Below are 144,179 nucleotides of genomic sequence, written 5' to 3' on the forward strand. Positions count from 1 at the left end.
CAAACGGTAGAGGGTGTGGATCTGCTCATCCGTGAGGTTGAACGGATGTGCTCGGAGGCATGGGATTGCGGGCTGCCTGCGTGGTGGTAGTGGCTGTGCTGGCGGGCCTTGCTGGCCCTGCCTTGCCCTCCTCCTCCTCCTGCGTCTCCTCTGTGCGGCCGGTTGTTGTAGTAGTTGGTGTTCGTCTTCTTCTTGAAGTTGGAGTACTTGCAGTGCTATCAGGTCCCCCAGGGCCAACATCGCTAGTCCTGCCGGTAGCATTTTGGAGTGGGTGTGGTTGTGGGAGGGGGTTGGGTGTGCAATTTATGTGTTTTCAAGCTGTATTGCCTCCACCTGTGGTGATTCATTCCACCTGTGCAAGCTGCAATCCCCTTTGGGCGAGCACGTCCCACACACAACGCTGCAATTCGACGCATGGCATCTTGCCATTACAATCATGTATTTCATCGCGATGGCAGTGAGATATTGGTTCATATGTTCATTCTGCTATGGTCCCATTGCTTCACATACTATCTTTGCAGTCACGAACAAACTTGTGAAGGGTCAGTGGAATGTAGTACTCGATTAACGGTGGACCCTCATGCAGCACTGTACCGCGGTTCACCGACGGCCAGGGCGTCCCATTTGTGAGTGAAGCCAGTTGCCATTTTCACACATTGCCGCACTACATGGATGGATTTGTGATTTCAAGCGGTCACAGATGCCTTTTCGACGTGATGTTGCAAATGAGGAATTCGAAGGACAGCGTTTTCAGTTTTCAGCTAGCGGCAAGGAGACGCCCACAGGTCTGACTGCAAATATAACGTTCTATTGTTTAATGTCCTTGGGACAGGGGCCATGGCGAGAATGCTATGATTGATATGAATAGTATGGGATGTGCAATAGCGTAGTGGACGATAAGGCCGGACGTTCCCAAATACAGGTTACTTCACAACACTGGAATTCCGGCCTGAAGCACAGTGGATTTTGCAGACTGCATTACGCACAGACTCAATGGAAATTTCACATGTTATGTGAGTAAATAATCAGGCGTTTTCATACCGGGATGAGGGAATGATGTATGGATGCATGGCTCCAGTTTCCCGTACCTCGCTGCCGTACACTGGAACACCCTCCCTAGCTCCCTGCGCTCTGAACCTTCACTGACCGCCTTTCGGAAAACCCTGAAAACGACCCTGTTCATCTAACAATTGCATGGCCTAGCCCTCATAATTGTATTGTATGATGTATTATGTGATATATCTGATCACAGGTCACTGCCTTACTGTAACCCAAGGCACAACCTGCTCACATTGTAACTAAGTCTTCCTTGCAAGTAACAGTGCCACAATGCCCCTGGGCTGCCTGCGCGCTATATAAATTTAATAAATAAAATAAATAAAAATAAATGGACAGATGATTTGATGGAGAGTTTGCCATGTACAGGGCTTTTTGGATTCTATCCACCTCCCCTGCGCTATGTGATGCAGAGCTGCCATAGTGGGACCATCGTCTTTCTGCCCTTGTTGAACCCTCCCTGTCTCGACGCGCCTTCAAACACTTGTGTCTATGCACGTTACTAATCCCATCTAATGGATTCTGTCTTAACAGACGCATGCACACAAACACTCGTTTGTAATAGTGTTTTCACCTCGATTTTTATAGTTGTGATTCGCAAGGGATTTTTGGGTGGGAATAATCCTTTTGAGTGGGCTAGCATGCATATGGCTGTAGATTTAGTGTGATCATTGAAGTGAGTAATACAAATCAAGTTCTGATGGCCATACTATTCTTTTTCATTTCATTTGGGTGACAGGTATCTCATCCCCTTTTGCCGCTGCCATCTGTATGCCACTCCTGCAGATGGCTTTTACTCCGAACACCTGCTGCTTCGAGTTAATCAGTGGAGCACCATTACGATCTTATGGGACGATCGCCAATGGGCCACATGCCCTTACGCAGTACTAGTGGCTAGGAGCAACATTTCGACCTTTCAGCTGGACTAGTGCCTACCTAATGGGACGGCCCTGCGGTTCTAGGCGCTTCCATGTTGCCTTTTTGAACGTGAATGTAGCCCCTGTGTACCATGAAGGAACAGGGCGTCACACAAGCAGAAGCTGGTCATTTATTGCGGATGCAGCCCACAATACTGAAATGTATTTTGGAGTTCATGACCTAATGGCTGTATGGGCTTGGTGATTTTGTGGTGCATTAAATTTCTATTCTGATATTAACCGTGTAGCGTTATTCTTTGCAAGTAATGTAGCATATTCCTATTTGTGGAGCGGTGTATTGTGAGGAGATCTGCATTGGGTTCCGGCTTCTGAGTATAGTTGCGTGGTACTGTACTGGCCGCGTTTGCCTACGAAGCCCAGTAAGGTCAGGGATGGGGCCTGCCATTATGACTGTTTTAATGATGTCATGCTCAGGGGCGGGGGATTAGCTTTTGTGTAACAGATGCCGGTCAGCCAGGTGGATTGGTGGAATGATGTGATTATCAGACTATGGCTGGTCACAGGTGCCTGTGTTTGCGTGCGTTTCTTGGAGGGAGACTGAGGTCATGTCCATTGGAATAGCTTCTGTATTCGTGTCATCTGTGCCCTGCAGCTCCCATTGGCCCCTCTTGAGATGAGCCTGGCTGCTCTGTCACTCTGCCAACTTGTGTGGTACATGCTTATGCTGATGGTTGGTTTGTTTACTGGCAGGAGTACAGGGCTGGTGCAGTCTCACTCAGGATACTGCTTTGAATGTTGCCTTACACTGGTGTCAGTCGATGGGGGGGCCTGTTTTTGTTTGTCTCATTTTTCTGCTCATGTTGCTGTACTTGAACCTTCACATGCCTGTGCTGCATCAGTGCGGCAATGGTGCCATGGCAAATATGGATGCCCACTCACAAGGCACTTGGAGCCCCTGGATTCATTTGTTCGTTGGCATGCATGGGTGACTTGTACATTTCACTGGTTGCATTGTGTGACTTCATTGCACCTACGAGGAGTTGTGCAATGTGGCCAGGGAGTGGTGTACAGGCACTCAGTAGGGCCGTTTACGGTTGATTCGCGATGCCGTACTTCTCACCATGGCGGAATGGTACTTTCCGCCATGCTTGATGGCGTTAGGTACATGTCCGCTAGGGTCAGAATTCGCGTACCGTTGCGCCATGGTGGTAATTACGGTTTGGCATGGCGCGCGTGCGCGTACTTGGTGCAGTTAGCGTTGGCGTTCACTACGGTGTCGCTAATGGCATCGTACTTTACGGTGACGGGTCATAATCGCACCGAGCGCTATTCGATGGCGGTATTGCATTTCCGCCATCGTTTTTCGATTTCCGCCAGGGTCGTAATGAGGGCCATTAAGTGATACAAAAGTATCAGCTGCCAACAGCCCATCCTCTGCGCAACATACAAGTAACCACAAAGTTACCAAAAACAAAGTTACAGGGACAGCAAGTGTTTCTACAGCACTTCACAGAAGGTGATGTGTTCAAAGAAAAATTAACAGAGAAGTTTACCATAGAGAACAGAGTTCTCCTGCACTGACAGCCATATATACTGATCAGTACCCTCAAAACAGATGAGCTTTGCAACGAAGTGATGCAAAAGTCTTCACTTAACGTCAAATATCAGGAAAGGTTCAAGACAATAACAACAAAATAAGGTGGCTCATTGATGTCTATTGGTGGAAAGTCCAGAAAAGAACACTCTTTCCTAACAGCTGTCATTGCATTAAGGTGCTAATTGGTCAATTGAGAAATGTGTGGTACATCACAAGCTCTGTAAGAGGTGCCATGTTGGATTTGCAAACTGCACCCGAAGTCCGCAAACAGCAATGTGAAAGTATTTTTATTAAAAAACATTACATTTGTCTAACATATGAAACAACCTGTGGGCAGGTGCTGGAGGTGAGGATGGCTTGGAATATGTTTAGAAAAGGGCAATTTAATGGCATTATTTAATTTCCAAAGGTTGTAAACATCTCAGATATGATGGGACATCACTGTGATGTTTACGAACTTACCAGATGCTCAAGGGCATTTATGTGTATATATGTATTTATATTATACAGGTTGGGATAGTGACCATGTAGTTACGCACCCCTTTGGAAGTACACTATTTGGATGGCGAATAACTTTGGCTCCATAACAGAAATCTGCACGAATCTTTGCCAAAAAATATATACTCCACTCTGAATTATTTGGGGAAACTTTTGTGTTGTTTCATCAGGAGTAGGAAAAGTTGTAGCGGGGGTTCACACATTAGGGTACAGATCCGCTTTTCTGTGGCAAGGAAGATGCACTGATTGTTGTTTGTGAACATTTGACAAGTAGGCCTGGGGCTTAGCTCAGATGAGGTCCGGTACCCATTGTTGTTTGAGAACTGTGATTGCTATCCTTGAAACGATGTTCATGGTTTTGTGATCAGGGCCAGGGAAAAGTAGGCCCGGACCTGGCTGCAAAAAATAATGGTCACTTGCTGGCTCTGGTAAAACCTTAAAATCTTTACATCTCCACCAATCCACCATTTTTACAATGATATAATATATTGGATGCATGCGGCAGCCAGAGGCAAAAACAGGGTAGCCCTGAGTGGGCAGGGCCCACCCAAAATCTGCAAATGCCCACACAGTAGCGTCTGATTGGCTCCATTTGAAGCGCCCCTCCATTCCACATCCTAGTTCTTAAACCTGCTGGCCAAGTGTCAATTTGAAACTGCCTTGATGCCATGCCAGTGCATCTCTGGATTAGGCTAATCTCCCCAGCTTCTATGAACAGCTGTGGGACTGGCTCGTCGGCTTTGATTCTATCGCCCCGTGCTGTTCCCAGCGATTGTGGTCTGCCTGAGACAAGCCATCTGAATTCAGCTCCCCCTTCCTCAGCCGAGGTGAGCGGACAGTGTGGTCAGAGCTGGCCTACAGATTGAGGCCCACCTGCGGGGAACCCATGGAGTGCGTTTTAGCTGTGATTTCTCCTCCTTCACAGTTATGTGCCAAGTTCCCGTGTGTCCATATTGAGACATATACACAGTGCGCCTCCCCACCCTTTCTTCCCCTCCGTGCTTGGGCACTGGGACTGGGTAGAGCATCCAGATATCCCCTTGTTTCCACCCTTGGAAGTGCCCAGGCCTACCCCCCATGCTCCCACAATCGTTAGGTGTGCCCCACCGTCTGGCGTTTAATCAGCACCTTTATTACAACCTATAAACAGCTGCAGGAATCCACCTCCTATCCAGGTTCGGGGGCGGAATTACTCCAGCCCACCAATGGCAAGGATCTACACCATTAAAACTGTGAAAGGCTGTCTAATCCTGGAAAGCCTCTGGCCACTGCATCTGACCAGAAACAAACACACACTTGTACAAAAGTGGATTGGGTCCAGACAGACCCAGACCTCACATATGACCACACACAAAACTGCCAATTTGCCTGCAAAAGCTGGAGATGTCCGCGAGAAAGGGCATAGCATATATGGAAAATCCAGCACTTTGGGGCAGGAAAAAGATCAAACTAAAAGATGACCTAAGGATAGGTGAAAATCTTATGACACAGTCATTTTAGAGTGTAGGGTACTATACATGGCATTAAGTGATACAAAAGAATCAGCCGCCAACAGCCCATCCTCTGTGCATCATACAAGTAACCACAAAGTTACCAAAAACAAAGTTACAGGGACAGCAAGTGTTTCTACAGCACTTCAGAGAAGGTGATGTGTTTAAAGAAAAATTAACAGAGAAGTTTACCATGGAGAACAGAGTTCTCCTGCACTGACAGCCATATATACTGATCAGTACCCTCAAAACAGATGAGCTTTGCAACGAAGTGATGCAAAAGTCTTCACTTAACGTCAAATATCAGGAAAGGTTCAAGACAATAACAACAAAATAAGGTGGCTCATTGATGTCTATTGGTGGAAAGTCCAGAAAAGAACACTCTTTCCTAACAGCTGTCATTGCATTAAGGTGCTAATTGGTCAATTGAGAAATGTGTGGTACATCACAAGCTCTGTAAGAGGTGCCATGTTGGATTTGCAAACTGCACCCGAAGTCCGCAAACAGCAATGTGAAAGTATTTTTATTAAAAAACATTACATTTGTCTAACATATGAAACAACCTGTGGGCAGGTGCTGGAGGTGAGGATGGCTTGGAATATGTTTAGAAAAGGGCAATTAATGGCATTATTTAATTTCCAAAGGTTGTAAACATCTCAGATATGATGGGACATCACTGTGAGGTTTGCGAACTTACCAGATGCTCAAGGGCATTTATGTGTATATATGTATTTATATTATACAGATTGGGATAGTGACCATGTAGTTACGCACCCCTTTGGAAGTACACTATTTGGATGGCGAATAACTTTGGCTCCATTACAGAGATCTGCACGAATCTTTGCCAAAAAATATACACTCCACTCTGAATTATTTGGGGAAACATTTGTGTTGTTTCATCAGGAGTAGGAAAAGTTGTAGCAGGGGGTTCACACATTAGGGTACAGATCCGCTTTTCTGTGGCAAGGAAGATTCACTGATTGTTGTTTGTGAACAATTGAAAATAGGCCTGGGCTTAGCTCAGATGAGGTCCGGTACCCATTGTTGTTTGAGAAATGTGTTTGCTATCTTTGAAACGATATTCATCGTTTTGTGATCAGGACCAGGTAAAACTAGGCCTGGGCCTGGCTGCAAATAATGGTCACTATCTGGCCCTGATAAAACCTTAAAATCATTAAATCTCCACCAGCCCACCATTTTTACAGTGATATAATATATTTGACACATGGGGGAGCCAGAGGCATAGACAGGGTAGGGCCTGAGAGGGCAAGGCCATCCCAAAATCTGCAAATGCCCACACAGCACCGCTGTGTGGGCATTTACAGTTGGTAATGTCACTACAGTGGGCCCAACTACATTAGGTTAAGGCCCACTTGTTAGAGAATCCTGGCTATGCCTCTGAGGGGAGCATACATATGTAACTCAGGGGGGTCAATCTCTTTCAATTCTTCCATTGATAACACAGTAATTATTTACTACATATCTCAGTCAATTGCAGACCATGTGGATTCATATAATCTGTCTGTCTCATTCTTAGCATAGACTGAATACCATTTAGCTCCTATTCGTTAGAAGCTAACTTATTTACGTTGTCCTGGTTGCTGGTTCTAGCGTTACAATCTCCCATTAAAATAATACACACATTATACAGTTAATTTACTGCCCATCAAACTTCTTCCAGACAGGAAAGCAGTGAAGCATGTAAGTCAATTTCATACGGACTATAGTAACAATTTAGGAGTTTTCCCTGATCACCCTCCTGAGTGTTTTACTCTACTAGCTGTAGATGTTTAGAAGTTGAAGTGAGGGAATCAAACTCTACTGTTAATTTGGTTGTCATCAACATTTGGATTTAAAACCTAGGTTTCCTGAAGGTATACAGCATCATATTTTAAAACAAACTCGATCCAATTTGTTCGCAATTCCTGCTTTATTGCAAGATAGGATCATCCATGTAAGTAAAAAGTTACCAACATCATAAACAACACATTATTTAATCCACTGAACTATTACAAACAATGGGCCTCATTCCGACTTTGGAGGTAAACACGCCGCTATTTGCGGCATGGCTGCCTCCAAAATCGTTCCGACTCCGGCCTGGTGAATGGAGTAATTACCGGTCCATTCTGAGGTCGGAGGGACTGGTAATTCCCCATTCACCAGGGCCATTCCCCATTCCCAATTGAGCCCCCATAGGGCTCAATGGGAAGGGGGAAGGCGGCAATAACGGTACCGTAAATTACGGTACCGTTATTGACCCCGGTTTCCCTTTGCGGGTCCCGGCCTTAACGCCTGCTAAAAGCAGGCACTAAGGAAGGACCCGCAAAGGGAACTCGTAGTAGGGCGCAAAGGGATTACCGGCACTGGTGTCATTACCAGTGCCCGGTGTCCCTTTGCACCCTACTTGTAATGACCCCCAATGTCTGGAACTACACCCTCACAACTCAAAATATACTAGTACTACCATAATACAATGCAACTAATTAGGCCATGATATACTGAAGTAACCATATACTATAACCAATAAAACATCAAAATACTACTTCAAAAAGCAAAGAGCGCACTGCAATAAAAAACATGTTATGTTATGTTATATTGTGGACATTTATTTAGTGCACCATTCGCCCAATGTCATCTTGGTACTAAGGCTCAACATAAGAAGGCAGCCAAGGAGAAAGATCGGGTTCTAAAAAAGAAAGGTCTTCAAGGCTCATCAAAACAAGTGATGATTCTCAATAGAGCAGTGACAAGGGAAGCAAATTCCAGAGCTTTTCTGCTGCAACTTAAAATGCACGAACCCAACACGAGGCAATCTAAACTGAGGCACTTGAATGATATGAGCCTTCTGCGAGAGAAGTGGGCAGCAAGGAACATAGGGACGAAATGTGAGCTGTAGCTACTCAGCCCCAGTGCCATAAAAGGCGCAGTATAATGGAAATCAGCATTTTACTTGGAATGAGAGCATCAACATCAAGTGAGTGTTCCCTTCTGTTATTTTTATTATTATTATTATTATTAATATTATTATTATTATTATTATTATTATTGTATTTATTGAACGCAGACCAACCTTCGAGATGCAACGGAGCACTTTACAGAGGTATACACCAATACTGATGCATAATGGAGCGTTTTACAGAGGTGTACAACATTACAGATGGTAAAAGGAGCGCTTTTCAGAGGTAATAACAGAACAGATATACAGCGGGAGTAGGGTACAGAGGGGCACAGAGGAGGGGTACAGTTGTACCTGGTGGTGTGGAGGAGAGGGGCGGGTGTAGCAAGTCAGGTGGCAGAGGGGCAACCTGATGGCCTAGGTGTTGAGGAGGAGAGACTATTTGAAGAGGTGGGTCTTGAGTTCTTCTCAGAATTCTAGGATCGTTGGGGATAGGCTGCTGCCAACAAAGACAGGGTTACATTGTCTGGAGGCATAGGCAGAGCAAGCTCTTTTTTCTGTCCCTTTACTTTTTGCAGTAGTGAATTTGAAGTCTGCGCATGTCCTGGCTTCTGGTTGTGCGCTGTTCACCGGAGATGCTGAGTTTCTCGGCAAGATAGGTGGGTGACTTGAGGGTAACTGCCTTATAGATGATGCAGCAAGACTTGGAGGTGATTTGTTCATGCAGTGAGAGCCAGTGAAGGTCGATGATGATGAGGGTAATGTGGTTTTATCTGCGTAGACCCTTGATGAGGCATGCAGCTGCATGTAGGATGCTTCTTGAGGGCACAAGGGAGGATGGCGGGAGGCCTTCGATGAGGGCATTACCCCCATCCAGGTGGCTAGGACCAATGATTGAACGGTGGATCTAAAGCTGTCCAGAGGGAAGAAGGGCTTGACTTTCCGCAGGAGGCAGGGCAGATACAAAGCTGTCTGAGTTTTCTTAGCTTTATGTATCTTGAAGGAGAGGTGTTTGTCGATGTGGAACACGAGGGACATGATGCACGAGGTGAGCTTGGGTGTGAAACCCTCAGAGTACGTGGTCGATAGCCAGGTCTGTAAGTCTGGGTTTTCGGTGTTCTTGGTGAGGTGTAGGAATTTGATCATGAAGGGGTTGAGCTTCAAGTATGCACTGGACATCCAGGACTGGATCACCGAGCGGAAGGTTTTGAACCTGTGAATGTCCTCTTCTGAGAGGACAATGATTTTTGCAAGGACTTGGAGCATAACGATTAGCCTATTTTTGTTTTTCTGGTTGACTTACTCTCATTCGCACACAGCGACTGCTGATAATGCCTGAGCTGGGAGAGTCATTGGGCCATGGCTCACAAAGAGAAGAGGCATTAGGGCTGACAAAGGAGAGTTCACCACTGCCAGATAAGGAAGTGGAAGAGGAGGATGAAGCAGGGCAATCAGAGGGGGGCAGCATGGCAGAAACTGGTAATCCATATACCAGACGTTTAACATGCTGTCACGGTATCTCGGCATGCCACCACTATTATTGCAACTCAGGAGGAGGTCCTGGTAGTTGGTGATACGCCACAGTACACAGGAGCAGGGTGTGTCAGAGGCTGTGGCATCTTGGAAAGGCAAGTATTGCATGCAAGTTGAGGAGCTGCACTAGTCTGAACAGCAACAGTTTCGGGATACATAGCGGGTTTGCCATAAAATGGCTGCTCAGATGGCGGTGCCTTCCTGGTAGAGAGGGCAAAACAGGAAAATGCATCACTCTTCAAGAATCATGAGCGGCAGGGCATATCCCCACCCATGACAGTGCTAACCTCATCCTTTGTGTGGTGGTGGGTATTATGCTTACACATGGCACAGTAGAGGCCACTACAGCACAACGATTTACTGGCCTGAGTCATGAATCAAGGGCGTCTTTGGAATACACTTTCAGATTCTTGCATGCTATTTTTTTTATCGTAAAGAGGCGTACCATACGTGTGTTATGCGGATGTGAACGTACGCCACGCCAGTATTGCTAAATTATACAGTGAAGTCACTGTGTTACATCACATGCATGTGGATTGTTGTATCCCAAGAACACCACAATGGTGATATGGGTGACATTTTCGAGAATGACATCACAGGTGTATAGTTCTTTCAGGGAGTATGCGTACAGAACGTGTGTGCACTGTGTGCACCTAATTTGGGCACTAAGGAGTATTTTCCTGTGTTTGAGGAATGTCTTTCTTGTGAATATGGTACTGGTGCCTCATTGTGTTTTCCTGCTTCCTGTTACCAGTCCACCTCTGGTTAAAGTCAAATCGTCATTTTAAATGAAGCTCAATCGACCAACCCAGTTTCCTTGTTATCAGAAGAGACTGCTTTTGCTTCCAGCTTAGTATGACCCAATCACAGACTTAAAATGTATCATTAAACCCCATAGGAATTTTATTTCTTACTCAGATTGACCTTTGAAATGACCTTAAGCACGGATTCACCAAATTAAAACAAACAAGGAAATACGAAATTGAAAGGCAATCTTTGACTGTCACATAATGTGTGCGCTTGTTTTATCTTTTCGTTCCTTCAGACTGGCAGCCATGTCAACCATCCATGTTCAAGGTAGGGAGTCATGGGGTTCTGCTGTTTCAGCGCAGGATGATCGCCTGCCAGAACTACAGTGGACCACAACATCACAGCAGTTAGCCCAAAAGTGGTACACATTTTGTGCATTTAATTAATAGATATGCATTATCAAACCACTACACTATTGACAAGCCAGAAAGCAGACAGGACAATTAATGACTACCTTGTGAAAGTCACTGGAAATGAGATTCTGTTTGGAGGGGTGTACTCTTAATCAAGGATAGTTCAAAACAAGGAGAATCACTGTAGTATAGAGAGGCTTGTGAATCATCTGTGATGGAATATTGGTGTATAACAGAAGAAACGCTCAAGGCCTTAATTGTGCGTTCTGCTGATAAAAAATCCAACCGTCATGTGGTGCATGACTCAACATACCTCTTAGATCATCGAGCAATATTATATTGGATAATGCCCACCATACACTACACTATATGTCATTGAATTCCGCATTACTTCCGCTTAGTGGGATCTTATGAACGAATTTTACATATGAGAAAGGGAGGATCTGCACGGCTATATTCTTTTAAAGAAACATATGAACTTTTTTGTCTTTAAACGAACATCTTCCACTAACATTATCATAATAACTCTAATCACCAGAATGTCGGCATAGTCAGAGCCATCCAATCAGATATCACTCTTCATACCATTATCACTGGCAGGGGAATTTGACTGACAAATAACACACTTTTTAAATGTCACACTGTAAAAGGACGCAATTATTGTTTCATAGAATAATGTATTTCTTCTTCAAGCAAGATGACACTGAATATTTAGACTGAATCATGAACTCGCATGTTTCCCTGGATCATACGCATGCCCAATCCTCAGCTGAAATATTTATCTGAAACCTTAATCACCTCAATGTTGGGATCCACAGAACATCCCAAACTTTAAAGAGATTCGAGTAAACAAGCCTGGGTAGGCAGATTCGCCTTGCTATATCTAAAGGGAAGCAACTGGAGCTCTTGATCAGTCACTGGCAATGTTTTGAGGAGGCAGGAGGGTGGTGTTGACTGTTATCACTTGCTGTTTATGATGGAGCCTTTAACTTTCTTTTATAGTTGGGGTTGTTGGGCTTGTGCCTTTTAATATAAGTTATAGAGAGTAGACAGAAGGAAGGAACATTGAAAGGAAAGGAATCGTCAGGTGTCTGTTGCTGTTTGAGAGCGGGGGGTTTTTAATTTCATTTTCGGGTAGGGCTTTAAGCATATTGTGCATTTAATATTATACGCTAGCACTAGGGGGGGTCATTTTTGGCAGTGCACAACAGAATATCATTTGATGTTATATTTTTGGAAAAGATAAGCCTTTTGGAATTTCTTTGAGCAATTTCACTTTCTCTGCCAGGCACCTCGACAATTACCTAAGGTTGCTTGATTCAAGACACACTCCCACAAAAGCAGGTGAATTGAAATGATTTACCACAACTTTGGGGGACCCAAAAATAATTGGAGGTTCTGTACAAATTGTTGGAGGGGGTGATGACAAGCAGTGGGAATTATTGGCAGATTGATTGGCTGTAGATTCGTTTTTGAGAGATTTCACTTGCTCTGCCAAGCGCCTCAAAAACATGTTTTTCATCTATGCAGTAGGGCTGATTGATTGCACACAAGCGGTTTAGTTGAATGTATTCACCACATCCTTATCAGAACAGAAAAACATGGGTGTGCTCTACAGATTGTTGTGTGACGCAGAACACCACCTTCTTCAGCACAATGAGCAGTAGGACTGGGGGAAGAATTTGCAAGGTTCCAGCTTGTTTGATCATGCGCACTCACACAAAAGAAGGACTTGGGGGCGATAATATTTTGGGAGTGCCGGAATAATTGTTGAAGGCTGTCTGGAATTACTGGCAGGTTGATTGGGTGTGTGCCGCAGCACACCACTTGCTTGAAAACACAGAAGACAAGGCCGGAGGAGTTGTTTGCACTTTGCCAGTTTGTTTGAATGGGGGAAGAGACCATTTTAGGGTTGCCATAAAAATGGTTGATGGTGGTGGTAAGCATTTAGTGGCAAGTCGATTGACCATGTGATGTAAGACACCATATGTTTGAGTGCATAGAATTGTAGCCCCAGAGGATGATTTTTCACTGGGCCAGATTCTTTCAACAGGCACACTCACAGACCTGACAAGCATTTGAATTGTCTTGGGGGATGAGAAGATTTTGGGGGTGCCAAGAAAATGTTTGAAGTCTGTGCTAGTGGGTGATCACAGTTGGTGGCCATACATCACTGCCTCTTGTCAGGGATTACGCCCACAGGCTCTGATGAATAAGTCATTATGACATAATCCCTGTGGACGGGGTAGGTGAAATGAATGTGACAAGAGGTCTCTGTTGCTTATAGAGACCCCTCCTATGTTTATGATGCTGTTGGGCTTCGGAGGATAGCTCATGGACAACGTGCTCACCTTGGAAGCAAGATGACATGGAGCACCACAGGTTCGATCCCCGGATCCGTGCTTAGAAGCCTCTGGTTATTAAGCGCATTATATAAATAACCTATCATACCATATCAACAGTCATTATGTGAGCCCGAGAATTTGTTCATTTTTCTTTACATCAGAGTGAACTGTAAGTGATTTCAATCCAGCACACACCCAAGTCAAAGCCTAGCATGTAGTGCACAACTGAGATCCTTATTTATTTTTGTCTAAAAGTTCAATATTCTGAACGATATACAACTCATATCACACCCTTCTCCTGGAAACCCCCCCACCCATCACCCTGGTCGCACTGAACCAGGAATCAGGCTGTTTGGCAAAGGTAAATATTTATTTATGTATTTAAGATTTAATCACAATATATTTTAATAGGTAAACAACAATCACCAATGTGGTGACAGAACACTGAATAATACCTTTAATACACGAGGAGTAAGTAATGAGCAAAACAAATGCAGCACAGAAAATAATACTTTTGTGTTGGTTTCAAATCAGGTAGCACTATAATTAGAGGTTCCCCCTGCAACAACCCTCAACCCCCAATAAGCAATGTAAGAGATGGGAGGAGAGAGCAGGTATTCAGGAATGGCACAAATCAAACAGAATATCAGTCCCACTTTTCCCCAGCAAACACAAGAGAAAAACGGAATTGACTTTTCAGCTGTCAGACTGGCTTTCAAATTATCTTTAGAATGGACTAGGCAAAAACACCAAATATGGTCAGAAATACTGAAATTGTTATACATTCCTATCGGAGCTGCTTTGAACAGTTGCACACAAGCACAAGCAATGATTTGGTCAGCAGAAAACAATTGAAACCTTAAGGTCCAAGTCGGAAGCAGTTAGAATCTATTTTACACGTGTAAACCTTTCAGATTTTTAAAATCGCGGCAAACCTTTCATTGCGCGATATTCGCGATAACGGGAGAATCGCACTGATTCGCCGGATTGGCACAGGATCTGCTCTCCTAGTCTGTGGGCATTTGGATCAGCTGGATGGCGAGTTCCTCAGGCAAGCCTAGTGGTGGCAAGCCAGAGAATTTCAGGATATTGGTTCAAAAGGCCTTCTCACACCACACAGCGCTTTACTGAGTGGAGAGAATAAAATTGAGGATTTGGGGCTTTGCTGGAAATCAATAGTCTCTATTGCTGTCAAGAGTTTTGGCATCTGGATCTGGAAGAATATTTAAAGCTGGATGTAGAAAGCTGGATCAGAGTGATTCGCCAGAATCAGGAAAGGGGCTGTATCAGTGAGTCCCTATGTGTTGTCAGCTGTCTCTATTTATGCCTTCAAATGACATCACAAAGGGGGTGTATGGGCCGGTGAGCTGGGATTGGACCACACTTCATCTCCGCCTTGCAATTTGAGTGATTGAATCAGGGCTGGGTGATGTCACGTTTTATGATTTGCTTTACAATCCTCGGAGACCTCCATTTAGCCATTGGTCTCAAAATCGGATTTGATACTAATTGTACATTTCTATATTAGTCACCTTTATACAAATCACACACAACGATGCCATATTTTACATAGCAGCTATTCCTCAAAACCGTGCAGTGGTGCGATCTTTTCTCCACTTTCTGCAGAATTTTGCCCTTTTCGCTATTAACACAATTTCCAATTTTTATGCAAGTTTCCACAAATATGCGTGTTTAACATAGGGTTCTGCTTGTACATTTTTACAATTTTGACAGTAATACATTTTGCATAAAACCACATATCTTGCCATTCCTGTCCAGAACATGTCACACAGTTCTACTACCTCTTCACACGTGCAGCCAGAAATTAAATTAACAACTCTGTCCTTTTTATATTTTTCACCATTTTGAATAGCAAGTTTTGAGTCTTTTAAAATGTGTTCTTTGTTCATGTTTAGCAACAGAGGGTCACTTGGCTCTGCCCCTTTTTGTCTCCTTGCAGTCCAGGGCATCCCCATCCATGTGTGTTCCTTCCAGAGGCCATTTACCACCCCTTTCACACTTCCAGTTTCCTCGGCTGCAGCTTTATCATTGCTCCTTTGCTTTCTGTAGACAATATTCTGTTCTAACCTGCAATTAACACCTACCAGTGAGTTTCTGACGAGAGGAAGGCCCTCCTTCTGGGAGAAAAACCTGCTTTGTCAGTTCTTGCAGCTTCAGCCAAGCTAATTCACTTCTTAAACCTAGCAAAAACCACATTTGTTGCATCACATATAAATACATTTCTTTCTTGGCCTTAAAATATGTGGGGAAAACACAACAAAAAGCTGCATTCCTTTTTGGCAACAATCCTGTTTATGTTTGCTAATTCAGCAGACCTTTTAGTTTTCGGTCATTTTTAAGCTTCCTCCGTACTCCGCTGACAGCTGTCATTCAGGTAGCCCTGGGTACTGCACCCAGATTTTGGCATAGAGTCTGTCAGTTTTCAGACTTTGTATGTTTCACAATGTTTCCTTTGATACATTAATTTTAGCACCAGGCAAGATTGTGAATGTTGAAAAGTGTTGTGTTATATGCATTTTGGAGTTCTTGGCAACAAAGCAAATGTCATTTGTAGGCCCATTTTTGGGTTTCATTTGCAAACTGCTGCTTTTCTCTCTGCACTCTGTTTGCTGGTCATGGGACCCACTGGCACATTTCTGCAGGGTGTGATCTATTCCACTGCACATGCACCATTGGTGGCAGGTGGTGCATCCCTCTTTTTGTGTGCTGAAGCACACGGTTTTTGTAGGTTTTTGGCGCGCACAAGGGTTTTGCCACCATTGTTGCTGTTTCTTTCCCCATAACTGGCAGGGTGATGCCACATAGCATAGCAGAGTGGGTCAATACATCCCACAGAACTATGGTTGATGGTACTACTGGCATTGGCAATACTTGCCGTGACGCTGAAAGTTTTACACACACAGTAAAACACTAGTAAGCTCAGCACCTTTGGGTGCGGTGGGCTTAGTGAGTGAAGGCCATCCAGGTGCCATAATTAGTATAGGCTGGCTATAGCCAACACAAAAAATGTTTATTCCTGGGAGGAAACATGTCAGAGAGCGGTGGAATTATGCACCTCACTGGAGCAGGATAAGACCAAAAGTCAACAGTGGTATCAGGGTAAACCAGAAGGATAGGGGAACCTATTAAACAAGTTCATTGTTCTTTGGGGGTGGGACTAGTTGACTGGAGGTGTTGTCAAGGCAGACAGGGTCGAGCCAATGGAGAGGTATAAAGGAAGGTGAATTGGAGAGTCAGGCGAGTTGTTTGGGTCAGGGGTGCACAACGTATTTTGCCGTAGGGGCGAATGTACCACATATGTCCCATACAGTAGGCTGAGTGATCCATGGCAATTAGCAGGTTGGTAAGGGTATCAGTGCACACATTTGATTTTAAAAACATGAGTTTTAAGGTTTACTTTGTATTACTTTTTTTACTGTAACCAGTGATACACAGCCTTTTCAAGGCATTACCGCTTTGTTTTGTTTTTTTCTATTAGGGGAATAAAATTATGTATTTCAATAAACATAAAACTTCACGTGTCATGAAGCAAAGACAAAAACTAAGGCTTCACACACCTGTTATGAGAGACTTAGGGCCTGATTCATGGAAGTGTTTTATAATGGCGAAATCCCTTAGGAAAATGTTCCATGAATCAGGCCCTTAGTGTCTGACTGACTTTAGGCCAGGCATTACTTAATGATTAAACTCATGTGACTTGGAGTGCCATTAACAATGTCCTGAAGTGCTACATTCAGCACAAGGGCCACTTGTTGTGCATCACTGGCTTGGGTCAAGGAGTGGAATTACATGTTGTTCAATTCTTGCAAGATTTGGAAGTAAAAGGTTCTATAAGTCCCTACCTTGAGACTAATGTGTGATTTATTTTCTGATTGGTCATAGATGGCGCCTGCGATTCAGACTTGTTGCGCAATGTTGCAAACTGCTGGACCCTGAGCTGCCTCCTCCTGAATTTCCCCAAGCACACTACAGAAAAAGTAGGAGTCCAAATAAAAAACTCCAGGGGGGCTGTCATGGGGAGGATAGAAAGTGCTAGTGAGATACCATGTGGGTCTGCACATGGAATTGAGACCTCGTTGAGGGGCAGAAAAATAGACAAACGTGACTGGGATCTGTTTAGGAGTTATGCTGAAATGAGATGGTGATTTTGAGTTGCATATGTTGTCCTCATCATAGGGTTTTCTTGTCTTATAGTGGTGGCTTGGTTGATTGTTTCTTATTTCTACCCTAATATAAATCTGTCAGAATACTGGGATTAAATAGATTGGTAGACTTGGCGATTTGCACTGTCTGTTTCTGAATTACCAAATGCAGTCGAGTCTTTTGAAAAGGAAACTCCTTTAAGGTACCTTCAGGTATTTATGATATTCTGGTAATGTATAGTGTAGGGAAGGACACGAATAAAAGGATGAAATGGAATAACAAGCATTGAGGTACAATTAAATAGGAAAAGATGAATGCTTACAGGAGTGAGAGCCCCTATCCCTGTCAGATGATTCTGGAGTGACTCTGGTACTTAAAGTCCCTCCCCCTCTAAGGACCACAAAGGAGTGGAGTCAAAGTGTGAATGGATCAGGAGCACCTGGCTAACAGAGCAAGTGAACACTGGGTGGCAGCTAATAGTAGAGGAATAAATGGTCAACGAGCAATTGAAATAGGCAGAGGAGCCCCCAACGGGTCGCCCGCCCATTATTCGTGTATCCAATTCAACAGTGCTGTTTTTTAACTAAACACAATAAACAGTACCTGATCAAGGGGACATTTAATGTGTACAAATTAGGGTCTCTGAGGAGAGCACTTGAGGCTCAAATATGAGAAAATCAAACAGAACCAATGGGGAGCATTTGCCACATGATTAAAGGAGGCAATGACTAAGAGAAACAACTAAGAGAAACATCAGTGGAATCTAGGAGGCGGTTATGAGAACAGATAAAATACCTAATATCAAGAGGGGCAAGGGATAAAAATACCCTTCTATGCCCTCAGATAATACAGAAGATAGACAACGAAAAAGTTCAACAGGACGAACACGACAATGAATCAGCATAAGATACTGTTGATTTTTTTACTAGCATGCAAACGACTGTGAGGGCAAGACAGAGACATCTACAGCTCCAGGAGGAACAAACACCTCCGGGATAGGTACCGCTTTTGCCCTCAACCCCAGTAATACCGGGGCCAAGTGGTTGAGATGATGCAGGAGGACATTTTTGTAATAGATGCATCTCTATCATAAGCTCGGTCAATGACAAGGGGAGGTACCGTATATGGGCGAGACCCTCGGTTCCTCCAAAAGCCTCTTAGACAAATACCGGCAGGCAGCGAGTAGGAGGGACAACAAAACCCAAACCATGTTACCGTACATGTCCAATGGACACTGGGATACCTTAGAAGTCTAGCTAAAGAATTCCCAAATATTAAAGAGGAACCACAGCACTTTGTTGAAGAACTACAAACATTCCTACAATGTCACAATCCCACCTGGGCTGACATGACCCAATTTATGAGAAGAGATTTGCCCCAGAAGTGATACAGCAATTGGTAGAATGGGCTACATGGCCAGTGCCCAACCCAGGTACCCTTGGTGCTCTGATCCACGCTAGTGAGAGAATAGTGGCTACTATTCCTGAAAGATGTCAGCAAAAAAACGATTAGACTAAGATATCCAACGGTAAACAAAAGTCCCCATTGGATTATTTAGAAGGATTAAAAGTGGTGTTCACCCAGCACTCAGATTGTTCAAAGCCAAAGACGACCGTTCAAGCAGCACCAGCTACATCTTTCATCATTGGTCTCTTAACTAAGGTCCAAGAGCACCTGAAGAATGTATGTTTTGGGAGGCAGGCCAAACCACTAGCGGAGCTGGTGATGGTTGGAAATCATTGCATTGCATGCCAGGAACATTAGAAGGAGACATTTGAGAGCAAACTAATTATTCTACAGATGCAGAAATTGCACGACAACGTGCAAAACCTGCACACTAAATTCCAAAGGGGGATGACTGAGGAGGGCCCCCGATGGGACCGATAGCACCAACAGGACAAAAAGGTTGTTACCAGACCCAGCTACCCCAGCAAAGACAGCAGGGGTGGATGAAACATCAGGGGTAATGGGCAGCCATGCCAGGCCTCTTATGTAGCAACTATTGTATATAGGAGGGAAATTGGAGAATTTGGGACATGTACACTACAACAACTGTACCATATCGGCAATGAAAGACCTGGTGGTGCACTGGCACCCAAACAAGGAGGTCAATCCGGGCCATGGATGTCCCGATTCGGATGCTGATTATTTTTCCATATCCAAATGTGAATTAATGTATTCCTGTGGACTGTAACACTACCCCATGAACCAGGAAACCTTCTAACAACCACAAGTGGGAGAAACGCTAGAAGCACCAATAATCTGATTAGATCAGGAAGGTCCACATTTCTAATGCCAAGTAGATGGGAAGAATGTGGCCACTCTAGTAGATACTGGAGCCAACAGATCTGCCTTAAAGACTGGCACTTTTTTAGATATCCCTGTCTCTGCAGAAACTATGATATCTATCGGCATCTCTAAACACCTATTGTAGAACCTGTTACTAAACCTGTCACAGTCATTCTAGACCCTGTCACGGATCAGCATGCATTTCTTTTGATACCTACCGCACAAGAAAACGTATTGGGTCGAGATCTGTTATATAAGTTCAGATGTGCCATTTATTTTACCCCAGATGAAGTTTTCCTGAATGTGCCCTCAATAAACGCAGAAGCAGCCATGGCAACATTGCAGGAAGAGAATGAAAATCACCCAGATAGTTATGACCCATGATGATAAAGTAATTTGCAAACGATTATTGACTTCATACCTGACTCTTTGTGGTCCACGAATGACAATGAGGGGTTAACATACTTACAGCGGAGCCATTGAGAATTAAAGTAGATCCCTTTAAGAGATTACCATAGATACCTCAATATCCCGTAAAGGCTGAGGCTGAATTCTGTATTACTCCTGTCATTGAATAACTTTAGTACAGGAAATAATAGTCCCTACCAGTAGCCCATGTAATACCCCAATATTGTTGGTGACAAAGCCTGGAAAAGCGACCTATGGATCTTTTAACATTTTGAGGGCTGGCAATGGAGTGGTGATACCAGCATTCACAGTGTTACCACACCCTGCCACCGTACTTTCTTGCATTCCGCCTGAAGCTCCCTACTTTATGATAGAGGATCTCTTCTCTGCTTTCTTCTTTGTGCCCATGCACCTATACATTCAGTAAATAATTGCATTTTCATACTAATTAGTCAAATATGCATGGGCCTGTTTCTACAGGTGTATACAGAGTCTCCTACCCTCTTTTAACACCAACTGAAAAAACATTTAGATTATATAATGCTGCCTGGGCAATCAGTGCTTATTTAGTATGTTGATGACCTGTTAATAACAACCCCCTTATATGACACCTGCAAACAAGATACACTGGTGCTGTTGTCTGCTTTAGTAAGCAAGGGGCATAAATCTAAGCAGAAATGATAGCTATGCACTGAAAGAGAAAATTACTTAAGACATGATGTTATGAAAGGATATCAGCTGATATCTGCATCCTGGATAGAGGATGTTTATGAAATACCAAAGCCCTAGCCAATCACCTAGATGATGGCATGTTTTGGAACAATTGGTTACTGTCCACCGTGGAAACTGGGAAATGTAGAGGTAGTTAAACCCCTTCAGATATACACCCAGCTGAACAAGATAGAACCTTTACAGCCGACATCTAAATCGAAAGCAGGCATTACAAAAATAAAGTCTGGTTTGGCCGCACCCGCTTTAGGACTGAACGATTATAAGAAAGGCTATGTTCTGCATTGCCCTGAAAGTAATGGGATCCATTGGCAGTGCTCACACCGCGGCATGGAATTTATTTTTGACATGTTGCCTATTACATTAAAGAACTTGATCAAGTTGGAGTGCGGATGCACCCTTGCCTAAGATCAGTGGCAGTGGCTACCCTAATGCCACATGCTGTTGTCTCACTCCTGTTAAAAACAAAGACACAGCACTTGCATATTTCAAGAGCTAGCAAATATAAGTTACTCCTTCTGAATTCCTCAAATATTACCTTGACCCAGTGTTCTGTTTTAAACCCGGAAATCCTTCCCCATATCCCACTGTAGGGGGAACCACATGATAGTACCCCACCTGACTCCATGGCGGTCACTGACTGCCTATGGATTCTCTGAAAATACATTAATGACGTGCCTCTCTCTGATCCTTATTTGGAGCATTTAGTGGATGGCTTTTGTAATAGAGATCAACATAGGAACGTGGACACTGGGTACATGGTATGTGCTCCGGGACAAGTAACAGACTGCAGGAAACTACCCCAGGCAACACAGGCACATGACAGCCTGTTGGCTAGCAGCACAGCAGGACGTGAATATCTACAAAGATTCATGGTATGCTCTTGGAGTAGATCAGAACTTTGGCCACATCCACACACCTTGAAGGGTGAGAGGGCTGGAACCCCTCCCTGCCCCTCTCAGGACCCGAAGCGGCCGCCGGAACAATATGCTGCCTGACCTTCACGATGCAGCAATCACGGAGACAGCAATACAAATAAGGCAAGTGAGTGGCTAACTAGCCTCCTTCACCCACTCTGCATCTGCCTTCTGAGCCCTGCTGCCCAACAGAGCCCCTCCTGTGCATTTGCACATCGCCGCTACGACGATCCTCCATTTTGTCCAATTTGTAGCCTGACCCCAAAATGGCGGTCGCAACGCGGCCTGAAAACGAGGCTGCCTGCATTCCTAAGCAACCAGCTGTTATTTTAGCCAATCCCCTACACCGGTAGGCGGAAGCCGGCTCCGGAAGAAGGCCAGAGGAAAAAGGCCCTGTTCTACCTCAGTGAGCCCCATTCAGCCACATCCACACACCTCGAAGGGTGAGAGGGCTGGAACCCCTCCCTGCCCCTCTCAGGATCCGAAGCGGCCGCCGGAACAATATGCTGCCTGACCTTCACGATGCAGCAATCACGGAGACAGCAATACAAATAAGGCAAGTGAGTGGCTAACTAGCCTCCTTCACCCACTCTGCATCTGCCTTCTGAGCCCTGCTGCCCAACAGAGCCCCTCCTGTGCATTTGCACATCGCCGCTACGACGATCCTCCATTTTGTCCAATTTGTAGCCTGACCCCAAAATGGCGGTCACAACGCGGCCTGAAAACGAGGCTGCCTGCATTCCTAAGCAACCAGCTGTTATTTTAGCCAATCCCCTACACCGGTAGGCGGAAGCCGGCTCCGGAAGAAGGCCAGAGGAAAAAGGCCCTGTTCTACCCCTGTTCGCCCCGGGACGCCAGGACTAGGGGACCTGATTACGCCAGGTAGCAGACTTGCTTAATCTACTTCCTACACTGCCTGGATGCCATATACTACTATCACACCTCCCACACGCACCAATGATCGACACAACACTATTCTGCGCGTCGCTCCCTACCGCCGGTAGGCTGCCTGCCAGGTACTGCACGGCCTACAAAATCTAGCATTGCTATACCCTTCCACGTTACTACCGGTCGCTTTAAGTGCAAGTCTATTTGTGTAAAGCGCATGCTTGAAAAAGAAATATTATGCCGTATACTTCATGAACAATCCATTTGCTCATAGCACTAAACTTTACCTGATAGACACATGACTTGTATGCATGTGCACAACTCCAGTGTTATGACATTGGCCCTCATTACGACCCTGGCGGATTTTTTCCGCCATCGACGGACTTTCCGGCCATGGCGCAAAGTCCCTTTACGCCATGGCGGATGGCGGACTTACCGCCCCATTCCGAGGTCGGCGGGGCGGTAAGTCCCCATTGACCCATTTACCCTTCCCCATTCCCATTTGGGCCCCATAGGGCTCAATGGGAGTGGGGAAGGAGTTAATTACGCCACCGTAAAATACGGTGGCGTAATTAACACCAAGGTCCCAGAGCGCCATGGATTTTACCGCCCGCAAAAAGCGGGCGGAAAAATGACCATGGCGCTCCAGGAACTCGTAGTTGGCGGTAAGGGGTCCGCGCAGCTAACGCTGGCGCAGACCCCTTAGCGCCAGGGTCGTAATGAGGCCCATTGTGTGAATGTACTCCAGACAAAACCTACCTGCCGATGTGTATTTGCTAAAGGAGCGCGACCTATTCACACTTGATCAATGTGATGTCTACATAGTATGCCGTATTATATTGCTGCTAAGAATTAACAAGCAACTATTGTCACACCACAGGGATCAGCCAGTTGTGCCATTAGACCCTATATCTATAGTCACTAGACTCCAGGTTTACTACCTTCAGAATACACTTTAGCTTTGCAGCCTTAGGCACGACTCGGAACTCAGTTGCTACCCTCCTGCACTATTAGCTTAAGTGTCCTACCCGAACCCAGGCATTGTCTAACTCCTCTTCAGCTTACGTACTATTCTGTACTTAGATGCTGCCACACTGCATCAGGTGTTGTGCCTTATGGTCGCCTACAAGACCACATTTGATTGATTTGTGTTGTGCCTTATGGTCGCCATTAGACCACATTTGATTGATTTGTGTTGTGCCTTATGGTCGCCTACAAGACCACATTTGATTGATTTGTGTTGTGCCTTATGGTCGCCATTAGACCACATTTGATTGATTTGTGTTGTGCCTTATGGTCGCCTACAAGACCACATTTGATTGATTTGTGTTGTGCCTTATGGTCGCTTACAAGACCACATTTGATTGATTTTGTGCTGTGCCTTATGGTCGCTTACAAGACCACATTTGATTGATTTGTGTTGTGCCTTATGGTCGCCATTAGACCACATTTGATTGATTAGTGTTGTGCCTTATGGTCGCCTACAAGACCACATTTGATTGATTAGTGTTGTGCCTTATGGTCGCTTACAAGACCACATTTGATTGATTTGTGTTGTGCCTTATGGTCGCCATTAGACCACATTTGATTGATTTTGTGTTGTGCCTTATGGTCGCTTACAAGACCACATTTGATTGATTAGTGTTGTGCCTTATGGTTGCCTACAAGACCACATTTGATTGATTAGTGTTGTGCCTTATGGTCGCCTACAAGACCACATTTGCAACCCCCGCTTACTAGCAACACTGCCCACATCATGTATTGGTGCCTATCTACTCTCATCCACCTACTATATATCTACACTAGACGTTGGACTAGTCAACCTAATCCATTTCCTAGTCAAGACACTTACATCTGCACATTCATGTTAACCACCACCCTCACCTCGTGGCCTATCACCATGACACCTGCTAACCCGTATTTGGATGATCCAGCTCTCTGGATACACCACTTTGCCACCAGACCAACACCTAACCAACCTTGTACTACGGCCATTAGAAACACTAGATTGAATTCCAGAACTAGCCCACCTACCTTTCCATGCTCCCACCACCCCAGCCTTTTATCCAGAAACTTTAGATTAAGAGCCCGCAGCATGAAACATTTGCATACTGACCACAACCCTGCCAATTCGACCACTGACTCAGTCAAGTTAGCCCATACCCATTTGCACGACCTACCTGTACCACCTGAAAAATCTTCCCAAAAAGACAAACTCATCAAAGAAGCTCTGGTGAATGCTAAGTCTCTTCCTGCCCATGCTCTAGACATCGCTGACCTTATTTCCCACGAAAAGCTCGATCTCCTCGCAGTCACGGAAACTTGGCTTAATGCTGCCTCCGGTCCATCTCTGGCCCTTGCTATACCTATTGATTATGCTATTATTAGATGCGACAGAAACACCACTCAAACGAAGGGAGGTGGACTTGCCATCATATTCAGAAATACACTCGACATCAAAGTCATCCAGGACTCTCAAATCCCCTCTGCTGAATCCTTGTCTATTAAGCTACCTCTATCACCTAACCACACGGCATCTCTGCACCTCATTTATCGACCACCAGGTCCCATCTCCTCCTTTATAGAGGACATTGCATCACTCATAACCACAGATACCAAACCCAGCTCTCAAACGATCCTACTTAGGGACTTTAATCTTGGTTTTAATGACCCTAAGAACACTAACGCCCATGACCTAGCTAACACCTTATCGGATTTAGGTCACACGCACATTATTCACGAGCCTACTCATATAAAAGGCAGAACACTGGACTGGATCACTCACCTCAATTGCTCTATTGACCTTCTATCCAATGACCCATGCATTTGGTCGGATCATCACATAATAACCTTCTCTATCAAAGCCAATACACCTCACCTGGCGCCTATCATCGCCCCAGCTACCAGCACGAGAAATAAGAAAGATATTACACCTGACAAACTCTTACCCATACTACTCCCCATCCTGAACAATATCGACTCAGAGACTGACCCCACAGTCGCAGTGGATATCTACAACCAGGCTATACTTAAAGCTTTGAACTCCATTGCCCCCCTAAAATTGCGGAAACCCAAGCCACAGCGTCACCTTAACACCTGGTTCACGCCGCAGCTAAGAGAATTACGCAAAGCTAAGAGAACCGCAGAGTCACATTGGAAAAAACATCCCACAGCATCCAATAAGACTGAGCTAACCCTAGCCTCCTCTAGTTACAAAGAAGCTATCTTTTTTGCTAAAAAGGACACATATAACAAAAGGATAACACAAGCAGAATCCAACACAAAGGAACTCTTTAAGATTTTGAAAGAACTAGAATCCCCCATTGCCCCCATAGACAAATATGTTACAGATGCACTATGGTGTAGTAATATTCAGAAGGCCTTATTAGATAAAATAGCTCGCCTACAATCTAAAATCAACGCAAAAAAATCCCTGCTACTTGCTGACTCGGACTACAAACAATTACCCAACAAATCACCTACCTTTAAGTCAACTTGTAAACCTTTCAGCTTCTCACCCCTCTCAATCTGGGAAGTAGAAAACATCATCAGGAAACTTAAACCTTCAAATTGCCAAGGTGATGCCTGCCCTGCCCCGATCATCAAAGCTGCTGCGCACGACCTGGCACCATTCATAACTAACCTCATCATCAATGCCCCCTTCAAAACTGGAGTAGTGCCTGATAACCTAAAAGATGCGTGGGTCATCCCACTCCTTAAAAAACCTACTCTTGATCCAGCCAACCCGTCTAACTATAGACCGATAACAACTGTACCTTTCTTACTAAAAATACTGGACAGAGCAGCCTATCTACAAATACAGGCCTACTTAGAATCAAACAATCTCCTAGGACTTAGGCAGTCAGGTTTCCGACCTAGACACGGTACGGAAACTGCATTAATAGATCTCACTACCCAGATCCAAATCCTGAAAGACAATGGTAAACTTGCACTCCTCTTATTGCTTGATCTGTCAGCAGCTTTTGACCTGGTCAACCATCAAACACTCTGTCACCACTTGAAAACTGCAGCACACTTCTCAGAAGCAGCCACAGCCTGGATCAGTTCCTTCTTGGCGAACAGAACCATGAGAGTCTTCTCTCCCACTGATTCTGCTGAACCTTCACCAGTACCCTGTGGAGTCCCGCAAGGCTCCTGCGTGTCCCCGACACTCTATAATATATTCACAAAGCCCCTCTTTGATATCCTTGACTATCTGGGTGTCACGTATACCAATTACGCGGACGACACCCAGATACTCATTCCTATCTCGGGGAACTATGAAACAGACAGCAAAACCCTTAATGAAATCTACTCAGTAATTCAAGCATGGATGGCACATCATGGACTCTGTCTCAATGACGAAAAAACCGAGTTGATCATCCTTGGCACTCACGCCAAACTCAAAAATCTCAACCAGGCATTTAAATCCTTCACCATAGATGGCAATCTCATTCCCGTGTCAAATAACACCAAAACCCTTGGGGTTTACATCGATGCCACCTTATCCTTCTCCAAACAAACTAATGCAGTAGCATCATCAGCCGCTTACACCTGTAAGCTGATCACTGCATGTAAGCCGTTCATCTCCTCACCCAATTGCATCACTCTTGCTAGAGCATTAGTCCTATCCAAGATAGACTATTGTAATGCCCTTTACTTAGGCCTGAGTACGAGGTCCCTTAGCGCCATGGCGCTTTTAACACCTGCTTTTAGCAGGTGTTAAAATCCATGGCGCTAAGGGACCATGGAGTTAATTACGCCACCGTAATTTACGGTGGCATAATTAACGCCTTCCCCACTCCCATTATGCCCTATGGGGCAAAAATGGGAATGGGGAAGGGTAAATGGGGATTGGGGACTTACCGCCCCGCCAATGTCGGAATGGGGCGGTAAGTCCGCCAACCACCATGGCGTAGTTTACGCCATGGTGGTAAAGTCACGGCCCAGGCGGTAACTTACGGCCTGGGTCGTAATGAGGCCCTATGTATATATGCATTTGCATGACTAAGTTTGTACCCACCTGTAACTGCAATGTAACGTAACCCTTATTGACTGCTTTCTATTGCAACTGTAACCAGACCTAGCTTATGCGCCCGTATGCCCCTGGGCCTGGCTGCGCTTTATAAATAAAATAAATACAAATACAAATACAAATACAAAATACAAATCTGGAAACAGTGAGGCTTTCTGACATTGACTGGAAACCCCATTAAGGATGGGAATTATGTGGAAGTCCTGTTCGGTGCAATTATGCTACCGACAATATAGCTATCATTAAATGTGCTGCCCAGCAAGTTGATGACCCAGTCAATAGCAGTAACGATTTCAAGTACCGCAATCTAAACTGACCACCATATTGGAAACATCAGATTGATTATTCTGCCTGCAAGTACTTCCCCTTACGCTTTCCCTTAGAGACCACTGGAAGAACTGGCATTGATACAAGAAAGTGCACCTTCTGGTGAGAAGTAAAACTGGATAAGGCTGGGGTGTCAATTGTATGAAGACTCACTGTGGAGAGATGGCCATGGTGGGCACCAAAATATAGGTATCCCACCTTGTTACGCTATACAATGGACAGACACATGCTGGGCGGGATGGACTGGTCATGTTACTGAATCATTTGTTGATTGATCCTGACTCCACTAAATTGGCCCAAGGGTTCTGTCAGAGAGGTGTGCTTTGTTTGCAGTATAATGTTGGGAAGACTCTCATCCGCCTCCCTATGGCCCATTTATAGGTCTCCAAATAGATGTCTTGTAATGACCATGATTCTACGACTAAAATTATCTTCTTGTGATTGTGGATGTGATTTCCCGGTGGGGTAGGGCCATTTCATGCAGGAAGGTGAGTTAAAGTCTTAATGCAAGATATGATTCCTAGATTTGAAATGCCCATATATAGCAATGGTGACCATGGTACTCATTTTATAAATAACATTGTTAAGGTAATTTGTTCTACCTTAAAGGTACAGCCCAACTAACACTGTACTCACCACCCCAGTCAGAGGGGGTGGTAGAGAGGAGACATTAAGTTCTGAAAAATAAGCTGACCTAAATGTGCCAGGAGTCTAGATTAAAGTGATCAGAGGCCCTGCCCTTGGTGTTGTTCAGCATGACAAGTACTCCAAGTAAGAAAACTGGGTTTAGCCCCTATAAAGACCTTTATGGACATCCTAAGCAATTGCCTGTGTCTCTACCTGTGAAAGAAATGTGCAATGACCTGCATTTGTCTGACAATAAGTTAACAGTATATGTGAAGATATTTTGTCAGTCTCATCCTCAACCAGGCCAAGTCTGCACTGCCATGAGAACCTTCCATCCCGGGACACTCCTTACAGTCTGCAGGCTGAATAGTGATTAATATCCACCAGTGAAAGCCAGCAATTCCACCAATGGGGAAAGGGCAATTTCTGGTCCTTCTGACATCTTAAAGGGGCATGTGACATGGGTGCCACTGTCCAGTTACACACAAGCGTTAGCCCTTGTGGCTGAATACTCTCATTGCTATATTTTGTCTCCTTAATTTGATGTGCTGCTTTTTGACCTCTGCTGCATCAAAATTGTTTAATCGAGAATCAGCGCTAGCTTATAACCTTAATAATATACTTACCATCTGTGATATGCAGGGATGGCAGGGGTATAAAAGTAGAATCATTGTCTATTGGCAGGGAGAAACATGTGCTTCAGGAGGAACCTGGGAATGAGGGGTTCCCCTCATTATTTGTTGGGTTTTATCCCACAGCCAGGCGAATGTCCAGTTGGAGTAGTCACTGTTCCATGTAGCCAAACTGGATGAGTGACAAGGACTACCTCCAAGCATTGAATGCAGAGTCTCAGGCCCCACCAATAACACCACTACTTGAAAGTAGTGATGGAACTAAACATGTAGTTAATAAGAGTGAACCAACCCCATAAATATCTGTTCAGTACCAAGAGCCTTCCCATATCTCTTAATGTACTATTGCTATTTTGTTCTTTTTACAAGGAAAAGGAGCAGGGTGGTCACCCAGCTCATTTACGTGTATTCCCAGGTTCCAGGGACTTTGGTGGAGACAGCACACAGATAACGACGTGTTTGTCTTGTAAGTAAGCCAATGCAGAGCAACACAGTTTTGAATCCTGGTTCTGCGCTTAGAGAATGGTCTCCGTTCTTAAGCGCACTATAAAAAAAGTGCAATTAATTAATTAATTAATTAATTAAAGTGAGCGCTATACCAGGCATGCTAAATTTTCTTCTTGCCATGCACCGAGTAGTGGTGTCACGTTATTGTGAGATTGATTATTTAAGTGCTAGTTTAAGTAGAAGCCCACGACAGCCAATACAGTTGAAATGCTACTTACTGACCATTTCAGATTCTAGAAATTATACCAAAATTCTAAAGTTTGTTCCAATCTGACTAATGCTTTTTGCAATTTCTCACACTATCTGGATAATCGAACATGTACAAGTATTTGGCATCTGAATTGTCCTGGGCGTAGATTTAGTGTATATAGACGCAGGTATATAATCAGTGTCTTTCGTATGACACTGTCTGAAAGTTGGATAGGTAAGGATAGCGGTATTTGGTGTTAAATGCAACTTTAGCTACCATTCTATTTACTGTGCCATTGTCTGCCTTCCAAGGTACCACCCACTATCAAAACTTCTTTGAAGGGCTGGAAGTCTCCTGCAACAATAGAGAGAAGAGCTGTTTGGAGGACGACAGAAAAGGATGTACTAGACAAAATATGGACTTTGACTAACAGTACACTTTCAGTTTGAGGTATCTATTATGGCACAAGGTTAGACGGCAGAGGGAACTGTCTTGAGGAAGCCACTGGTTTATATCTGAGACAGAGCTCTCAAAGAGTAAAGCACATGTCTGAAGGTACATGTTATTGGCACCCTTAGCCAACTATCCCACAACACTTTGCAACAGCTAATGAACAGTGTGTTGACAGCTGGAATGGGTCTGCATTGGGACACGGCATGCTGGGAAGTACAAGATTATCTGAACCCTCAACTGGTTTCAATCATACAAATCAGTGTGTTAACACTGACCTGAAAAATCATTCAGGGAATGGTTTCCAAATACCTGGCCACATGTATAAAGCCTTATGCCCCCACCCCAATGATTAGATCAAGGGGGAAAGACCTACTGCAGGTCACTAAATTCACGAAAAAAGGCTCGAGAGGTAAAATTATGGTACTTTGCACTGCAACTTTGAAAGGGTCTCCCACTCTCAATTCGAAACGTTCTACTGTGCAGTGTTTTTCAGACTATGTTAAAAAAGCATTTGTCTTCTTCCTTTTTTGGATGGAAAACTGTTGGATACAGCTGGGTGTGGGAGTCTGCTTTTATGCGATTTAATTCCTATTTTAATTGTTATGTATGTCATTGATTTTGTATTTGTGTAGCACCTTGAAACTGTATTTTCTGGTGATGAGTTGGGTCTCAATAATTATTTTTTTTATCTTACTATCTATCAGAGATGGCGTCCAACATAACAGCTGGCCCAGATTGCTGGGACACGATGCGGGTATAGCAGAGTACCTGTGGCCTTGGAGAAACATCTGGAGATACATCGGATGGGTCTGCAAACCAAGAGAATGCTCCTTCACTGCACATGGCTCAATGAAAGGGCTATGGGCCCCAGCCAGCCGGATGCTGCCTGGTCCATTGGCAGGATGTAACAGGGAGTGGATGACTCACCGAGAACTGTGAGATGTGAAGCCTTATGACAGTGCCGCCTGATATTCAATCTCTGCCCTAGGAATAACTCTTGATTTGTGGTTTGGAATTGGCTCAAATTGGAAATTAAGGATGCTACAGCTACCGTAGTGGCAATGTCTTAATAAGATGAATAGGGGTCAGATCATGATAGCAGAGTATGAAATTTGTTGGGACGGCAAGGCGAGGCATCTGGGTTTACTCTAGCAGGGAGGAGGCTGTGTCGATGAATTGATAGTGTGTAGAACATGTTTTGTCATACTGAGACTAGGTCGTTTGGTGTCTTTTGGACAGCTAGGGAGGGGAAGGTTGTAAACTTGCATGTGGATTTTTTTAATGATTGGCCAAAGTTAGTGCCCAAAGGTTTGAAGAGTTAGAGAGAGTTCATTAAGAGAGTAGAAAGGTTACAGATATATAAAAAAAACATGCATGTATTAGAAACTGTGTATAATGAGGATAAATGTGCTTTTCAAGTTGTGCATCATACTGCTACTTTATGTGCGCCTGGAGATGTTCTGAGTGCAATTCATCAAGAAGTGTTTAATCAACCTTATGTTACCATCACTGTATGCCTAACTGTTTTTTGCTTCATTTTGGCAGTTATAGTGTGCGGCTGTCACGGGTAACAGGATTTCCATGTGCAAATGAAAACATGTGCATTTGCATAAAGGAGAAGAGGGCAGGGCGAAAAAAAGGATAGATTTAGTTGTGGAAGAAGAGTATACGGCGGTCTGTCACCAGTGACCCCTCTGATTATGTTTAGTTTATTACAAGCTTTTCCTAATATACATTTTACTTCCAATTCATCTCCTATCGCAAAAATAAAATGGTCCAACAAAGGTATCAGTTTCCCAACATGAGTCCATATCAGTTCAAACCTCATTACAATATAAAACTTGATTTAAAAAAGTAATTCTCACAAAAATCATATGAAAGTTTCCCCCACTTAAAACAAATCCCCTCCTGTTACAATTTTCATGTTATTAATAATGTCTGCCAGAAATATGGTTTGCATCGAAATAAGAGCTGTACATTTCAAAAGTAGATGTTTTCCTGAATCTATCAGATCTTGCCTTGTGCAAAATTTGCAGTATGCCTTGCATCTGGGAATTTGCCCCAGAGAACTTAAATACCTCTCGGGTTGGTAATATATTTAAGCTTGGGTACAGATATACATCTCACAAAACCACACAAGAGAATTTGTACAAATACAGGGGAATTTTGCCAATCTATCTCCTTTCATAGGTCAAGTTCAGGGTTTGTTTATAAGTACTCTGTTTATTTTGTTTCTTAATCCAGTCTTGTTTTAGTAGCTTATTTTTTGGACCTTTTACGTGTAAGTCACTAATATCTCCTCGGATAGCTCCAAGGATGTTAATCAGCTTTGGCATCTCTCCTTCCGTTTGTCCAGAGGTCATTCTGTTCACTGCTTTTGTCTAATTCTTAGAATCTCAAAAGGAGGAAGGTCATTTAGTATTACACATTTGACATAAAATGCTAGGGATTGCCAAAGAACAATAGACCGGAGAGATTGCAAGCCTAATTCTTATCAGTGTGACGTTATAGGAAGACTTTTGGGGAGATGGAGTACCTTTTTCCAAAAGTCACCCACCAGAAGATCCCAGAACTGCCACAAATGATTCAATGCCACTTCCGCCGCATGTGCTAGAATAGGAGTCAGCTTCTGCTTACAGAAGGTCACAATTGGGCTCATTGTGAATTTACCATACGTCCCCTTCAACACTAGAGCTAGGGAAGCAAGTCTTTTAGCTTTAGATCTTAAGACTGACCTCCAACCAATATCATTAATGTTGTCATTAATAGAGACCCCCAGTTAGGTGAAAGAAACACACTCTGTCAATTTCTGCTTGCCCATATGCCATGTCATTTTGGGTTTTTCCCTGCCATGGGCACTCGCCAACACCATCATTTTTGTTTTCTTTACGTTGACTCTAAGGCTGTTCCCCTCCATGTAGGTCTCGAAAAGATTTAATCTCTGCTGTAATCCTATTGCCATCTGATCCATCATAACCAGGCCATCGGCATATAGGATCCACAGGATTGAGATTCCCTATATTTTTGGAGGAATGGCTTTTGCAATTTGTTGGCTCTCACCGAAGTCAGACAAATACATGTTAAACAATACAGGGCCCAGGGGGCATACCTGCTTTAATCCCCTACAAGTTTAAATTTTCTCTGAAAACACCCCATCTTTAAACAATCTCACCTGGATTGATGTTGAGGTGAATGAAGCTTCTATTGCATCAAACAGGTCTCCAGGGCAACCCCAAGATCGCATCTTTCACCACAATCTCTCCCTGCTAACACTGTCGAATGCTGGTTCTAAGTCGATAAAAGGCATATATATTTTATTCTTTTGATCTAATGGCTTTCAGTTTCAGCAGGTTCAGCAGGAAGAGGTTGAGGTGTGTGCCCACTCCCTTTACAAAGCCAGCCTGTCTGGGATCCAGACGGCCCGATTAATTTGCCGAGACGTTGCAATAAAAGTGTGGCAAATATTTTCCCAAAGATGTCCAGCAGCACAATCGGGCGATAGTTTCAGGGATCATCCCCTTTCTTAAACACAGAGATCATTAATGCAGTTTTCCACGAGGCTGGAACTTCTCGTGCTTCTGAGATCTCATTAAACAGGAGCAGATAAAAGTCTGCCCATGCTTCCAGGTTTTGTTTCAGAATTGTATTTGCGAAGCCATTAGGTCCCGGAGTATGTAACAAGCTCTGTTTTTTTTATTAAGGCTACAATGTGGTCTCTTTCAAACCCAAATGCCCAAGGTCTGGAACACCCCCTATCCTGAAAAGCACCCAGATTTAGGATGCTCAAAAGAGTTGAAAAATAAGTGATCCAGATCTTCTCTGGGACAGTATTAGGGAGGGCTGCAAATTGAAAGGATGTATTGTTAATCAATAGGGCCCATGGATGTTGTGTGTTCTTACTACAAATCATTTTCAACAAATGCTCTGCATCATGTTGTGCTTTCTGGGTTTTAGAAGATATCAGCCAGTTGTTGTACTGTTGTCTTCTTTGTTTCCGTAGTATAACACTATCCTCATCATAGAGCCTGTTTAATTTTCTCATATCGGCTCAATATTTTTTTCTAGCCTCAATCAACACATTGGGCCTCATTACGAGGTTGGAGGTAGCCATGGAGCTATTAGCTCCATGGCTGCCTCCAAAACCCTTCCGACTCCGCCTTGGTGAATGGAGCAATTACCGGTCCATTCCGAGGTCGGAGGGACCAGTAATTCCCCATTCACCAGGGCCATTCCCCATTCCCATTTGAGCCCCCATCTCTCTGCTATTAAAACTTGGATGTCTGATCACTTTCTTGTTCTTAATGCTTCAAAAATTGAAGTTCTTTTGTGCCCAGCTAGCAGTATTTCTCCTCCTCTCCCTCCCTCCTTTGTCTTCTTTCCTCCCTCTCACCTTCCTATCTCCCTTTCTGCCTGAAATCTTAGTCTCGATCTCGACTATGACCTCTCTTTCATTCATCATATTTCAATTACCTCCCGCTACTGTTGATTTTATCTTTTAATATTCATAAAGTCAGAGCTTTTCTTACTTTTAGTGCTACTAAACTTCTAATATCCTCTCTTATTTTTGCACTGCCATTTTAATGTTCTGTTTTACTCTTTGGTCTGCCTGTTTCTCGCGTAGCTCCCTTAAATTCTATTTTTAGCTCTTCTATTCAACCTTGGTATTCCTTTTATATCCATGATTGAATTTGCTCTTCTTTAGCCTCTCTTGGATGGCAACGTTTACATTCTCGATTGAAATTCAACTTTCTATGTATTGTATTTAAGTCCCTTTATGGTCTTGCACCTATCTATCTTACATCCCTTGGGTCGTTCTATGTCACTTCCCGTGTACTTTGTACTTAGTCTTACTTCTTATTTATCGCACTTTGTCTACCCTGTGCACAATCACGCTTTCGCTCTTTCACTCTGCTTGCTCTTCTCCACTGGAACGCTCTCCCTGTCTCTGCTTGATCTATTGATTCTTATTCTGCTTTTTATGCTGCCTTGAAAAGTGATCTACTACAGCCTTAACTGTCTACCTTAACTAATTTTGTTACTGAATGTGCTTATTTACTGTGTATTGTACACCTTCCATAATCATAGTACTCTATATTGGCTTATGTACAGTAACTTGGCGTAAAACGCTATATAAATAAATAAATACAAATACAAATACGTTGATTGGCTGTTCCAAAACACAGATTAGTGGTGGGAAGCAATCTCTATGCACCACGTCAGCCTCAGCTAGTCCTTCTAGTGCAGTAAGAAACTTCATTGCAAATAACCACAAGTGCAGCTTCTCAATGCTACATTTGTGAAAATGCTTGCAATAGAACTTCTTCCATACACATTTGATGACAAAAAAAGTTTGCATAGAACAGATGGAAAGTGCAGTAGTTCTTGTGGTCAGAAAGTCCTTGGACGGGTCATCAAGTGGTGCAGTCTACTTTCCTATGGATCTGTGGGAAAGAGAGCAATACACTGATTACATGTCAGTAACAGCACATCCTTCACCTTCCTCTTTAGTGCCGGGCAAGAACCGTCATCCCAGCAGCTGCATGCTGTTCACCAAAAAGCCATTTTGTGTATGCCAAGTTTTGATGGTATGAGTCACACAGAAGCAGAAATATGGGTGAAAGTGAAGCAGCGGTGGCTGAATGGTAAACTCCCCGGCACAGCAACTGTGGTTGGGATTTGTAGCAGTAGACAGTGGCTCTGATATCGTTCCTGCACTATGAACACAATGCTTTGCACATGTCTGCCAGCCAATGGTGACACTTTTTGTCAGTGATTACTACCCTGTCGTTGATATGCTTGCAGTGGCACACATGATCTGTTGTCAGTTCAGATACCAGAAATTCTTTGAGTTTTTTCAGGTGCAGCACAAACTCTTTGGCCCTCATTAGGACCCTGGCGGATTTTTACCGCCATCGGCGGACTTTTCCGCCATGGCGCAAAGTCCCTTTACGCCATGGCGGATGGCGGACTTACCGCCCCATTCCGAGGTCGGCGGGGCGGTAAGTCCCCATTGACCCATTTACCCTTCCCCATTCCCATTTCGGCCCCATAGGGCTCAATGGGAGTGGGGAAGGTGTTAATTACGCCACCGTACACTACGGTGGCGTAATTAACACCGAGGTCCCATAGCGCCATGGATTTTTACGCCCGCAAAAAGCGGGCGGAAAAATGACCATGGCGCTATGGGAACTCGTAGTTGGCGGTAAGGGGTCGGCGCAGCTAACGCTGGCGCAAACCCCTTAGCGCCAGGGTCCTAATGAGGGCCTTTGTCTCAACCCACTGGAATTCAGCAATGGATATGCTAGAACAAGTTGTGAGCTTTAAGAATAGGCCTCCTTAGCACTGTCCTATTGGAATGACAGATGAAGAGCCACAATTGAGAACCCTTGCATGAATCCTTGAAATATTCCTATACCATGCCGAGCATATGAAAGATGATATGCACTCAGGCAACCATTTATAGTGTACCCACAAGCTGACATATTGGAGGGAAGTTACCAAGAAGGATGTCAAAATGCAGCCATGAACAAAATGGATGTAACGTTAAACCAAAGTCTGTCGACAGTGAAAGAAGGTCATAAAGAAGATGTTGGGACCTATGCTGGAACAATATGAAAATACTTAAGAATGATGATATAACTGAAACACTAAAAGAAACATGTACCCTACGATACAGTAAACATGAACACAAACCCGAATACAGTGACTCACTGGTCAATAACTGTAAATACGCTGAAACTCAAGGTTGAAAAAACTTATAGACGCTTACTTGTGAGAGGTATGTATTTAACATTTAGGATGACTATGAGAAGAAGATGGACGACGGCTTATGTCAATCAACCCAGCTACCTCAAAATACGAGCTCAGGATCTTAAAATGAAAAGATGATGAAGAAGTTGTCCTAGGATCAAGCAATCTATTTCGAGAGATGAAGGCAAAGTACGAAGGGAGTCCAGCGAGCAGACCATGTGCGAAGGACATATTTCTCAAGATTAGGAGGAACAAGAACATTTATGGATGCCAAGTATTGGACAATTTAAAGTGCACAATGTTTATATGGAATGAGTGAGTGAGTCTCTAAAGGACAAGAGGATCAACTGCAACCATTATAATTGAATCAAATAGTGTTCAATACACTGTAGAAATTGACACATTTGTGGTATTGTAACACGTGACAAAGAGCTTGCAAACAAGGGCTATTCATTAGGCTTGAAGCTAAGATAATGGTGTGCCACACACCCTTGAATGTTCTGAGACAGTACAGACTGGCAAGGTCACCCTTCAAACAGAGGACACTGATATGAGGCCTACCGATGAGAGAGGGTAGACTATTTGGGAAAACAAGGGGAGAGCTGACGTATCTCCAAGCACGTCAGTTTTGTTTCTATGTACGTACTGCAGCAAGCTGAATGTCCAATGTTGGATTTGGGTAGCCAACCAATCAGAAAAGCCTGCCATGCACTTTTACATACAATGGTGCAAGTATTAGTCTGCTGCCATATTCTCTGCTGTAATCAGTGTTACACGTATTTAGAAGTAGCCCAGGGAGTGTCCTACAGACAAGGGACTGCCAATGGGAGATTAATATTCACGCATTCTATATATAGACATTTCCCCCTAATCCAATCTCACCCCTTGATAGTTTTTTGTAATATGCCACGTAGGATGGCGTCATAGATGATGCATCTAGCATTCTATCTGCAACTTTATCTGCAACTCTTTCTGACAAAATATTCCCCCTCTCGACACCTGCGTTCCTCTGGCACCAACTCCTTGTGTGTAAAGTGGTTTGCTAAACAGAGGGCAGGTGGTTTATTGCTTTCCTCAGCGGGATTCCTTTTTTGGATCAGCCTCCCCTCCCCCTTTACCTTAAGTAGGACCTCCTTAAATTCTGGAAAAACCTCAAGCCCTTCCTTGTTACCTCTTCCTTCCCTCCCTCTCTCCCCCTGCTAATTGCACAATAGCCTGATTGGTGTGCACGGCCCTTATGCATCCTCGGACCCTGACCTCCCACATCTTATCATGCCAGCTGCTGTCTATCCTCTGCACTTGCCTCAGCTCACCCTCCACCACTGGAGGTTGCACTTAACTTTCTTCACAGCACTTCACCGGCTGCTCTCCATGAGCCTCAGCACATACCCCTCTCCTCTCTGCACTTGCACGATCTGAACACTAACAAGGCATAGTAGGTTTGTCTTCCCCTCCCCATTGTCTCTTCTTATATTGATGTATTTAATTATTTAACAATGTTGTAATTACATTGTCTATCATCATCTGTCCCCTCCCTGTTGCCTTCTGTGTGCTTTGAAACAGTATTTGCTTCCTGTATAAGTGCCTAACAAGTGAACAATAAATAAATAAACATAAACTAAGTATAATCGAAAAGACATTGTTATCCTGCATGAATCAACATGATGAATGATGATGCTTTCTTTCATTGAGATAAAACAGTATTTTACCATCTTCTTTGAGTCTGTCCGGTTATTTGGTCTGAGACATTTTATTGTTAACTCCATCTGGCAAAAAGACACTTGAAGGTGCTACAGCACATTTGGTAACAGTGCAGATGGTTCAGGTCTAATTGACCTAGAGCCCAGACCTAGACGTCCGGACGATCGACGGCTCCCACCACAAGCCAGACGATCACAGAATTTCCTGCGGAGTGTGGTGCACAAAGAATCATGTGATTAACACATGGTCGACAGGTTCCCTTTGATGAAATTCCCGCAGGTGCCCCGTCGATGAAAGGTGAACTGGTCAATTGAGAGAGAGTCAATGCTGAGGGACTCGAGCTGAGCCACGGATGTAAGTAGACCATTGCAGCTAGTAAAAACATAGAGGGGAGGGACTGTAATTGTGTTATGTTTCATATATAAAGAGACATAAATAGTAACTAGATTTTTGGAGATTATAAAAGAGAGATAAGAATACCTCAAACCCACTGGCTCAAGAGAGATGGAAAGGGCACACTCTGTAGTTCCATATCAGATAATTAATGATTCTTAAAGGCAGAGCCAGTTAGAAGAGCGTGTGTCAAACTCCCACAGGGAGTGATAAAAAGACAGGAGTCACATTTACAGAGACAGTAAAGGAAGACATACGTAAGACAAATAAATATGTACATCGAAAGTGCACATATGTAAGGGGTATAATGCGGTGTGTATAAAGGATAACATGTTTAAAACGAACAATAAGAAATGGTCACATAAATATGTTTAAAAAACAGTTTTTTTTCTAACTTTTTTTAGATAAAGGATTGTCATCAATCTAATAGCTGGTAACAGACAAAACCAAAATATAAATAAAGAAGACAGTTTAAAGATACTAAAAAAACAAAGAACAATATCTAAATAATTAATGAAAATGTTAAATGAAGGAATAAGAAGAACAGTGTCAATAGGTTTTTTCAAAAAATAATAAAGATAGGGAAAATATTTTGATTTTCTGGAACCTGAGCGGCGATTGATGGTGCCTGCTCAAATATATTAAAACAATATATTTAATACATTTAGAAGGACAAGGGAAACATTGGGTAAGTATTGTCAGTCTGAATTGACTTACCATCATGGAAGAAATACCTCTCACGCATTCATGCAGAACATTACCAAGATATACAGCCAAAATTAGGCAGCATCATTCCGAATAGATTAAGGGCACGACCAACAAGACATTTATACCCTGGTCTCCAGGAAGTTCATTGTCAAATACAGTAGTTCGTAATCTGCCTACATATTTACATGTCACACATGAGAGAAAGAAGCTAGAGAAAATATTGGCAGTATTGGAGCTCTGGAAAATTTACCAGAATCAGAAAGAAGACCCATTCTATAGGGGGTGGATGCTTAGTCAGCATAAAGCTTCAGATCCTCTTTTCCCTCCAGAGAATCAAGACGTAGAGGATAAAGAGTAGGGATTTCATCCTGTAAAGGAACTAAAAGCAGCAGCAGGGTATGTTAATCCACAATACGAACCCCCTGCCTGCACTAGTGAAGCAACCAAGGAAGAGAGTAAAAGCAGAGAACGCACATATATACGGAAACGCGATTAAAGTAAACAGTGTGATGAGAAAAGGGATAAACAGAAAAAACAGCTAGAAATAGAGGAAGAGACAGATACACAAAAAGGAATAAAGGATATAGCTAAAGGTACAACAATAGTACAGAACACATGTATGGGAGGACACATATTGCTCAAACCGGATGATAAAGGTATTGATGGAGTTCAAAAAAGAGAGGAAAGGAAGGAACACGATAAGAAAGCGAAAGAGAAGGTAAAGGAGAGGATATACAAACAAGAAAGGGACAAGGAATGTAAGTGAAGGGAACAATGAAGAAAGCACTAGGCAAAAAGGGGGAAGGAGAGGCTAGAAGAAGAGAAACAAGAAGAAATAGAAGCCTAAAGATTGAAAGCACGTAGGTTACAAAGATGGCAAGAGGAAGAGGATTTAAAGGAAATAAGGAGAAGAGAGGAAGAACTTAACCAAAGTAGGGGATTTAAAGATGATGAGATTTAATATTTATGCCGTAGAAGCATGATACCCATAGAAATGCAAGAGTGAACTGAAGAAGAGAGAGGGTCACAACCGTTCCGTGGAGGGTTGTAAGAATTATTAGACAGACTAACATCGAGATATGAAGACACAGAGACTATAGGGACACGAATGGGGAAACTATATAGACAAATGAGGGATAAAGAAGGATATAGAAGCCAAGAGTATGAACAAGGAGTCTCCTTTAGAGAAATTGGAGGAAGCTTAGATGACATTAGACCGAACGATCATAGAACATTATTTTTAAATAGATTAGATCTTAATGACATGGAAAAGGACAATAGTCCTACCAGTTGGGGCGTAATAATGTCAGCGGAGAAAAGGAAACAAAATAAGAAGAAGCGAGGAGAAGGCACATATGGATTTTCAAGATAATCAAGCATAGATAAAGGAGTAAAATGGTTAGATTGAGAAGTCCCTATAAGAAGAAATCCAGAACCAATACCAAACACTGAACAACCACAAGCATGATTGCACAGTACAGGGAATGCGTCCCCACCCTGTGTGAGCAGATTGTAGGCATTGCCAGAGAGGAAACAAGCAAGAGATGATAATGCTGCCTAGAGAACAAGGAGTGTGGCTAGATATGACCAAGGACAAGGGTTTTCACAGCTCAAACTATTAGAGAAAGGAGGGGGTGGACCACAATAAATACCTTGGCCACAGATGGATACAGAACATTTAAAATGCACACTGCAGAGTTTAACTTTTGGTGCAGGAAAATGGATTAAAGAATTAGTGAAAAGGGCATGAGGAATGACGTTAGCCATAGGCGACATAAAAGGATTATTATCAGCCATCCTATGGGAGAGGGCTGATGACATTTGGAGAAGAGCAGTGTACCCAAAAGTAACTGCGCAAAACACAGTGCATGATGGAGTGCCATTCAATAATTGTAGAGCAGATACATAGCAAGCACTATACAGATACATCAAATATTGGGGAGATAATGACTAGGAAAATGAGGGAAGATGAAGACCCCATTGCTTTTATTCAGTATATGCAGGATAGATGGAGTTCAGAGACACACGAACCGTGGGATAAAATGATAGCATTATTTTACCACATATAATGCCAGGTACTGCCAGAACCAATACAGAGTCAGCTAAAGAAAAAGGTGGGAATGGAAGTAAAACCATGGCCAGAGATACAATTGGCAATCGTGCATTATTGCAGAATGCTAAAAGAAAAAGATAAGAAGAAAGTCGAGGGTAGAAAGCAAGAAGAGGCGAAGTTGGTGCAGAAGAAATTATCAAAATTCGCCAAAGAGGGAGCAGTGTTGACAAGTAATGAGGGAAGCATGGCGCAAGTGAATAAGTTCCCACAGCAAAATAATATAGACAATGCCCAAAATCAGAATGGATTTAATTATATGCCAAGAGGTAGCGAGAATGTGCCTCGAGGAGGAGGATGAGGAGGATGAGGAGGATTTCAAAACACTCAAGGAAGGGGAGGATCTAAGGTGGACAGCCCTTGACAAGTTGGAATTGTGGAACAATAGGACATATGGCTAGAGCATGTAGAGGTAGAGTAGGCATGCTACAACAGAATTGGAAATCTCCAAGAGGGGGGACAGGATGAGTTCCACAATATAATACATAGGGCCTCATTACATGGTAGGCAGTAGGGATTTAACGTTACAAGTAATGGAATACCTGTAACGTTAAATCCACATGCCAATTACGACCTGGAACACCACTATTAGCAGCACCGCTAAGTACGGTGCCACTAATAGCGGCCAGTCCGTGTGCGCGCGACCCTCCATCCCGTAAATAACGCCATGCCGCTAATAGCACAGCATCACAAGGCAAGCGGACATGCCAATAGCGACATGGTAAAGCCCCCAAAACCCCTTACCGCCATGGCGATAATACCGGCAACGCGAACCACCCGTTAAGAGAACTGAGCAGTGTTCCCACCTGCCACAGGTGGACACAATCAGCACAGGTGGAGGCAATGGAGACTGTGGCAGCACAAAAGGAGCACACCACACCCCTTCACATACCAAGATGGTCCCAATCCTAGCAGCATTACATGGGCTGGAGGACATGATTGTAGCACAGCAGCAACAACAACAGGCAGCACAGAGGAGACGCAGGAGGAGGAGGAGGAGGGCAAGACAGGCACAGCAAGCACCACCACGGCACCTAATCATACCACAGAGGCACCCACCAATCCCCAGGATCAGAGCCAGTCCATTTAACCTAACCCCTGAGCAGATACACACCCTGTACCGTCTGGACCGGGATACCATCACCAGCATCGTGGACATGATACACAATGACATTGTGAGCCTCATAGACATCCCAACTGCCATCCCCCACTACTCAAGGTGGTTACTGTGCTCCACTTCCTGGCCACAGGCACCTACCAGTATACAGTGGGGCAGATGCATGGCATCTCACAACCAGTATTCTCACGCACGCTGAACCAGGCACTCGATGGCCTCCTGAAGCATGCACCTGAACACATATTCATGCCACGGACTGCCCAGGAGATTGCAAACACCAAAGTTGGGTTCTATTCACTGGCAGGCATCCCAAGTTGCATCGGGGCCATCGACTGTACCCATGTGGAATTGGTGGCCCCACATCACAATGAAGTAGTCTACCGAAACAGGAAGCAATTCCACTCCATCAATGTCCAAATGGTATGTGACGCCAACAAGATAATCACACATTGCTGTGCCCGATTTCCCGGATCACCCCATGATTCCATGGTCCTGCGGAACTCAACTATCCCACGCTACATGGAGCGACAAGCCGGACAACGTTCGTGGCTACTTGGTGAGTAGCAGGGCAAGCATATGGCAGTGTGATTGGAGGGGGAGAGATACGTACTCCAACTGGGTGTGATTGGGGGGGAGAGATACATAATCCAACTTGGTGTGATTGGGGGGGAGAGATACTTACTCCAACTGGGTGTGATTGGGGGGGGAGATATACATACTCGAAATGGGTGTGATGGGGGGAGATACTTACTCCAACTGGGTGTGATTGGGGGGAGATACTTACTCCAACTGGGTGTGACTGGGGGGGGGAGAGATATATACTCCAACTGGGTGTGATTGGGAGGGAGAGATACTTACTCCAACTGGGTGTGATTGGGGGGGGATATACCTACTCGAAATGGGTGTAGATTGTCATCCGTCGGACAAATGCACATACAGATGTACGCCAATGTCCATCTGGGAAGGCCGCAACGTACTTGAGATGAACGGACATGCAAGTATAAGCTACACAACATAGATGACAATCCAGGTCTAGAAACATTAAACATCCATCCACATCCACATTGCACAACATTCCACGCCACAAAATACACAAATCTCATACATGCCGTCAAGATAGTCATACAGAATTAGCGCAGCACAACATCAATAATGCAATGTGCCCTTGAATGCAAGCAAAGGGATCACCCCTAGCCATAGCATTGCACCACGCACCTATAGCACCACTGAAGTGATGCCTCTCAGCATGGCAACATCAATGTTGGAATGGCAGTACACCAGCAGTGTGGTACCAAATCTGCCTGGGCCCAGGGACACCTAAGACCTGACCTCACCCAGGACATGTCAATTACTGTTGGAGGCATTAATATGGCATGTCTACTTGCAGGGTCGACAAGCTCACCTTTGCGCATTGCAGTCACACAGACCGTCTGCATGTATGCTGTTAATTGTGTACCTCAAATCACAATGTAAAGTCAATTTGTGTGATATGAACAGGCAGCTCTTGAGGTGAACAGTAACAGGACCCCATTCGTCCTCCCATACAGGTGATGCAGGTTATCCCCTGAAGAGGTGGCTCCTCACCCCTGTACGGAACCCACAGAACAGGCACGAAGAGGAATACAATTGTGCACATACCCGTACCCGCATTGTGATCGAGCAGACTTTTGGCCTTTTGAAGACACGGTTTAGGTGCATTAGCAGGTCTGGTGGCGCTCTCCTGTATGGCCATGAGAAGGTGGCCAAGATCACCATGGCATGTGTCATGCTGCACAATATGTGTATCAGACGGAATGTGCCACTGCCCCCTGATGTTGAAATAGAAGCACCTGATGAGGATGATGATGGTGATGAGGACCGAGGTGAAGGGGATGCAGGTCATGCAAGAGGGGATGGCCAGGAGGGATATGCTGTGAGACAGCATCTAATCAACCAAATATTCTGAGTAACAAGTTCTCATACTGTCACCTGGATATGGCTAGTGGTGCACTGGTGTCTGTTTGTTAGCTCACAATGGACCCTGGTGTCAATACATTACACATACACAATGAAGAAGTCCAGGCCTGTGTTTTGCTCTAACACCAGTGTATTTATGAACTCAAACAGGAAAATGTGCATGTACCCAAACATCCCACCACTCTACCCCACACCCCCCACAACAGTCCCATAACACCCTTCCCCCCACCCCCACAACAGTCCCATAACACCCTTCCCCCCACCCCCCACAACAGTCCCATAACACCCTTCCACCCACCCCCCACAACAGTTCCTCATGTGTCTGCCACAATGTTTCCGTCCAGCCATGCACGCGGAAGCTTGACCATGCACTCCCTATTGGCCATTGCCAACACCAGCATTGGGAGGCTGCCTAGACGTGCGCCTGTTGGTGCGTGAGGAGCGGCGGAGGGGGCTTGTCTGCCTCGAACTGGCGGATGAGGAAGTGGCTGACTGTCCTGGTGGTGGGAAGTGGTGGTCCATTGCGTCCGCTATCCGTGTGAGGACCTCCCTAAATCGGACAATCTCCCCACACAGCCTGTCTGTACAGTCCTCCATCCCCTCCCTGGAGTGCCTTGCTGTCTCCGTAATCTCCACCCTGAGACGGGCAGCCTCCTCCACATGCTGCCCAACCAGCACAGTTATTTCCTGTTGCTGCTGGCTGATGCTGGCCAGGTCGAGGGCAGTGTTGGGGTCTGGTGATGTGGCTGCTGTGCCCTCTGATGCAACCAGGTCAACAGGTGAAGCCACCGGGGGGCTACTAAAACCTCCCATGTTGTCCTCGCCAGTGACATTAGACCCAGGTGTCTGCTGTGATGATGGCTCGGGGGCTCCAGGGGGGGTTGGGGTGTGCATCTCCATGTGGAAATCGGTTGTATCCTCCACATCTGATAGTGGTGCAGTGGCTGCCGCCTCTCCTGCGGAACTAGCTGCAGCTGAGGGCGGGCCCTCCGTGGCTGGGATCGGTGGTGGTGGGTTCACCTCCAGAGGTGGGGCAGTTGTTGGTGGTGTGGCAACTTGTGTCTTGACAGTGGCGCTCCACCGATGTTTGACACTCTGCATCTGGACCCTTCTACCTTTGCCCCTTGATGTTGTGGGGGTGTCCTCTGTGTCCTGTGCCCTTGTTTTCTTACTCGCAGGGGGTGCCTGAGATGCATTGCCAGCATCCTCACTGTCTGTATGTGAGCCTGTCAGGGACAAGAAGGGGGATGGAATTGGTTACGGTTCTATGTACTTAATGCAGTATACATCAATAATGCAGTTGTGGGCATTTGAACTTCATTGTTAAGGAGGCAGGTGATGTGTCAGTTCAGTGGCTCATCCATGCATGGTTGTGTGTGGCACTTGTCTCTGGTGATGTGTGCATGTGTGTGTGTTTGGGTCTGACACTGACATGGCCAGGGTTGGATGCATGTGTGGATGTTTGGCCATCCATGAGGTGATTCTGGGCTCACATTTGGGGGGACCAGTAGATTCACATTGCATGCTTTTATGTGTACACTCACATCGATCTAAAGTGGTTCCCACACCATGCTCCATTGTCCCGACTACCTCTATTGATTCCACTCCAATGAGGTTGGCGCAGGTATCCTCCCATTCCTTCAGTTTTATGGGCGAACCAGATCCACCTGCTGTGGCAATGTTGTGGTTTCCTGCAAGGATGCTTCTCACCCGGAGTCTGAGATCATCCCACCTCTTTCTGCACTCACGCACATTGCAGGTGGTGGTGCCCACAGCACTAACTTTCAAGGCGACCTCAACCCAGATTGCCTTCTTTTTGATGAGTGTATCCCACCGCATGTCGCTGGCAAAGACCACGGCGGCATTGTCAGCTAGGGTCTGGGTGAGCATTAATAGCTCCTCTGTGGTAAATGTTTCCTTCCTCTGCCGGTCGGTAGTTTTTTTTACAGCCTTAGGCATGTCAAGGGTGTCCCTGTGGATTTCCTATTGCAAACTACTCAGAACAGGTCCAGGGGGCAGAGAATGGCAATGGATTGTGTTTTTAAAGATGGCCGCCGTGCTCTTTCCCGTTCCTGTGCGATGACGCTGTTTCCGGTTCCGCAATTTAACGGTCACCGCTAATAGCTATGACCGCTATATTCATGCAGCGTGAGGGCAGAGGTGCTATCTGCAATTTCGTCTAAGCCGGTAAGAGATTTTTTGGGGACTTTAGCGGCATGGCGGTAGGGTCATTACCGGCATGGTGCTATGCTCGTGTCTGCGTACTCGTAATGGTACGCTATGAGCGCCCTCTTGCGAGGACAGACACGTTAAGAGCGCCATGCCGGTAATTGGAGATTTTTAGCGCACAGCGTGTAATGAGGCCCATAATCACAAGGATATTATGCCCAAGATTACATGCAAAATCAGGCATATGCACCACAACCAGAGCAGTTTCAGCAAATGCCAATACAGACACAATTGTCACAACACCAGAAATTCCAACAAACACCAATGCAGATACAGTTTTTACAGGGGCAGAAATGCAACAGTCACTTACTTAACACATATAAAACATCCCAATGCAAAAGACAGGTGCATCACAATGGCAAATGGACACGGGAGCTACACAAACAGCAAAACCCAAATTAGGGAGTGTGACTGTGGTGGGAGAGAATCCTTTCACAGGCACAGGGATGCATTTATATCCACAATAGGATAACCCACAGGATGGCCTGATGTGTTCAGTACTATCTGTTACACCAGACCCCCAAGAGGAACCATGGTTCAAGGGGATTATAGAAGGCAAGACATTCTCATTTCTTGTAGACAGTGAAGAGACTTGTTCCTGTGTCCGTGTGGGAAAATATCCAATGTCAGGAATTGCCATTAATGCTCAGGGATTTTCTGGGGCAACACATTTAGTTCCATTTACAGACAAATTACCCTTTTATATTGGGGAACACTATATGTCTATGCCATTGCTATACTATAAACAGACATAGAGAATATTCTAGGGTGTGATTTAATGCCAAAATTTACATGACAAAATCTTTTACTGACAAAGGCATAGGTAGTTCAACCTCAGGGATATATTATATGAATATAAAGGAATTTATATTAGCCTTTGCGGGAAAGAAAGCCTTAAGAGGAGTCCCACTAGAAGAGGATGTGTTTTTGTATGGAAGGATCATTTTATTCTCATGGCTACCTAAATTGGCAGGTAAAATAATAAGGATGGCAGATACATTTTTGTTCAGGCCAGAAATTTGTATGGATGATGAGGTAGGGCAAGTTATTCCTCTGGAAGTAGAACCAGCAGTGTTAAGAGAAAAAAGGGTGATGTATATAGGTTGCTAAAGTACTCCCACCATGTTTCCTCAGGCACAGAATTCAATGGGGCAACTCTATTCTCACTGGCTTTTCCATTAGCTTTAACCCAAAACATCCTCAAATATTTACCAATTAGTATGCCCAGCATCAATTCAGCATCTCTCTGTAACAAGTTCACCCGATTACTCTTACAGAAACTTTGATATGCTTGTTCCACCGCTTTCCCCGATCAGCCTTCCAGGCCCCTTTGTTGTCTGATAGTTCTGTCTAATTTCCCTATTTTTTGTGCTACCTTCTCGTTATATTGATGTTCATGGGTCTTTTTCATTCTTCCCCCCCACCTTTTTCTTGACATTAAATACCTTCAGTTTCCATTTCTAATCGTAAAATGTATCCCTAATCAGTGTTCTTATGTTCTAATTTAATTTATAAAATAAGGAAGGATCCACTGTAATCCATGTCCTGCCACATTTGTGGCAACATTCACACACACACTTTCCACCTTCAACATAGAATGATCACTACAAGTGTTGTTGCATACTTCCATCCCTTCACATAGGCAGAATAGTTCAGTGTTCACAAAGACATAGTCAAGTGTTGACTCACTTGCACCTCTATGCCAGGTATGCCTTGCCCCCCGATCTACTTCTACATTCCCATTTAGTTTACTCAAAACCACTGCATCCAGAGCAACCAATCATTCCCTTCCTGCCTGACCTTTATGGTCACCAGGGATCATTTCCGGAGTTGTTTCCCATTCTGAACCATCTGGCTCTGTCATATGGCAGTTGGCATGTAAATCCCCTGCCAAAACTATATTCCCTCTATTGTTCATTTGTTGCCAGTCTCCAATGACCGCAGTAAATGACTTCAAGAAAGTATATAATAATAGAATTCCCCTGTGCCAACAAACATTAAGTATGAGCATAGGGCTTTCACTGTCACTTGCCCATACTTGCAGTCCCATCCCTCCCAATGGAAGGTTGGGCATTTCTTTGGCTGTCAAGCCCTGACCTGATGTAATTGCCAGTAACATATTCCCCGTATTGCGACACCCCGTCACTCGATTTTGCTTTTGCTGGAATACCTGGTAACCAACCAATGTCAGTGAGGTTGTGAGCCAGGTTTCCTGTAGCAAAATAAAGCTACTCTGTCTCAGTTGTTCTATTGCCCTCTGATTTTTAAATAGATGGGTGCTCCCTCTGGAATTCCAGGAGGTCAAGGACAGGTTACTATGTTTGCTATGGATGCCAATCTTCACCTCTTCCTCCAAAGTTCCCTTTGCCATGTAGGACAGATGTCACTACTGACCAGTGCTTTGCCAACTCCCTTTCCTCTCTACCCCCTCAATTACTTCTCTGACATCCCTCTCCCCAGTCTTAACCACTAATCGAAGGTATGCTAGCTCCCCCGGCACCTTCTTTACCACCCCATTCTCCACTCTCTGAACTTGAAACCCCATACTGGCCAGATCTACCCTTTCAGACAATACAAGGTCTCTTACCAGACTAGATTCAAAGTTTAACATACAGGGACAACATCCAGGCACTACTGTTTGACCTGTCGGAGAATGACACCCTATCAATATCCCTCAAGGATATGCCGACCAACCTTGTAACCTCGTTGAAAATTGCTAACACATTTAAGCAGTTCAGACATACTAGCCTTCCCACCCTAATAAAATGGTTAATGAACGTTTATGTTCCTCTTTTCCTTGCGCTGATGTAATGTGCTGTTTAATGAGCAGTGTCTCCCCCCCTCGCACCCTTGAAATTGGCCCTTTTACCACCTTGTTGCAGTTCCAGGCATTCTTTAGTATACTGAATGGGCAGTCCCCCTAGTAATAATGCTTAAAACTACTTTCAGAGTGGTCCAATCTGCCCCCTGTGTCTACAAGTGTGTTCTTTTCCTGGAAGTTGCAACACTTTATGGCCAACATCATAGAGTTTTTAGTGGGGGTTGATGGAGTTTTTCAAAAAGGCCATTAGTTCTTACATCAACAGACTTGTCCCATGCTTCACCTCATTCGTACACTGCACACTCTTTGCTTAACGTTCATCCCAACCCCTTTACCTCTGGTATCCCGCACAGTTTGCTCTTTGGCAGGAACCCACTTGACCATAGTTTGTGCGGCCACATCCGGTGTACCTTTAATAGGTTCAATGTCGGTGCCCCCCACCTTTTGTAGGTATTACTGCCTGTGCGCTCTCCTTAGTTAATTCTCCTTCTTGAACAATGTCCTGGACTCTCGCGTCTTTGTGGGCGAGCCTTTGCTCCTTCTCATACGGGCTCATCCTTAATGCTTTAATTACTTTCTTCTCTTTTCTCTGTTGGGGGCGGTTTAGAGCTTCTATTATCATGATGTTCCTCAGGAATGCATGAGAGGAAACCAATTAGACTTTCTTGCGCTTGCCCTTTGCTCCCTCAGCCATCTTTCCTTGTTCCTTTCCCTTAGGAGAAGGGGGTTATTTTTTGTGATTCGTAGGTGTATCATCTACCCCTGCATCGTTTCTCCTGCTGCTCGGATCTAGTTCTGTGAACATTTTCTCCTCCCTGTTCTCTGGTTGCTCATCGCTATCGTGCCCTAACACTGTTTCCTGAGAGCCAGTGTCTGCTGGGATAGCTTCTCTGGGCGCTGACTTGGTTCCATGAGCTACATGTGGGTCCTGGCCCTTCGGTTCAATGCTGCGCCCCACCTCTGCTGCTACCGACCATTGGGCACCCAAATTACAGCCTTTGGCGTGACTCTCCTGTTGGCCTCTCACCTGTACTATGTCTGTTGGTATGCTCAAGTTAGGCTTAATTTCACTCAGTGTTAAGGTGTGCAATCTGACTTCAGTCCAAACGTTGTCATAAAGCTCAACAAATAAACTTAGGACTGAGTTCAGTGCCGAAATGGATGGAGGTGTTAACCTCATGTTTTCATCGGCTTCAGGCAGGGTGTGATGCAATGAACTTTAAATACCTGCTTTCTCCTCCCTTTCTTCCTCTCTTTGAATGCAGTTGGTTAATTCGGTAGGGGAGCCCCTCGCTTATACATCACACGTTCTGTGCAACAGGCTGTCACCACTTCCATTAATGTTTATTATGTCTTTGTTTACACTGGATCCGTTGTTATCCAGGAAAGCTATCATGCTGATATCCTGTATTTGAGAATGGTCAGTGTGAGCCATTTCTCTCGCACTAGTCAGTGATATTTTGGGCTATGACTGGGGAAGCCAGCGGGTCCTGTGCTACACATGTGTCTTTCTTCCTCTGGATTCGCCCTATATTCCTTTTGTTTATTGTCACGTTTTTGTTGTCTTGATTGTTTGTTTTTCATAGGCTCCACTCAATTACTGCTGCCACATCCTCTTAAGAGAGACAACTGTCAGTACTTATATCATGCAGGCCCCCCTCGGAAATGGAGTAGAATGCGGACCTCTGTTATAAGAGCCTTCCCTCAGCATGTTTGACTGGCTTCTAATGCCCAGTCGAGTTGTCATTTCCAGTACTTGCTGCTCTCACCAGCAAATGAACTGATTGAAACTTATGTATATGCTGCTAGGTTGTTCCCAATAGATCTCCTTACTCAGCCCCTGCTGGAGCTCTCAAGGCTCCCATTCCACTTAACAAGGCTATAGGTTGTAAATTGGTTTGTGATCATTATCATACGTTCCACAAGGGAAGTTTTTCAGAGTAGAGAATACTCCCCGGGAGGGTGGGGGTTTGTGTCAAGTGACTAGTGATTCTTAAGTTTATACAAGCTTTTCCCCACGCATGTACATGCACACACTTTGCACACTAAAGTCCTTGTTATAATTTGAAATCATGTCTTAATAGACACTCACCGCCTGAGCCTTGTCCTCGCAGCTTCCGACTCACCGCTGCTTACTGGGCCCCCCGTGGACCAGCGTAGACCACTTTCAAGACCAGTTCCACACCGCGCTCTGCACCCGGAATGATGATTTATGGTGTTGACTCAGAGCTCCTGCCCAAACGCTCCGCCTCCGAAATCAAAGAGATGAAAGAAATACTCTGGTCCTCTGCTACTGTAGACGACTTTCAACACCACTTCCGAAGGTAATAGTCTTCCCGAAGATGAATGAACTTCTGAGGAAGAGAAGATTGCTTCACAGAAAACGACAAAAAATAGAGAATTACTTCTCTGCAAAATCAATAGAGGAGTATCATGAGATCACAGATTAACACAAATTGTTCAGTCAGACGGTGGTGATATTTAGATCCATATTCTTGCCAGGATTCCAGGCTGGAGTAAACGCCAAGTGGCTTCAGATCACTAGATGGGAGATGCTGCAGTCAATCAATACAACAATAAAGGGATTCAACGCAATCAGAGAAGAATTAAATGCAACAAGGTTTATGGCCCTTCAGAACAGGTATGTCCTGGACTTGATCACAGCAATGGAAGGAGGTGTGTGTGCCAAGGTCAGACCTTCTTGCTGTATGTACCTCCCTGACCATGATGAAGAAATGGTACCTTGACTGAAGTGATAACTACAGTGACTAACCTACACACGAAAATGGTGCAGGAAGTAGATGAAATTGAAAATGATGATTGGTTTACATCTCTGTTCTCATGGATTCCAACTTGTCTAGTAAATGTTTTAACAATGCTTAGGGCAATGCTAGTGTTCGTATGACTAGGATTCTATCTTGTAATGATCATCGTGGAGCAATGCAAAAACACAGCCAAGAGAGCTATTGAAATGAAGATAATGATTGACATTGATGCTGGAACAATTGAGCAAACCGAAGAAAGTACATGAGAGTACATAAAGAAAAGTATTCTTGCACCTCCAGGAACTAAGTATCTTTCTCCTAAGGATCAAAAGAAGTATGTGGGATGATGGATATTCTGTTCACCAACAGGGGATTGCCGTTACATGATCTTGGGTTTAGACAAACACATAAAGAATGCCAGTCACCTGAGGAAGGTGACAAAAATAAGGGCCCAGAAGAAAAGTAAATATTACAAAATGATAGAAGAAGACAAAGAAGAAAATGCAGAAAAGTAGTCAAAGCGTTTTGTCGGGAACTCGACCAGAGGGGAGAATGTAGAGGGGCAGGTGGACACCTTCTGCAGGGTCTCCGCCCCCTTAGCACGTTCTATTGGAATGACCGACGAAAAGCTACAATTGGGTACCCATGCATGAATTCTTGAAATATTCCACGCTGAGTATATGAGAGACAATATGCACTCAGGCAACCATTTAGAGTTTACCCACAAGCTGGTATAATGGAGGAAAGTTACCAAGAAGTATGCTCTTTGCTGAGCTTTTGAAATGCAGCCATGAACAGAATGGATGTACGTTAAAACAAAGTCAGTGAAAGAATGTCATAAAGAACATGTAAGAACCTATGCTGAAACGATTTGAAATGACAATGTAACTGAAACACTAGGAGAAAAATGTACCCTACGATACAGTAATCATGAACATAAAGAAGAATAAAATGACTCACTGGTCAATAACTGTAAATACGCTGAAACGCAAGGTAGAAAGAAGATATGAGAGCTTGCTCATGAGAGGTATATAGTTAATATTTAGGACCATTAGAAGAAGGTGGGCGACGGCTTATGCCAATCAACCCAGCTACCTCAAAACATGAGCCCATGATCTTAAAGTGAAAAGATGATGAAGAAGTTGTTTTTCCCTTGCAAAACAGAGTAGTATATTGGCCTAGGACCAAGGATGCTATTTCAAGAGATGAAGGCAAAGTTCAAAGGGAGTCCAACGAGCAGGCCATGTGCAAAGCACATATTCTCAAGATTACGAGAAACAAGAACATTTAGGGATGCCAAGTATTGGACAATTAAAAGTGAACACAGTTTTTATTGGATAGAGTGAGCAAGTCTCTAAAAGCCAACTGGAGCAACTGCACCCAGTATAATTGAATCAAATAGTGTTGAATACACTGTCGAAATGGACACATTTGTGGTCTTTTAACACATGCAAAAGAGCTTGTAAGCAAGGGCTATTTATTAGGCTTGAAGATATGATAATGGTTTGCCTACACTCCCTTGAATGTTCCGAGACAGTGTAGACTGGCCCGGTCAGCCTTCAAACAGAGTACACTGACATGAGGCCTACCAATGAGAGAGGGTAGATTAATTTGGAAAACAAAGGGAGAGCTGACGTATCTCCAAGCACCTGGGTTTCGTTTCTATGTACATGATGCTAGCGAGCCGAATGTCCAAGGTTGGATTTGGGTTTCCAGCCAATCAGAAAAGCCTACCATGCACTTTTTCATACAACGTTGTAAGTATTATTCCGCAGCCACATTCTCTGTGGTAATCAGTTTTATATGTGTTTAGAAGTAGCTCAGGGTGTGTTCTTACCATCTTCTTTGAGTCTGTCCGGTTATTTGGTCTGAGGCATTTTATTGCTAATTCCATCTAGCACAAATACACTTCAAGGTGCTGGAGCACTCTCTCTCCAGTCTCGCAGGAGTAAGGGCACAAACTCAAATTTGATATCTCTCCTGTCTTGGAGGAGCGAAGGAACACGCTAAATGTGTATGTTTCTCCTGCCTCATCAGTGCAGGGGCATAGGAATGAGAGCAATGTTTAACTTTCTCCAGTATCATTGTGCTGAGGGCCCATATTCACGTTTACATCGCTGCTATCTCACAGGGGTAAGGGCACACACAACTTTTACACCTCTGCTGTCTCACACGAGTGGGGGCACACTCAAAATTTTGATTTCTCTCCTCTCTCACAGAGCGGGGACACAACATGCATTTTTATATCTCTCCTATCTTGCAGGGGTGAGGGCACACACTCAAATTATATGTCTCTCATGTCCTACAGGAGTAAGGGCAAATACTCAATGTTTACTTCTCTTCTTTCTCAAAGAAGTGGGAACATAGTCTAAATTTGTATTCTGAACATTGATGGCCCCCGGAAGTAGGGGGAACAGGATTTATATCATGATGATGCCATAAAGACATGTGATAATGAATGGTCGAAAATGGGGGTAAAAGATGAGGTGGGGGAGGAGTTTGAGAGGATATTTAAATACCTGGAGTGTCATTCCTTTTATATATGCCTGAGTGTTTATTACTTTCCTTTTAAAGACAAGTGAACATTGGGTAGGGAAATCATCATTTATTGGCTTGAGATAGTGTTTGCCCCGAGGGCTGTCTAAAGGGACATGATCTGTTGGACTGCTGAGGCAGTGTTTTCAGGCACTCTAGTTGGGACTGGGTGAAGGCCACCTAGCTGCCATTTTTGGATCCTACCGGCTTGTACTGGTCCAAACATCAGAGCCCTACTATCTGCCGGATTGTTTGATTGATTATTTATTATGCACTTATACACAAGTGTTTCAAAGCGCAACCATGCATGAGAGCTGAAGACATAGGCAACACGAGACAAATGATCTTACTAGTCATGGTACATTCAGATTATGCAGGTGAACAGAGACAGGAGGTGCGTGGGGAGGGGGGCAAAGGGGACAAGGTTTAAGTGAAGAGAGAAACCACTCTCATTGGTCGTAATCGAAATGCAGTAGAGCTGCGGCAAGTGCAAGGCCTCAAGGCAAGTGCAGGAGACTGGCGAGGAAGCGTGGGACCTGTGAGGTTGTGAAGGTGCACCAGGCAGCCAGTCAGCAAAGCTGAGCAGATGTAGAGGAGAGAGAGCGAGAGAGCAGAAATAGGTGGTAAGCAGGGGAGGGGCAGAGAGAAGGAGGAGGCAAAGAAAAACGTCTTGAGGAGTTTCCGGAACTTAAGGAGATCCGGCTCAAGATAGAGAGAGGCAAGGAGGCTGTTCCAGAGGAAAGCACCTGCAGTGGATAAAAATCTCCCTCCCCCAAGTATCTGCTCGGAGAAGCAGCTAAGCTGCAGAGAGTTGGAGGAAGACAAGCAGAGGGCTCAGGAAGGTGAGTATTTAGGAAGAGAGCATTGCATATTGGGTGGGCCCAGGCCCCAGAAAGCGTTGTGGGCATTGCAAAGGGTCTTTGACTTAATTCTTGCAGCCATGGGGAGCTAGTGAAGGGTCAGCGCTGGATGGATGCAGTCCCTGGGCTTGAGGCCAAGAATGCGTCTCACCGTTCTGTTCTGGATTAGTTGAAGAGGACAGAGGGTAGAAGAGGGCAGGTTGAGAAAGAGGCTGTTGCAGTAGTACACCCTAGAGAGGACCAGGGCTCTGGAGATGGTGAGACTATGGGGGAAGGTGAGAAAAGGTAGAATACTTCTGAGAAGGTGCAGTTGGTAGTGGAACTTTTCAGAGATGTCTGAGATGTGAGACGAGAAAGATAGAGGGGAGTCGAAGATGTCCCCCAGATGTTTTGCCTCGTTCGTAGGTGGGGGCGCAGGGCCAAGGGAGGCCGGTCAGAGAGAATGAAGGAAGGCAGGAGCAGGGGTCCCGATGGAGAAAATCTCTGTCTTACTGGTATTCACAGTCAGGTATGAGTGAGGAAGAAGAGGCCGAGGGTATCCTGAAGGAGAGCTGTGCATCATCGGCGTAACACTGAAAGTTGTAGGTTAAGGTGGCTATCATACAGGCCAAAGGGGGCATATAGCCATTGAAAAACCAGGGGGATGGGTTAGATCCCTGGGGGACACCACATGTAGAGAGAGTGATAGGGGAGAGGAAGGACCCCAATTCCACCTGGGATATGTGGTCCGAGTGAAAGGAGGTTAGCCACTCCTTGGCCTGATCAGTGATATCCAAGGTATCATGGAGACGTGTGATCAGGGTGTTGTGGTTCACTATATCAAAGGCAGATGAGAGGTTGAGTAGAATGAGGACAGAGGGAGAGTTACGATCAAGGTTTGAGAGCAGATCTTCACGGGTGTTCAGAAGAGCAGTTTCCGTGCCTCTGAATGCTCTAAAGCCAGACTGGTGGAAGCAACCAACAGATTCAATGTGGAGGGTAAGCTGAGAAATAGCCAATTTCTCCAGGAGTTTGCCCAGGAAAGGAGTAATAGAGATCGGGTGATAGTTTGCCATAATGGAAGGGTCCTCGGAAGGTTTTTTGAGGAGAGGGTGCACAAGGGAGTGTTTAAGAGCAGTGGGCAAAACTCCAGTAGTGAAGGAGAGGTTGCAGAGGTCAGTCAAGGCTGGGGCAAGAGATTCAATGTTGTCCTTGATGGTTTTGGAGGGACATGGGTCCACCTGTTTGAGCAGATTTTCACGGGTGTTCAGAAGAGCAATTTATGTGCCTCTGGATGCTCTAAAGCCAGACTGATGATTATTTATTACAAATTGTCTGCCTGCACGTGTTTCAAAATGGGGTCTTTGAAAAGGCATACATTATACTTGATCTTATATGATGTACATATAAAGGCAGGAAAAATGGAAAAAAACAGGAACTTGGAGGGAGAGGAAGAACATAAATCAATAAATATTACATGTTGATATGGGTACACCATTATTCCCTTGTATAATGACTACTATAAAAATTGAAATAATGTAAGCTGTATAAACTGGAATAATCAGGGATGTATCTAATTTGTACCCTGTATCTTTGAGTGATGGGTTAATATTCTTGAAAATGCATCATTTCAAAAGTATGTTCTATATCTCTTGAAACTTGATAATTTTGTAAACAGGTAATGTGCATAATCAGTAAGCAACCAATGCTACTATGGTGTAGATAAAGAACAGCTTCTTTTCCAGATTTGCAGATTTTTAGCTTCAATCAAATGTTTATTCTGAGGCATCCAAAACATGTGACCGACTATATTGAACAAAGTTTATTTTTTGTTTTTTAGTATTTATTTTGCAAATGTGTATCATTTATTAATGTTTTTTTGTTTTGTTTTAAGGAAGCATCGACACAAAAAAAATAACCTAAATAGCCATCTTCCAAAAACAAGACACACATTATTTACCAAGTTTCCCTGTTCCACACCATCACAGCAAAATACTCCGAATGTTTAAATACCCTTGAGGTGGTGCTTCTTAACATTATTCTGTGCATTGGTCATTAATGCCTCATACACCAAATCGCTCCTGCTAAAGATGTCCCCCGCATATGGTCACAATATGTAGATCTGATTGGCAATGTTGTCCATGGCGCTACCTTTTGGGACATTCACCCTGTCACCTGAAATCCCTGCAATGGCACCTTGAATTAGCTTGGACCTTCTGTGGGTAGGGCCCTCATAGTGTGAGCTGGACTTGTTTACTGCTGGAACAAGACTGCCCTTCCATTGATGACATCACTGTTCCTCTGTGCCCTCCTTTGAGTTCTGCTGTAGTCTCATCATCATCGCTAGCATGGGGTTGCGGGCGAGTGTTCAGGAGGGCCATGGCAAAATGGCTATCAGAGATCTTTCAACTACTAAACATCTTTGACCAGGGGGCACAAGGTGCACTACAAAGATTCAGCCTCTGAAGCTGAAACCCCATTTGGCACCTTAAAATAACCCCATGCACAAGAAGATGGTGGCAAAATGAAATCTATCTTCCTGCCCTCCCTGGACTTTCAAAGCAACTACTGAGACTTGTACACTACAGTACTAGCTATCCATCGCCTGACCCTGCAGGACTACCTCTCTCTTCCAGACCCCTTCAATAATGGCTGTGACAATGGCTATGGCTCTTCCCCTCTTTATCAGTGTCACCACCATTTCCACCATCACCGTCAGCAGCATCCTCATCAGCAGATTGTCTGTGCACCTCAAATCAAGAATGCTCATGAATTGCCTCGTCCTCTTATGATTCCAAGTAGGAGAATAAGAGATCCACGTCCACTGGATCCAGATTGCTGTACTCCTTCAGCATCATTGACTGCTAGTATGATGCTGTATTGATTAATCTTCAAACAACCTACAGGAGATCGCGATATGCATATCAACATTGTAATCAGACACACAGCGGAAATGACAACAGCAACGCGGCATCCTTTAATTCATTGAGAATTGCAGAGAGCAACTTCTGCACAGCCCGACGGGAGATTCCGACAAGCAATGCAATATTGCAAACAGATGAGCGGTGGCAATAACAACAGCAAAGCTCCCAAAAAATACAGACACTGTGCATTTGGAGCTACGCCCTACCATTGGACCCATAATGGCTGACACAGTTTGCCTAACAAACAGCCTACAAAGCTATCCAAGAAGGATTGCCAGAACCGATATTGCTTCTTACAGCAGCTGTTTCAGCATAAATTATCCCTTTCCACCACCTTACATCCACTTCGTCCTGATGAGGCTGGTCTGCAAAAACATCTTCATGACCCTTGGTTAAAGCCGAATCTTGAGTTGATGAAGACACTGGATACAATAAGTACACAGTAATACCAAAATAGGGTAAAATGTTTACACTTTTAGACAACCTCTTGGTTTAATGCATCTAGTTTGTTTTGTTATGCATGATTCTAAATGATTTTAAATTGTCTTTTTGATTTCGATTGGTAATGTTATGCATGTTTGTGGCATGCATGAGTGGTGTGAGAGTAAAAGGTCTGTTTGTAAAATGGCAGGCCAGTAATGTTACATGTGCATTGTCAATTAGCACTGCAAACATTGTTTTAGGTGAATCATGTTATGTTTTTTTGAAATTTTTGAATAATAATAATACAAATGAGAATAAAGAAATATTGTTTCATATTCATTGAAAGATTGCTTTTTGAAAATGTGGTTATACATGGCTACTGGGCACTGTACTTCTTTTGTGTGTACTCTCTCTCCTTCTGCATAGACAGCACCACATCAGATTCCTACTTCTGCATCCCTGACATTTTCTCGAACAATAAACAAGATGCTCTCCAAAAGAAAATAAATATACTTTTTTTTCTGTAAAGAAAGACAAAAATTAAGGTTTCTCAGCTAAAATGTCAAGCATTTAAAAACGGGCTTGCCTGATTAACTGGCTTCCAAACTAAATTAAAGATGTCCGCTATTTAATTAACAACATATTCAAATTTAAATCACAACGCCAAAGAAAGGCATTTCCTGAACAACAAAAGAACTGGCTTCCTACAGAAACTGGCTAAGTGGCTGCCACGCAAAATAAGAAAACTAAAATACAGGTTTCCCAGCTAAAGGCAATGAAGTTTTCAAATCATAAATAAGGCACACTAAAAAAAGAAATCCTTTCTAATTCCTCAAAAATCTCTTTCTTTCTCCATCTCCGGTGGGGGCGAGGGGGCGGTGAACCACCCTGCATCGCCTTCACAATCCCAAACAAAACCTGTAAAGGAAACAGGGAGCTGCTGGTTCTTCTTCTGGATTTCTGCCTAGGAACTCATCAAAATCCATGCAAGAAAACCACAATCTGACGACACTATGGTACTCAGGAGCAAATCCTCAAGCGATTCCCAAATTCTCATATGGGATTTCCGATCTCATCTGAACTCTTGGGGGTGATTCAGATGTCACAATTCTTCGGGGGGCTCAGGAAGATTCACCCAAAACTCCTGGGATAGATGGAATTGGTTGTTGGGGAGGTTGTGTCCACACACTTAAATATTTAAGGTCAGTAAGAGTGTGCCTTATACCTCTGGCCATTCATTAATTGATAGATTTATTCTTGCATGGATCCATGCAGCAATGTATGCAAATATGAAAATTGTGTCACTTTTTCCTTTATCTACAAGAAACTCCCTTAGAATTTAAGATTGTTCCATAATATGCACAATATATTTTTTATTTTATTTTACCTTTTTTTGCACAATCTTAACAGGCTCTTTTTTTAACATCTTAATATATGTTTTAACACTTTGACTTCCATGACTACTTTTAGCCAATCTACGTTATAGTATTTTCCACTCGAAAAACAAGAGTTATCAGTGATGTACACATTCATCTCGGAATGTTGTATTCTTTTTAATGAGGCATGTGCGATTTCGGGAAATGTCCCACTTCTTTTCAATACAATTATCGTAAAAAAGACAAAGATCACGACTGATTGCGGGATCTTTCCTTCGGTATTTACTTTACCCATAAATCAACATGACATTTAAAAAATGCATCCGGTGAACCCTGTCAGTATATTTTGCAACAAAGCCCATTTGTTCAAGGCGAATGCACCAGTAACGAGAGATTCTTGTCTATTTCCACATCGATTGAGCTTTTTCAGTTTTTGAACCTTACACAAGATGTCAGAACGACATATGGAGACTCTGTCAACACCATGGTGTCCTGAGAATGTTCTAGCACATCTTGAGGACCATATTGTTATAATGCTGTTCACCGGAGCTGCATGCTAGCTATTTTAATTAACTGTAAAATAAATGGAAAGGTGAGCTATGGCAGGCCTGCGTTTAGGACGTTTTTCATTTTTTCTACCTACGCCACAGACACATTTCGCTGTCAGGGCCTCATTACAGTAACTTTGCACTGGTGCAGGTGTAATATTGCATCTTATAAGTAGAAAATTGCCTTGGTACAAATATATGTTCTATACTTTATTTTTAAACAATGGCAATGTTTGCTTGCAGGAAATCAGTTCTGGAGCGTCTGTATGCTTGCTGGCTGCTTGATGGCGGTTTTAAGTAGGGAGCTCTAACAAATTCAGCCATGTGAGATGGGAGTGACCTGTGTTGGACCACAGCCCTACAGAATACCGGGGCTAGTAACCCAATGTAATCGGTATCAGAGCACTGTTTAAACCTGAGGAATAATGATTTTCGATGTTCTGTGGACTGTAGAATAAGTAGCGTGCATGTTTGCCAGTCTTGGGCAACAGACATGCAGTTTGCAAAAGCACTAGACTGTTGATGTTGGGTACGGAAACAACCAGAACCTGTGGGCAAAACAATTAATGCCGGTCACAAGCACACAAGTATTGTGCTAGCACTTCATGCCTTGCTCACCATCTGATTCTGAAGGCAGTGTTCTGGGCAGCGACCTATCTCTGTCAGCTTGCAGGCCCAGCCAGAAGCCACATGCCAGATGGAACTTTTCATGCCAAGGGTATGTCTAACAGAAGCAATGCAATCCAGGGGTACTGTCTTTTCATGTCAATACAGCCACATTTAGACAGTTACTGTCACCTTGCACTGGCTATAACCAAATAGATACAGTTGTGATATGCTAAATTTTGGTCCACATTTTCAGGCGCTACCATAATATGCAAAGTAAAGCCTCCTATACGGGAGTCTGCCATGTTATTATAGTTATATCCTGTGACAGATTGCACTCTGCAGACGTACCGTCCTGAGATGTATGGATTTTCACAATGGAAAGTGAAGGTGGTTCCTCTACCAGAAAGTGGTGCTGCTACACAGACATACTTTACCATATGCTTGGTTGCTAAAAATATCCTTTTTATTTGTTATATTTTTATTGTTCTAACCTTTAACAAATTGTAATACAGAATATCAGTAATTACACCTTAAATATCTAAAACCAAACACAAAAAGAAAAGGAACATCCTTTAAAGTACTGTAAAAGGGGGGGTAGAGCACTATAATATACAGATCACTGCACAGAACATGTTGTTTGAGAGTGGGTCCTGCTGCCGATGGAGGGTTCTTGTGATACGGTGCTCTTCAGTCCCAGTGAGCTAACGGCGGTTTGTTGCTAAGAATCCCGTTCACCTGCGCGCTGGAGTACTAATGAGATGGGTTGTGACTTAAATTGGGAAGACAAGTAATACATGAGAAGTCTTGTCACTTGTTTTTTGAGTATACCAGTGATTTATTACACACTTAAAGCCGTTACGTGTGTCTTTTTCAAGGTGCGTCTGTTGAGCGTGAGGATGTTGAATATGGAATGGACCTCTTGCATGGATGTGTGTCTTCTCCTTCATGGTTCTCTATTGGACTACTTATGATATTGCAAATGACATTTTTAAAGGTCTCTGGGAGAATAGATTGAACAAAATAACAAGTCTGCATGTTAGTCTTTGGACCGTGCTTGATCTGCATCAACTCTTACCTCCTCTTCTTGGGCTCAGTACTTGAGGTTTTATGGGAGATTAAGTCCACAGATGTAATTGGATTTCTACAATGATGTTGTTCAAAACTTTCACATAAAGAAATGCCAAAACCAGACGATTTTTTATGTGTGTTATAAATGTTTAGAGTATACATGGAATTTTGTCTAGTTTGACCTGAAGGAAGGGGTTTCTGATTTTCACAAAGAGGAAGACTTGTGGGGTGATTACCAACCATCCAGAATTTGGGTATCACAGGTTATTTGTCAGAGAAAGGGAAGAAACCTGCGTCTTATCCAAGGGAAGTGTCCCTTCTCCCCAGCAGTTGTAGCCTCCCATGTGATCCTCCCTCATATAACCATCCCCAGGGTCAGGATCAGAGGATCTGTTAGCGGCTGCTGTCCTCTGGCCACATGGGAGGAGGTTATTGGTGGAGAATCAGTGATGAGTCTATTGGATTCATCACAGAACAAAGAGATTTAGCACCTTACTAAAGACATTGATGTACAGGTCTACTCCTGCTATTGTCCTGACCATTTATTGCTGACCGGCTACTAACGCCCAACCCACCACATCCAATCTTTGGGTAACCCTGGAACTAGCCCAGTACGCATCTCTTGCATTTTCTCACTCTACAATTTCCGTTATGCCATATCAGGTAAAAGCAGGTGGCAAGAAATCTAAACCTATGCAGGTGAAGAAACATAAAAATATGAACGCAAGAAAAGTTAACACAGTTTACTGAAGATCACTAAGTTTGTGACTAGGCCTGCCATTGTGGAAATGTCTAGTGTACTGCAAGTATCCTTAGTGGTGGATGAAGTGGAGTCTAGCCCTCAAATACCAGCCCAGCTCCTCATGAGGACTCTGCAAGTAAATGCAGCCTTGCAAACAGACCCAGTTGAGGACAGGTCCAATCATAAATCTAACTCAGAGCAGATTAATTGTGGTTATCATAATTCCAATACTGGACTTTTTTCAAATTGTGTGGACTCTGCCCCACAGAGAGACACCTCTGAAACTACTTTTTGTCCCTGCTATAACAGTCACTAACATAGTCACAGGATCCAGAGAAATGTCCAGTTTAGAATGGTAAGTGCTTTTACCATGGCGATGGCCGGTTGATTAGTCACACAGCATGTCTTCTTCCTGGAAAGTTCTCCCACGCCCACCGCAGACTGCAGTAGACTGTACTTGTCCCTGTACTGTGCGCCCCATAGATCCTTTAAACACTCCTCCTAAAATGTAGTTAAAGGCACAGGTTTGCCTTCAAAAACAACAGAGCACAGAGCAGCCTGTTGTAGACTGTACTTGGCTGGGTACTTTGCACACAGCAGAGCCTTTAAGCACTCCTCCTCCAATTTAGTTAAATGTACAGCTTCACCATCTCAAAAACCCAGTAGTTCACGCCAGCATTTCACACTGAGCATAACCTTTAAACGCTCCTCCTCCAATTTAGTCAAAGGCAAATGTTCACTGTCTCAAAAACAAAAGCAGACAGACCAGTCTGCAGTAGACTGTACTTGTCCCGGGACTTAGCACCAGCGCTTCACGTCTAGTAGAGCCTTTAAACAGTCCCCCAATTTAGTTAAAGGTACAGGTTCAACATCCCAAAAGCAACAGCAAGATCCTTTCAGTATTTTTACCTGGGCAGACTGGTTTCAGGCCTTTGGAGCATGATTGCTGCCAGTGATATAACATACACATGCACACTTATGCTGATTAGAGTTTCCATACACCAGGAAAGATGAATTCGGAATTGGTCACCTTTCAGGGAAAATCATCATCTACTTTAAAGGTGCATACGCAAGGGCTGAGTAGCAGTCTCTCATGTGAGTCTAATTCAATGCCCTCTTAGGATATGACTACATATGGGGGTGAAATCCCCCATTTGTAGAGCTATCTTTTAAAATCATCTTTATATACGCAGGATCAAGGCACATTCTTGTTGGCGATACAGCTGCTCAAAGTATCTTGAAGATAAGATTCCGAGGTGTGCTGGCCACTCCTATCTAACCACTCTGGTGAAACAAAAGAATTGATTGCTGGGAGAAAATCTTGCCTTTCACCGACTACTACTGGTACACACGGAGCCTGCCCATGTCTGTGGCATGCCCTGCTTGAAGCTATAAATATATCTCTAGACTGTGAAAAGTATAGCAAGCATCATTTTTCTTTAAGTGGTTTGGCAAAAGAACCACAGCACTGCAAGCCCAAATATGCTGACTTTGACAAAGCAGGCTACTGAAACAAACCCACATCCCTATCGCTTGAACGCTGAGCTGCATCGTGCCGCTCAGAGAATCCACTCGATCCATGAATTGGACATCACTCACTGCTGATCACACAACTTCAAGACCGATTTGGCACATTGAACCATCATGACTCAATTGTTTGCTTTTTTATCACCTAACCATGGTTCACACCATTACAAAAAGCATTAAGACTGGCTCAACACTGTCGAGCCACTACACAAAACTAAGAAAGTGTTGGGAATGAACTAGAGGACTCTAAAAAGGTTTTCTAGGTTCTGCCTCCTGGTCTTTATTCCTTGGGCCCAAGTGATAGTTAGGATACTATTCACTACTTTAAAAGACATTTTGAAAGTAACTTTTCTTAATTTCTGCATTTTTTTGTATTCCTACCTCCTGACATATTTATCCAGAGACATTAGTTCACATATGTAAATTTGCCACATGTAAAGTGGAATTAAAGAACGCTCTGCTTGATGAGACCATGGAGAGGAATCTGCAGGAAGATGATGGCTCCATCATGAAGAAGTAGGGATCCATTGGCATCATATGGGAGAATGCAGGGTTTTGAAGATGAACAATTGGAACCATGTAGGCGAAGAGAGTAAAGACACATAGGTCAGAGGAAAAGTTCAGGGTAAAGATTGGAGGAACATTTCGGGGTACACGTGAGTGGACAAAACCTCCACTATGTTTAGAAATAACTTATTCTGAACACCACTTATGTAAAAACTATATTGTTGTGCCTCCCCTTGAGTAAAAATTTAGTTGCTGGACCCTCCTCAGATTGCACATCTGCTTATATTTTCTATCAAAAGCAGTCACCATACTCTCATTTGAAAGAGTCTCGTACCCCCTCATGGACATCCTTTGGGCCCCCATAGTGGGGCCATCCCCACAGTTTGTATACCACTGGTTTAGGCCAGCAAAGCAAGGCATGCAAGTTTTCCTTTCATGTGCGAGTTTGTGTAGCGTGAGCTTCTCAGCAGGATCCGATATAGGCTTCAATATCTAACATTCTGACACTTTTTGTACCACATTTATCTACAGACCTCTATCTCACAGCCAAAACCCCATGCAGGTCTCATTTATTTGCTCAATTTTTACAAGCAATCACGGTAAGAAAAACTGAACATAAACAATACATTTTTTAATCTTTCTACATTTCTGTGGTGATTCTTTGTTTGAAAGATATACACATTCATTTGTTCTGTGGACATCCCACCTCAGAGCTCATCCAGTTATGCAGAGGTTCACTTATCTACAGCCTTTAAAGTCCCAAAGCTCTCACTCCATTTCATGTGGGTTTCAACTTATATACTCTCTAATTTTCCCACACTATGTCATATTTGCACTCATTCCCAAAGAATACATCTCTTAATTTTATAGGTGGATCATAGTTTTGCACATGTGACAGGGTGGACCTCAGCATTTTCGACTCTTAATCCTGTGTTCTTCCATGTCATCTGGTAGAAAAAATCTTCAGCAATGAAGAATGGATATTTAGATTTGCATAATATAGCCAAGTTGAGTGAATTCAGGCATGAGTTTGTACAATGAGTTTTGACTGAATTATTCATATTTACACAATTTATCAATTTATTAATTTTAATATATCATATTTGGTATCATTTAGTAAGGGAGACTCTCAAGGTTTCAGAACAGAATTGGTTGACATTTGTATTTAATTGTATTGTAAATATATAGCCAAAAACGTTAAATGCACAATATTAAGTCGGTGCAAATGGTCCACTTTATTTCTATTCAACTGTGTTCATGAAAAACCTGTGTCAGCTTAATGAATCATGTGAGCAGCTCTCATAGGCACATTGTCCAGCCAATGATTAATATAGGAAGCTAACAGGTTTATTTGTTTGATTTTCAACTAACTTAAAGTTTCCTTTGCATCCCTAGTTCTGGAAAAACAGGCATGGCCATCATGTTAATAAATCAGATTGTATCTATAGGTCCATTTATTTTAAGTTACTGTAATGCATTTCAATATATACATTTAAGATAAATATACATTCTATCAAACTGACTCCATGTGAGAGGGTACCCCACATTAGTCAGACGTCTTGAGCATGGGATGCTTTTGTTGTACCAACCTCAATGTATTGCTTTGATGAAAGATACATATATTTGTTTCTACTCCAGTTGGCTGAGTTAATCCCTTTGGCATTGTGCCTCCCTCATAAGTAATGTGTTTTCATGTAGGCTGAACAGAATTTCAGCTCTAATCAGGCTCACTGGAGAAGCAGCAAAACCAATCATTGGCAGATATGAAATTAGAACTGCTATCAGGCCATGAAGTTTAAACAGTAATGTATTCCCCCTATAATTACTAACAGTCCAACATGTGACTATGAACATTTGATTCATTTAAAATGTGTCCTCCTCCATGTGTTGTTGCATTCAACAAAAATGTATTCGACATATTATTAAAATGATAATATTCAGTTTAATATGACTGCTGTTGGCAGAAAGAATACACTTTGTATATTCAACATTATCTCACATGCTTCGGATGAAATATATTTCAGAGTTAGAAAAAACATTGTCAATTCTGAAATAAAAATCCTTTTCCTCATGTGTAATAGGAAGCTGTGCTCCATTTGAAAACACATGGCATGATGAACATTTAATTAAAGGGTTATTCAATTGCATTGTGAGTTTTTAAAATAGATATATCTGTGGTACAAGCTAGGTTGTCGACTTTGCCCGGTAGCATTTCTGTCATAATATGTAAAACAGGCATTAGTCCTTGGGCTTTCTCGTATTTTGTCCTGCACTTTTTGTAAGGAAGGGCATTATATTTAATGTCCAAAGAAAATGTTGGTCATCATTTCACAGGCTTTATATTTCTGGTTTGAAGAGTTGGAAAAGTACATTCTCTGATAGTGAATTTAAGTGGCACATCTCCAGTTCATAGTTGGAGAAAAAGTACACAATATATAAACAAAGCAGGCACCTTTTCAGAATGTTACATTATGCTTCTACCATTCTTTATCTTATCTCACTTTCCCCGGCGTTACTGCCACAGTTTCACGTTTTAATGACAGGGTCTCAGTCCTTGTGCTAATCTTCTCACCACATTCCTTTTACAGATAGCAGATTCTTTTTCCATGATTGATTCCCCCACACCCATTGCTCCTACAGTTGATGCTCTTTTTCCATGGATGAATCCCAGAATGCCTGCTTCCAACAAGCAAAATCTTTATTTTTCCTTGAGCAAATTCCTAGAATCAACCCTTCCTACAGTGAACATATTATATATCCTTTGATGAATTAGTAGAATCATCCATCATTCAGGTAATAATAGGTCATGTTTTGTTCCTAGGACCTGGTAATATCAATTAACACACTATTCAATGGGCAAGTCTGTGTTATACATCCTTCCTTTGACTGAAAAAGGCACAGATGCTAACAGGTGGAATGCATTTACTACTGCTAAACCGCTCCAATACTCAATCCTAAATGTACATGTGCAACATTGATCCCCAACATTTCAAAGGTGGTTTGCTACTCTGTTCCCCCTTGTATCTCTCTCTGCTGCTTTCATCCTACATCCGCTTTCCTCTCCCTGCCTTCCTCTATTCTCTCACACTTTCTCAGAGAAAAAGTTGAGAGTTTCGTCTTTCTACTTGATTAATGCCATGTGGCACAATACACAGATTTCTCGATCATTTAAGATTCCAAAGGCGACAAAATGTCCCTTTTTGTGTCACAATCCAGTTATTTTGTTTATGAAAATTGGTCTGCTTCATGCAATAAAATGAACCACAATAAATGCTGCGAAGAAATATTTTGTTCTAATTCTCAGGAACATAGCTACCGCGGCAATGCATTCACCAAACCAATAATGCATTTTATACATCATTTTCATCACCATCAACCGTTGTGATTGCAATTGTTTTTGCACAGAACACTTATTTCAAATTGTAGTTAGGACTTTTTCTGAATTCCCAATCATTCTGAAAGTTCAACTCTGATTCCCGGTCGTGTTTATGCAAATATAGCCAGATGGATAGCCTGCCACAGAGGGAACATTGCCAACTGCCATAAGCCAACTGCTCCACTCAGTGCAACATTAACAAAGCAGTACATTCCAGTTCATTCGAGAGTTGTTTTTTTTTTTAATACATGTCTTAACAATTCATTGCCAGCCGTAGTTTCACACATTAAACCTTCCAAGTAGACAATGACTCTTGCTCTCAGCCATAGGCAATTTGAATTCACAAGATCCACAAATACAATTTTATGGACCAATTGTGAAATCTGTTTTGCTGCAAGTGAGGGGATGCGCTCCTTCAGACGCCCCTCTCATGAAGCTATTGCACAAATCCATGGCATTTTTGCGTGTTTCAAAGCACACCTCCATTTTTGTTAAATGGTGTGCACTTAAAAAAACCACAGCAAACAAAAGCATTCCCATGCACCTGTTTGGTGCAGCTGCACAGAGATGCACAATGGACGAGAGAAATATTTCTGAAACGTTCATGATTTTTTAAGTGGCACAAGAGTGGTCCGAACCGCTTGTGTCTCACTTGGGTTTCTATCCCGCAAAAAAGAATCAAAAAGCTGTTTCTGTTTTTATACCTTTGACAACGACATCCTTTAGAGCCCAATACCATGTAGTGTGCAACTAGCACCTAAATGGACGCTGGGAGTCTATCACATATTGGTTTCAGAGGCAAGGGCAACAAGATGGCTTGTCAGCCCATTGCTTGAAATGGCACACAGCACCCTCGAAATGAACAGGCCACCTTTGAAAAAAACAAAAATGACCACTGCATTTGTTTGTCATGCCAGTAAAAAAAGTACATGCTCTGTGCTTTCATGTTACCATCATTTTATCAGAAGCATGTCTAAACATTTGTATATGGTAATGCCCCCGGGGACCATAGTTACAGGCCCAAGTATAGTGAGACTTACCTGATTCCCCAGCAAGGGGAGATGGCAGCTGTCAGCCATGAGGATGCTCAGGGCAGCGGGATTACCAAGTGGTAATGCCTGCATTCTGAGCCTCCCCATTGACTTGGAGGCCACCATGCCCCCCTCGCTGGGTACTAATGTCCAAGAAATTGTTTGGTTCATTTGAGCTGTTCCAAACAGGCTTGCACAGGACAGAAACGCAATTAATTAGTTTACATTAGTTAAGGTATTTATTTGTTTATTGTGATTTGTCCCTGTGCCACATACAATTGATATTCACTTCAGGGTGCGTACAATAAAAAAGAGAAACACATGAAAATGACAAAACAACAGGGTGGTTAGTGTAACTGTTAGAAATACATTTTAAGATCCCTCGGCATAATACAAGACAGAACATGATAGTAGAAGACCATGAGGATTTCAATAATGTCTTGTGTGCCATCAGTGAAGTAAAAACCTAATACTGGAGATTGTTGATTAACTGATAGTACTTCCAAATTTACATTTTAAATATGTATTGCTTCTCTCCTTTATTGAGGAACATTTCAGCTACTGTAAGGCTGGTGTGGCATGGTTAGATTTGATTTGGTCAATACATATGTCTGGTAGCTCTATTATTAACGTGTTGTATTAAATTAAGGAGCTGTTTGGGAAAACCCATTACATAATGTTACAATGTTCTAACTTGCTTAAGAAGGGGCGTTGAAGTAACTGCACTTTGTGGCCTGTAGCTAGGAGAACTAGCATTTTGTTTATTGGATAGTCCTGTGAATGTGTCTCTTGTTAGCACATTTTTACTGTCCAAAGGATAATGTGGAGGGACTCGAATTGCCAATTTCTTAAGCGATTTCACTGAGATCGGCTTTAGACCAAGTGCATCTAACCAGTTGAAGAGGAATTCAAGCTGGGATTGATCCATATGTTGATGTAGGTGATTTTCTCTACATTAACACGCAGTTTACTCGAGGACTTTGACAGTCTGCAATTATGGCATTCCTCTGAGTGTTGTTGGAAAGACTCTGATACTGACAGTCACCATTTGCATGTAGGCATTGTACAGCCAGGGTGAGATTAGAGATCTCTGTGGGTCCCAGTATTCTTCTTTTGTTATGTTTGCAGAGTAGTCCTTCATCTGTGCCTGGATTGATCTTTTTGGGAGGTAGGATTTGAACCAAAGAAGGACCTTACCACCTATGTTTGAACATTGTGTATTATGTTCATCAACATTTCTTGGTTGCACAAATATGCAACAGACGAGCATAAAGAATGCATTCTCTTTGTGTCCAATGTCGGTCAGGCAATATAGCTTTAGTTCGGTCAAAGCCCATACAAGTATACATAAAACATTTAAAATATACATTTCATCACATCATTATAAACTCAAAGCTAGAGCTGTGGGCATATACAAAAGTGTTATATATTAATCATTCAAATACACTTAACAACAAATAAAATCATAACAAGATCTTATTGCAATAAAAACCTTTTACGTATTCTGAGAACAACTGTTAACAAACGATCAAGACACCAAAAAACAGCAATGGATTTTTCTTCCAGGAGAGAATGCAATGCAGCATTACATTGAGTTAACACAGACTGGCTCAACAGCGGCTTCAAAAACCATGACCTTGGTTCACAATACCTAGGAGAGAAGAATATAAAGTGAAACATATGTTCCTCCAGGAAATGGTCACAAGGACAACTTTTCCTCCCATCCAATCACCAGTTTGCTGTGTTAAATGCCAATGGCAATTGATTCAGTGTAAAGAATGTATTATAGCACCTAGAAACTGGGTTTGATACACATATTTTATAATTTGATAAATCCTACATGATATGTGAATGCAGCAGGAAGACTCTTGCATAATACATATGTTGACCTGAATCCCACGGAAGAGCATGATTCAGATAAGTGCAAGCTCTTTCTAACTGACCTTTAACCTGCCTAGTGATGGAAGATGGTTCCAAAACATAACCCACCACACCGACACTTCAGAAAGCTTCTTAACAGTAATAAGCCATTTAATTGATTTACAATTATCAAGACTCAAAATGTCAAATAAAATTTCTTTGTTTTGGGTTGTTTTATCATTTAACCAAATCGAGCACCACAGAAATGATGGCATAAACATAAGATGATGTGACTGACATTGGTGTTATTTGGGCTTCTACATATACAAGTTTGTTGAATGTTGATGACAAAAACCCTAATAGTATTCACAAGGAGTTGTCCTTCAGCAATGCTAAGTTGCTGTACAGAAAACAGGGCCCACACACCATTTGCATATCGTGCAGGATCACAGCATTTTGCATGGTATACCTTTTGAACTGGGCTTTTTGCGCCCCATCATGATTCCTGGTAAAGTGGAACACTCCAGCTGCTGCCTGTTTCATTTTCATGGCTGTTTTTCCAATTTTGTTGTTTCAATTGTTTTCACACGAACATCATATCCACAGATATTCAAAGTTTTCAAATTAAATCCAATTTATGATCTTCAATATAAAAATGAGCTGCTTTTCTGTGATTTTTGTGTAGAGCATAGCTTTAGATTTAGAGGGTAATTCATAGAAAATCGCACAAAAGTCGCGTACGCGGCTGGCGCACAGTGTCCCCGTGCGATACACTGCGCCAGCCGCGTGCAAAAAAATCCTTTTCATTGCACAGCGTATTCATGGATTTTAGCCTCCGAAACCAGCCGTGGCGCAGAGTGGGACAGAGACCCTGCAGCAGCGCCAGTTACGCCCCCAAGAACGCCCTCGCGCAAGGAAAAGCCTTCAAAATTCACAAATCATCTCAAAGGGCTGCGCTAACCTTGGACCAGTTCACAGGGCTGCCAAACAGCAAACGCCAAGCGTGGAACGTGTATTTCAGTGGTTCGCGGGAAGTTTCACACGCGATTGTCCTGGGTACGTGTACATCAGGGGTGCGTGGGAAGTAACACATGCGATTCCATCAGGGCATGTGTATTCCAGGGGTGCGCGGGAAGTATCACACGCAAAAACAGCAGGGTATGTGCATTTCAGGGGTGCGCGGGAAGTATCACACGCGATTCCATCAGGGTACATGGCAGCAGGGTACGTGTATTCCAGGGGTGCGCGGGAAGTATCACACGCAAAAGCAGCAGGGTACGTGTATTTCAGGGGTGCGCAGGAAGTATCACACGCGATTCCATCAGGGTATGTGTATTCCAGGGGTGCGCGGGGAGCACCACACGTGAATTGCACGTGTGGGTCCTCCCAGGTGTTCCCTCTACACCCTCCAGGGCCCCTGCAGGCGGCCCACACCACAGGGGCCTACCCTGCACATGTCCCGCAGGCAGCCCATCCACCATGCCCATGCCCCCCAGCCAACCCACATGTCACCTTGCACTACTGCCCACCAACACATGTCCCCCTGCACACCAAGCCCCCAGGGGCACCCTCCACCAGGCCCCCACTCATGTCCAACTCATGTCTCCCTGCACCCCACCCCCCAGCATCCAGGGGCACCCTCCACCAGGCCCCCACTCATGTCTCCCATCACCCCCACCCCCCAGCAGTGCAGGGCACCCTCCACCAGGCCCCCACTCATGTCCAACTCATGTCTCCCTGCATCCCCACCCCCCAGCATCCAGGGGCACCCTCCACCAGGCCCCCACTCATGTCTCCCATCACCCCCACCCCCCAGCAGTGCAGGGCACCCTCCACCAGGCCCCCACTCATGTCTCCCATCACCCCCACCCCCCAGCATCCAGGGGCACCCTCCACCAGGCCCCCACTCATGTCTCCCATCACCCCCACCCCCCCAGCAGTGCAGGGCACCCTCCACCAGGCCCCCACTCATGTCCAACTCATGTCTCCCTGCACCCCCACCCCCCAGCATCCAGGGGCACCCTCCACCAGACCCCACTCATGTCTCCAATCACCCCCACCCCTCAGCAGTGCAGGGCACCCTCCACCAGGCCCCCACTCATGTCCAACTCATGTCTCCCTGCACCCCCACCCCCCAGCATCCAGGGGCACCCTCCACCAGGCCCCCACGCATGTCTCCCACCACCCCCACCCCCAGCATCCAGGGGCACCCTCCACCAGGCCCCCACTCATGTTTCCCACCACCCCCACCCCCCAGCAGTGCAGGGCACCCTCCACCAGGCCCCCACTCATGTCCCCCACCACCCCCAACCCCCAGCAGTGCAGGGGCAGCCTCCACCAGGCCCCCACTCATGTCTCCCATCACCCCCATCCCCCAGCAGTGCAGGGCACCCTCCACCAGGCCCCCACTCATGTCCCCCAGCACCCCCAACCACCAGCATCCAGGGGCAGCCTCCACCAGGCCCCCACTCATGTATCCCACCACCCTCACCCCCCAGCAGTGCAGGGGCACCATCCACCAGGCCCCCACTCATGTCTCCCACCACCCCCCCCCAGCAGTGCAGGGGCAGCCTCCACCAGGCCCCACTCATGTCTCCCACCACCCCCACCCCCCAGCATCCAGGGGCACCCTCCACCAGGCCCCCACTCATGTCTCCCACCACCCCCACACCCCAGCAGTGCAGGGCACCCTCCACGAGGCCCCCACACATGTCCCCCTGCACCCCCACCCCCCAGCACTGCAGGGGCTGCCTCCACCTGGCCCCCACTCATGTCTCCCATCACCCCCACCCCCCAGCAGTGCAGGGCACCCTCAACCAGGCCCCCACTCATGTCTCCCACCACCCCCACCCCCAGCAGTGCAGGACACCCTCCACCAGGCCCCCACACATGTCTCCCATCACCCCCACACCCCAGCAGTGCAGGGGCACCTTCCACCAGGCCCCCACTCATGTCTCCCACCACCCCCATCCCCCAGCAGTGCAGGGCACCCTCCACCAGGCCCCCACTCATGTCCAACTCATGTCTCCCTGCACCCCCACCCCCCAGCATCCAGGGGCACCCTCCACCAGGCCCCCACTGATGTCTCCCATCACCCCCACCCCCCAGCAGTGCAGGGCACCCTCCACCAGGCCCCCACTCATGTCCAACTCATGTCTCCCTGCACCCCCACACCCCAGCATCCAGGGGCACCCTCCACCAGGCCCCCACTCATGTCTCCAATCACCCCCGCCCCCCAGCAGTGCAGGGCACCCTCCACCAGGCCCCGACTCATGTCCAACTCATGTCTCCCTGCACCCCCACCCCCCAGCATCCAGGGGCACCCTCCACCAGGCCCACACTCATGTCTCCCACCACCCCCACCCCCCAGCATCCAGGGGCACCCTCCACCAGGCCCCCACTCATGTCTCCCATCACCCCTCCCCACAGCAGTGCAGGGCACCCTCCACCAGGCCCCCACTCATGTCTCCCACCACCCCCACCCCCCAGCAGTGCAGGGGCAGCCTCCACCAGGCCCCCACTCATGACTCCCATCACCCCCACCCCCCAGCAGTGCAGGGCACCCTCCACCAGGCCCCCACCCATGTCTCCCATCACCCCCACCCCCCAGCAGTGCAGGGCACCCTCCACCAGGCCCCCACTCATGTCTCCCACCACCCCCACCCCCCAGCATCCAGGGGCACCCTCCACCAGGCCCCCACTCATGTCTCCCATCACCCCCACCCCCCAGCAGTGCAGGGGCACCACCCACCAGGCCCCCACACATGTCCCCCTGCACCCCCACCCCCCCAGTATCCAGGGGCACCCTCCACCAGGCCCCCACTCATGTCCCCCTGCACCCCCACCCCTCAGCATCCAGGGGCACCCTCCACCAGGCCCCCGCACATGTCTCCCACCACCCCCACCCCCCAGCAGTGCAGTGGCACCCTCCAACAGGCCCCCACTCATGTCTCCCATCACCCCCACCCCCCAGCAGTGCAGGGCACCCTCCACCAGGCCCCCACACATGTCTCCCATCACCCCCACCCTCCAGCAGTGAAGGGGCACCCTACACCAGGCCCCCACAAATGTCCCCCCGCAACCCCACCCCCCAGCATCCAGGGGCTCCCTCCACCAGGCCCTCACTCATGTCCCCCTGCACCCCCACACCCCAGCATCCAGGGGCACCCTCCACCAGGCCCCCACACATGTCTCCCATCACCCCCACCCCCCACCAGTGCAGGGGCACCCTCCACCAGGCCCCCACAAATGTCCCCCTGCAACCCCACCCCCCAGCATCCAGGGGCTCCCTCCACCAGGCCCTCACTCATGTCCCCCTGCACCCCCACCCCTCAGCATCCAGGGGCACCCTCCACCAGGCCCCCACTCATATCTCCCTTCACCCCCACCCCCCAGCAGTGCAGGGCACCCTCCACAAGGCCCCCACTCATGTCCCCCACCACCCCCACCCCCCAGCAGTGCAGGGGCACCCTCCACCAGGCCCCCACACATGTCTCCCATCACTCCCACAACCCAGCAGTGCAGGGCACCCTCCACCAGGCCCCCACTCATGTCCCCCAGCACCCTCACCCACCAGCATCCAGGGGCAGCCTCCACCAGGCCCCACTCATGTCTCCCACCACCCCCACCCCCCAGCAGTGCAGTGCACCCTCCACCAGGCCCCCACTCATGTCCAACTCATGTCTCCCTGCACCCCCACCCCCCAGCATCCAGGGGCACCCTCCACCAGGCCCCCACTCATGTCTCCCACCACCCCCACCCCCAGCATCCAGGGGCACCCTCCACCAGGCCCCCACTCATGTCTCCCACCACCCCCACCCCCCAGCAGTGCAGGGCACCCTCCACCAGGCCCCCACTCAGGTCCCCCACCACCCCCAACCCCCAGCAGTGCAGGGGCAGCCTCCACCAGGCCCCCACTCATGTCTCCCATCACCCCCATCCCCCAGCAGTGCAGGGCACCCTCCACCAGGCCCCCACTCATGTCCCCCAGCACCCCCACCCACCAGCATCCATGGGCAGCCTCCACCAGGCCCCCACTCATGTCTCCCACCACCCTCACCCCCCAGCAGTGCAGGGGCACCCTCCACCAGGCCCCCACTCATGTCTCCCACCACCCCCCCCCAGCAGTGCAGGGGCAGCCTCCACCAGGCCCCCACTCATGTCTCCCACCACCCCCACCCCCCAGCATCCAGGGGCACCCTCCACCAGGCCCCACTGATGTCTCCCACCACCCCCACACCCCAGCAGTGCAGGGCACCCTCCACGAGGCCCCCACACATGTCCCCCTGCACCCCCACCCCCCAGCAGTGCAGGGGCTGCCTCCACCAGGCCCCCACTCATGTCTCCCATCACCCCCACCCCCCAGCAGTGCAGGGCACCCTCCACCAGGCCCCCACTCATGTCTCCCACCACCCCACCCCCCAGCAGTGCAGGGCACCCTCCACCAGGCCCTCACACATGTCTCCCATCACCCCCACACCCCAGCAGTGCAGGGGCACCTTCCACCAGGCCCCCACTCATGTCTCCCACCACCCCCACCCACCAGCAGTGCAGGGGCAGCCTCCACCAGGCCCCCACTCATGTCTCCCACCACCCCCATCCCCCAGCAGTGCAGGGCACCCTCCACCAGGCCCCGACTCATGTCCAACTCATGTCTCCCTGCACCCCCACCCCCCAGCATCCAGGGGCACCCTCCACCAGGCCCCCACTGATGTCTCCCATCACCCCCACCCCCCAGCAGCGCAGGGCACCCTCCACCAAGCCCCCACTCATGTCCAACTCATGTCTCCCTGCACCCCCACACCCCAGCATCCAGGGGCACCCTCCACGAGGCCCCCACTCATGTCTCCAATCACCCCCGCCCCCCAGCAGTGCAGGGCACCCTCCACCAGGCCCACACTCATGTCTCCCACCACCCCCACCCCCCAGCATCCAGGGGCACCCTCCACCAGGCCCCCACTCATGTCTCCCATCACCCCCACCCCCCAGCAGTGCAGGGCACCCTCCACCAGGCCCCCACTCATGTCTCCCACCACCCCCACCCCCCAGCAGTGCAGGGGCAGCCTCCACCAGGCCCCCACTCATGACTCCCATCACCCCCACCCCCCAGCAGTGCAGGGCACCCTCCACCAGGCCCCCACCCATGTCTCCCATCACCCCCACCCCCCAGCAGTGCAGGGCACCCTCCACCAGGCCCCCACTCATGTCTCCCACCACCCCCACCCCCCAGCAGTGCAGGGCACCCTCCACCAGGCCCCCACTCATGTCTCCCACCACCCCCACCCCCCAGCATCCAGGGGCACCCTCCACCAGGCCCCCACTCATGTCTCCCATCACCCCCACCCCCCAGCAGTGCAGGGGCACCCTCCACTAGGCCCCCACACATGTCCCCCTGCACCCCCAACCCCCGGCATCCAGGGGCACCCTCCACCAGGCCCCCACTCATGTCTCCCTTCACCCCCACCCCCCAGCAGTGCAGGGCACCCTCCACCAGGCCCCCACTCATGTCCCCCACCACCCCCACCCCCCAGCAGTGCAGGGGCAGCCTCCACCAGGCCCCCACTCATGTCTCCCATCACCCCCACCCCCCAGCAGTGCAGGGCACCCTCCACCAGGCCCCCACACATGTCTCCCATCACTCCCACCCCCCAGCAGTGCAGGGCACCCTCCACCAGGCCCCCACTCATGTCCCCCAGCACCCTCACCCACCAGCATCCAGGGGCAGCCTCAACCAGGCCCCACTCATGTCTAACACCACCCCCACCCCCCAGCAGTGCAGGAGCACCCTCCACCAGGCCCCCACTCATGTCTACCACCAACCCCACCCCCCAGCATCCAGGGGCACCCTCCACCAGGCCCCCACTCATTTCTCCCACCACCCCCACCCCCCAGCAGTGCAGGGAACCCTCCACCAGGCCCCCACTCATGTCTCCCACCACCCCCACCCCCCAGCAGTGCAGGGCCTGCCTCCACCAGGCCCCCACACATGTCTCCCATCACCCCACCCCCCATCAGTGCAGGGCACCCTCCACCAGGCCCCCACTCATGTCTCCCACCACCCCACCCCCCAGCAGTGCAGGGCACCCTCCACCAGGCCCCCACACATGTCTCCCATCACCCCCACCCCCCAGCAGTGCAGGGGCAGCCTCCACCAGGCCCCCACTCATGTCTCCCACCACCCCCACCCCCCAGCAGTGCAGGGGCATCCTCCACCAGGCCCGCACTCATGTCTCACACCACCCCCACCCCCCAGCAGTGCAGGGCAGCCTCCACCAGGCCCCCACTCATGTCTCCCACCACCCCCACCCCCCAGCATCCAGGGGCACCCTCCACCAGGTCCCCACTCATGTCTCCCACCACCCCCACCCCCCAGCAGTGCAGGGCACCCTCCACCAGGCCCCCACTCATTTCCAACTCATGTCTCCCTGCACCCCCACCCCCCAGCATCCAGGAGCACCCTCCACCAGGCCCCCACTCATGTCTCCCATCACCCCCACCCCACAGCAGTGCAGGGCACCCTTCACCAGGCCCCCACTCATGTCTCCCACCACCCCCACCCCCCAGCAGTGCAGGGCTCCCTCCACCAGGCCCCCACTCATGTACAACTCATGTCTCCCTGCACCCCCACCCCCCAGCAGTGCAGGGACAGCCTCCACCAGGCCCCCACTCATGTCCCCCAGCCAACATGTCATCACAATCTAGATCCCTGGCCCTTATGGTCAGCCTCCAAATGCCAAACACCCACCCGAGTATTGCATCCACCCACTTAGTAATGGCAAAAACATGATAGAACCCCAATTGCAAGTTTGGAAAAGAACACATGTCCCTCACATACACGCAATGGATGTCAGTGAATGTCAAAACCCATAGCATGATATGCATAAAACCAATGAGATGATACTACACATTGAAGTTTGAAGAAAAAATATGTATTAAAAGCAACATAAATTGAATCAAAAATAAACAAATAATAATGGAAATTTAAAAAAAATAAACCAGCAGGTCCGTGAAATAATGCAAAACCACAAATCATAATCCAAAGCAAAGGTGTCCAAAGTCACAGTCCACAAAAGTAAATCCAATGGAAAATTAAAATCGAAAACCATTGCTCCATGGCTAAATCATTAAAAAAAAATGAAAATCCAAAAGTCAACTATATACAGATAAACAATCCAGGGTCCATGATCCCAACCGAAGAAATGAAACCTATCTAATAACACTACCTAAAAAAAAAAAAAATGTGGCCCATTGTCCAAAAGGTCCAAAAAAAATGCAAAACCAAAGGAAACCTAACACTAACTACAGAACTATTTACAAGGGCAGCGGGCTAGTCCGACTGCTCACTTCGGGATGCTCCGGGCCAGGGCATCATCGAACTACTGCTCAATGTCCCGGAGGCGGTCCTCCTCCATCGCCCTGAGGGACCGCAGGGCCGTCCAAATGTTCACCCCAAACTCCCTGCGGATTGCCTCGAGGCACTCGGCCCGCCTCAGGGCCCTCCGCATGGAGTTCTCCGCCCTGACCATTGTGAGCCGTGCCTCTTCCGCCCGCTGCCGTTCCGCATCAATGCCATGGCCCAACCGCTGCCACACGGAAGAAACTTCCCGTCCTGGGTCCTCCTGCACTCCGGCCGATGCCTGCCCCTCCGATGTCGAAGGCCCCGAGCCATCATGGCTCCCACCACGTTGCTGCTGCTGCTGTGCCTCTGCCCGTGCACTGCCTCCTGCTGCCTGCACATCCTCCGCTGGCTGGGGTGCAGTCGTTAATGTAGCCACCCCTGCTGGACGTCCGACTCCCGACTGTGGCAGGGATGCCTTCTCCACCAGCCTGGCCGCACCGTCAAAGGCAGCTCCACAGGGCAGCCAGGTGACTAATGGGTAGGAAGATGGCACGGAGGACGACTGGCGCATAGGGGGTTCAGTTGAGGAGGGGGTCCTAGCAAGCCCCATCAAACGGAGGAATCCGGCCTGGGTGACCTGTCCCAGTAGGCCGGCGCGGTCAACGAGCCATTCGAGATGACGTGCAGTCTCCTCATGAAAAGACTGCAGGTCACCTCACATGGCCCGTTGACGCAACGCCACACCAGTCAGGACAGGCTCAACCCGGACCCGGATAGCCACGTCCGCAGGCAGAGGAAGGCCAGTTGTCGTGAGCTCATCCCCTGCCTGAAAACGGGTCTGGACGTAGGCATCCCTGCTGGTGCAAGATGATGCAGTGACAGGATCAGGGACAGGATTGCACACAGGCATCTCCGCGGCGACCTGTGCTGCCTCCTGTCCCTGGTCCTGCACTGCACCACTAGCACCAGTGGAATCCCGACCTCCATACCCCGTCTCTGTTGCTTGCACGTCCTCCTCCTCCACCAAACCCCCCACCAACCTGGATGACTCCGTGCCATCTTCCCCCGTTGGGCCCTGTGGGGTCCCAGCTGCCCCTTCTGCTGCCGAGGAGTCCAACTCTGACCTCCGCCTCTTGGACCTCCCCCCGGCAGCTGCGGCCTGGGACGCGGCACCGGACTCCTCACTCCCCGACGAGATCACAACCTGGGAGGGGAGCCGGGCCTTGCGTCTCCGGCTGGCGGTGCGATCCCCGCCGCTGTGTCCCACAGCACCTTCTCCGCCCTCTTCATCAGTTGACGCTGCAGACAGGGAGAAATAAAACACAGGCATCAGGGCACTGCACAATGGACACATACACACATGACAGTTGCACATGAGTGGCATTGGCAAACCTCAGACATGGCATCACAATTGGCAACACACATGTCATTTCAACTTGCACACATGAGCCATACCACATCCACATCGCAACTGCCAGCACCATCCATACACATACAACAGCATGAGCAGGCAAGGGTGAACCATCCATACACATACAACAGCATGAGCAGGCAAGGGTGAGTCAGACATCACATGCAACACAGGGAGTGCACTACACATGCACGCACAGCACCACACTTGCATGCATGTGTACACCTCAGCCAACTGTCGCAGTGTTCAGATGGGCATCCATGTCACATCTGCCAATCAGGCGTCCACATCCCGCTGTCACATGCATCCATGTTGCATCACTGTTGCACCCTTGTCAAATACACACACATGCACATGTACACAGTGCTGATACATGTAGCTGAAAACAACATAGATGCGTGACATCACGAACATGCCTACTTACATACACATTCATCCAAACATGTGTGCCCACACAACTGCATTTGGTATGCAAGCCTACACACACAAGCACCATCCATGTCTCACACTTGACAGCCCTCGCATGTGTTAGCCTCACGGCCCTGTACACCCCCACCCATACTCGGCCCCATACAAACAGATGTGCAACCGGCACACTACTGGCACATCACCACACGCACAGCTTACAAACATGATGCATGTACACTTACCGCTCGACTCCAGACGGGTCTGCCTCTCAAGGACCTGGACATGGAGCGCTGGTGATATGCGTTCCAGGACCCTCATCTGATCTTCCGACAAGTGGCCCCGGCGCCCCTTAGCATCCGCTGCCTTCAAGAGGGGCCGGGCTTTGTTCAGGGTCCTGCACCTGAAGTCCTCCCAGTGCTTCTTGACATGTTGGAAGTCGCGGACTGCCACCCCCTCCGCGTTGATGGCAGTCACGATGTCCGTCCAGATCCGAGTCCGTCCTTCCTTGTCGGCGCGCACACTTCCGAAGAGGGCATCATACTGCCCCAGGACTTGCTCCACCAGGACACCAACTTCCCTGGCACTGAAGCTGGTGCCCCTCTGCCTTTCTGGCCGGGGGTTGTCAGTGGTGCCAGATGTTGCAGTGCCTGACATGACAACCCCAGAGGCAGGAGTGGGTGGGCAACTGGGTCCTGGGGCTGGGCTGTGGAGCGATGGAATCTCAGTCGGGAGTCTTCGGTTCCAGCAGGGGTGGTCACAGCAACAGCACCCCTGGCTGATGTGCAGGCAGCAAATGGCAGGGCACGTGGGCAGCAGGCAGTCAGGCAGCAGCAGATGGCAGGTGGGAGTGTGCTCGGGGCTCTGGGGGGCAGTAAATCGGTTTTCTGGGCAGGAGCGTGGTCTTCCGTGTGCTTACGCGTGGCCATCTTGATACGGAGTGATTTGGCACGTGAAAATCCTGCACGTCTGCGTGTAATTTGAGGAAAGGCCCTTAGCGCGTAAGCGCGTCTGCACACATACGCGATTTCATTGGCCCAAAGGCCCCCATGCGCAGCTATGATGTCACGCGCATGGCCATAGAGAATGGCGCATTTAAAAAAAAGATACACGTCTGAGTGTCAAAGCGTGTAATTGGTGGAAATGGCCTCATCGCGTATGCGCGTATGTGACATGTGTATAAAAGGTACGTGTAGAATGCCATTTCCTTGTACGTGCTTTTCGTGGAGAGCGAGTGGGTGAAATCTGTACTTCTTGTCGGTTCACACGCGATTTACTTCACAGCGTTTCAAGTTCGTACTCCCTGTTACCTCTGACAGCTTTTTCTCTTTTCCTCTTTTTCCTGGGCCTGTTTCCTCAAACAGCGTTCCCTTCTACTGTTGTCCTGTCTACTCAGACAGCGTAGAATTCTTCTTTTGGCGGGGGTGTTGCCAACGCGCACACGTGCATATTTTTCACGCTTTTGTTCCTGGCAGACGGTGAGTCGCGCACGTATTTAACATCTGTGCTTGCCCCGTGTGTCGCATACCCCTTCAGAGGTCATTGTAGGCTGCGTGTGACACGCATACGTTCATTCTTGTGTTTCTTGGTGCCACAGCGTAGTGCACGTTTATTTTTCCACACACGTGGTCTAGGAGGGGTTGCGTGCACCTTACTTCCCTTTTTTGGGGTGCCTGTGCGTTGCGTGACCCGTCATCTTTCCCCAGGGGTGACATACAGCCTTGCTAGAGCACTAGGGTACGATTACCATCTGGTACCCAACCCCTTTGACCCCCAATTGTCCAGGACAATAGTTCACATCGACTCCCATACGCACAATAACATCAGTGCCATGGCTGGGAGGCGAACAAGCCGTAAGGGTGGCAAAGGTGGCCGAGCCCCAAGTGGTGGCCATGGTGGATCCGGTAGGGGACGTGGCCGTGACTTGCAGGGTGCCCCTAGCCCCCCATGTGTGGAGGAGCAGTCAGGGACACCCATGCCCCCCCCTGGTTGAGGGTAACGTGGCTGACACCATCCATGCTCAGCCCTTGTTGGACCAGCCCACTGTGGAACCAGACCTGGCACAGGGTGACTCCATGGCTGACTTCCAGGTCAGCAGGTCTAGGCCACGTGCGCTGGTGCACGTTGGTGTCATCAGGCCACGTGGATCAGGGGCAGCTAGGTCATCTGCTGCCCCGCGTAGGCAGGCTGGGGAGGCTGCAGGGGCAGCTGCGGCTCCATCCACCCCACCTCTCAAACACCCAGACAGGACAGTGTCGGTCCAAGTCCATCATGCTGACATTCCCCCTGACACCATCACACTTGAGCTAATGCCTGCACCAACTCCCATGCTGAGTGTGCAATCCCACACTCGTAGTACAGAGTCCACCGGGGCTCCTGCCCCTAGTGTCCAGAGCGGCGTAGGACACTCAGGATCCCCACCACCTTCCAAGCGGAAGAGGAAGAGTGCTCGTCCAGTAGAGGCTGATGCCCCAGACACGGCTACACAGTCCGGCCCATCAAGGAAGCCCAGCTTCAATGAGGCCGAACTGAATGCACTTTTAGAGTATGTGTCCGCACATGACCGCGAAATGGTGATTGTTGCAGGATCCAAGACCACACATGCACAACGTCAGGCACACTGGCAGACCATCGCGGACATCATAAGTGCCCTTGGAATCATGAGGCGCACAGCTACTGAATGCTACAAGCGCTGGAATGACCTGAAGCGCAGGGCAAAGAATAAGCTGGCCTCAAGTCATGCCGCAACTCTAGTGACTGGAGGTGGGTCTCCAGCAGAGGACGTAGAACTCACTCCACATGGGCAGGTTGCTGGGACCTACGTCATGGAGGAACAGATCCAAGGCGTGGGAGAACTGGCAGATTACGAGGCATTGTCCGGTGAGTGCACATGCATGTGTGTGTCATCCATGTGCATGGTGTGTGTGGGAGGGCTTCTGTTTGGGTGCAAGGTGAAGGTGTGTGTGCCTGAGTGGTTTGGGTCACCCATGTGCCTCATCCAATACATTCTGCGCACCAGCATTTGGGTATAGCAGTATCCCTTCTGCCAACATTAGACATCCAGCCCAACACCACGCCAGTTGCCCTTGAAGTGTCATCTTGCCACAACATTGTTGCTTATTTTCCTCTGTTCATTCAGGCAGATTGTTTGCATATCACCACTTTTACTCGGCATTTCTCAGTCCTATTGTCACATGTCTGATATGGCTATGGTACAGTGGACTGGCTTTGTTTCCTGGACATGATTTGTTTAGACATGTCCCTGTGCTATAGGACCATTTTGGACTGGCAGCTCCAGGTTAAACATTTGAACCATTTCAATGAAAAAATCAATTTCATGAGCAAACTGGACTGAATGAACAATTGGTGCCCTCCTCTCCCTCTTCACTTTATGGCTAGGGTACATGCCATCTGTTTGATGGCATGTGTATTTGACCTGCCAATCACTGGCCAATGTGTGATGCCACTTCTAGGCAGCATGCAGCAAATGTGTTCATCTTCCATCTTGGTGTCATCAATGTGTGCCATCTGCCTACCCTTCACACGCAGTGACGGTGCATGCATGGGAGGGTTTTGGTCATGTGGGACATGTGTCAATCAAGTACTGTTTCTGTATCTTCTCAGCCCTAATTGTGTGCCATAGTGCTAATGCCTGTTTCCATTTGTTTTCTTTTATGTCTTTGCAGGGGATGACGCACTTGATACTGCTGGGGTTGTGGAGATGGTGCAGACCCTGGAGGGGTCTCAGGCCCGACCGACCACCAGTGAGGGACGTGGTGTGGTGGTGGGTGAGAACCCACAACTGCTGCAGGTCGTGCTCTCAAGGGGTGTCTCTGGCTGCACCTCCCCCGAGCTGTATTGAGGTGTCGATTCGGAAGATGAGACCTATGTGCCGTCGCAGGTGAGTGTTCCTGGGAGGGATTCTATTCTGTCTGACCCACCTGCACCAGGGTTAGAACCCTCAATGGGGATGTCAGTGTTGGCAGGTACGCCTTTGGTGGTTACGGATGCAGGGTCACACTCCGCAACATCCGATCCTGTTCCTGGGCCAGCAGATCAGAGGGGGAATGCAGTCCTGCAGCCTCAGGCAGTGCCAGCGCAGCAAGGCGCAGTTCGCCTTGCCCCAGACAGGTGTGGTGCCCGCCGACGTGGTGGCCGTACGCCACCTGGCAATACCGCATGGGAGCAATCCATATACGGTATGGCAACCCAACAGGCAGCATCATCAGAGATGATGGCTCAGGCCATGGATAGGGTGGCCACTTCCATTGTCCCCCCCGAAAGGCTGATGGAGCGACTACAGCAGGCAACAAACTCCAACTGCCAGTCACACAGGGAGGACATGTTGGCATCCGACAGGGACAGGCGGGCGGCACTGGCGACTCTGCGGGAAGCCATTTCCATAGAGTCCCAGGGCCACAGGGAAGCCCTGAGGGTGGAACTCCTTCACCTCAGGACGACTCTTGTTGAGCTTGAGGCTTCAACAAACAGAAGGACAGAACAGCAGCTGGAGCGTCTCACACGTACGCTCTCAGATGAGATGCAGGCAACTAGGGCGGAGGTCCGGGCATCCCGTGAGTTGTTGCATGGGGACCGACGCACAATTATCCTCCAGAACCAGACCTACCACACCCGCATGCTTGCTGCCATGGAGGAACAGACTAGGGCTTTGCGTGGGCTGCCTCCCATAGTGCCACCACCTCCTGATGCAGCTGCAGAGGGCGAGGAGAGCGACAGCAGTGATTCTCTCACAATAGGGTAGCCGTGTAGGCCATGAGCCCATGGAGGTGTTTTTTTTCGCAAGATCCACACAGGTGGGTTTTGGTGTGCACCCTGTCCTCGGACCTCCTGGGTGGCCTCCCCCACCCCCCCGGGCCCATCAATGGCCATTTTTTTAAATTTATTTTATTTATTTATTTATTTATTTATTTTTTGGGACAGTGTGTTGCCTTGTGTGGCTCCCATGGGCATACGCTGTATTGTGGCTGGGCACATGCAGGCTTGTCATGAATTTGGTTCAGATGCTTCTGTTTGTGTGACACACACCCCTCCTGCTTCCCGTTTCCATGGGCTTGCAAAGGGTGTGCCCAAGTGACATTGACGTACATGGTGACGTTGGACTCCCATTCGATGTGTGGGCAGTCTGTAGTCAATACTGTGTATACATTCATAGTGCATATTGTTGTATTGTACACTGCATGGTGTATTGATATGTGCCTCTGCATCCATCTCATCCTCCTAATTTGCAGGTCCATTTCTCATGTCTTCACAAGGCGGTCCACCTTGGAACTGGAGTCCATGTTGTAAGCAGTGCACCTACACTCTTGTGTGGCGCTAACACTGTATACTTGGAAGTGTTCGAAGTGCTGGCATCATCAGGTAGTGAGGCTACCAATTTTTTAATTCTGTAATGTCATGTTTAAGGTAGGTTGGAGGTTGTGTAGGTGATTGGTATTCTTGGTAAGTATTTGGTAATGTGTGTTGTAGGTCCTGCATTACTGTGAGCATTTCATGTGTGGCCATGTTTCCATTAGGGACACTGTAGTTGGTGACACTTGGGGCATGTTGTGGGGATTAATTTGTTTGCTCTCACATTGCATGACATGCCATGGTGTGTTGTGTGGCCATGCCGGGGAGGGGTTGGGTGACATGGCACTGTTCTCATGTAGTATTTTGCAAGTGGGTATTCATTTCTGCAGCATGGAAGTGTGTCTTTTGATGACACTGCATTGGTGGTGTTTGTGTAGGTAGGGATTCACACATTGTGACACTTCCACATGAACAATCTCAGGCTGCTATGGTTCTGACAGTTGACTGTCCCTTTGTTCGTCATAATTTTCAGGTCGAGTCATCATTGCTTATCAGATGGTATGTGCCAGGGCTGTGTGCACTCCACAGGGGTGTGATTTCTATGTGAAGTAATTAGCCACCAGCTGCGTACGGGCTGCCTCACCCCATGCCCTTGTCCCTCCCATGCGCAGCGGGCGTGCATGTGGTTGGGGATGTGGGGGCACCACCATGTCCACAGCCAGGCCCCGGCGTGTTGCAACATTGTGCAGGACACATGCTGCCACTATGATCCTGCACACTACTGGGGGCGCATATAACAGCTGCCCGCCAGAACGGTCAAGGGAGTGAAAGCGTGACTTGAGCACTCCGAATGTGCGCTCCACTATGCCCCGGGTTGCAATATGGGCTGTGTTGTATCTTACCTCGGGAGGCTTGATGGGGTTCTGAATTGGCGTCATCATGTGGGTGCTCAGAGGGTATGCACTGTCCCCTGGTGAGGAGGTGATGGGTATCATTAGTGGGGTATTGACATAACTCTGCATCTGACATGCATGCATGTGCAGTGGCATTCATACTCACCAAGCAGCCATGTATCGCCATGCCACCCAGCTTCTAGGTCCCGGCTTAGGGTAGACATTCGGTAAATGAAGCTGTCGTGGGTGGACCCTGGATAGTTGGCATATACTGAGGTGATGATTCCCTTGGCATTACATACTACCTGCACGTTGATGGAATGCCAGTGCTTGCGGTTCCTATAGATGTGCTCAGATACCCTGGGGGGACGTAGTGCCACATGGGTGCAGTCAATGGCACCTAGCACTTTGGGGAATTGTGCCACACCGTAGAAATCAAGGGCGGCAGCCTGCCTTTCTGCGGGTGTCCTGGGCAGGTATATGTGCCTGCGGACTGATGGGCGTGCAGTGATGATGTTCAAGACCTGGTGTAGGCAGCGTGACTGCGTGGCCTGTGACACCCCACCCACTATGGCACTTGTCCGCTGAAATGATCCTGTGGCCAAGAAGTTCAGTACATTGAGGACCTTCTCCAGGGGGCTGAGTGCTTGGGAGCACAGGGTGGGCGATGTGAGGTCATCTTCCCACTCACTGACCAGGTCCAGTATTATGTGTGGTGGAAACCTGTACCTCCCATACACCTGGTCATCAGGCATCCCAAAAAGGCTGGTTCTGGTAGTGAAAATTCGGGCCCTCACTATCCTCCTTTGGTAACCCACGGCCACTGCTGCTAGGAACGGTATATTCATCCTGGCGTCTGAGCTTGTTTGTTGCTTGCGCGCACTTTTATGCTGCGCGGGTCGACGTACGCCTGCTTCATGCTGGCGTACGTGTTTCAGGATTGGACCATTTATTTTTCGGCTCGTTGTAGGCGAACGTATGAATCTTCCCGCCCACCCGAGGAATACACGTAACACACTCTCCCAGGCCCATTCGCGAGTAAATATTCCCGCCCACCCCTGGAATACACGTAACCCACTCTCACAGCCCCAGTCGAGTGTGGAAGTTCACGCGCACACCGAAATAAACGTACCCTGCAAAATCGCGTGTGAAACTTCACACGCACCCTGAAATACACGTACCCAGGGCAATCGAGTGTGGAACTTCCCGCGAACCCCGTAATACACGTAGCCTGCTGGTATCGACTGTGGAAGTTCACGCGGACCCATAATACATGTACCCTGATGGTATCGCATGGGAGACTACCCGCGCACCCCAGGAATACACGTACCAAGGCAAATCGCACGGCTGGGGGGTGGGGGTGGTGGGAGACATGAGTGGGGGCCTGGTGGAGGGTGCCCTGCACTGCTGGGGGGTGGGGGTGGTGGAGACATGTGTGGGGGCCTGGTGGAGGGTGCCCCTGCACTGCTAGGGGGTGGGGGTAGTGGGAGACATGAGTGGGGGCCTGGTGGAGGGTGCCCTGCACTGCTTGTGGGTGGGGGTGATGGGAGACATGAGTGGGGGCCTGGTGGAGGGTGCCCTGCACTGCTGGGGGGTGGGGGTGCAGGGGGACATGAGGGGGGGCCTGGTGGAGGGTGCCCCTGCACTGCTGTGGGGTGGGGGTGGTGGGAGACATGTGTGGGGGCCTGGTGGAGGGTGCCCCTGGATGCTGGGGGGTGGGGGTGCAGGGGGACATGAGTGGGGGCCTGGTGGAGGGTGCCCCTGGATGCTGGGGGGTGGGGGTGCAGGGGGACATGTGTGGGGGCCTGGTGGAGGGTGCCCCTGCACTGCTGGGGGGTGGGGGTGATGGGAAACATGTGTGGGGGCCTGGTGGAGGGTGCCCTGCACTGCTAGGGGGTGGGGGTGATGGGAGACATGAGTGGGGGCCTGGTAGAGGGTGCCCCTGCACTGCTGGGGGGTGGGGGTGGTGGGAGACATGAGTGGGGGCCTGGTGGAGGGTGCCCTGCACTGCTGGGGAGTGGAGGTGCAGGGGGACATGTGTGGGGGCCTGGTGGAGGGTGCCCCTGCACTGCTGGTGGGTGGGGGTGGTGGGAGACATGTGTGGGGGCCTGGTGGAGGGTGCCCCTGGATGCTGGGGGTTGGGGCTGCAGGGGGACATGAGTGGGGGCCTGGTGGACGGTGCCCCTGGATGCTGGGGGGTGGGGGTGCAGGGGGACATGTGTGGGGGCCTGGTGGAGGGTGCCCTTGCACTGCTGGGGGGTGGGGGTGATGGGCGACATGAGTGGGGGCCTAGTGGAGGGTGCCCCTGCACTGCTGGGGGGTGGGGGTGGTGGGAGACATGAGTGGGGGCCTGGTGGAGGGTGCCCCTGGATGCTGGGGGGTGGGGGTGCAGGGGGACATGTGTGGGGGCCTGGTGGAAGGTGCCCTGCACTGCTGGGGGGTGGGAGTGATGGGAGACATGAGTGGGGGCCTGTTGGAGGGTGCCCCTGCTGCTGGGGGGTGGGGGTGCAGGGGGACATGTGCGAGGGCCTGGTGGAGGGTGCCCTGCACTGCTGGGGGGTGGGGGTGGTGGGAGACATGAGTGGGGGCCTGGTGGAGGGTGCCCCTGGATGTTGGGGGGTGGGGGTGGTGGGAGACATGATTGGGGCCTGGTGGAGGGTGCCCTGCACTGCTGGGGGTGGGGGTGATGGGTGACATGAGTTGGTGCCTGGTGGAGAGTGCCCCTGGATGCTGGGGGGTGGGGGTGGTGGGAGACATGAGTGGGGGCCTGGTGGAGGGTGCCCCTGGATGCTGGTGGGTGGGGGTGCTGGGGGACATGAGTTGGACATGAGTGGGGGCCTGGTGGAGGCTGCCCCTGCACTGCTGGGGGGTGGGGGTAGTGGGAGACATGAGTGGGGGCCTGGTGGAGGGTGCCCCTGGATGCTGGGGGGTGGGGTTCAGGGGGACATGTTTGGGGGCCTGGTGGAGGGTGCCCTGCACTGCTGGGGGGTGGGGGTGGTGGGAGACATGTGTGGGAGCCTGGTGGAGGGTGCCCTGCACTGCTGGTGGGTGGGGGTGCTGGGGGACATGAGTGGGGGCCTGGTGGAGGCTGCCCCTGCACTGCTGGGGGGTGGGGGTGGTGGGAGACATGTGTGGGGGCCTGGTGGAGGGTGCCCTGCACTGCTGGGGGGTGGGGGTGCAGGGGGACATGAGTGGGGGCCTGGTGGAGGGTGCCCCTGCACTGCTGGGGAGTGGGGTGGTGGGAGGCATGTGTGGGGGCCTGGTGGAGGGTGCCCCTGGATGCTGGGGGGTGGGGGTGCAGGGGGACATGAGTGGGGGCCTGGTGGAGGGTGCCCCTGGATGCTGGGGGTAGGGGTGCAGGGGGACATGTGTGGGGGCCAGGTGGAGGGTGCCCCTGCACTGCTGGGGGGTGGGGGTAATGGGAGACATGTGTGGGGGCCTGGTGGAGGGTGCCCTGCACTGCTGGGGGGTGGGGGTGATGGGACACACGAGTGGGGGCCTGGTGGAGGGTGCGCTGCACTGCTGGGGGGTGTGGGTGCAGGGGGACATGAGTGGGGGCATGGTGGAGGGTGCCCCTGCACTGCTGGGGGTGGGGGTGATGGGACACATGTGTGGGGGCCTGGTGGGGGGTGCCCCTGGATGCTGGGGGGTGGGGGTGCAGGGGACATGAGTGGGGGCCTGGTGGAGGGTGCCCCTGGATGCTGTTGGGTGGGGGTGCAGGGGGACATGTGTGGGGGCCTGGTGGAGGGTGCCCCTGCACTGCTACGGGGTGGGGGTGATGGGAGATATTGTGTGGGGGCCTGGTGGAGGGTGCCCTGCACTGCTGGGGAGTGGGGGTGATGGGAGACATGAGTGGGGCCTGGTGGAGGGTGCCCCTGCACTGCTGGGGGGTGGGGGTGGTAGGAGACATGTGTGGGGGCCTGGTGGAGGGTGCCCTGCACTGCTGGTGGGTGGGGGTGCTGGGGGATATGAGTGGGGGCCTGGTGGAGGCTGCCCCTGCACTGCTGGGGGTGGGGGTGGTGGGAGACATGTGTGGGGGCCTGGTGGAGGGTGCCCTGCACTGCTTGGGGGTGGGGGTGCAGGGGGACATGAGTGGGGGCCTGGTGGAGGGTGCCCCTGCACTGCTGGGGGGTGGGGGTGGTGGGAGACATGTGTGGGGGCCTGGTGGAGGGTGCCCCTGGATTCTGGGGGGTGGGGGTGCAGGGGGACATGAGTGGGGGCCTGGTGGAGGGTGCCCCTGGATGCTGGGGGGTGGGGGTGCAGGGGGACATGTGTGGGGGCCTGGTGGAGGGTGCCCCTGCACAGCTGGGGGGTGGGGGTGATGGGAGACATGTGTGGGGGCCTGGTGGAGGGGGCCCTGCACTGCTAGGGGGTGGGGGAGATGGGAGACATGAGTGGGGGCCTGGTGGAGGATGCCCCTGCACTGCTGGGGGGTGGGGGTGGTGGGAGACATGAGTGGGGGCCTGGTGGAGGGTGCCTCTGGATGCTGGGGGGTGAGGGTGCAGGGGGACATGTGTGGGGGCCTGGTGGAGGGTGCCCTGCACTGCTGGGGGTTGGGGGTGGTGGGAGACATGTGTGGGGGCCTGGTGGAGGGTGCCCTGCACTGCTGGGGGGTGGGGGTGATGGGAGACATGAGTGGGGGCCTGTTGGAGGGTGCCCCTGGATGCTGGGGGGTGGGGGTGCTGGGAGACATGTGTTGGTGATCAGTAGTGCAAGGTGACATGTGGGTTGGCTGGGGGGCATGGCCATGGTGGATGGGTTGCCTGTGGGACATGAGCAGGGGTGCAGGGTAGTCCCATGTGGTGTGGGCTGCCTGCAGGGGCCGTGGAGGGTGTAGAGGGAACACCTGGGAGGACCCACACGGCCAAAAAATCACGTGTAGCATTCCCCGGCACCACCGAAATACACGTACCCTGCTGAAATCGCGTGTGAATCTTCCCGCGCACCTCAGAATACACGTACCCAGGCCAATCGCGTGTGGAACTTCCCGCGCACCCGAAGTACACGTACCCAGGCCAATCGCGTGTGGAACTTCCCGCGCACCCCGAAGTACACATACCCAGGCCAATCGCGTGTGGAACTTCCCGCGCACCCAGAAACACACCACACGCTATTTTTCACACAGCGGGTGTCCGTGTTTGTCGGTACCCCTTTGCACCTCATTTGTCCTAGAGGGCCACTGTATGGACCATTCATCATGGCTGTAGATGGGTGCTTTTTGTTAGCGCACATTTTGGCGCACGTTTATTTCAGGCGCAGGGACGCTACCGCCTGCTTTCTTGTGGCGTACTTGTTTGGCCCTGTGCATGTCTTTAACCGTGCGCTGGTTTGCCCTATTTGATTCCATCAATGCGGGTTGTAGGCGAGCGTATGGGCGTTCCGCGCACTTGCCTCCTGTACTTCCCCCGTGACGCCCATGTTTTCACGCGTTGTTCCCCATTCCGAGTGTTACACCCCGTGTTTCGCCTACTTTTGTGATGTGCGCCGCGCTATGTGCGATTTCGCAGTGGCCGTGGCGCATGCTGTTGGATGACCTGTGCGCCAGCGTGCGCGGCGCACTTTTTCAGCGCACATCCAATGTTTTTGTCGCGCACGGACTTCCATGAATCGATGTGCGCTGGTTTCCCTGCGATTTTCGCACTTGCACTGCGATTTTCGCACTTTTACTGCGAATCGCACGTTTTGGCACCTCTGCATGGGAATTTTCGGCGCACATTACTTCCATGAATCGACCCCTTAGTAACGTTATTTGTAAGTTTTCTTGTGGATATAAAGTTGTTATAACCAATCAACAGCCAGAGTACGACCTATCAGTGCAGTGTCATCTGTGTATGATAGACATGAAATATATCTTCCTGCTGCATGATGTACATCTTCAGTGGAGTAAAGTAGATTATCTTCAGGGCCACTCAAATGAATGTTAAACAATAGCGAGGCAAGGAAACAACCTTGGTGTCAACTTGATTGATATGGAAACTGTTTGTTTTGGCAACATCTTTGCAAAAAGTAACACACACTTTAGTATTACTATAAAGTTGGATCAAAAGACTTAAAAGTACCTTATCAACACCTAGTTTGAGAAGGATATCTCATAGCATTGATCTATCAGTGCCATCAAGTGCAGCGGACAAGTCCATGAGGGCCGAATAAAGGTGTTTGTGTATGGCAATTCGGTACTTGTCCACGATTAGCACCAGAATTGGACATTTTATTTATTTATTTGTAATTTTATTTACTTATATGACGCAAAGCAAACAAACCTGCAGACATCAGAGCACTCACAAGACAAACAAGAAGTAACAACAACTACAAGATACTCATAAATTAGATAACCAAGAATCAGCAGAGAAATACAACAGAGAGTCATTACGAGAATAGGTGTCTTCGGGAACTGTTTGAACCTCTTTAGGAAGCTGCAGCTCCTCAAAGCAGGCAATAGAGAGTTCTGCAGCTTTGGTATGGTGCTATAAAAAGTGCAATTTTGGTGAATGAAATCAATAACAAGTGCGTATTATTGGAGCAGAGCGTCCTGCGTGAAGGTAACCAAGAAACGCTTTGGAAAGATAGCTAGGACCACTACTGAAAAGGCACTTGTGTGCTGTTAGCAGAGCTCGAACGGAAATGCAAGCTTCGATAGCTAACCAATGTAGCCCCCTTTTTCCAACATACATGTGATCATTTCTTCCAAGCGCTTCAATTATTCACACTGCATTGTTTTAGAACAATTGGGAGTTTCCCAATGTCTACCTTTCTGTTTCCCAGAAGAAGACTACACCATTAGTCTAATTTGGCTCCAATTATGGCTCTGACCACCACCATACAGCTCTTTCTGGTAAAAAAAGGAAGCAGTTGTTTTACCAGTTTCAGGTGATAAGGGTCGATAGAAACTGTGGTTTATATGCACCTTCCTAGTTCTCTCCGAATCCAGGACCATACAAACAAGGTTTTTACTTTCTTTTGAGTCACTATGGTGCAGCCACAACAATAAAGCTACTGTATTTGTGGCCAGGCTTTGCCAGTCTATTTGATGTTCCTGCGAGCATCAGCTCGTTTTAGCATCATTCAGTGCCGTCCCATTCATCACCATCCAGTGCCGGATGAGCGAGTATACCTCGTTAACAGCCACAGTGTCCCTCTCAAAATCCACTGTAATTGGGAAGAGGCGCTGTGTGCCGTCGCATAGTTGGTATAAAGTACACCTCTATCATCCAACAGCTCGAATAAAGACATGGTGAAAATGTTATCCAGAGAGAAGTAAGGCATGACCCTTGGGGCACACCATACAGCAGTTGAAACACATGTGCAGCTGTAGTACCACTGAATACTCTTGCAGATCTGTGTGAAATACTGAACCTATAAGGTCGGCCTGAAGTGGAGGATTTACCTCCAGGAATATCCTCGAAGTTAATTCTGCCACTCACTGCCAAAAAATCAGCAGAATCGGTGGAATTACTGCAGTAGAAATTCTGCCACAGTAATTCCACCAAAAAAGTCCCTTTGAGTCCACTGGATGCAAAAATAATGGGGAATTACACTGCCACATGTAATCTTGGCAGTGATTCCATCGGACCAAGTGGCAGGAACAGTAATTCAGTTTGGCAGTATGCCAGCAGATTTACCACCCCCCACCAGATATTGTGCAACACATAATGAGGACCCTATCTCATGATCAACTAACTGCTGACGGATAGATGCAGGAACATAAATAGCACAATGCTGTCTTGGTCCATGGTTTGTAGAACGTTAATTTTGATACCTGTCAGTGCTGTTTCAGTGCAATGTATTTGTCTGAAACCCGATTGACTCAGTCCCAGAATGTTATTATTAGTTTAATTTTCCTGTATCTGCAGATACGCTGCACGGTCAAGTATCTTTAATAGAAAAGGTACATTTGTAATTGGCATATAGTTGATTACAACATTCGGAAACCAGAGAAGCCTTTTTTAAGATTGGGGAAATGCAAGCCGGTTTAAATATATTGTGCCCATGACCCTGCAGGAAGGAGCTGGTAATAAAATTAGTGATCAAAGGTATTAATGCCGGTATGCATGCCTTAATCACTACCGCAGGACAACTGTTGCCCTTACAGGCTGTGAATTTCAGCTGTGCTAAGAAGCCTGTTACCTCTTATTCAGTCACTGACCTTAAAGAGAAACTATTGGGGCAACACTGTACCTTAGGTCTCTCTGCGGGTGTTAGTCAGTCTCCCTGATTCTCTGTACCTTGCCTACCAACACATCTTGAATGGCTACACATCAAGATCTGTCTTTTCAAATATTCTCACCCATGGACATGGGATTTTCCAACTCCCTCCAAATTTTGAAGATGTCTCCTGAATCTGATTTAGCATTTTGAAAATGTACACCATAGGCTGTTTTCTTTACCTTAATGATGGTGTGCTATTTATTGCTGCTGTGGCATATGATGGCCTATTCTGAGGTGTCTGCAGTTTGGCCCAACTATTATAGGCTTCTCGCCTGGCTTTCTCACTGTTGTGTATCTATGCAGTATACCAGAAATTCCTTTTTTTCAAGTCTAATATCAGTTCTTTTTGTGGCACAATTTGGTCCATTGCATTGGATAAAGATGTTTGATATAATGAGGCCAACTCCTCTAATGTATCATAGTTATCCAGATCTTGGCCCACTTGAGTAATAAAAGTCAGCATTGATTCTTCTGTAAGCAAGAGCGTATTACGCAAAACAATGACCATTTTCTAATTTTACAATTGCAGGCATTCTGAGAACTTTAAAATTGATACAAAAATGGCCTGACCAAGAGCAAGGATGCATGCTAAGATTTAGAATAATCACATTACAAGTGGTTAGCCAGTCTCTGATATTTAAACATGTGTAGGTTCATGTACATACTGCTTAAAGCAAATACCGGCCAACGTAGATTCGACCACCATTGCAGAAATATCAGAATCATAGAGTACAGACCCCACACGCTGTGTATTTACCTTTCTGCAGTGATAGCAACATAGCCAGGAACTGGTTTTGGAATTCAGTCATAAGTAGATAAGAATCAGATTGATAGTTAAATGTGGGTCTGTTTGGTTTGAATATAAATAAGATTGCAACCCTAAGCCCCTTCATCTCTACCTCATGAATCTCCCGGGATTTCTTATCAATCGGGCCAACTCCCCCACCTCTGTTATCAGGCCTATCAGCTCAAAAGAAGACATATCCTGCTGGTATTGCTAGGGACAGTGCCGCTCCCGCAGCACTGTGCAGCCATGTTTCCGTAATAGAACACATATATCTAAACTGCTTGATTGTGCCCAGTGGGCTATGAAACCCTAATTGAAAGTCAGAAATTAGGTTTTTGTCATTGTTAGGGAGAATTCTCCAGAATGGCTAATTTCCCTTACCTACTGAGTCCCTCAGTAGCTTTGCTGGATTTCTAGGATTTTTTTTCACCTGGTAAGAGTGTGAGCCTTTTTTCCCACTCTTACATGTGTTTTGCTGTGTGTGTTTTCACTTTTTGTGTGTTCTTTGGCTCTGGAGCCTCACCTACTCCATGAGCACCACTTGTTTGTGTGTTAGCACCTTCAGTGCAGTGGCCCAGGGTTGTCTTTTAGACTTCCCACTGACTCAATTTGTCTGGGGCTGACTACTGTCCCCCATAAAAGGGTAAAGTTGCCAATAACTTTACTTTAGTCACTTTAAACCACAGACCTAGTACACCCCATCTTACATGGAGTATTGGAAAGGGTTAACTCTTATCCCTTTTTGTCTATGTCTCTTGGAGCATAGTTTTGCTCCCTTTACATTAAGACTTGGCTGGTGGCAGTGGTATCTACCTTAACTTTTCTACCATGATTATTTTATATAAACGTGGTTGTTAGGGAGAATTCTCTGTTTAGGCTGAATTTCCTAACCTAGTGAGTCCCCCAGCAGCTTTGCTGGATTTCTGGAGTTTGTTTTTTTCCATCCTGCCAAGAGTGAGACTCTTTTCTCCCACTCTTGGACATGTATGTGTGTAATTCCTTTTGAAATGTCAATGTGTTCGATGGGCTATGGGGTCTTTTGCTCCATAGGGTCTCATATGTTTTTCTATGTGTGTTACACCACACCCTATGTGCCGTAACACTGGGGTGTCCTAGCAGACCCCCACCATAGACTCCATACCCGGGGACTGACTACTGTCTCCCCGGGCATGTAAAGTCACCATTGGCTTTACTAGACCTAAATTTACTAACAGAACTAGTACAAACCATCTTATTGTGGACGTACTAGTAGGGGTAATTCGATTACTCCTAGATCTGTTACTCGAGGGGGCACTGTCCCGTCCCCCCTCGTCGAGTTTTGGCTGGTGGCAGTGGAAACTACTTGTTATGTGCGACCCCGAACATAACCCTTTGGGATTCGTCCCATTGTTGGAGATTGATACTTTTTCTCGTTAATCTCTAACGTACCACCGATCTACTTATCTTAAATAGGTTTATCGGATGGTATTTTCTGCCAGAACTCGGTTTGTAAAATGGCGTCTGTGTTCCTCTCTGTGACTCCTAAACCAAAGGTTGAGCCCTTTGTTCCACTTTTGGCGGGCCTCTGGACAGAGACCCTCCAAAGTGGTGCCATTCTGTCTGGGTTACCACAGGGGTGTGGGAGGGGGTTTAGGAACCCTGGACTGAGTTGCCTTGCCAACTCCGGTCGCACTCTGGAGTGATTGGCCCAAGTGGTGAGCCTTCCCGCTCACCACTTAGCATGTGTTGATTGACAGCTAGGCTGAATGAATGGGGGTTTTCTGCATAAAAGCAGGGCTTTTGGGACTGGATCTTCAGAAGTCGCCACAGGACCTAAGAATCCGACGAGGGTAACGCTGAGCCGACCTGCAACGACGACACCTCCGATGGAGCCCTGCTGAGCTGACTCACCACTTCCCGACGACAGAGGAGATCTCCCTGCCGGAGAGTCTCATCCCCTGACTGGTGGGAACAACCAGTCCCCTTTGCTTTTTATTCACCTCAGGACGCAGTGGTCGAAATGCCCGTGCAGAGCACCTCGGCAACCGGATAGCCACTACCCCTGTACAGCGACCAAAAAGTGGTGCCTTGTGACGGAGCACTCCGCGGCCGGTCTCTTCCCTGGTGGTGCACCAGACTTCACTTTTCTTCGACGACGAGATCATCTCTACTCTTGGCAAAGACCCGACGTGCATCCACCACCAGGAACTACTGCCCCCGCCGGAGCTGCCCTCCACAACAAGGTACCGTGTCTGCCTGGCTTCCCTTTCGATCGGTTCGAGTGAGGTGTCTTAATCCTCTCCGTTCCGTTGGGTCGCCTTCAAGCTTTTCTCATTCATTGTTCTGAACTGGTTCAATCTGCCGATAACAATTTGCTACAAAGACTTGAATGCATCTCCTCTAGAGACTTTTGGGACATCGCGCCTTGCCTCTCTCCGAGTGGGCCTGGCCTCTGAACTTTATTACCTATTGTGATTCTTGCCTTCTTGCCTTGCATTTTATCCGCGTAGGATTGAACTGTGTTGATTTCATAACCTGCCTATCTTTTTCTCTCCCGTCCTAACTAATAATCGAGTGTCATCTAGGTTGAGGTATACACCGCTGTCTGAAAATAAGTGGTACCAGTAGAACCGAGAGTTGTCGAAGTATTGCTAGGGGGATTGATGGTTTTCTGCTTCGTAGAGTAATTGTGCTTGATTTGTTTGCCGTGAATTTGCTATAGTGTTTTTCGTAGATGTTTTGTTATAAATAAATACCTTAATATCTTTACACTAAGCCTCGTTGCGTGTTTGCTTGTCTTGCTGTGAAGGATTGCCCTATTTTGTATACTCCACATACTGCTCAACTTTTCTTGAGAGAAGTCTGACTGCTCAGCCACAGCTACCGAGTGAATCTGTGTGGTGCAGCTGCTACCAAGTGGGTTCACCGCCAAACGCCTGTAGTCCTAAATCTTTTGCAGTGGTCCCAGAGGGAACTGCACAGGTTTCCGCCTAACAGTGGTATTGTTTTAGGCTGTTGTATTAGCCTCGAACATAAACCCGCTTGACCAAATACATTTTATTTTGGCTCCGGCTGGGTTTATTTGCTATTTGTTTCTGTTAAAGTCTTTCTCGTGTTTTTCTCTGCGCGCCAAACCGGGGATGATTCCTTTGTTCGCTGTGTTTTCCTGTGCTTCTGCACAGAAGCCCTCCTTAAGGCGCCTGAAAGTCTAGGTAGGCAGGATGTAAGGGAGGGATCTTCGGACCCCTTCCAAGGGTTCCCTTGTTAACACAAGTCACAATCTTGTCTGATTGGCTAAGGGGACTAGCATTGCCAGGTCAGCCACCCTGCTGTGTGATTGACAGCCAGGCTGTATGAATGGGGGAAAACTTCATAAAAAGCAGGTCTCTGGGACTGGAAAGGCAGACTCACCACTGGAACGAAAGAACCAATGAGGAGCTGGAAGAAGAGGACCCCTACAACAACTGAACTGCCCGGTGAAGCCCTGCTGCAGGTCCGAAACTCCAGAATCCGATGAGAGAGAAGATCCTCCAGGAAACTTCTTCCCTTGAGCTGGTGGGACCAACCAGTTCGCCCCAACTGCAAGTCAGGTCCCCTCTCCTGGTCGAATTTGCTGTACAGAGCTACAGTGGGCCGGATAGCCAGGAAGGTAACACCTTGCTTTGGCTTTAAGGAGCGCACCTTTCATTTGTTGTTTTGCTCTGCTGCTGGCTTCTTCCCTGGGTGGCGCAGGACCTTCCAGTCTTCCTACTTCATGTCAGTCCGACAGTCACTTCAGGAACCGTGAGCCTGCCGGTGCCACCAGGAACGTCCGCCGCAGCTGCAGCCGTCTCTCCGTTTTAAGGTACTGTGCAAATCTGGTTGTCCGTTTCGTTCAACCGCAGTGAAAGTGTTTGAAATCTTTTTCCAATCCGAGGGCTTGTCCTTCTCTTCTCTTTGAACTAACTTTTCTATCAACCAACCTCGTCCGGAATCTGTGCCACGAAGTTTACCACAAACTACCCTGAACTGTGTGATCTTGAGCAAAAGACTTTTGACCCATTGACTTTGGCCTTAAGCCTTTTCTAGCTAATCTCCTCACTGTAATCTCTCTTGTTCAATTGCCAAGAGTACTTACCTGATGGCTTGATTTAATTTCTGATAACTTTGTCTTTCCCTCCCTTTTAACTTGCTGGAGTGCCCTTTTGCTTCCACTTCATTTTGTGAGCTCAACTTGTCTGGAATTTAAGGGAGTGGTGTGGTGTATTTATGATTGTGATTTTTGACTTGCTTATAATAGTGAAATGTTATACAACTGTTGAATAAATACATATATATTCTTTTACTTAGAAACCTTGAGTCCGTGTTTGCCTGAACCATAGTAATTGCTGTCCTTTGTGTAACTATTTGATACTGCTCACTTACTCTTGAGATAAGTCTGGCTGCTCTGCTACTGCTACCACTTTAACTGTGTAGTACAGGCTTGTACCAAAGGTGAAATTGTACTGTCACTTGTAGTCTTAATTGTGTGTGGTGTTCCCAAAGGGTACTGCATATAATTCTGCCTAACAGTCATTAGACCATGTCAACAATTTATTAAATGTTCAATGGGTAACAACTCTCCCATAACAGCCCCAATCTTGGCTAATTGATCTGCTTTATCATTTCCCTCCTTATCTTCTCCTGGAGTTTTCAAATGCCCAGTTTTCCTCCAGTATACTGTTAAATCATTGTCTGACACTAATTTGTCTATAGCCTGTATCATTTTTCAGTTTTTTTTAATTATATGTGATCATGCTTTCCAGCCAGGCAGATATTCTACAAAGCTATTTCGTGCATAATCAGAAACAGTCACCAGGACAATTTCACTAAATTTATTATCAACTGCAATAGAGATTGCTTTATAAATGGCTGCTAACCCTCCTATCTGGCTACTCCTAGCCCCAATCCTCATTCCAATACTAGGAATGTCCTCAAATTTCACCCAACATTTCCTATCCTGATACTAACTGTTTATTGCTGTCATTTTCAATGTGAAAAGCACATCCATCAACATGTATGTTGATAAATTTGTGCATGTCTTTTCATCAAAAACGTTATGTGGTGATTGTTCAAACTCCTGCAAACTAGATTCCATGTGTATTTCAGCGAGGGTGGTGATGTGTTTTTCTGTGTCTGCTCTCGGAGTAGTGTTCTGTTTGCATTTGTTCTCTTTCGAATAGAAGCGCAATGTGTGTTCATCTATTTCAGTTTGACATTTCTTCCTAGGATCCAAATAAATCTGCACATATTGTTTTTCTTTTTCACTTTGCATTTTATCCTGACACATCAAAATAACGGTGACACTAGGCACACAGCTATTCTGGAGGTATACCTCCACTGCATCATTCGATTTGGCAATGGTATGGCATTCATTTACACTGCTGTTTTGGCACGTTATGTTCTTAGGTCTTAATGGTTTTTTGGTTAAGGACCACAGTACTCCATTTACCCCATCTATGATAGGAGACAATCTTTTCAGGCAATCTGTCCCCATCAAAAATGGAATTTCACAAATAGATATGATCAATACTTCCTGTTTCATTCCTTGTTTTCCTATCTTTATGTCAACCTCGGTAACACTGTTAAAGTTATGTACTGGGCCTTCCCTCTGCCTCACTGTGATCTGATTCTGTGGAGATCTCCCTTCATTGATACTTTTTACCAGTTCTTTGGACATAATTGTGGCCTGTGCGCCTGTATTGCATTTCCCTTCCACAGTAATGGGAGCATAATATCTGTTTTCAACTTCCTATGATACACACAAAAAGTGTGAATTCTTACTAATTTCAGGATTCACTTTTCTCAAACCTTTTTCACTTTTGGCTAAGCACATTGGTAAATGAAAGGAGATGTTTTCCTCCTGTCTGTCTATCTCATTTTGAGAAACCTTACTCATTTCCCCATAATTAGAGGTCTTTTGGAGTGTGGCCACCGTTCGCCCTTCCATCCAATGATAATCAGAGTTCACACTACAATCCTCCAACTGAATATATGTAGAAACATCACTTGAAAATTTGTCATTTTCTAATTCTGGGCATTTGTGGGTATTTGGCATACTACCAATCTTTTTAACTTCCTGAAAGATCTGTGGCTCAAAGAACTCCTCAGGTGACTGATCTGTACCCTCCTTTTGAGTACTTATTCTTCCTGCATGTATTATATTAGCGTCTTGATTGTCTAGGGAGAGTGTTCTAACATCCCCACTTACTCCCTGATCAATTGTATTACCCATGCATGAGTTGTCTTTCTTAAATCTGTCTCTTTGTTCTTTTGGAATTTCATGTTTTCCTTTTTTATTTGTGTAAATTTCTAACGTTTGATTTAACTCCAGGTTAAACCAAACTTCATTTTTAGATGTATTTGAAATTTTTGTCACATGTTCATTTGCCGGTATTTTCATTTTTAAATCATTAAGCATCTCAGAGTCATTATGCAAAACCAGATCAGGGCAATCTGTCTTTTTAACATTGCAGATATTATGAAGATTTAATCACTTAATATCTCAAGCCACCCGGTCACTACTATGGCCTTCTGCCCCTCTTTTGATGACTGTTTTTGAGCCGTACAGAGCTTTCCTATTTGTCCAGCAAACATTTTCACTTGGGCCTCAAGACACTGGAATCTTTCCATTTCTCTAGAATCTTCTCTCTGTGGCCTATGCCGATATTGCTTGTTTTCCCGCCTGGTTCAATCTATTCTGATATCTCTCAGGAGAGTGATTTCTACTGGTATTGTTTCTGAACTCTTGATTAATGTGGGGGGGGAACGGGGTGTACCTATCCTTTATTTGCAGTCCCCTGGTGGTGGTGATTGATTGTATTGATGTGGGGCATAATTCATACTCTACCTCATGTCCTGTCTCTCATTTTGTGAGTATTGTCCCCTATGTTGATTCCCATTTTCAGTAAATCGATCCACATACCATGATCTGTCCTGGTTACCATATATCATGGTGTTGGGATCAAATCTGCTCTGTGTCCCCAATGGCTGATAGGGACCATTATTTCTTTGGTCCTGGCTTTGTCTCTAATTATTGTTCATACCTGACATGTCAGGCTGATATCCTGCCCGGGGCCTGTCTCCTAAGCACCTAGGGCTAATGTAGCTCTCCCTATTACTAGGATCATGTGATTGAAACATTGGTACAGAGGGTGGCAACCTTTGTTGATTACCCCTCTGTTCGGGTATCACATTATTTTTACCTGGACTTTGAGTGGACTTAAGTGACATTTTAGCTGACCTGCTCTCCATCACTGTTGCTGAGGATTCTTTAGATTTTGGTCTAGTATCTTTCATTTTATCACTCTCTCTCTACCCTGACACTATAGCACTTCATAAAGTTTTGTACTTTGGTGTACAATCCACTCAAAGGACTTGTCACAATCGAATTTGCGGACTAACTGTGATATGATGTCTTTCTGCAACCCATAGAAGTAGGCAGTTTTAAACTCATTGGAATTGGGGTCAAAAGATATATCAAAGCGAGAAAAAGCTCTTTTTAAATCTTGTCAAAAACTGACGAGGGGACGTATTTGGCCCAGCTGTAATCATGTAAGCAACTTTCTTCACCTCCTGTAATGATTGGAATGGAGAAAAATGACATCTAATCTCCTTTTCAAACTCTGCCCATGTCATGTTCTGCTGTTCATTTAATCCTCTAATGATACTGGCTGTGGTAGCGTCCAGAGTTGAGTGAAAGTATTGTCTATTTTGTTCTTTAGGTATCTGGAGGGCTTTAAATATATCGTGCACTGCTTCTAAGTGGTCCTCTATACAGCACTCCCCTCCTTTTTTAAATGGTTTGATCAGAGCCTTGATTGATTTCATTATTTTAATAGGGCTACTTGTTGCTATGCATGGGATTGCACTACTTTGTAATTCAACCCTTGTTTCAGGCGTATGGAATTGGTGGCGGCCCCCAAAAGGTATGTCCAATTCCCCAAGGGTGCTGCAACCAAGTTCAGTCACCGGCCCAGCCACTGGGGCACTAGCTCTGTGTGTAGAAATTGCATATTTGTTGTTCCAAATCCTTGCACGTTTTAAGGAGCCTATCTGCCTCCTTACGCAAGTAATTGTTTTCATCACCCATCTTATTGATCACATTTTGCATATCACTCATTTGCATTTGGCATTCATTGAATTCTTTGGGCCTCATTACACGGTAGGCGGTATCCATGGTGCTATTAGCACCATGGATACCCCTTACCGCCTTCTGGGTCCGGGTTGGCGGTATGGGGACTTACCGGGTCATTCCGACCCTTGGGGACCCGGTAAATCCCCATGCCAAATACCATTCCCCATTCCCATTTGAGCCCTCATAGGGCTCAATGGGAATGGGGAAAGAAATAATAACGTTACCGCAATTTGCGGTACCGTTATTTGCTCTGAAGTCCCTCAGCGGGTCCCTTCCTTAACATGTGGTCTGACCACACGTTAAGGATGGGTCCCGCTGAGGGACCTCGTAGTAGGGCGGTAGGGGATTACCGGCACCAGTGCCCTTACGGTGCCTGTAATCCCTTACCGCCATCCGTGTAATGAGGCCCTTTGTCTCTCTTGTCACTTTCTTGAAAGATTTTAACTATCTCTTGTTCAGCATTTTGAAGATCACTTTCTTTCTCAAAATCTTTTTGGCAAAATCTGCATTTCCAAAATAACCTCGTCTTTATCTTGTCTAATATGATCTACCAACTCTTTCAAGTGTTTTGATTCGTGCTCACTATCCTCAAACTGTTTCTTTCTTTGGGAAAATTGAGTGTCGAGATCTTTACATTTTGACTGCATGTCTTTTTGACAAACCTCCAGATCTGCTCTTAACTTTTCCTCTTGTTCAATAGCTTCATCCAGTTCAACTTTTAATCTGCTAATCAACTTGGCATCATTTTCTTGCATTCTCAGAGACCCATTTAGAATAAACCATGTCTTGGTACATAGCCATATCAGACAATCTTTCTCTGCATGTTTATCAGCAGCATTTAATAATCTCAAAAGGCAGACCTGAATTATGCTACCTTCTGCAAAACTATTATCCAATGGTTCTTTCTGAACTTCCCCATATATGTGGTCATGCCACTCTGTGGCGTTATTTGAGGACCATGTTCCAGGTGCATATAGCATTGCCTCCAGATATTGCACTAACTCTGGGAAAGTGGCCTCCATTTGAGACATTCTGAGATTCACTTCCAGTGTCACGCTGCTTACATAGAATGAGTTCCCTTCAATGCACGTATGGCAGTGTTAGACACACTTGCCACACCCAGTAGGTGCTCTACAGCCACTTTCCCGAGCAACGCACCATTATTTGTAAGAGATTTTGTTCTATTGGGTAAATTTGGGGTTTGGCAGTATTTTCTTACCGTAAAAATATTGGCGGTAATTTGGCGATAAATTAGTCTGCCATTTATATTGGGTTTGGTATCACACTATTTCAGTGACCATACTTTCTTAGCTTATATTGGTGGTCATTTTAGTGGTATCTTGTCTTGCGGTATTTATACCTGTGGTATAGCGGTGAGCATGGTTTTCTTTTTATACTATAACCCCATCATAGTACCCCATAGTTGTCTGTAGAGAGCCCCAGACCTATGCACTTCAGAGGAACCCAATGATTTTATTCAGAGCGCCACCTACAGTTCGTGACTGGTGTTGCTGGCTTATGTACATCCAGTAACCCATGCGCCGTTAGGCAACACTGGCTTATTTACATCCAGTAATCTATGTATCAGATCCTTTCCCATCAGCATGCAAGGAAAGCACACCGCACACAAACCTTTGCCATATAATTGTTTTACTTGCATTGGTAAATTGGCAAATGCACTACTGCACTGATATGAGCCTCCCCTTTATACATCACCTATGTAAAATAATTAACAGATGCAAAACTGACACAAAATCCCATTTGTTGTCATAGATACTTATTATATTGCATCTCATTTACATGCCATCAAATCTTACCATGGTTATTTACAGCATCCAAAGGAATACAAAAGAAATCAAAACAGAACAAGCAGGTCTATTTGAAACATAGATTAATGTTCCCACATTCTGAAAATGACAAAAATAAATATGCAATGACTTCCTGACTTCCCTGCCCTGTGATAAACCTCAGCCACTCATACGGCATTTCCCATGGTCCTCACTTGGCACGTACATATTTTACCAAGATTGTTATTTCTTTGTAGTTACCAGCACGACCTAGCTAAACTCGCAAATGCAGGCCCAGTGTCAGCGCGAAATGCCTCTGTAATCTTGTGTGGGGGGCACTTGTGAGATATCTCTCACGTCCAGAGCTCTGACCCCTTGGAACTCCGTCAGTCTTCTCAGCCCAGCCCGAACTAACTTTCTCTTCTTTATTTTTACTAAGAGACCTCGGGTCAATCCCCTTATTGACGTGGCCGACACTTTCCTCCCAATCAGGTTAAAAAGAATGTTTTCTGTGCCCCCCTTCATTTTCAGTACAATGAAATCCTTGCTCTCAGAGTTACTGTTTCATTCTATCTCCTGCTGCGCATTATTTCTGCTCTCAACAAACTAAAAAACAACCCCAGTGTGCATTTAAAAAATGAATCTCAGTAGTGCCATTAAAGCATGGATTTTCACCTCATTTTGCATATGAGACTACATTAAATCTTAAACTTGACCACTTATAACCAGGTTGGTCAGATATTTGTGACCAGTTTAACATACCCATAAAACCCTGCAAGATTAGACTTCCCTTTCAATCAAAGACATTCCCACTTGGGTTTGCATTTCTCTGAATCAAACATCGGCTGGCCTCCTTAGTGAGTGCCTTCCAGACCTGACTGATGAACAATCCCTGAAAATTGAATATTGGAAATTGAGATATAACTCTAAGCACAGAAATGTATGGGCAGCCTTCCTGGTCTCCTTTGCACTTTCCAACAAGGAACATTGATTACCAGTGGCATTAACTAATTATGAAAAAGCATACGCGGCTTCTGCCCTTAAATCAAGATTTAAGGAAGTTAGAATTAGTATTTTAGCAATGTTAATTATGTTAGTCATATAATTTATTGTAGTCTCCATGTATGAGGCATCCAAAAAAAAAATGGTGCACTTCAATATTTGGCCTGGCAGCATACTAAGCTTCTATGTGTGTTCCCAAATATCTGTAGTTTTAAATTGGGCTTGGCTGTATTGTAAATTCTGTACTTTGCATACTATAAATAAGGCTATATTATACTGGCTAAAAAATGCTATATATCCTGGCAAAATACCACTACATGCTGGCAATAAAAATGCCATTACATTTTGCAGAGTGACATACACGTCTCTACATGCTACATTATTTCTCACAAGGTTTGGGGTTTTTGTTGTCATCTTAAGACAATGGTTTTATAACGATCTATTTGAGCAGATTGTCTGTTGAAATCTGTCCAGCCTTGTGATGCAAACAGGAATCTGCAATTGAAATTTAATGGAGACCACTGACTGAGCTTAGGCCTATTGTAGTCTTGATTTAAGGGCAGAAGCGGCGTATGCTTTTTCATAATTAGTTAATGCCACTGGTAATCAATGTTCCTTGTTGGAAAGTGCAAAGGAGACCAGGAAGGCTGCCCATACATTTCTGTGCTTAGAGTTATATCTCAATTTCCAATATTCAATTTTCAGGGATTGTTCATCAGTCAGGTCTGGAAGGCACTCACTAAGGAGGCCAGCCGATGTTTGATTCAGAGAAATGCAAACCCAAGTGGGAATGTCTTTGATTGAAAGGGAAGTCTAATCTTGCAGGGTTTTATGGGTATGTTAAACTGGTCACAAATATCTGACCAACCTGGTTATAAGTGGTCAAGTTTAAGATTTAATCTGTGGAAGATATAGAGGGGTTTAGCAATGATATGAGATTGTCATTTACACATTGTTGTCCTAGATATGAGGGTCCAGGAGCCATGTGTCAGTCCCCAGTCAAAACAGGTTTTAAGAGCACATATGCAAATGTAACTACATCAGTATTGTGTGGCTTCAGGAGTCTGGATGTTCTAGATATACTACTTTTAAATACCCTGACATTTAGGGTGCTCATGGCGTTTTATAGCCTGCACGTTGCATTACAGGGATGCTGGGCCAAATGCAAAATTATTTGATCTACAGAAGATTCAAGACTGCATTCCTGGAGACCAGTTGCAAGTGCAGCATTAGGTTTTAGTCATTGGCTGCAGAGCCTTTAGTATAAAAGAATCATGTATAGTTGGAGATCAGATGTACAATATTAATTGCATACGCCACACTATGGGCCTCATTCCGAGTATCGACTCAGACTTCGGTCAATGGTAAATCCCCATTGAAAAAGCCATTCCCCATTCCCATTTGAGCCCCCAGAGGGCTCAATGGGAATGGGGTATTAGCTAATAACGGTACCACAATGTGCGGTACCGTTATTAGCTCTGAAGTCCCTTAGCGGGTCGAATCCATAACGCCTGATAAAACCAGACGTTGAAGGACGGACCCGCTAAGGGAACTCGTAGTAGGGCGGTAAGGGATTACCGGCATCGGTCTCCTTAACGGTGCCCGGTATCCCTTACCGCCCTACTCGTAATGAGGCCCCATGTCTCGGGACTAGATGTCAGTATGTGAAACATTTGTACCCGATGATCATACCTGCAATATGATCAGTTTTAAGTGTCCCATATTAAAAGGCCCTTAGAGGCCAGAAGTGAACATTTTAAACCACACAAGCAAAAAAAAAGCAGAAGATCTACAATTGTATTTTTGGCTTATCCTTTTCCTGATGACTTCTATGGGGACAGATGCATCTTTGGGACTGGAGCGAGGACCTGTTTCACCTGCTATGTATAAAGGTCTGGAGTTTTCTCTGTCCTTTGGGGGTGTCAAAGTATGATGAACTGTTTTGATGGATATGTCATAATTGAGCCCGGTATACATAAATATGGAAATAAGTCAAATGAATGAAATTGGGTAAGTCACTGAATGTTTTACAGCACTGATCTTTGTTTTATTATACCAGGGGGATGTCTGTTCTCATGTTGAAACCTGCTATTAGTATTCTCATTTAAAGTGCTGTTAGCATTCCGAATCAAGGCATTTCTCGAAACCTAGCTCATAGTGCCTTTGAGTTTGGTTTAGGGACATGCTCAGTATAGTGCGGGGCAGAATGTGAAGATCATCACTTTTGAAGCGATTAGTGGTATTGGGCGAAGGATACTCAGCAACCATTTTGGGATTTTATCAGTTACAACCAGACCAAACAATGAAGCTTTGACTACCAGCAAAAATACAAAGGGGTCTGCAGACCAACGCCCCTCACTTGTGTAGAATGGGACATATGTTGTCAGTTGTGAGAAGTTGAACAGGAAATTAATGGACATGTCATAGTAAGAACGTATGAAGGACAACAATTGAATAGAAAAGAGTTTATTGTTCGGGGCGGTGGGGAGAATCAAAGTGGACGCTAAGCAAAGAAGTGGGAGATTGAGTTGTTGGGGGGTTTAAAGGTGATGTGAGTTGGAGGATGTGGCTGGGTATTATTGCCTGGGTAGTAGAAATGGATGTTATGCAGTCCGAAAATGTGCAAGTCTTTTAATAAAGTTTTGCTTGTTCATCCCACTGAACACTAATCGGGGGATGATTTCTCTGTTCATTGATAGGTAGTGTTCCTGACTCTGATCTGTCAAACAATGCTGACCATGGGCTGCCTCCACCAGAATAACCTGACTGCTCTGAAAAGAAAGGTAGGAGACCTTGTTGAAAACTCCATATTGGTTATCGGGAGGAGGACGCCGGGACTGGTGAGCATGATTGCAGGGCTGATCTGGTGACTGAGTGTCCTTTAAAGGACCAAGGTATGGACAAGCAAACAGGGGTATGCTGTTACGGGATGGAGATTCTGGGTGAGGTTTGTTGTATTGATCTTGGGATTGGTGCTACTCATAATTGTTTCTCATTTTCACCCTGAGATACAACTGGTAAAGTAGCATTATTGAGTTGTTAGGCAGGCTGGCTGTGTTCTTGGTGGAATGGATGCATCCATGACATTAGGCAGATGGGTCTTTTGGTAAGTCGCTGGCTTTACACATTTTTTGTTTAATTAGAATAGGGAAACTGGCAATAAAAAGAAACAGGATAAAGGAGAAAGAGACAATCAGTGCCCAATAAATAAGAAAAGACAAATGACTGCAGGCTGAGGGCTCCTATACCTAACAGGACCACTATGCAGTCTGCGGTGTCTCTTGTTATTTGAGTACCCATCCCTTCTTAGGACCACAAATGTCTGCAGTCATAGTGTGAATGGAAAAGGGGCAACTGGGCAATGGGGAAGATGAGGAATTGAACGATTGGCAAGGATGGGGCAGCAATAGGCAATGCACAGTCAAAACAGGCAGAGGAACCCCTCAAAAGGGTTGCTGACACATCACATGCTCACTTTGTTTAATAGTGCTGCATTTGATTTTTTTAGACACCTGGAAATTTTATCGGACCACAATAAGCATATACAATTCCGTTTGAGGGGACTTTGAATCTTTATAAGTTGAGGGCCCTTAGATGGGTGCTAAAGAAACAGAAAGAGAAAAAAATGCGTAAGCTTTCATGACCTGGTTAGAGGAAGCAACAGCTTCAAAGAAGTTAGCTTTGGGGACTCCGGAAAGTGATTGACAGGTTACGAAGACATAGAAGACAATTGAGATAAAGAGGGTCTTGGCACAAGAGTATGCATTTGTGCCCCCAGATAACTCATGAAACAGAGAAGGCGAAAGCATAGGATAATAGAGGTGAAAAGCTGTGTCAGCACGATAGTGAAGCAGCTGACGATATTCTTGGATACTTCATTAGCATTCAAACAGCTGTAAGAGCAGGGCAGAGGCAGCCACAACTGGGACACTTGCCTCAAGATGATGCATTACCACATGGTCTAATTCCTGGTACATCCACAGCCCATGATGTCCCAGGACCAAGTGGTCAGGGTGCCAATGGAAGGGCGGATTTTGATAGATGCACCTCCCTCAGTGATGAGGGGATGAACTATCTATGGAAGAGACTCTTGAGTTATTCAGGTGCCCCTTACACAAGTCCTAGCCAGCCATAGAGTGGAAGAACAGAAAAAACTAAACCTTGTTCCCGTACACATCTCATGGACTCTATGGAATTTAAGATATTTAGCTAAGAAATTTCCAAACATTAGTGAGGAGCCACAGTGGTGTGTCGAGGTAGTGCAAACAGTCCTACAATGTTACAACCCTTCCTGGGCTGACATGAATTAGTTGATGAGAATTATAATGCTCCGTGATGTATGACAGTGGCTAGAAGAAAGAACCATGTGGCCACTAGTCGATCCAAGAATAAGGATGTGTTAGTCCAAGCTAGGGAGCAGATAGTAACTGCCATCCCTGAAATATGCCGGAGAAAGGCTTACTCGGCTAAGATATCCCATTGTAAACAATCAAAGGTAAATCACCCCCAGATTATTTAAACTGATTGAAGGTTGTGTTTACCCAACACGCTGGCATTACCAGGTCAGGTGGGATATACCAGGATGTGATAGGAATCAATCTGATTGCTGATCTTCTAGCGAAGATGCAGGCACAGCTTAAGAATATGTGCATCAAATGGCAGACAAAACCATAAGAGCAGCTGGCGGAGGTTGAAATTCACTGCGTAGCATGTCAAGAGCAGAAAAAGGAAACATTTAAGAATAAATGGATGATATTACGGATGGTAGCCTGGGAGGGACAGGTAAACAGTTATCCGGGGCAACAGCCCCAGCAACAATTCTGGAGGTTACCAGACCAGCAGAGAGCCTGGGGTCTGACCAACTGGCAAAGACAGCAGAAGTGGCCAAATCAAGAGGGTGCAAGTGTGGAAACAGAAAAAATAATATGAGGCCGGGAAGCCCAACAAGAAACACACCAACACAGGTTACAAAGAACATACAAGTGCTTTATTTAAAGGCTACAACAGTTACCAAGTCAATTGACAAACGGATAGCTATTCGGCTCTCAGAGTAACATAACGAACTTCAACGAGGGTTCGATGCGTTAGTGAGAGAGAGAGCACATTGAAATACTCGGCTCTTTATACGATTTGTCTGGCCCTTGGCCAACCCTCTCACGGGTTAACCATTCTATGAGCCGGGCCTATGGGTTCTTTGCCAGGCCAATCCTATAATATATGCATTTTGATTAGTTTCGCTGATATAGTTGTACATTTACACATAGGTCAACGGTAGGACAAGGTCTCAGTTCGCGACCCCGACAAGTGGCCTGCAGGCATATTAATTATTCATGTGTACGGAGGTCACAACGGCCAGAATCTTACTCAGAATGTCATTTGGCCTCCATTTTGATGTTCAGGGTGACTTCCATATAACAAGAGAACCTAAAATGGTGGCTTAATCCAAGATGGCGACTTACATTACTTTCTCTAAGGTCAAGAACTTGCCGTGGAGTGTGTTCGCATATGATGTTTAGACAACTTGGCGTAGGCCAATACACATACAATTGTTACGATAGGAGGCATAATATTGTTTCAATTCCGACAAACCCTCCTTTTGGCCTATGCCAAGTGCTAATATCATTTCTAATACCTCTGTAAATAGCTCAATGCATTGTCGTCCATACATCCTGAATCATTGTCTGTAATGTCTATAGCCATTAGGTCGTTCATCAGAACCTCTTGTAACACAAACTCTTTAGATGCTGTATCTGGGGCATACATTTTGTGCCCTATTGCGCTCACTGCCTGAGCACAACATCCCCCTAGCATTGCACATATACTAGGTAGACATTGGAAACAGCAACAAAGGAATAGCAGGATTCCCAAAATAACCAGTATATCGGAAAGCACCTTCCAACCCCAGGATCGTAGAGAATCCCAGAACCAAGCGCTAATATTCCAATCTTCCACAGGAACATGCACTTCAGAACTAAGGATGTGCAAGTTCTGTATTGCTTTGAAAATTGTCGGTGAGGAATCTGGTACGAAAACACAGCAAGCGGACCCCACTAATTGCATACTCCACCACGTTCTGCCAGGATGACGTCTAATGCCATCCGATTTTGGAGTGCTACCAATCTTATTGCTTTCTGTTCTAGTGTCATATTGTAGAGTATATCCGTGGTCCGGTTGATGGTTCTCTCCAGTACTCTTGCTAGCCCCCTAATGTTTTCAGAATTCTCCCAATACTTGCCCAGGGGTATCTCCGTTCTCGTCCCGCCGTGGGCGAGCCTTAGAAACCTCCAATGTACTAGCTATGAATACCCCAGTTAACAGGATTCCTAAATAACAGGTTCCCTGCCAATCCTTGGGCAACCAAGGAAATGCTGAATTACCACAAACGAAATAGACAGGCCCCCCTACATACAAAGGCCTGTTCTCCCCGGTCAAATTTACAATGTTCACACAACCTTCAAAATCTCCCATTGTCCGAGTGCCATTTCTTTGTACACAAAAGGGGACTGAATCGGGGCTATGATTAATAGAGTAGGAAGGATGCACAGCGTCCTTATTGCCTATCAGAGCCATTTTAAAGGAAATTAGAGTTTGAAAAGGAAGAGATAGTTTGTCAGATGGCTTAATAGAAGCAACATTAGGTTTATTTCTATTTGCAAAAAGCGAGCATCCTAGGGGAGTCAATTCACGTTTCTCAAAATCATTTAAATTAGTTCCATCAAAGTTCCCTGAGATGCTATCATTCCAACGGCCAAAGAATAGTGCTCTGAGAGAGGCATAGCAAGCAGTCGTTAAAGGTAAAGTGTGAATATACCATCCTAGCCCCTTGTTCCCATGTTGCGGTAAATGGGTGCAAATCCAGCAATTACTCTTATTAAAAATGGCATGCGTTGAATTCATTATTATCATTAAAGTGTTATTATGGTACTTTCGTCTATGCTGGGAGTCTCTAGGTGACAAAGTATGAAGGTGTACAGAGGGAGTCAAGGCAGTAGGTACAATTTCAATTGGCAGTAAAGGTTTAAGAGGGTACATTTCTTCGAAGTACCAAAGTCCCACAGCAGTAATTATACAAATTCCAATTATTATTAACACAACACAGCAATACATTTTCGGGGCCCAGGCACATTGTTCGTTGTCCGAGTTGATCACCCACTTATCTACAAGTCCAATGCGAGCAGCAGAGGTGGAGGTGGCAGGCATCGCAGTTTCTCAATCGACGACCCCAATGTTCGTTGCTGGCGACACTACGGTCGCGCGACTTCTTAGTCCTTCCCCAACCTTAGCCAGCAGAATCCCTTTTTTCATTTTGTTCAAAAAGGACTTTCTTTTATAAGAGAAAACTTTCAATCATTTCTTCTTTTCAGATGCACAGGAAAAACCCGTGCAGTAGTTCTATTTTCTTCGTCGAAGGTTGTACCTGGTGGTACCCAGTACTGTTTGATCCGGAAATAAGGTAACGTCACTTCTTGAGGGAAGCAACGTATCGGGAGCGACGGAAGTCGCAGAACTTGAAACAGTGTTTTCCGGAAGTGACCTTTTCAAAGAGTGCAGAGACGAAATGGACTGTTCCCCAAGCTCCACGGGCTCAGAGAAATTCTCTGACACACTCACAGCGCTGTTTGCTACTCCAGGATCAGAGATTGTAGCCTCAGCGAGAGGTTCTGTAACCTGTGGCGTTCGGTGAGGAAGTTTCTTGACATGCGTCACGTGGATCCAATGCTTCTTTCCAGCCACCCGCACTGCTGTTTGGGTGACCAACAGCACCTGGTAGGGTCCCCTCCAGCGAGGCGCGAGACAGGAAGACCTTTTGTAGGCCTACACTAGGACCCAACTTCCAGGCTGAATATCGTGTCCTGGGCCCGTAAACCGTACAAGTAAAGCTGATTGGACCTGATGATAAATGAGATACAGATTTTTAGTCAACTGGTTACAGTAGTCTACAAGCAATACATTCTCGACCTCCCTCTTTGGGCTTCGGAAGGCCCCAAATTTTTGCAGGTCTCCCCATCACTACCTCAAATGGAGAGAGCCCCGTCTTAGTTTGAGGTGTGGTACGCATGGCTAACAATACAATAGGTAAGGCATCTGGCCATTTCAGTTTGGTGCCGGCACATGTTTTGGCAAGCTTATTCTTTAGGATACCATTATGTCTCTCTACCAACCCAGCACTTTGAGGATGCCTAGCTGAGTGAAATCGTTTTTCAATGTGTAACGCTGTGCATATCTGCAAAATTACTGCTGCAACAAAATGGGGACCGTTGTCTGACCAAATTACCCTTGGAAGCCCAAATCGTGGAAAGAATTCTTTTACCATAGTCTTTGCAGTGGTCATGGCAGTAGCATCCTTAACGGGGAAAGCCTCGACCCATTTACTAAAAGCACAAATAATCACAAGAACATATTTTAGATTGTTACACCGTTCCATCTCAATAAAATCAAAGTGGATGACCTCGAAGGGGACAGAAGGGGGCCCAAAACTACCCCTTGGAGTTACTGTGCCCTTCCCCACATTGTGCTGTAAGCAAATCATACAATTCTGAACATGTCGCTGTGCAATCTTCAAAATGTTATCATTCACCCAGACTTGTTCTAACATTTTCGTGATCTGCTGAGCACACACATGCGTAGGACCGTGTGCCATCGTAACCATTGCCAGCACATATGAATCAGGGAGCAACCATTTCCCTTCAGATGTATCCACCCAACACCCATCGTCATCTAGTTTCCTCACTCATTCCGCCCACTTTTTAGACTCTTCTATTGTAGCATCAGTTTGGATATCTCGCACAGACCTGATACCCTCATCCATTACATACGCATCTTTTGTTTCCCTTAGAGCATACATGTCTGCGCTAAGGTCTGTGGCCGTTTGCCTGGCTATCTGGTCAGCAAAAGCGTTCCCTTTTCCCACATCATCTATGACCTTACGATGTGCTTCACATTTCATGATCGCTAACTGACTAGGGAGTGAGAGTGCCAAGAGCAATTGCACTATCAGGGGACCATGCTGAATCTTGGCCCCATGTGAGGTTAGGAACCCTCTTTCCAACCAGAGCCTCCCGAAGTTGTGAGCCACCCCAAAGGCGTACTGGCTATCAGTATATATGTTTACTATATGCCCTTCGGAGAGTTCACAAGCTCGGGTCAACGCTAAAATCTCTGCGGCCTGTGCGGAGTTATGTGGAATTCTCTTAGTTTCAACAACCGTACTCAACGTAGTAACTGCGTAGGCAGCTGTAGATGTACCATCGGGGAGTTTGAAGCAGGAGCCATCACAAAACAGCTCCCCTTCTGCATTGCCCAAAGGAGTATCTATAAGGTCTATCCTGCCCTTCGTTTCCTGTTCAGTGGTATACAGGCAGTCATGTAATTCTTCGTCACCGCAAACAGTATTTTGCGGGAAAGGTAGGAGTTCAGCCGGATTAAGAACACAACACCTCTTAATTTGAATGTGAGGGGCAAAAATAATTAATTCATACCTTGGCAGTCGTGCAGAGGTGAGGTGTCGCATTTGGGTTTTATTCAATAGAACATCTACAGAGTGAGGTACCATCAAAATTAAATCATGGCCTCGGACCATTCCCTCACTCTGTTTTACAGACGCGGCAGCAGCAGCAACAGCTCGCAAACATCTTGGCAAAGCGCATGCGACAGGATCAAGGGCGGAAGAGTAGTAGCCGCACAGCCTATACTTCCCTCCGTGTTCCTGTGTTAACACAGCCAAAGCACATCCATCACATTCATGCACAAACAACACAAAGGCCTTGTCATCATTTGAAGTACCCAGAACCGGTGCAGAGCATAACGCGGTTTTGAGAAGCTCAAATGATCGTTGATGTTCCGATTTCCATGGCAGCGGCAAAGAAATGCCCTTCTTTGTCACAACCAACATCGGTTTTATCACTAGTGAGAAGTTTGGGATCCACAACCTACAGTAAGAAGCCATACCTATTAAGGCTCTGACTTCCTTCTGTGTATTTGGAACAGACATGCCAGAAATGTGTTTTATTCTTTCAGGTGTCAATCTTCTCCCCTCCTTTGACAGGAGGTAGCCTAAATGGGCGACCTCCTGACAACAATATTGAAATTTCTTGAGCAAAGCTTTATGACCGTTTTCGGCCAGATGAATAAGTAACAATACAGTGCCTTCTTTACAAGCACTGCAGCTAAAAGTAAGTCATCGATATACTGAAGTAATGTACAAGTAGGTGGCAATTCGAGGGTATCAAGCTGCTCTTTCAAAGCCCTACTATAAATGCTTGGACTTTCAGTATACCCTTGAGGCGCACAAGCAAATGTGAATGAACGTCCCCCCAAGGTGAACGCGAACAAATATCTACTCTCCTTGTGTATAGTAATACTAAAGAAAGCATTCTTCAGATCCACAACACTAAAGTGCGTAGCTGTAGCAGGGATCATTGTTAGTATCGTTGTTACATCAGGCACAATTGGAAATTGTGGGGCGACAACTTTGTTAATAGCACGTAGATCAATTATAAAACGGTATGGGATTGCATTGTCGCCTTTCTTGTATACAGGCAAACTCGGACTGTTACATAAACTACCTGCAATCTCTTCAATCACTCCTCGATGCACAAAATCGGAGATAATGCACTTCAAAGCACGCTCGCCCTCAACTGATATTTTATATTGCGGAATGCGTGGTAGTTTAACTCCATGTTTCAAAACTATTTTAACGGGTTCGATCTGTAGCACCCTGACATCATTGTCGTCAACCGCCCACAAACATTCCGGAACAACGCTAAGCTCAGGAGGCAATGGTCGAGTCAGAAACTGGGAAGTGGGAAGTTGCTGTGGTGAAACCGTCAGTCGTACTCCGTCAGAGGAACAATGAATTACTGCATTCAATTTCTTCAACAAATTTAACCCCAGCAAATTCTCTCCACAGTTCGAAGTCAGAAGGAAGGGACAATGGTCCGTAAAGGGACCCAAAGAAACAGACACCGGCGAAGAAACCGGGCAAGCAATTGGTATACCAGAAAATCCTACAGAAACATTTGTTTGCCCTGACAGTGGAATGTTTGGAACCCGGGAATGATCAATGGAGCACTTCTGTGCTCCAGTGTCGATCAAAAACTGATGTTTCCTATTCCCCACTAACAATTCAACGCAGGGACCTTTCTGATTAACGGGAATAGGTGAAGGTTCCAAACCCTGCTTCGGGCAGTCCTAACGAAATAAAATGTCATCGGAAGGAAGCTCTTCAGAAAGGTAGGCAGCAGAAGGGTGATCAAATATGTTTCTCGTGTCCACACTCGAAATCTGATTTTCCTGTGAAAAAGGTTGCTGAGGATCTTGCGAGAACCGACCTCTATCAGGGCCCCCCGCTCCGGGGCGACCTCTAGGTCGTCTACCCATACTCGCAAATGCATTGTTTGACCTTTGGCGAAGGACGGGGCACTGTGCTCGCCAATGACCTTCCTGGCGGCAATAGGCACATTGATTAACATTCACAGGACCCAAAGGAGCGTTTCCTTTTGGCACATACTGACCTCTGGTCTGTGAAGTACCTCCTCTGGGATTTCTAACAATTTGTTGTAACAATACTTTAGTCTTCAAATCTCCTTTCCTCTTCTCTATTTTCTCTTTTTCATTATTAACACGGTTCTCATAATACTGAGCCATGTGCAAAACTTCAGATTGGGATTTCGCCTGCCAAGCGCTCTCAGAGGACATAATCTGTGACTGGATGTCGGGCAATCACCCACGTACAAATTTGTCCACAAACAACCTTTTCCCAGACTCTGTGCCCAAGTCCTGTCCACTGAAGTCAGAGAATACCTGTTCCAATCTATTAAAGAACTCGGTGGCACCTTCAGTTTTTCCTTGAACACAAGCCGTAAGCTTGTCCCAAATAATTCTTTTCTCAGGAATTATTTCAATTTCGCGACAATTCTATCAGGCAAAGTAAGTATTACCTGAGGTGGTTTCTCACCAGCTGGTCTCTCCCCATCAAACCTAGTCATGTTAGCCCACGTATCTCCCAACCCTGGCACATCGTCTAATGTTCAAACCTGCTTCCATAAATCTATGGGCAGGAGTACAGGGAATAGCAAGTCAATATCACTTAAGGTGAACACGGAGGACTGCAAAACGGACTCTATCTCTTTGTAAAACCCTGTCGGGTTTTTCCTGATATCGGGAATTGATTGTCTAATAGTGTTCACTTCCTGTCGTGAAAACGGGACGTGAACAAATTGCGATACATAATGCGCAGGGATGTCCACAGCGGGTGCACCAGTCCCAGCGTTAGCGGGAATCTCAACTTTTGGGACAAATGTCGGAGGAACCTCTCTCATAGGCACCTGAGATATAGGTAACTCTGACCGCTTACTAAGCAACAGAGCCAGGTCGAGCGCTAAGGCAGCTGAAGAAGTGTCGGGCGAAAAGGCCCTCTTACAAATACCTAATAACTCTATAGGACAACTAACCTTCTTCCTTACACATTCATCCTGCAGGTACTGTACCATTACCTGAATCACCTTCCTCTGCATTTCTACTGTATACTGACTATATGTGTCATATACTTCATCCGGCGGTATCGATGAATCCGAGATCCATCGAATCGCATCTTTGGTACAAATTCGTACTTCCTCGGATGCCGATCTACGACACGGAAGGAACCGTTTCTGTACATACATACTGTCGTCTTCACCATCCTCATCCCGTAATTTTTCAAAGTCCCTCCTATACTCAAACAATCTCTCAACATGACCATGTACTTTCTCCTGTGTCCCTTGAAAAGGCTAAAGTATTTAAATCCCTCACCCCTTGTGGGAGATCCGCATTATGTAATGTACCCAACATTACGCATAAATGAGTCCCCAAACCTTCGATAAAAACATTTTTCTCAGGAAAATTGCCCATATTTAATAATGTGGAAAAAACGTTAACTTGATCACCTCTCTCCATACAGTGCTTAGCCCATGCAAATAATTCCTGTTTCTTGTCTGCAGAAACAGTATTACGAGTGACAATCTTTGACCCCGCACCCCGATCAACTTCAGTCAGTTCGGAACCACTCGGGAGCAGAGGTGCGGGCAAATTCAATGGGGGTGCAACTATCGGCGCAAGAGGAAGGGGTGGAGGGATAGGTGGAGGAACAACAACTAGAGGAATAGGAACAATAGGTTGTACAGGGGGAACAGGAATAACAGCAGGAATAACAGCAGGAATGGGCAGAGCACCCGGGAGAGGATCATACGGACGTGGCGCAGAGGCACCAGGCCTGCGTTCGTTTAACAATTTTTCAATAAATTCTTCAGAAGCATGGAAATCTTTAGAGGGATACATTTTCTGGATACCTAGTGAGAAAGCCCTATCCATATTTTTGACTGACTCCGAATGTTTTTCCTTATCATATAACAACGCCTTTTCGGCATTTGTTTTATGACGGCGTGCATGTTTATCCCTACTTTTAAGCTGCTGCAACGCTTCTTTTTTCCAATTTTGCAAAACATCAAATGCTGCAGGTCTGGCCTTCTTTTTTAGCAAGACTGATTCTAGGTATTCAATACGGGGGATCTCGAAACTACCATTGATTGGCCACTGAAATTCGGAGGCATGTCTGGTTTGTCTGTGCCAAATATCATGAAATACTATACTTCCAATGCCATACTTACAGTACATAGTACATGCCGGCGACCCCTCCTGTGGTGCCGGGCGGCTAAATTCCAAAGATTGTTGATCGCTGCGGAGCAGAGCCCTGAAGCAGCTAGACAATTTCCCAGGCATTTCACAGAAAATTGGTGTTACCTGGTCAATAATTGTGTCTGCAGATACAATACGCCAAATTCAAATTGTCAGGGTTAAATTAAGGGCCGGGTCACGACTGCACCTGACCAAACCTAAGAAGGACCGTACGGTTTACAAAAGAACTTACCTAACGAATTTTACGTTGTGTTTGGTTCGACAAATCTGCCCGCCTCAAAAATGGACCCTCGTCAAGATACTGTGTCAGACCACATGACTATCGTCCAAGGATCGGATCGTGCAGCGCTGCCGAGGTATCGCTTCTCGTTCGGTTGGGCCCGCAGTATCACACCGTCCGATCCCGGTTCGATAGTCTGCGTCAACCTTCAATGATCCGGCATCAATCTTGAGGGTCCCTATTCGGGCGCCAACTGTGGAAACAGAAAAAATAATATGAGGCCGGGAAGCCCAACAAGAAACACACCAACACAGGTTACAAAGAACATACAAGTGCTTTATTTAAAGGCTACAACAGTTACCAAATCAATTGATAAACGGATAGCTATTTGGCTCTCAGAGTAACATAACGAACTTCAACGAGGGTTCGATGCGTTAGTGAGAGAGAGAGCACATTGAAATACTCGCCTCTTTATATGATTTGTCCGGCCCTTGGCCAACCCTCTCACGGGTTAACCATTCTATGAGCCGGGCCTATGGGTTCTTTGCCAGGCCAATCCTATAATATATGCATTTTGATTAGTTTCGCTGATATAGTTGTACATTTACACATAGGTCAACGGTAGGGCAAGGTCTCAGTTCGCGACCTCGACAAGTGGCCTGCAGGCATATTAATTATTCATGTGTACGGAGGTCAAAACGGCCAGAATCTTACTCAGAATGTCATTTGGCCTCCATTTTGATGTTCAGGGTGACTTCCATATAACAAGAGAACCTAAAATGGCGGCTTAATCCAAGATGGCGACTTACATTACTTTCTCTAAGGTCAAGACCTTGCCGTGGAGTTTGTTCGCATATGATGTTTAGACAACTTGGCGTAGGCCAATACACATACAATTGTTATGATAGGAGGCATAATATTGTTTCAATTCCGACACAAGGGCAGCTTTAGTATAGACAGGAAGGACACTGAAATAATGAGTGCCCTTATAGACCACAAACACCCTATCAGGGAATGAGGACCAGGGAGCACTCTAATGCCACAACAGCGAGGACCACCTTGTGCCCCTGAATCCCAGCAGGAAGCCCCACCACTGTTCCCCAATCCTAATGTACATGCATTTACCCATATAGATCCCAATCTTACCCCAATAGGTCAGGATGTTTTCTGACAACCGGAGGAAGGAGAGTCCCATTTCATCCCAGTAGATCAGGACTTTTCATATGTTCATTGTTGAATAGATGGAAAGGCCATACCCTGCTTGGTAGACATCCCAGGTAATAGACCTGCACTGTAGATGAATGCCTTTTTCTGATATTGCCATTTTGGCAGAAACAGTTAAAACAATTGTATATCCAATACCCCAATAACACATTCTTTCATCGAGCCCGGCAACATCACTGTAGGACCTATTACTGATCAGAATTTTGAATTTGAATTTTGAATTTATTTGTCATGTGCATATTCTCAATAGGTAGAGGGAGAAACTGGACTGATTAAACTGCATAAAGGGCTGGTTTTACCAAAAAAGATCACAATGTGTGCAAAATGGTAACAAAGGGTCATTGGAAGAATTAATCTTTTAAGCTTTTCCAAAACGATAAGTAAGAGCCTTTTATTAAACATCAATAGGAAGAGAGTTTCTTAGGCAAGGAGTCTGTCCTGATACATTCTGGTTTCACCATCACCGTCTTGTGGACAATGCTGGATTTGACTTTTATGGACTTCATTCATTCATGGTGTGTCACCCTTTCTCAACTCTCATGCTGAACTTCTTGTGCATCTTGTACTCATGGTGGCCCTGAATCATGCTGTTCCCATCTTCATCTTGTATCCTGGCTTGCAACATTATGTGTTACTACTGACGTCTGCAATTGTATTCACTCTCCCTCTTGCTTCTCCACTCTTTTGACTGCTAACTCTCTGTTCTCTCCTCCTTTCCCTTCTCCCTTTTCCTATCTCCTCCCCTTACTTTCTTCTATGCACTTACTCTATCAGAATTGTCCCTGGACCTTGTATAATAGCAACCTTGTCTGTCTCCTCTTCCATCCCCTTACTGGTTTTTTCCTCCCCAACCCCCTCCAGCACTATCTGAAATGTCGTCAGGCCAAATATGATAGTCGCTTGTTTTGTTCCTCCCCTACCTTTCTGCACCCCTCACCTCTTGTTTTTTTTCCGGCTCTACCAGAAATGTCGTCAGGCCTAGTACGGTAGTCGCCTGTCTGTTTCCATTTCCTTCCCACTCTCCCCCTCCCTTCCTTATCTATGTTTTAGCTCTTGCACTATTTGAAATGTCGTCAGGCAGAGTACAATAGTTAATTTCACATCCTTACTGTTCATGGCCTGTAAGAATGTCATTTTTTTCCCTTGTTCCCTCCCTTGCCTTGAAGCGCTTTGAAACACATTGTGTATAGGCGTTATATAAATAAACTATAATATCATATCATATCAAGGACCCACATCTGAGAAGTGCCTATAATCTCTATGCACAAAATTAGAAGCAGGAGTAACTAAAAGGTGTTGATCAGAAGATCGTAATGACCTTGCTGGGTAATAGAGTAAAAGGATGGCCCCGTAACATAAGTTGCAGCAAGACCATGAAGGCACATAAAAACAAGACAGAGAATCTTAAAAATAATTCTGTTTTATCAGCAGTTAATGAAGTGAATTATGATGAAGTCTCACTGCTGTATTTTATGCATTTAGCAAGTGATTAAATTGGTTTGCCAGGATCCCTGTAACAATATTGTTACAATATTCCAATTTAGAGTTCATCAGTAAGCCAACTACTACCGATTGGTCACTCTCTGGAATTAAATTAAAGATCAGTCGCAAGGCAAAATTAATTGGTTTCACTATTTCCCCAACTTGATTGTTACAGTCCAAGTTGGTTTGACAAATGTAATTGAGGTTTTTAAACTGGTGTGTAAAAGATATGACAAGGCAGGGCAAGGGAGGGTAGTTTTGATGAATTTCTCAAGATGGTTTCGGGGCCAAGAAGGATGACCTCAGTTTTAGAAGGGTGTAGTTACAGCTTGTTGGACACCATGCATCCAAGCTTTGATTTCTGATGCGCAATGCCTAATCTGTTGGAGAGAGTTAGAAGTATTTTTCACCTACACGTACATCTGAGTGTCATCTGCAGATGAGTTATAGTATGAACTAAACTTTGTAAAAATGCACATATGTTTTGGGATGTACATATTAAATAATAAAGGGGATATAGAAGAACCTTGTGGAACCCCACAAGAAGTTGAGAAACATGGTTGTATGCTTACCTGTTGGGTATGCTCAGATAAGAATGAGACAACCCAATTTAAGGAGTTCTGTGACACGGGAGCAACTGGATAAGTCTAGACCGAAGTATATCGAAGTCAACAGTGCCAAATGCCACTGAGAGGTAATGCAAAAACCAGCAAGGCGAGACCACCCTCATCGGCCAACTTCAGTTCATCATTCCAAAGGGTCACGAGTGCTGGCTCAGTTCCATGAGTTGGCCTTAAGGCTGAATGAAATGGTCAAGTCGGCAGGGTTCTTCTATGAGTTTTTGAATTTTAGAGTCAACTACTTTTTTAAGACTCTCTGCTGGCCATAAAAGAACACGAACGGGCTGACAACTAGGCAACATATTGCGATCCAATGATGATTTTTTAACAGAGGTTTTAGGATTGAAGCTTTCATCTCCTTAGGGCTAATGCCTTGATAAAGGGAAGAGTTAACAAAGCAAGTGATACATTCACTTAATGTGGTGACCTGGCATTGAGCAAGACAGGCTGGTAAGTGATTATAACTGTATTTGGTAGGGTTCAATGTCGTAATTAGTGAGAATATCTTGTCAGAGGACACTGGGGTAAACTCGAATTTACAGAAAGGGTGGAGTGTTATAGGATTTATTCTAGAAAAGGGGGTTGGATGAAGCATTCAATGGTGTTTCTAATCATTACTCACTTTATTCAGAAAATAATTTTTGAATTAATTTGCCATTTGTAAAGTAGGTGGCAGAGGTGAAGATATGTATTGTGAGTTAGATAACTTTTTTATAACACCGAAAAGGTGTTTAGGCTTGTTGAAAGCCACAGTCACGTGGTTCTGAAGAAAACTAGATTTGGCAGCAAAAAAAAATATGTTTTTTTATAGCTAATGAGATTGTTTGTTGCTGTGTTACAGGCATGATCTTTATTTTCCTGCCACATGTTTTTTTTGGATAGTCCTGTTTAAGAGCCCGAAACTGTGATTTTTATATGTCTGGGTTTGATGGAAGCACTATTATTACTACATACTTTACATAGAGTGGTCATATTTGATTGTTTTAATCCTCACAATCACAGTTTGACATGAAAGTTGTTAATACGGAGGAAAGATCCTGCCCAGAAATATTATTTAAGCCCTTAGGTCTATGTGAGGTATGACCAATAAGACACCCAGGCTTACAGAATGTGGAAAGGTATTTTGAATCAAAAAGAACATAACATAATGATCAGACCAATATCAGACCAAGGGTCCGGTATGGTATCATGATAACTGATTCCTGGGCCTTCAAAGAGTATTAGGTCAAGACAGTGCCCTTGACAATTAGGAGGGGAAAAGACAAGTGATGAAACACTATGTGAGTAAAGTAGTTCATTGAGTTTAACAGTGTCAGGGTGTTCCCCTAGAATAAGTACTTTAACATGTTTTAAGTAATTTACAATGTTTTAGTTCATTGGTCCTTAGCAACTCATCCAGTTTATCTGAATAAGAGAGATGGATTGCAGGTGACCATAGCAGTGTGCTGTATAAAAAGATCATTTGGGTAATACATGTAAGTTAAAAAAACTCGTCCCTTGTCTGAGATTCAAAATTGGTTAAGGGCAAAGAGTAGTAAAGAACAATCATGACCCCATGCCTACGTGAGTTTCCTGATTGAGCCATTTAATTTGAAAATCAGGGGGTACTATGAGATGAAACACAGAGGTACAACATGTGTTGAAGCAGGATTGTGTTATGAAATCCAGATCCAGTTCAAGTAGTTTAAAAAATTCAAACTGTGCTGTGGCATTCCAGCCATAGGGCAGACATTTGTGAGTCCTTTTTTTTTTGGGCGAGAATGTTAGGGCTCTGATTGTTTAAAATCCTTGTGGTTTTCGAAATACAATCAAGCTATGAATTTTGAATTATATGCAATCTAATTTTATTTAAAGCACAAAGGGTGAGAGAGCCATAGTTGTTGATACTGGCTGAAAATATTTCTTTTACATACATTACTGAGTTGGACACACTCTGACATACTGGAATGTAGCAAAACAGGCACAAACTGGAAAGGCAGGGTCAAACACTGGCAGAGTACGTCGTCACCCATCCGACTGACCCAAACAGGCCCAAACAGGCCCAAACAGGCCCAAACAGGCCCAAACAGGCTATTGAGGCATGTGGCCTTTAACAATGAGAATGAGAAACAGCGACAGAGAGTAGGTTGGGCAAAGTAGTTCCCATGGTATCAATAAGGCAGTAAAGTGCATAGTGTGCGAGAGAAGTGGTTGAGGAAAGTCTTCCTAATACGGGGGGGATTGGTACAATACGGAAAATATTAAAAAAAATATAAAAAGGCAATGCAACAAAATAGCAACACAGGAGTGCACAAGTAAACAACAGCATCCCTTTGTCTTGAGCCTGAACTCACTACTGAGATTTGCTATACATGCTAAGGTGCACCATCTATTGCACACCAGATGAAGTATTCTTGAGGGTAGCCTCCGCTAATGCAGAGGCAGTGTTAGTCACACTCCAGGAAGAAATCGCGGAGGATTTCTCAATATCCTAAGAAGCCTGTGGGGGTGGCAGGTATTACACTGGTTATACAGTTGTTGCAATACACCAATTTTCATAATGAAAAAGCCCGGGAGGCCAACCTATATATTCGTTCAGGACTTGAGGCCTGTTAATGCAGTAGTAAAACTGTCCTTTCCAGTGGTGCCAAACCGACCCAATGTTCTTTACTGCATTCCTCCAAAAGCAACCCACTTTACTGTACTGGATTATGTTGCAGGTTTTCTCTTTACACAGTCATAAAGAGAGCTAATATGTCCTTGCATTCATTACTAGGAATGAGTCTCCCAACCTCTTTTCACAGCAATTGGACAAAGACTTAGATGATATAAAATTACCTCTAAATTCAGTTCTCCTCCAGTGTGTGGCTGACCTTCAGCCTCACCATTTTATGAGGCGTGTAATCTAGATACACAAGTCTTGTTATCTGCACTGGCCAGGAATGGAAATAATGCATTGAAACAAAAAACACATATTGTTACACAGGTGAGGGAATTTCTGGGGATAGTCAGTTACTACCAAAATTGGATATAGAGAGAGTAACACCCCCACAAGTATATACATGATTAAGTACTGTAGAGTCCTTACAATGGATCCAGGAGGTAGAAGATGATTACACAAAGATATGGATATGTTACACGGAAGCGCCTGGCCATGGTTTGACAGACTACAAGAAGGGTTTTGTTTTGTATTGGCAATAGAGAAACAGATGTGTTTTAGCAGTACTCACTCAAAAGCACAGAATCCATGCCAGACCTACTGTGTACTAAAGTGAAGAACTAGATAGTGCTGCGGTGGGAATATGCCCTTGTGATAAATTGTATTCTACACTGTATTAGTGAAAGGGTTAGTAAGGGTAAAATGGTCCACACAGCCCTCACACTGTTATGATCATGAAGTCAGGGGCACAGGCATTCAGGGGTTGCATGCAGAGGAGACCTGGGTGGACCCTTTCTTTGTGCCTTTGGCACCAGGCTCATGAACAAAAGTAAACAAGAACATCCATTTAACACCAAAAAGCTTTTATTATAGACATAGCACTTCAGATTCATTAACCTTGAACATTCCATCCATTAAGCAGCCCCAAGTGTATTCTTGGGTGTGGCTGCTAATGGATTGCCTTTGCATGTGCTCACTCTTAAGGAGTGGCAGGGTGTGGCTGGAAAGTCGGCCCTAATGGGCATGCCCATGATCTCAGCTATATTAGCTTCCCCGATCCTCAAGACTGATGCTTCGCGTTATTCTGCACTTGCAAGCAGCGTAATGCTCACCGTCACCTGAGGTAAGACTTACCTTTCAAGATCCTGCTTCCTGGACATCCTGCTTCCTGCTAGCGTACTTACCAACTGGGGGAAGCTATTCTTATCTGTACAACTTTGCAGTGAACCAAGTATTCATCTTTACACTTTCCGGAACACCAAAATCTTCATCTTGACACCGCAGCATGACACGCTCCATCGTCGACAGCAGCGCCTGCAAGGAAAATGAGAAGACACGGTTAGACATCGAAAAAACAGTCAGTTTAAGGTTGCGCCATACTTTGCGCTTTCCTTAAACCATCACTTACATGCTGTCGAACATTGCTGTAGCATCCATCTTCAATCCGGCCACGTCTCGCGTCTCACAGCTGCATTGAGGCTGCATTTCCATCTAAGGGAAGAAAACAGAAGAGAGACATTATTGCGGCCATAAATAGCAGCAACATATAAAGACATTAAACAGAACAAACAGCATCACAAGAGCTCAAGAAAGACTTACCAATCATAAGGACAAGCATAGTCACAGCTGGACTGGACTAATCCTTATCGGGGATCAGTGAAGGAACTAGATCCCATTTCACGTGGCCCTGCCAGAAGTAGCAGGACGGAGAGCTTATCTTCCACAATTCAGCATTCAAACCTGGAGACATTACCTTCTTGAAGGGAGACATACAGTCACTGTCATCACAGACCACCGTTTGTTTGTTTGTTTGGTTATTTTATTTAGTATAGCGCTCCAGACCCAGGGGTATACGGGTGCTTTAAGGACAGGTTACATAGTTACAGTAAATGAGCAGTTATACAATTGTGGCGTCAAAATGCCAAAATATAATATGTACAGGCAGGTAGTAGTAAGCATTTCAAAGTATGTACAATATATACAATATATAGAGTAGGTACTAAGCTTAGTCTATCTATTCACAGTATGTACAATATATGCGGATAGGACTGAGCTTAGTTTATCTGAGGGTTGCCTTCTCCAGAAGCCAGCTAATGACTAATCTTCTGAACAATTGGAAGGATTTAGTCAATTTAATACTCAGTGGTAGGGTGTTCCAGAGTTGAGGGGCGAGGACGGAAAAGCTCGAGCCCCCCGCTCTTTTGGCGGAGAATCTGGGCACAGTGAGGCATAGAGTATTGGATGATCTGGTGCATCTTGTGTTGGGCTTAAGGGAGAGTTTATTGGTGAGGTACTGGGGGGCTAGGTGATTTAAGGCTTTAAAGGTGAGGCAGAGGGTTTTCAGGTCGATTTTTTGTTGAATAGATAACCATTTACAAGATAATCTTATGTGGGCGATGTGTTCTCTCCTAGGAATATTTAGTGCTGCTCTCAGCGCATTATTCTGGAGGATCTGAAGTTTCTTGATTATAGCTTGGTTGGCACCAAGGTAGAGGCAGTTGCAATAGTCAAGCTTCGATTGTATGAGGGCACTCGCCAGAATGAGGCAGCTGTTTGTGGACAGAAAAGGTCTGCAGGCCCTGCTTAATTTCCCCGTGTAGGCGGTAGCTGAGGCAGTCATATTAACTTGTTTGGAGAGGTTAGTATTGGCGTCAAGGTAGAAGCCTAAGGTTTTCACATTATTCACAACTGGAATGATGTTGCCATCTATGAGGAATTTGGAGTAGTCAGGGCTGAGTTTCTGTAGGTTATTGGGGGACCCGACCAGAATGAGCTCGGTCTTCTCATCATTCAGGCAGAGGCCGTGTGTGGCCATCCACGCCTGAATGATGGCGAAGATTTCGTTGATCCTGGTGACGTCGGTGATGTAGTTGCCAGTGATGGTGAGGAGTATCTAGGTGTCATCTGCGTAGTTGGTGTAGGTGACACCCAGATGGTCCAGTTTGTCAAAGAGGGGTTTTGTAAAGATATTATAGAGGGTAGGGGAGAGGCAGGACCCTTGTGGGACACCGCATGTGATGGGGATTGGGTCTGCTGCAGCCACCGATGAGAAAACCCGCATGGTTCTGTTGGCTAGGAAGGATTGTATCCATGTGACAGCAGAGGGTGAGAAGTGGGCAGCAGAAGAGAGGTGGTTGCAGAGTATTTTGTGGTCAACCAAGTCGAAGGCTGCTGAGAGGTCTAGGAGGAGTAGGCTAGCTGCTTTGTTTTTGTCCTTGATGTCATCAATCTGACTTTTGAGGTCAACAAGGGCCGTTTCTGTTCCGTGTTGAGGACGAAAGCCAGATTGACGCAGGCCTAACAGTTGATTGGTCTCCAAGTAATCTTGGATTTGCAGGTAGGCGACTCTGTCGAGGATTTTTAACAGGAACGGGACCGTAGTGATGGGCCTGTAATTGGTAGGTATGACCGGGTCGAGAGATTGTTTTTTTAGGAGGGGGAGGACCCAGGACTGTTTCAGGTTGTTAGGTACAGAATTGGTCGAGAAGGATAGGTTTAATAGTTTGGAGATGAAGGGGGCTAGGTCTCGTGCAGCATCTTTGATGATCTGGGTGGGGCAGCTGTCCACTTTACAATTAGATGGTTTAAGGGAAGCTATAATCTTTTGGATTTCAGGTATAGTAACCGGTTTCAATGCGAAGCCGGAAGTGTTGTTGGTCGGAGCAGTTGGTGTCGGAGTAGGTGTGCTAGGTATGAAGGCATTGTTGTTAGAGAGTTGTAGTCTTTTAGCCTCAATTTTGTTTTGGAGACCAGTAATTTTGTTGGCCAGGGCATTTTGGATACTGGTGCACCATGGCTTGTCCTTCACGCAGGTATCGGTAGGTGGGTTTGGGTTTTTTAATTCTTTCAGGATGGTGAATAGTTCTTTAGCAGAAGATTGGGCATTATCTATTCTAGTGTTATAGGTTTCTTTTTTAGTGCAGATTATCTCTTTCTTATAGAAGGAGGAAATGGTTTTTAGATTGGATTTATTTTCTGCAATGGGGTTAGTTTTCCATAAGGTTTCCATCTTGGCTTTCTTTTTTCTTATAATTTTAAGTTCTGGTGTGAACCAAGGGTTCAAGTGAGCTATGGGTTTGCCTTTGCGTTCCTTTAGGGGTGCCACAGCATCAATGGCGCTGGTGAGGGCCTCATTGTACGAGTTGACCAGAAGGTTAAGGTCGTCGGTGGCAGGGAGTGTGTTTAGAAAGGGGAGTATCAGAGGCGTGAAGGTCTCCGCAGAGATATTGCGCTTGTTTCTAGTCCGGCAGGCTGGTGCATAGGGGCACTGCTTGAGGTTAGGGTTATTTAGGTGAATGGCGAAAGATATGAGGGAGTGGTCAGTCCATACAAGAGGTTCTGGGGCTTTGCAGGTGATATTGCAGTTGTGGGCTGCGACCCAGTCAATGGTTCTACCTTTCTGGTGGGTAGGTAGTGTAACGACTTGAGTGAAGTCATGCTCTGATAAGTCGTTGGCCAAGGAGGCAGCTGGAAGGTCGTTCGGGACATTAAATCCTAAATTGAAATCTCCTAGAATAATATTTTGGGAGTGGGGTTTGGAGTTCTCTGCTATGAGAGTTGTAATGTCTTCCTCGAAGGAGCCTGTGGAGTCTGGGGGCCTATATATTAGTTGCAAGGTAATGGTCCTCCTAGGGGTGTTTTGTACTTTGAGGGTAATGTGCTCGCAGGACTTTAGCGGGGGGGAGGTGATAGGTCTGAAGTCGAGTGAGGATTTGAAAATGATAGCTACACCTCCACCACGAGCATTAGGTCTGTCTGCTCTGAGGATAGAATAGTTGTCGGGGATGGCAAGAGTGAGGTAGGGTCCTGCTGCTTTGTGTAACCAAGTTTCTGTAGTAGCAAAGAAATCGAGGTCTCTTGAGAGGATAATGTCAGCAATTTCGGTGGGGTGGGCTACTAGAGATCTAACATTGAGTAGTGCACCTTTTAGAGAAGCCGTGTTAGTAGTCTTAGCGCTATCCTTAGTAGTCTTAGTCATAGGCTAAATGCGAGATTATAGCTAAAGTGCAAAGGGCAATTCAAAGGATGCAGTCACAGGTAGGCTCAGGCTAGATGCGCAATTATGGCTAAGGGTGCATAGGGCAGTTCAAATGATGCAATCACAGGTAGGCACAAGCTAAATGCGAGATTATAGCTAAGGTGCAAAGGGCAATTCAAAGGATGCAGTCACAGGTAGGCACAGGCTAAATGCGCAATTATGGCTTAAGGTGCATAGGGCAGTTCAATACTTGCAATACTTGAAAACCTCCAAAGCACAATACTCGCGTCAACTTCGTTGGGCTCTCTTTTTCACAGAATACGATTTTATTATAACTTATAGACCTGGAGTACGCAATGGGAAAGCAGGTGCTCTATCAAGCATGAGTGAAGAAAAAGAGGCTTTTACAGCATCTGAACCCGTAGCCATAATTCCTGAGGAAAGGATTCAAACCAGAATAGCTGCCACCACGTGTGTCGATGACCAAAGAACCAGTTTGCAATCCCCGATGGATCAATCAACACAACAGGAATGGCTGTTAAAAGGTGACCAGTACACCATCGAAGACAACCTACTGTATTTTCAAGGACGATTAAATGTCCAAGACCAAGAACTTCAAAAGCAAATCATCACAAATTACCATGACTCATTAGTGGAAGGACACCCAGGAATAGCCAAAACTCAGGTAAAACAAAACTACTGGTGACCAACCTGGCGAAAAGACATCGCCCAATTTATTGAAACCTGCAGTGTCTGTGCACAACACAATTCTCAGAAACAGAACCCCGCTGGCTTTCTACATCCCCTAACAGTACCGCCAGCACCTTGGCATATCCTGTCGATTGGGCTTCATCACAAATCTTCCACCCTACAATGGATACAACACCATATTAGTCGTTGTGGATTTATTCTCCAAAATAGCTCATTTCATCCTTCTGAAGGGACTCCCAACTGCTTCAACTCTCGCTTCTGTGTTCCTGGAGCAAATTGTTCGATTGCATGGATTTCCGTCAATATTAGTAGCTGATCGCAGAACTGAATTTGTTTCTGTCTTTTGGAGAAAGTGTTGTACGTTTGCCAACATCGATCTCCAGTTGTCCACAAGCCGTCACCCTCAAACTAATGGGCAAACTGAATGAACCAACCAAACTTTAGAGCAATATCTCAGGTGTATGTTGCAACAGTCCGAGGGTTCTTGGAAAATGTACTCTGGATAGCTGAGTATGCATAGAACTCAGTTCACACAAGCACTGGGCAAACTCCATTCTACATTGTGCACAGAAGACATCTGAGGACATCAGTATTTGATCCACCTGATATCCAGGAAATACCCAGCCATAAAAAACTTGCATTAAACCATCACTCAGGTTCTTAAGGAGGCGACAGAGCATATGACCAAGTCTAAGGGAAGACAAAAACTTGTTTGCTGATCGACATTGGAAGGAAGCTCCCACTTACCAGATTGAAGAAAAGGTGTGGTTAGCATCCGAATATATTCCCCTGAAGGGGCCAAGAGCTTTCCGCCCAAGATACCTGGGCCCCTATACTATAAAGTCCATAATGAATCCTGTCGACATTAAATTGGAGTTACCATCTTACATGAAAATTCACCCTGTATTTCATGTCTCTCTCCTCAAATCAATGAAGTCCAATACACTCTGCCAGAGTCCGAAGTAATAGATGGAGAACAAGAATATGAAGCCAAATCCATCCTGGACACCAAGGTGGTTCGATCAAAATTGTATTACTTAATTGACTGGAAAGGTAACGGACCTCAAGACCGAACTTGGGAACCCAGTGAACACGTCCATGCTCCGCGTTTAATCAGACAGTTGCATCGCAATAATCCTATCAAACCAGGACCGGGAGGAGAACCACCCTTAAGAGGGGCCTTGAGGGGGAGTGTTGTCATGGTCATGAAGTCAGGGGCACAGGCATGCAGGGGTCGCATGCACAGGAGACCTGGGTCGACACTGTCCTGGCGTCTTTGGCACCAGGCTCATGAACAAAAGTAACCAAGAACATCCATTTAACACCAAAAAGCTTTTATTATGGACATAGCACGTCAGATGCATTAACCTTGAACATTCCATCCATTAAGCAGGATGCATTAACCTTGAACATTCCATCCATTACGCAGCCCCAAGTGTATTCTTGGGAGTGGCTGCTAATGGATTGCCTTCACATGTGCTCACTCTCTAGGACTGGCAGGGTGTGGCTGGTAAACCGGCCCTAATGGGCGTGCCCACGATCTCAGCTATATAAGCTGCCCCGATCCTCAAGACAGATGCTTCACATTATTCTGCACTTGCAAGCAGCGGAAAGCTCACCGTCGCCTGAGGTCAGACTTACCTTTGAAGATTTGGTTCCTGGACATCCTACTTCTTGCCCCCATACTTAACAACTCGGGGAAGCTGTTCTTACCTGTACATCTCTTCAGCGAACCAGGTATTCATCTTTACAATTTCCGGAATACCAAAATCTTCATCTTGGCACCACAGCATGACACGCTCCATTGTCGACAGCAGCGCCTGCAAGGAAAAACAGAAGACAAGGTTAGACATCGAAAAAACAGTCAGTTTAAGGTTGTGCTTCACCATACTTCGCGCTTTCCTTAAACCATCACTTACCTGCTGTCAAATATTGCGTTAGCATCCATCTTCAATCCGGCCACGTCTCACGTCTCACAGCTGCACTGAGGCCGCATTTCCATCTAAGGGAAGAAAACAGAAGAGAGACATTATTGCGGGCATAAATATGAGAAACATATAAAGACATTAAACAGAATGAACAGCATCACAAGAGCTCAAGAAAGACTTACCAATCATAAGGAGAAGCATAGTCGCAGCTAGACTGGACTAATTCTTATCAGGGATCAGTGAAGGAACTAGATCCCATTCGACGCGCCCCTGCCAGAAGTAGGTGGACAGAGAGCTTATCATCCATAATTCACAGGTGAGCTTTATGGGCTGGCGTATGCTCATAGAATCCGTACTTTGGGGTGAAGGGTTCGAGAGGTACAACAATCACAGAGTGGCACACTCTTATCTCCACGCAGGAGCAGTATCGGCATCAGCACATACCACTGCTCACAGCTTTTCTACTGAGGGAGAGGCCTGAAAGGGGTGATTCAAGTTTGGGGAGGGCTGAAACCATGCCCCAACGCCTCCGCAGAGACCAGGTGAGCGTAACACACACTTCTACAAACCAAAACACAACACAACCATAAAAGATAAAAAAGGAACAGTTAAGAGATATACCTCCTTCGCATTTTGCGGTAATGTTGGGTGAGGGAAAGCTATGTTCTTTAGAGGGGTGTAAAGTTGAACAAGTAGTGACCCAAAAAATACTGTACCATAACCCAACATAAAGGAAATGTACAATCAGGGCTCTATAAAAATATATATACTTTAAACAAATACATCATCTGCACAAAGAACAAATAGAGAATACTGTACAAGAACCCACCCAAAAGGAAGAACAGAGAAGATGCGACTGACTGGATTAAGCAGCAATGTGGACATACTTTTAGGTAGTTCTCTTTTCACAAAAAAGGTATATTTGGTGAAAACAGGAGTGATTATGACCTAACCAGCCTCTAGGGTCCAAGTGGACTGAAGCAGCAGTTCAGAGTCAACAGTACCTGGATTCAGTTCTTGGTGGGCTGATGAAGTAGGATAAAGTGTTGAACATAGATGCGGGTGGATCAAGCTCAGTTCGGGCGTGTTGGATCGTGGAGTTCGCAACAGCAAATGTGCTTCCAGTAGCAGCGAAGGTAGGTTCTCTGTGCAGTAGAAGGGGGGGCTCTAAAAGATGCAAGTTGGGGGTGATCCCAGGAATGCTTTGAAGCTGGCCAGGCCGAGTCGATCTTTAGCCTCTAGAAGGGGTCGATGAGTGATGCTCCAGCAGTTCGAGTCAGCGATCAGTCGGCAGGTGACGGTCGTCGAAGTGGTGATCCGGGGTGTGTTGATGCTCAATCAATGAGGAAGCAGTTCAAGGGCTAGCTGGATCGAGCCGTGCTTATAACCCCTGGTTAGAGTTGGAGTGTGACTCTTCAGTGATTCGGTTCAGGTCCTGGTGATGAGCGATTGCTTCGGGCCTAGTAGGTAACACGCTTTAGATAGGACACAATGCAGTGTCGAGCTGGTTGATGGTACAAGAAATGTTTGATGGTGTGGAGGAGTGCAGCAACTAGCGCCAGTGACTTCCCTCTTTCTCCGGAGGTGCACACAGAGCGACTAGTCTGGTAGAACAGGGAGCATCAGCTTGTTTGGTTCTCCAGTTGCTGTGAGGCCCACTCAGGGGGACTCGAGAATAGGATGGCTCTATTCAGGGTCTGCTCTCCCAGTTTATGAGATTCCTCTGCAGAGTGGTAGGTCCTGATCCACAGAAGAGGTTACTCCCAATGTGCCCAGCGAGTGGTACGGAACAGAACCTCCTTAGGTCATGGGTTATTCCTTCTTCACCTCAAGCTGAGGGCTTTGGAAAGTGCAACTTTCTCAAAGGAAATCCAGTGACATCTTAAGAACGAATGTGCGGCTTTAAAGTATCTGAGAGGAACTGAGTGACTCTGCTGAAGGGGTGGGAGAACCCTTCTTTTAAAGTTAAAATTCCTCCTGCTTTAGGGGTTGAATCCCCGCTCTTGGTTGGAGTGGACCTTTCCCTTCTCATGCCACACCCAATGTACTTTGCTCCAGAGGAGGTGGCGGGGACAGTAAAGAGAGAGGGGCTACTGTGAGAATCAAAGATGGTGAAAGCCTTCCTGCCTACCATAATTCCATCCTCTTCCTTTCAAAGTGAGTACTAAGAACAAAGACCTTTAGAGATGCAGAACCATGGTGTGAGGCTCCTCATTTTGAATCAGTGTGCTCCCTTCATTCTGGGCCCAGGACAGCTGTCTGATGTGCAGCGGCATTCTCAGTTGGAGGGTGTTACCTGCCCTCACAAAAGGTGCTAACACATGTGTGGCATCAATGCGGAAGTGGCAGCTGCTATCATATGTAATATCATGCACTATACCAAAACAAAGACATAGCTTTATTTCAGAGATTATGCTACCGCCATCATGGTGTACTTATGATCATCATCATTTTGGTACAGGACTGCATTACTCAAATGCTGCCGCTGCGCGGCAGAGATTTTTCTGTCACTTCTATTGCCTCATGGGAATCTATGACCTCTAGACCTGCTCGGTGCCATGGGTAGAGCAGGTGCTGTCAATCAGGATTCTGATTTATCAAGCCACAGATAAATACTATGCTTTTGACATGCAGAATGTGAAATTGCAATCTGATCAGCAGATTAACATTTCAGAGATGGAATAACCTGCATCATTTTATCATTCAATAAAAATCAAATTAATCAGGGCTTTACACCCTTGCCAGATGGCAGTTCTTCACACCTCTGGTTTAAGTTCAATAGTGTCTGCCTCAATGGCAGTCAAGTAGTTCTTTCTTTCTTACTAAAGACAAAAATTCATCACATGGCCATCTCATGAGCCAGTTGATATGAAACACATTGGTTGAACTCTTTGAATATAATCTAACCTTGGTGCCCAATTCTGAACCCAACTTCCCTTCTCCCCACACTACTCTTGTCAGTACCCCACATGACTGTGTAGCCATTACTGACTGTCTAATGATTCCACGCAAAGAAATGACGGATGTGCTCTTGCCAGAACCCAAGCACAATTATTTAATGGATGGTTCTTTTTATCAAGATGAGAATGGGAAGTTGGTTTTAAGGTATGTGCTATGCCCCCAAGCGGAAGTGGTAGAGAGTGGAAGACTACCCCAAGTAAATTCAGAACACATAGCTGAATTGGTGGCTCTCACGTGAGCCTGCCAGCTAGCTGGCAGACTTTGGCAAATTCTTGAAACAGCAAGGCTTCTAAGCGCCACCAAAACCCCATTTAAAAATGAGCAATATGTAATGGCATTACTGGATGCTATTATGCTATCTGGGAAGATAGCAATTTTCAAGTGCACTGATAATCAGTCCTTAGATGACCCAATAAACTGTGGTAAAGATTTTGCAGATTGGACAGCCAAACTGACTGCCACATTAGATACTGAAGAAACAAATGTGTTACTGGTCTAAGTTATTCCACTGCTGTCCCCATTTCGAACTTTAGAAAAATTGGCTGTGGTACAAGAGAATGACTCCTCCCTTGAAAAATATGGTTGCGTTCAAAAGGATTGTTAGTTACATTAAATTTTGCTGTGGAGCGATGGCCAGCGCTTACTAGCTCCTATGGTATTCATTTCCCATCTAGTGAGATTGTATCATGGAGAAGCTCATGTGGGGCGGAATGCAATTGTGATGTTGCTGAATCGCTCTCTGGTTTGCATCAGATTTTATTAAAATGGATGAATATTATTGCCAGCAATGTATTATCTTCATACAGACCAATGTAGGCAAGATGGTACCGTCTAAGCAAGGAGTACATCGTCCTCTGTATGGCTCATTTTTAGACCTCCAGATATATTTCATGCAACTGCCACCATGAAGCCATTGTTAAAATCTACCTATTATTGTGGACACGCATTCTGGATGGGTGGAAGCTTACCTATGCAGAAGGATAGACACAATCACTGCATTCAATATTTTGATACAAGATGTCATCCCTAGATTTGATGTGTGCGCATATTTGTGTAAACAGTGACCAGGGCACCCATTTTGTGAATAATGTTGTGGCAGCTAAATTATCTGCACTTAAAATACAGCACAGTCAGAATTTCCCACACCACACCCAATCAACGGGGGCATTACAGAGGAGGAATGGAGTTTTTAAACATAAATTGGTGAAATGATGTCTGGAGACATGGTTGAAATGACTGTAAACTCTCCCATTAATGTTATTCAGCATGAGATTTACTCCAAACAAAAAACTGGGGCTTACCCCTTCTGAGATTCATTATGGACAATTGATGTGATTGCCTCCATCCCCTCTTGTAACAGATGTGTGTAATGACTTGCATTTGTCTGATAAGATGTTGGATTATGTGAAGTCATTAATTTCTTCTATCAGTTTTATCAATGACTGGCTCAAGGGTGCCCTTTCACAAGAACAGTCTGGCCCGGGTCATTCACATAGCCCAAAGACTGCCTTCTAACAAAGGTCTACTGGCAAAAATCAGCCCTTCCCCCTGCTGAAAGCAGCCCTTTGTTGAACTCTTGAGCTCGAATTCAGCTGAGAAGGTTAAGAAGGCACCCGAAATTGGTGCAAGTCTCCCGCTGCAATCGGGCAGTAGTAGCCCTTGCAGAATCTAGTCTGTGTTTGTTAAATTTTATCTTCTTATGCTAACCTCTTGCATTGTGTCTTTTATTATACATATTAATGTAGGCTCAAAATAGCATGCAAAAGGAACCTTCCTAAACGATCGGTTTCCACAGAAAATTATGAAAAAAAATAACGAAAGGCAGAACATTTTGAGTTCGGTATGACCAAAATGAATGAAAAGAAAAAATGGCAAATAAGGGTGGGGTGTCCGCGCTCCACTTATTCGACATTAAACAAATTTGGAGGTGGCGGCGCGGGCCCCACAACCATAAAGGAAAGCTGGGACCAATAAAGATTTAAAAAAAGAAAAACACCCTTCGGCGGATGTTCCACCTCTCATTGGGGAAGCAGAACTCAAGTCACAGGGTCAGCGTAGGAGTCAAGGAGCACAGGTAAATGAGGCGCCAGATGTAAGCATGGGATTATTAAGGGTTAAGGGGTGGCTGGAGTTGGAATGGCGGGTGGTGGGAACAAGCGTGATTTTTTGAATTTTCGGATTTGGAATGTTCATAAATTAATAATCACGTATATTCAAGCTATCTACAACTGCTGATATACAAAGCTTGTTGTGGTATAAAAGAAGGTATGTAATTCACTGGAAGGGAGGAAACTGTTGTTGGGGAGGAGCATGGGGGTGTGGAGTAGGCTTGTGGTTCGGATTTATCCCATGGCCAGTTAAATGCCCTTAAGGAGTTGTTCTGTATCCATGTGAAGAGTACCCAAAACGGATAGGTGATGAAGACTACCTTTAAGTTTTAAACACTGAGACTCAAGGGCAGCTGATAACACCATTATCTAATGATAGAAAGAGTACTATATCTGTATTAGTGAAGAACTTGGCAATGTCGAAATCATAAGTAAAATACCCAGAGCCTGCCCACATGACACATCTCATGCATTACTGTTACTCTGTACTCTTTACTAGGAAAAGAAAACAGAAAATCTCCCAGCAGATGTATTGTTACTTGCAGGTACCCAGTGCTATGGTGGTGATAGCACATAAACAGATTGACTGTAATTTAAATGGGACTTCAGGCATGATGAATTTGTCACATGCTATGCATCTGGTAGTGGAACCAGGGCCATGCAAAATTTAAGATTTAAGAACCCCGGGCGGCTGATAGATTTAGTATGTTACTTCTTGATAGAACTAGACTCTATGAATGAAACTAGAATGGAGATTGTTTATTCAAACTCTACCTATGCTTATTTAAATTTTTCTGAAGATCTAGACAATAGACTATGTACTATGATCTAGCACATCAGGTCATTAGAGGTTCATTTATGCGAGTTTGTGAAATATATCCAATTAGATAGTCACAAGTTGTGGTACAATACTGTCTCATTGGCTCAAAGTTAGATAGAGCAAGAAATTGATATCTAGTGTTGAATGCAACTTTAACCACAGTTATGTTCATTGTTCCAATATCTGCTTTCCAGATCACCACTCACTTTCCTCATTGCTCGGGGGATGCTGCAGCATCAGAAAGAGGAGCAGTTAAGAGGAAGTCAAAAAAGAGAAGTATTAGATAAGAAATGGAATGGGGGTGAATACTGCACTTGCTGCTTGGGGCATCAAAAAAGGACACATTTGGATAAGCGGGTGGACCATCTTGCAGAGGTCACTGGGCTTATATCTGGGTCAGATCTCTCAAACAGTAAAGCACATGTAATGAACTACATGTGATCGGTACCCTGAGCCAATTAGCTCGAAATGCATTGCAGCGGGTGCTGAACAGTGTTATGACAGCCATAAAGAACGTACAGTGAGATATGGCATGGGAAGGGGAGCAGGACGATCTGACTTCTCAACTGCTCTCCATCTGTGATGATGTGCAGCACAGCAGCTGCCCAAGTCTGTTGGGAAATAACTCAGGAATGTATCCCTGGAAAACCATCTGAGGTGACTCTACGTGTATTGCCCTGTTTTCCTGAAATCATCAAACAAATTTATGGAACGAACATCCGGTCCAGATGGGACCCCTGATTTAGAGGAGCCGAATGAAATTAAATCAAGTGACAAAATAGTTGAAAAGAAAGCTCATGTAGTAGTTCCCTCAGGAGAAAAAAGTACAAAGAAAGTAAAAGAAATACCTAAAAAGCTACCCAAAAATCAACCAGCTTTAAAGAGGCGTCAGTGATACACTTTTTTAAAACCATTTCCCTGCCCAGACGAAATACTCTGTCAGCTTCGCAGGCAATTAAAGAAAAATATCAGTTACTTGCACAGTCCAAGAGACTGGATACCCTTAAGGTTACCCCAGTTCAGGCAATGGATTACTCACCATTGGATGAGCTGGTAGAAATATTGGATGTTGAGAGCGACGAGCGAGTGAATGAACCTAGTGAAGGGAAACAAAGCTTCGAAGAAACACACAGGCCCTCACTCACTCAGGGAAAGGTGAAAAATGTTGCTCAACTATTGGACCAAAGAGCTGAAATAAGGAAAGCCGTTGACGCTTATATGTCTGAGAATTGTAACCCTGTGGCAGTCACTTCGGTCGCAACCGACATTATTGAAAAGGTGGCTGACTCTGCTCAATTAGAATGTTCCATAGCTAACAAAAAAAGGTGCTAGGTAGAGCAGTTGCACCCGAAAGAAGCTGTGGAAGCAGGGAGATATTGAGTAGATCTGATGGGGTTGAAAGAGAGAACCAATGGCCAGGCTTACCTCCTGTTGTTATGCATGAGGCTGTGAATATACCAGCCCCTGATTCACTTGATGACGGTGAAGGGTCTCAGAAAGATTTCTCAAACTCCATTATTGCTTTGATTGAAAATGCTGTTGGTAAGGCGATAGCAAAGAACTTGCCATCAAAGCAACCTACCCCCAAAATAAGCCTACCCAATAGGGCTGAGATGATGACAAAGAGTGCGATCAAAAAACTCCCTGCTCCGTACTCCTTAGTATTAGCTTGCAAGCCGTGGCTGTGATGGCCATATTCTCAGAGATTTCACAATTAGAGGATATTGTGTCTTCTGATTTTGCATTGGTTGAGTTTGTAACAGAAGGGTCCTTGAAGTTGGTAAGGCACTGGATTAACTCCAGAGTTGTCTAAAATTGAATCTGGCAGAATAAAGAACCGCTTGCCAAACTGGGGTTTAGCATAATATTGGAAACATTGAAGAAAACTGATTTACCATGAATAACTGAAGGGTAAGATTTGAAAGCCAGCCTCCTGCTCAGACTAAGATCCGTCCAAAAAATATCCCTAACAATACTACATGCGTAAGCAATAATCATTGTACGCAGAA

The sequence above is a fragment of the Ambystoma mexicanum genome, chromosome 10, assembly GCF_040938575.1.
Source record: "Ambystoma mexicanum isolate Mex_15411 chromosome 10, UKY_AmexF1_1, whole genome shotgun sequence".
In the NCBI taxonomy this organism is placed as follows: domain Eukaryota; kingdom Metazoa; phylum Chordata; class Amphibia; order Caudata; family Ambystomatidae; genus Ambystoma; species Ambystoma mexicanum.